The sequence below is a fragment of the Scyliorhinus torazame genome, chromosome 4, assembly GCF_047496885.1.
Source record: "Scyliorhinus torazame isolate Kashiwa2021f chromosome 4, sScyTor2.1, whole genome shotgun sequence".
NCBI classification, from domain to species: Eukaryota; Metazoa; Chordata; class Chondrichthyes; order Carcharhiniformes; family Scyliorhinidae; genus Scyliorhinus; species Scyliorhinus torazame.
Genome location: NC_092710.1, coordinates 122,507,944 through 122,652,122, shown reverse-complemented (window position 1 = coordinate 122,652,122; position 144,179 = coordinate 122,507,944). Strand labels below are relative to the sequence as shown.

General features: G+C 47.9%; 1 protein-coding gene across 1 annotated transcript; it reads left to right on the top strand.

Moving 5' to 3' along the window:
* Positions 1-23,796: 23,796 nt before the first annotated feature.
* On the top strand, positions 23,797-104,463 carry fam83b (family with sequence similarity 83 member B). The gene is made up of 5 exons (XM_072498567.1): positions 23,797-23,954; positions 28,695-29,185; positions 52,279-52,443; positions 97,355-97,479; positions 101,059-104,463. The coding sequence occupies exons 2-5, from the start codon at positions 28,742-28,744 to the stop codon at positions 103,244-103,246; spliced, it is 2,922 nt and encodes a 973-aa protein (XP_072354668.1). The 5' UTR covers positions 23,797-23,954; positions 28,695-28,741; the 3' UTR covers positions 103,247-104,463.
* Positions 104,464-144,179: the final 39,716 nt, after the last annotated feature.

The window sequence follows — 144,179 nt, the reverse complement described above, 5'->3', positions numbered from 1 at the left end:
CAGCAGAACATTTGCCCCCCCCCCCCCCTAGTAACAACACCATGTAACCCAAACCTTTTACTAAACCAAACATATGCACCCCCCCACTGCGCTTCCGTGAGCCAGCTCTCGCAGAGAGCTTGGTGGCCCCCATCCCTGGCACCAGATAGTCTCCCACCTATTGTTTCCTCCCCACTCTCATACAAACAAACTCCAGCATCAAACAATCCCCACAAACAAACTCCAGCATCAAACAATCCCCACACAACTGCCCAACAGAAAAAACACCAAGATCAAAACAAGCACACCTCCATGCCCCAACAGTGCAAATGAAAACCTTAACTCACTCAGCTCTACCGCTGGTTCCAAATCAATGCAAACGGCATCACAAACATCTTCCATAAAACGCAAAACGAGAAACTTTTTACAAAAACAGAGAAACAAAAAGAAAAAACCCAAAAACATGAATGTTGCAGCCAAGTTCAAAAGTTCAGTCCTTTGCCAGCCCTTTCTTTTTCGCAAAGTCCAAGCTGTCCTCAGGCAACTCGAAGTAGAAGTGCTGATCCTCAAGCGTGATCCAGAGATGGGCTGGGTATAACAGTCCAAACTTCACCTTTTTCTTAAAAAGGATCGACCTGATCTGGTTGAAGCCTGCTCTCCTCCTGGCCACCTCTGCACTCAGGTCCTGGTAAACCCGCAGGATGCAATTGTCCCATTTACAGCTCCGTGTCTGCTTGGCCCACTGTAGAATGCACTCCTTATCCGAGAACCCATGGAATCTCACCCCAGTGCCCTCGGGGGTCTCCCATTCGCGGCTCCCTTGCGAGTGCTCTGTGTGCCCTATCTACCTCCAAGGGCCGGGAGAATGCCCCATCCCCTAGCAGCTTCTCAAACATGTCTGCAATGTATGCCTCAGCATCCGTTCCTTCGGACCCCTCCGGGAGCCCGACGATTCTTAGCTTCTGCCAGCGGGACCTATTTTCAAGGTCCTCCACCTTCTCCAGGAGCTTCTTCTGCTGGTCCCTCAGCATCCCCACCTCCAGCTCCACTGCAGTCTGATGTTCCTCCTGCTCAGCCAGCACCTTCTCCACCTTCTGGGTCGCCCGATCCTGGGCGTCCAATCTATGTTCCGACCGCTTAATCGACTCTTTTATCGGGTCCAAGCCGTCCCATTTCTGCGTAGCGAAGCCTTCCTGAATGACTTGCATCAGCTGCTCCATAGACTGCTGGGTCGACAAGCCCGAGGTCGGAACCTCCGCCATGCTGTCTTCTGCTGCAGCTACAGCCCAAGTCTTCTGTCTTTTTGTTTCTTACCTTACGAACACTTCTAGTCCTTCTCCCCATGCACCAAAGTGGGAATTCAGTAAACAATTGCCACTAACATCCGTTTTACAATTCAAGTCCGGTAAAAAAACAGGGGAAAGGTCCATAAGTCCGACCAGAGCGGGAGCTACAAATGTGCGACTTACTCCTCCACAGCCGCCACCGGAAGTCTGGTCTTTCCTTTGTTAACTTGCCAGTGTGGGGTGCGGGCTGACATCACAATTGCTGAATATTCAGCATCTACCACCTCAGCCAGCAGCGTTTTGTCCAACACAAAGAAGTCTATCCGGGAATACACCTTGTGCACATGGGAGTAGAATGAAAACGCCTTACTGCTTGGCCTCCCAAATATCCACGGATCAACCCCCCCCCCCCCCCCCCCCGCCATGCACTCCATAAACCCCCGCAGCTCCTTTGCCATAGCTGATACCTTCCCAGACTTGGCACTCGACCGATCCAACCTTGGATCCAGGACCGTGTTGAAATTTCCCCCATAATCAATCGATGTGACTCATGGTCTGGGATCTTCCCCAGCACCCATCTGACAAACTCAACGTCATCCCAGTTTGGGGCATATACATTTACCAATACGGCCATTGCCTCCAATTTCCCACTAACAATAATATATCTACCTCCCGGGTCCGCCTCTATATTTCCCACCTCGAATGGCACCCGCTTATTGACCAGGATTGCCACCCCTCTCGTTTTAAAGTCTAATCCCGAATGGAACACCTGCCCAACCCATCCCTTCCTTAACCTAACCTGGTCCCCCACCTTCAGATGTGTCTCCTGCAACATAGCCACGTCCGCCTTCAGTAGCCTCAAGTGAGCGAACACACGGGCACTTTGACTGGCCCATTCAGTCCCTGAACGTTCCAAGTGACCAGTCTGGTCGGGGGGCACCCCGCCCCCCTCCCCTCTCTTAGGCCAGACTTCGGCCCATGTCCCGCACATCCCCTGGCCCACCCTCGGGCAACTACCATCATCAACCCTCCTCCTCTTCCACCTTGAAAGTCCCCTCCCCATCAGCAGTCTACTCCCCACCCAACCCCCCCACTCCTCCTCCCATTCCCCCCCACATCGGTTTTCAGCTCACCCCCCACTTTGCTTCTATGAACTAGCCCACCCAGCTAGCTTGGCAGCCCCCGCCCAAGGCGCCTAGCATCTTAAACCCCACTGGTTACTCTCCCTCTCTCTCCTCTTCCCCCGCAAACATTTGAAACAATCGAAACAAAGGCAATAGTAAAAACAAACAGACCATCTCTCCCAAGGTCTGAACCCAAAGATGCATCCCTCCTCCCTTAACAAAGAACTATATATCAGCCTAACCCCAAACAGGACCGACAAAATACAACGAAATAAGCAAAACCCCCGAAATAAATCCGAACAACAAACCCAAAGTATTTACAGAACTAACAGATCTCCTCAGTCAATGTTCAAGGTCCTCCTTCTCCTGCCAGTCTAATCTCCTTCATAAAGTCCGCTGCCTCCTCTCCTGAGCCAAAGTACAACTCCCGGCTCCCATAGGTCACCCACAGGCGAGCCTGGTACAGTAGACCAAACTTTATGCCCTTTTTGTATAGGGCCAACTTGACCTTATTAAAGCTCGCCCTCCTCTTCGCAAGCTCTGCTCCCAGGTCCTGGTACACCCGGATCTCGACCTCGTCTGCCTGGATCACCTCATAATACGTTCCTTGATCAGGAACCGATGTAATCGTACCACCATTGCCCTTGGTGGCTCACCCCCCTGGGGTTTGCGCACCAATGCCCGGTGGGCCCAATCCACCTCCAATGGTCGATCAAACGTACCTTCTCCAAGCAGCTTCTCCAGCACCTTCCCTCCAAACGCACCAGCATCCAATCCTGCGATTCCGTCAGGCAGACCCTCGATCCGGATGTTCTGCGTCCGAGAACAATTTTCCAGGTCCTCCACTTTCTCCAGCAGTCGCTTTTGCTGGTCACGCAGCATCCCAATCTCTGCTGCCATCGAGGTGGACTGTTCCTCATGCTCCCCCGCCAGATCGCCTGTCCCTGGGCTGTCCCTCGTCTCCACGCAGTCAACCACCGCCTTGATGGAGTCCACCGCCCGGGCCAAGTCCTCCGCACACTCCTTCCGCTATCGGGTGAACTTCTCATTTAAGAAGCGCACCAACTGGTCCATCAACCACTGAGCTGACCCTGTTCGTCCGGCATCTCGACGTGCGTTGTCCGCTCCTCACTCGCCATCACCACCTTGTTCGCTCTTTTCCGATTACTTCTGGACCGCAGCTCCATAAACTAGGGGTCAATTCCTTCTGTTCTTACTTCTGCACGTTTCCTCTACAAAATTCCTGCAACAAACTGGCTTAAAGGCCATAAAAAACCACCATAAGTGGGAGCTGCCAAATTTGCGACTGCTCGCTCCATGGTCGACATCGGAAGTTGCAAACCATTTCTTAATTGTACTGAGATCATCTTTACTCAGTTGCTTGAAACGGATTCAAAGTTGTATTAAAATTCAGTTTTCACCTCAAGCATTAAATAATAATAAGCATCCGGAAGCTGAGGGCTACACTTGCAGGTCAAATGGAGGGGTTCAGCAAAGCAATCAGAGAGGGTGAAAATAATAATAATATTTACTGTCAGAAGTAGGCTTACATTAACACTGCAATGAAGTTACTGTGAAAATCCCCTAGTCGCGACATTCCGGCACCTGTTCGGGCACACAAGAGGAAGAATTCAGAATGTCCAATTCACCCAACAGCTAGTCTTTCAGGACTAGTGGGAGGAAACTGGAGCACCCGGAGGAAACCCACACAGACACGGGAAGAACGTCAGACGCCACACAGACCTAGAATCGAACCGGGGTCCTTGACACTGTGACGCAACAGTGCTAACCACAGTGCTACCGTGCTGCCCAACATGTTGTGTTTACCCATATCACACTCTTCCAGGTCAAAGATACTTGAAATTTGACTGAATTTATTGAAAACCGTATTTTCCCCATGGGTGCTGGGGAAAACTGTAAAAGGGGAATTATTGTCAATAATCTGCCACAATTCCCATAGCTGATCAGATGTTAAGAAATCAGCAGTCAAGGGCAATCAAAGTGAAGTCTGCCATGATCTAAGTTGAAGGAGGAATGTTTAAGAACTTCGGAAGTTTTAAAAATGTTTTTTTACAGCTATCAGCGGAATGCAGAACATTTAATGTAGGGTTGCACAGACTTGTTGTCACCCGTTCTGGATGATAGGTAATTTGGTAGTAGTTGTGGTAATGGCTGAAAACACCATTTCCATATCTGCACTGCCTCCCCAACTTAAAGACTCACCAGGTGGAATTTCACCTCAAGCAGAATTTTATGGTCCCACCGTAGCCAGTGGACCTTTGAACAGCTCGCTGCATTTGGGGGCCCCGGCCCCACCCCCACCCCGACCGTGTGAGGCCATAAAATTCCACTCATGAACACTCAAGAATCAGTCATAATGGGCTGGATTTTCCGTTTATGGGACTAAGCCCCCAGGAAAACTGGCGTCAAAAGGCCACCGATCCCCATTTTGCTGGGGGCTAGCAGGCAGCTGTCGTCATAAAGCTCGCAGCTCTAGCAGCCGATACGGCCCCCCGCACTTCTGGGTCAGAGGCCGCGCATGCACATGCCGGCGGCCTCGCTGTGCTCCATGGCGGACTCCGCCCGCGGACCTGGACCAGTAAAATAGTGCCCCGCATCGGCCGCTCGCGTGCCCCAGACCACCCGCACACATTGCCCCCAGGCCCGAATGAAGCCCCCCCCCTGCCCGCCGATTGGCCCTACCCAGACTGTGGCAGCCCCGGACTGAGTCCTCAGCCGCCACGCGAGGATCACGGATGGTGGGACCATGAGAGGTCCACACTGTCGGGTATTTGGCCGGTCGGGGACGGTGCATCGGGGGGCGGGCCTCAGGCAATGTCTCCAGTACTCGTACTCCACGAGTACACCGATTTTCGGGGGGGTGGAGAATTGAAGAACTGGCGCCGCTCCCGATTTAGAGCACAAAAACAGATTCTCAGCAGCAAAACACAGAGAAAGCTATTGGTATTTATTGTCCGCTACAGGAGTTTCACCAACTGCCTTAAAGTGAGGAATCTGCTGCATTAACTCAAGAGGACAACAGAATGACTGAGTCACGCAGAGAATGTTACTCAGTGTACAGAAATAGCTTGGGGTAGAGAGAACTGGCAGGGTTCAGCATGTTGATCCTTCATCAGGAGCTTTAAGAGAAGTTCTAAACTGTGAAATGCAGTCAAAGCTCGCATAGTAATTTTATCCAAGAAATACATTTCTGCATCATCAGAAACATCCAACACAATACAATATTTATATGCCACACCTTATACAGGAAAAAGTTGCTATGTGTGTCTTACATTCTCAAAGAAATGATCCAGGAAGTCCTAATCCTGTTCAATTAGCTGGGAGCAAAGTGAATTACTCAGTGATGGGTGTTGCTGTAGTTATGACAGCAACCAAGCAGATATATATCTTCCTTTCACTTTATTTGCATATTAAACATATTTATAAATGTTAAACACTATATAAAATATTAACCTACCACAAAAATGTCCCCTGCCTTTACTCGATGATCCCAGACTGAGAAATGAAAGTGCAATTTTTAAAAAAGGGTAAAAACCTACCTAACCTCGGGCAAGGACAAAGTTAGCGAGGTCCCTGGATTGTTAATGAATAGGTCCAGTGCAGCGCAGGAGTTCCAGCTGTCAAAAAACCTGGCCAGTGCACATCCAGCGCGCATGCTTGTACGCTCGCACCCCTGGGTCGCCGCACATGTGCGGTGGGTGATCCAGTGACTTCAGTCGGGGATTATCCAAGAAGTTACAGACCATGTGTAACTTGGGAGGGAACTTGCAGGTGGTGGTGTTCCCACACATTTCCTGTGCAAATGAGAGTTGTGAGGAGGATGCAAAGAGGCTTCAAGAAGGTTTAGACAGATGAAGGCCAGGATTTGACTCTCCTGTTCGCGTTGAGTGGACTTGGCAGCGAGAGGGGAAAATGTTGTGAGAAGACCGTAGTCACACTTCACATTGATGTAAATGCAGGACACAATCACTTCTCCCATCCCCCCACCCCCATCAGTGGCAGGTCACATTTGCCGTTGAACATAGAGAACCTCATTGCAATACATTAGCATATTATCTGGCCCAGCCACCAGAATCGAAGCCCGACATCAAATAATGTGTCTAAGGCAGCGCAAGGTCAGTGTGGCGTGATGTATGACTGGTTGCAAACTGGCCCTTGTTAGTTGGGTCTGAGTGCAGATAAAGCAGGAGAAAATTTTAAAGTTGGAGAGCAACAGAATATATTAGAATAGGTGGAATAAATTATTTTCACCAACAAAATGACAGAATATAGAAGGAAATATAAGAAAAATGACCAGATGATTGCTGGATGCTTATGTTGAATAAGATTAGAAACCAGCTTCACACAATTGAGGTGAGGCAGGATTGGAGCACAGCTCGTCTGCGCGAAACAGTCCATCTCCAACTGCTAAGAACCCTGATGATGTTATCTGTCAGTGTCTCAGAACCCCGAAGGATAACTTGAAACTCAGGTTCTTAGTGGTGTGTTTTTGTTTGGAATAATGTGAGAAACCTTGCACAATCCAGTGAGGAACTAATCCAGTCGGTGTGTAAGCAATTGATAAAGAATATTTATTCAAGAAAAATATGTCAGGTGGCCCGGTGTTGCAGTGGTTAGCACTGCTGCCTCAGGGCATCGAGGAACCAGGTTCGATCCTGGCCCAGGGTCACTGTCCGTGTGGAATTTGCACATTCTCCCCGTCTGCGCGTGGGTCTCACTCCCATAACCCAAAAACAGATAGTAAAGGTTTCTACAAATATATAAAACAAAAGAGTGGCTAAGGTAAATATTGGTCCTTTAGAGGATGAGAAGGGAGATTTAATAATGGGAGATGAGGAAATGGCTGAGAAACAGTAGGTTTTTTGGGGTGGTCTTCACAGCGGAAGACACAAATAACATGCCAGTGACTGATGGAAGTGAGGCTATGACAGGTGCGGATCTTGAGTCAATTGTTATCACTGAGGAGGTAGTGACGGGCAAGCTAATGGGGCTAGACAAGCCTCCTGCCCCTGATGGAATGCATCCCTGGGTACTAAAAGAGAAGGCTAGGGAAATTGAAAATGCACTCGTGATAATTTACCAAAATTCACTAGACTTTGCGGTGTCCCGGCGGATTGGAAATTAGCAAATGTGACACCATGGTTTAAAAAAGGAGGTCAGCAGAAAGAGGGTAATTATGGGCCAGTTAGCTTAACTTCGGTAGTAGGGAAGATGCTGGAATCTATCATCAAGGAAGAAATAACGAGGCATCTGGATGGAAATTGTCCCATTGAACAGACGCAGCATGGGGTTCATGAAGGGCAGATCGTGCCAACTAATTTAGTGGAATGAGGACATTACCAGTGCGGTAGACAACGGGGAACCAATGGATGTGGTATATCTGGATTTCCAGAAAGCTTTTGACATGGTGTTGCACAAAAGGTTGCTGCATAAGGTAATGATGCATGGCATTATGGGTAAAGTAGTAGCATGGATAGAGGATTGGTTAATTAATGGAAAGCAAAGAATGAGGATTAATGGGTGTTTCTCTGGTTGGCAATCAGTAGCTAGTGGTGTCCCTCTGGGATCAGTGTTGGGCCCACAATTGTTCACAAATTACATAGATGATTTGGAGTTGGGGACCAAGTGCAATGTGTCCACATTTGCATATGACACAAAGGTGAGTGGTAAAGCAAAAAGTGTAGAGGATACTGGAAGTCTGTAGAGGGATTTGGATAGTTTAAGTGAATGAGCTAGGGTCTGGCAGATGGAATACAATGTTGACAAATGTGAAGTTATCCATTTTGTTAGGAATAACAGCAAAAGGGATTATTATTTAAATGATAAAATATTAAAACATGCTGCTGTACAGAGGGACCTGCATGAGTCGCAAAAAGTTGGTTTACAGGTGCAACAGGTGATTAAGGCGGCGAATGGAGTTTTGTCCTTCATTGCTAAAGGGATGGAGTTTAAGACTAGGGAGGTTATGCTGAAACTTTATAAGGTGTTAGTGAGGCCACACCGGGAGTATTGTGTTCAGTTTTGATCTCCTTACCTGAGAAAGGACGTACTGGCGCTGGAGGGTGTGCAGAGGAGATTCACTAGGTTAATCCCAGAGTTGCGGGGGTTGGATAAAGAGAGGTGGGACTGTTCTCGTTGGAATTTAGAAGGATGCGGGGGGATCTTATTGAAACATATAAAATTATGAAGGGAATAGATAGGATAGATGCGGGCAGATTGTTTCCACTGGTGGGTGAAAGCAGAACTAGGGAGCACAGTCTCAAAATAAGGGGAAGTAGATTTAGGACTGAGCTTAGGAGGAACTTCTTCACCCAAAGGGTTGTGAATCTACAGAATTCCCTGCCCAGTGAAGCAGTTGAGGGTCCTTCATTAAATGTTTTCAAGATAAAGATTAGTTTTTTGACCTCCAATTCAACAGGATCCTTCACCAATCGGGCAATCAGAGGCAAAGGCCACAACGTCGGCCCCCTTCCCCTCCAGCAGCTCCAACCCCAAACATTGTCACCATAGGTTGCGGTCTGACCTCCACCCCCATTACCTTGGATACCGTCCCAAACACCGCCTCCCAAAAGCTCTCCAGCTTCTCACAGCTCCGGAACCTCTCCAGCTTCTCACAGCCCCTGAACATGTGAGCATAATTCGCAGCCCCTACCCGCACTTCTCATCATCGGACACCCGCTGGAAGAACTCACTCATCCACACCCGAGTCACATGCACCCGGTGCACCACATTGACGGAATCAAGCTCATCCTTGCGCAGGAGGAAGTTGAGTTCACCCACCGCTTCGGCTCACACCAGCGTCCCCAACCTACTTCCCTTCCCAACTCCTCCTACTACTTACGCTTTATGCTCACCAGTTGTACCTAGCCCTGCTCTCCCAACCACCCGTATGTATCCCCAATCCTACCCTCCCCCAGGTCATCAGGGAGCAGCAGTTGCTCCAACAACGTGTACTCCAGTAACTGAGGGACCATCTGCCACTCCTTTCACGCAAAGCCCTGCACCTAAACTCACTGTCCCTCGTCAGCTCAAACCTCTCCCACAGATCATCCAGCCCCACATACTTCCCACCCGAGACCATATCCCTAACCTGCTCCAGCCCCGCCTCCCTCCACTTCCCATATGTTCCTTCCATCCCACCCCTACGGTTCCCATTAGTGGCATCAACAAGGACATTTTATCCAACTTAAAATGCCATATCCTGATAGCCGTCAGCACCACCGGACTCCCCATATGCTTCCCAGGGGCGAATGGCAACAGGGCCGTCACCAGGGCCTCAAGCTCAAACCCCTGCAGGACTCCCTCCTCCAACCTGATCCACTCCACCCCCCTCGCCAACCACCAACGCCTCACCTTCTCCACGTTCGCAGCCCTGTAATAATAAATCAGGTTCAGGAGCACTAACTCCCCTTCCTGTCTCTGCTTCTGCAGCCGAGCCCTCTTCAACCTCAGTACCTTCCCCACCCATATAAACTCCGACATCAGTGCCTCCACCCTCTGGAAGAAGACCTTAGATAAAAAGATTGGGAGGGTCTAAAAGACAAACAGGAACTTTGCAGAACATTCATCTTTACCACCCGTCAACATCAAGTACAAAAAGTGTCCAACTTAACCTCTTCCACTAATAGGTTGCCCATTCAAGCGTCACTTGAAAACGTCCGACTCTTTTGATGCAAACTTCTAAATGTGGAATAGTAAATAAACCCCTCTTGGTGACACTATTCATTCTTCTGTAGTCCACACAAAATCTTGCTTAAACACCGGGTTTTGGCATCAGTACGATAGGCAAGCTCCAACCACTAGAACTCAATTCAATGTCACTTTTCATATACAGTGCAGAAGGCGACCATATGGCCCATCGAGTCTACACTGGCTCCTGCTCCGATAGAGCACCCTACCAAGGCCCAACCCCCATCCCATGCCCAAACAACCTTTGGACACTAAAGGGGCAATTTAGCATGGTCAATCCATCTCACCTGCCCATCTTTGCACTGTGAGAGAAAACCCACACCAATACAGGTCGAATGTGCAAACTCCACACCGCCACCAGAGGTCAGAATCGAACCCAGGTCCCTGGAGCGGTGATGCAGCAGTGCTAACCACTGTGCCACCATGCTGTCCTTGAAACATATACTCAATTCCCTTCTGTACTGGCGATATATGTTCCTTTATTGGAATTGTGTCGCCCACATCTACAACATGCAGCGTGGCCTTTGTTCTATCTAATTTTACCCCACAAACACATTTATGGGACTGTAGTAACTTCTCACTCCAGCACCCATCTAAAAGATAACTTCCAGCTAGTTAAATGTTTCAGGACTGTTCATAATCCAAATGAATTTTAGGGAAGTCACTGTCCAAATGTAATCCTTCTTCTCCCTATTTTATCATAGAGACCCCATGCTTGTCCTCATCTCCTCTATTCTAATACTTCTTAAGCATGTTAATATGACACACATACCGTGCGATTTACATCTATCTGATATTCATAACCAGGTAATTTACCTCACTCCACTTTCTTTTGATGGGATACAGTCCACTAAATCCAGCTGACAGTGGTTTGCCTGACATGGGTAATAACATAGGTACTCTCTCCCCTGCTAAAAACTGAGAGTCTGCGCTTTTCTATCAGCCATTACTTTTATTCCCTGCTGTGCTCACTTTCTTTTTTTTTAAAAATATATTTTATTCAAGATTTTTGACCAAACATAACAGTACGTAGTGTTTCTTTTACACAACAATAAAGCAATATAAATAACAGTGGCCAGTTTTAAACAAGTAAATAAATAATATATAAACAAAAACAAAACTGAATGGCAACTGCCTTGTCCAAAATAAATACTCTCCAAAAATACAATCCAACAATCCAATATACAATTACCTATAACAACTACCTATACATATACAATAACATCTGAGAGTCCGTTCGATTCCTCCTCCCCTCCCCCCTGGGTTACTGCTGTTGTCTACTTCTTTTCCATTCCCTCTATCTTTCTGTGAGGTAATCGACGAACGGTTGCCACTGCCTGGTGAACCCCTGAGCTGAACCCCTTAACACGAACTTAATCCGTTCTAACTTTATAAACCCTGCCATGTCGTTTATCCAGGTCGCCACACCCGGGGGTTTGGCTTCCTTCCACATTAACAATATCCTGCGCCAGGCTACTAGGGACGCAAAGGCCAAAACATCAGCCTCTCTCGCCTCCTGCACTCCCGGCTCTTCTGCAACCCCAAATATAGCCAACCCCCAGCTTGGTTCGACCCGGACCCCCACCACCTTCGAAAGCAACTTTGCCACCCCCACCCAGAACCCCTGTAGTGCCGGGCATGACCAGAACATGTGGGTGTGATTCGCTGGGCCTCTCGAGCATCTCGCACACCTATCCTCTACCCCAAAAAATTTACTAAGCCGTGCTCCAGTCATATGCGCCCTGTGTAACACCTTAAATTGTATCAGGCTTAGCCTGGCACACGAGGACGATGAGTTTACCCTATGTAGGGCATCAGCCCACAGCCCCTCCTCAATCTCCTCCCCCAGTTCTTCTTCCCATTTCCCTTTCAGCTCATCTACCATGATCTCCCCCTCGTCCCTCATTTCCCTGTATATGTCCGACACCTTACCATCCCCCACCCATGTCTCTGAGATCACTCTATCCTGCACCTCCTGCGTCGGGAGCTGCTGGAATTCCCTCACCTGTTGCCTCGCAAAAGCCCTCAATTGCATGTACCGAAATGCATTTCCTTGGGGCAACCCATATTTTTCCGTCAGCGCTCCCAGACTCGCAAACGTCCCATCTACAAACAGATCTCTCAGTTGTACTACCAACTCTTTGCCATGCTCCAAATCCCCCATCCATTCTCCCCGGAACGAACCTATGATTGTTTCTTATCGGGGACCGCACCGATGCTCCCGTCCTTCCCCTATGCCGTCTCCACTGCCCCCAAATTTTCAATGTAGCCACCACCACCGGGCTTGTGGTGTATTTCTTTGGTGAGAACGGCAACGGTGCCGTCACCATTGCTTGTAGGCTAGTCCCCCTGCAGGACGCCCTCTCCAATCTCTTCCACGCCGCTCCCTCCCCTTCTCCCATCCACTTACACACCATTGAAACATTGGCGGCCCAGCAGTACTCACTTAGGCTCGGTAGTGCCAGCCCCCCCCTGTCCCTACTACGCTGCAAGAATCCCCTCCTCACTCTCGGGGTCTTCCCAGCCCACACAAAACTCATAATACTCTTCTCGATTCTTTTGAAAAAAGCCTTCGTGACCACCACCGGGAGGCACTGAAACACAAAAAGGAATTTCGGGAGGACCACCATTTTAACCGCCTGCACCCTACCTGCCAATGACAGGGACACCATGTCCCATCACTTAAAGTCCTCCTCCATCTGTTCCACCAACCGCGTTAAATTAAGCCTGTGTAATGTACCCCAATTCTTGGCTATCTGGATCCCCAAGTACCGGAGGTCCCTTGTTACCTTCCTCAACGGTAGGTCCTCTATTTCTCTGCTCTGCTCCCCTGGATGCACCACAAACAACTCACTTTTCCCCATGGTCAGTTTATACCCTGAAAAATCCCCAAACTCCCCAAGTATCCGCATTATCTCTGGCATCCCCTCCGCCGGGTCCGCCACATATAGCAACAAATCATCCGCATACAGAGATACCCGGTGTTCTTCTCCCTCCCCTGAGTACTCCCCTCCACTTCCTGGAACCCCTCAATGCTATGGCCAGGGGTTCAATCGCCAGTGCAAACAATAACGGGGACAGAGGACATCCCTGCCTCGTCCCTCTATGGAGCCGAAAATAGTCAGACCCCTGTCCATTCGTGACCACGCTCGCCATCGGGGCCCTATACAGCAACTGTACCCACCTGATATACCCATCCCCAAAACCAAATCGCCTCAGCACCTCCCACAAATAATCCCACTCCACTCTATCAAATGCTTTCTCAGCATCCATCGCCACCACTATCTCCGCATCCCCCTCTGATGGGGGCATCATCATTACCCCGAGCAGCCTCCGTATATTTGTATTCAGCTGTCTCCCCTTCACAAACCCAGTTTGGTCCTCATGAACCACCCCCGGGACACAATCCTCTATCCTCATTGCCATTACCTTGGCCAGAATCTTAGCGTCCACATTCAGGAGGGAAAATGGCCTGTAGGACCCGCATTGCAGCGGGTCTTTTTCCTTCTTTAGGAGGAGCGATATCGTTGCCTCGGACATAGTCGGGGGCAGCTGCCCCCTTTCCCTCGCCTCATTAAAGGTTCTCATCAGTAGCGGGGCCAGCAAGTCCATATATTTCCTATAGAATTCAACTGGGAATCCGTCTGGTCCCGGGGCCTTCCCCGCCTGCATGCTCCCAATCCCTTTCACCACTTCCTCCGTCTCGATCTGTGCTCCCAGTCCCACCCTCTCCTGCTCCTCCACCTTAGGAAATTCCAGCTGATCCAGAAAGCACATCATTCTCTCCTTCCCATCCGGGGGCCGAGCTTCATATAATCTTTCGTAAAATGCCTTGAACACTCCATTCACTCTCTCCGCTCCATCTCTCCCTCCTCATCTCTCATACCCCCTATCTCCCTCGCTGCTCCCCTTTTCCTCAGTTGGTGGGCCAGCAACCTGCTCGCCTTCTCCCCGTATTCGTACTGTACACCCTGTGCCTTCCTCCATTGTGCCTCTGCATTACCCGTAGTCAATAAGTCAAATTCTACATGTAGCCTTTGCCTTTCCCTGTACAGTCCCTCCTCCAGTGCCTCCGCATATTGTCTGTCCACCCTCAGAAGTTCTTTCAACAACCTCTCCCTTTCCCTACCCTCCTGCTTTCCTTTATGTGCCCTAATAGATATCAGCTCCCCTCTAACCACTGCCTTCAGCGCCTCCAAGACCACTCCCACCTGTACCTCCCCATTATCATTGAGTTCCAAGTACCTTTCAATACACCCCCTCACCCTTAAACACACCCCCTCATCTGCCAATAATCCCATGTCCATTCTCCAGGGTGGACGCTGTTGTTTTTCTTCCCCTATCTCCAGGTCCACCCAATGTGGAGCATGATCTGAAATGGCTATAGCCGTGTACTCCGTCCCAGTCACCTTTGGGATCAGTGCCCTTCCCAAAACAAAAAAGTCTATCCGTGAATAGACTTTGTGGACATAGGAGAAAAACGAAAACTCCTTACTCCTAGGTCTACTAAATCTCCAGGGATCTACTCCTCCCATCTGCTCCATAAAGTCCTTAAGCACCCTAGCTGCAGCCGGCCTCCTTCCGGTCCTGGACCTCGATCTGTCCAGCCCTGGGTCCAGCACCGTATTAAAATCTCCACCCATTACCAACTTCCCCACTTCTAGGTCCGGGATTCGTCCTAGCATACGCCTCAAAGCTGGCATCATCCCAGTTCGGGGCATACACGTTCACTAATACCACCGCCTCCCCTTGCAATTTGCCACTCACCATAACGTATCTGCCCCCACTATCCGCCACTATAGTCTTTGCCTCAAACATTACCCGCTTCCCCACTAGTATGGCCATCCCCTGTTTTTTGCGTCTAGCCCCGAATGAAACACCTGCCCCGCCCATCCTTTGCGTAGTCTGACCTGGTCTATCAGCTTCAGATGCGTCTCCTGAAGCATAACCACATCTGCCTTAAGTTTCTTTAGGTGTGCGAGTACCCATGCCCTCTTAAATCGGCCCGTTCAGCCCTCTCACATTCCACGTGATCAACCGGGTTGGGGGGCTCTTTACTACCCCCCCCCCCACCTTGACGACTAGCCATCTCCTTTTTCAATCCAGCTCCTCACCCGGTTCCCACGTAGCCGTATCTCACCAAGCGGCGCCCCCCCGCCCCGACCACCCCCCCGCCCCGACCACCCCCCCGCCCCGACCACCCCCCCCCCCCGACCACCCCCCCCCCCATACCAGCTCCCCCTTCTCCCAGCAGCAGCAACCCAGTTAACCCCCCGCCCCCGCTAGATCCCAAACTAGCGTAATTGCACCCCCCATGTTGCTCCCAGAAGTCAACAAACTCTGGCCAACCTCGGCTTCCCCCGTGACCTCGGCTCACACTGTGCGAGGCCCCCTCCTTCCTGCTTCCCTGTTCCCGCCGTTATTACCATAGCGCAGGAACAAAGCCCGCGCTTCCCTTTTGGCCCCGCCCCCAATGGCCGGCGCCCTCAGCTCCTCATCCTCCCTCCCCCCATCCCCACGACATGGGGAAGAGAGAAAAGTTACAGGGTCGCAGGATTAACAACTTGGGAAGTCATCTCTTCCCTCTTTCCCCCCCTTCATCCCACATATTCACCCCCCCACTTTGTCCCAAACGTTCTTTTTATGGCCCGCTCACTCCAGTTTCTCCTCGACAATAAATGTCCACGCCTCATCTGCCGTTTCGAAGTAGTGGTGTTTCCCTTGATGTGTGATCCACAGTCTTGCCGGTTGCAGTATTCCAAATTTAATCTTCCGTTTGTGCAGCACCGCCTTGGCCCGATTAAAGCTTGCCCTCCTTCTCGCCACCTCCGCACTCCAATCTTGATATACGCGGATCACCGCGTTCTCCCACCTACTGCTCAGAGTTTTCTTTGCCCATCTGAGGACCATCTCGCTGTCCTTATAGTGGAGAAATCTCACCACCATGGCTCGAGCTCGAGGAATTTCTCCAGCCCTCGGTCTTCGCGCCATAACTCGATAGGCTCCCTCCACCTCCAGCGGACCCGTCGGGGCCTCCGATCCCATTAACGAGTGCAGCATCGTGCTCACATATGCCCCAATGTCCGCCCCTTCTACACCTTTGGGAAGACCAAGAATCCTTAAATTCTTCCTCCTCGCATTATTCTCCAACAACTCCAGCCTTTCCACACATCTTGTGTTGTGCCTCGTGCATCTCCGTTTTCACCACCAGGCCTTGTATGTCGTCCTCATTCTCAGCAGCCTTTGCCTTCACGACCCGAAGCTCCTGTTCCTGGGTCTTTTGCTCCTCCTTTAGCCCCTCAATCGCTTGTAATATCGGGGCCAACAGCTCCTTCTTCATCTCCTTTTTGAGTTCTTCCACGCAACGCCGCAGGAACTCTTGTTGGTCAGGGCCCCATATTAAACGGCCTCCTTCCGACGCCATCTTGCTTTGTGCCTGCCTTCCTGGCCGCTGCTCTAGAGGATCCACCGCAATCCGGCCACTTTCCTCTCTTTTTTCCATCCGTGTCCAGGGGGGGATTCCCTTCTGGATTCCAGCACAGTGTTTTTTGCCGTAGAATTGCCGTTGGGGCTCCTATCAAGAGCCCAAATGTCCGTTCCACCGGGAGCTGCCGAAACGTGCGACCTAGCTGGTCATCGCCGCACCCGGAAGTCCTGCTGTGCTCACTTTCAATGCTTCCTTGCCACCTCACACACCCCATTCAGTCTTTCTCTGAAATTCCAGATGGAGTCTTTTCTCTTGGGATTAATTTCTGTGATTCTCAAATTCATACAGTAGTGATGATGTGGAGATGCCGGCGCTGCACTGGATTGGGCATAGTGTGACGTCTCACAACATCAGTCCAACAGGTTTATTTGAAATCACAAGCTTTCGGAGCACTGCTCCTTCATCAGTGCTCCGATAAACTTGTGATTTCAAATAAATCTATTGGACTTTAACCTGATGTTCAGAGACTTCTTACTTAACTTCAAATTCAAAAGGACTAAATCTGGTAGACTTATTCAGTGCATCCCTAATCGGGAATAATAAAAATGGAATCCCTATGCCCCAATCATAAGGGTAATCTTGGCTGCACACACAGCATGGTTTTTAAAGTTTGATGCGACCTCTAATCCTGCCGAGGACTCTGGATGACATGCCGCTGCTTTGTACTGTTTTATCTCCAAGCGAGTCATTTAAAAAAAAAAAATTTAGAGTACCCAATTCATTTTTTCCAATTAAGGGGCAATTTAGCATGGCCAATCTACCTACCCTGCACATCTTTGGGTTGCGAGGGCGAAACCCCTGCAAACACTGGGAGAATGTGCAAACTCCACACGGACAGTGACCCGGAGCCAGGATCGAACCTCGGCACAGTGAGGCAGCAGTGCTAGCCACTGCGCCGCCGTGCTGCCCATCTCCAGACCTCTTCAAATAATCTGGACATTAAATCTGACCCTTGATCGGACTGTATCTCCTTTTTGTAAAGTGTTAATTCCTCTACCACTTGCCTGGCAGTAATTACATGACTGCAGGAAACCTAGTGGATATATCCAAGATAGTTAACAAGTATAGATTTCTCCCTTGTGTTCTCAGCAATGGTCCTACACCTCAATGAGAACTCTTCAAAAGCTGGAACAGGGATGAATGGTGCTGGTTTTATGTTAGCTTGTGGTTTCCGATTACTTGACAAGTTCAACAGAAATTACCTATATCATTGTGGTACATTATGTGGTACAGGCCAGTGATACTTTGTTTTTATAATGATAATCTTTGTCACAAGTAGGCTTACATTAACACTGTAATGAAGTTACTGTGAAAAGCCCCGAGTCGCCACATTCCGCCGCCTGTTCGGGAGAATTCAGAATGTCCAAATTACCTAACAGCACATCTTTGGGACTTGTAGGAGGAAACCGGAGAAAACGCACGCACAGGGAGAATGTGCTTGGATCTTTACTCAGGTTTTCCTTATTGTGAGATATCCCCCAGTGGAATTTGAGGGATCTTTAGAATTTCTTTCCTATACTCAGGGGGTAATACAATTTGTTCTCTGCACTAACCTGCGGTGGACATCATTTTCTCAATAGTATTTGGTCGTGGAGTACGCTGTCAGAGATTGGTTTTAATTTGGAATCACCCTGTTGGAATTCTATCAGTATCTTCGAATTCAACATGTCTGCCTCTTTCTTTGCTAGTTTCCACTTCATTCAGCTTGATAGTGAGGATTGTATCAGATAACCTGATCTCACTTGTCTCATTTGGGGCTCAACGCCTCCCGCTCGTCTTACCTTACAAATCTGTGATTCCATCAGTGCACAATCAGTAACAAATCCGGGAGGTTTCTTTGCAGTGTGTGTGTCTGGGCTTTCTATCGGCTGTTCAACCACAGTAGGCATCACTGCTATCTGATCCAGCTACAAGACCACAAGATGTCGGAGCAAAACTAGGTAATTTGGCCCATCGAGTCTGCTCCGCCATTCAGTGAAATCATGGCTGATTTGATGGTCCTCAACTCCACTTTCCTGCCTTATCGGTATAACCTAGTTTCCCTTGTTGATCAAAAATCTTGTCTAGCTCAGCCCTGAACATACATAATGACCCAGCCTCTACAGCTCTGTGTAACATAATGACCCAGCCTCTACAGCTCTGTGGTAAAGGATTCCACAGATTTACTATCCTCAGAAGAAATTCCTCCTCATCTCAGTCTGAAATGGGCAACCCCTTGCTCTGAGATTACGCCCTCTGATCCTAAACACACCTACAAGAGGAAACATCCTCTCAGCAACTACTCTGTCAAGCCTCCTAAGAATCCTGTATGTCTCAATAACGTCACCTCATTCTTCTAAACTCCAATGAGTACAGGCCCAACTCAACCTCTACATAAATCCCTCGATACCTGGGATCAACCTAGTGAACCTTCTCTGGACTGCCTCCAGTGCCAGTATATCTTTCCTTGGATAAGGGGACCAAAATGGTTCATGATAATCTAGGTCTGACCTACACTTTTAAGCAGGATTTCCCTATTTTTATACTCCATTCCTTTTGAAATAAAGGCCAACAATCCATTTGCCTCCCCAATTACCTGCTGGTCTCAAAACCCTATCTATATTTTAAAAAATTAATTCATGGTCTGTAAACATTAGTAAACCAGCTGGGTTTTTACAACAATCAACAATGGTTTCACGGTCATTAGACTTTTAACTCCAGATTTTTTCTGAATTCATATTTCACCATCATATTTCATGCCGTGGTGGGATTCGAACCCCGGTCCCTAAGAGCATTACTCTGGGTATCTGGTTTACTAGTCCAGTGACAATATCACTACGCCACCGCCTCCCCATATCTTGAAACACTGGTTCTTAGTGGTGTATTTTTGTTTGGAATGCGAGGAACCAGTCCAGTTGTTGCGCAAATATTATTGAAGTTAAAGAAAAAACCACACATGACAAAAGACTAATATGTTACAAGTATATCTGCTCTTGTTCCCAAAATATACCAACGTTCCCAGAATTGTTTTCTCACCCTCTTTTTCCAAGCAACATCTAATTTTAGTAACTCTATCGATAATTTTACTTAATAATAATCTTTTATTGTCACAAATATGAAGTTACTGTGAAAAGCCCCTCGTCGCCACATTCCGGCGCCTGTTCGGGTAAGCTGGTACAGGAATTGAACCCAAGCTGCTGGCCTTGTTCACAAACCAGCTGTGTAGCCCACTGAGCTAAACCAGCCCCAGGTGACCAAGTCTGGGAAAACTTCTCTTCCTGGCTCAACGAAGGCACAAAATAGCATCTTTTGGAGGAGAACATCTGCAATATGCCGTGGCTTTAGCTAGGAAAGGCCACTGTGACTCAGATCGTAAATGGAACAGACGGCTAGATGGAGAACTCGCCTCTTCTCAATGGGGGTACGAGCAGTTACATTGCTTTGTCTCTTTGATATTCCCCTTTGTGGATTCTGCGGTCTTCCTCCTTGCCTTTAGGAGTTACCATATGTGTAGCCCCACTGAGCGCTGGTGAACAACGTTTCTGATATAGCCATTCTCACCTCTTCTAGGTCACCTGCTTTATGCCTATTGGGCACCCCAGGGGCTGGGGTGCCTTATTGACTCCGTTAATCACATTTGAGTTTGATGTTTATTGTCATTATTAGATGTTTTTGGTTATCGCAGTATTCCTTTACGGGGTGCCCCTTTTACTTTTGTCCCTCAGTTCATTTGATTTAGTTTAATCGGATTCATACAATAGTTCTTGACACCTGCTAACATTGTTACTGGGCCATCTTATTATTCCTCCAGATGCCTGCTAGTTTTGTTAAATTCACTGTCAATCTCATTAACTCACACAGCCACCCCTCAGGATTCTATATGTTTCAATCAAATCACCTCCAAATCTTCTAAACCTGTGGAAACTAGCCTAACCTGTCCATAAAACAACACACCCATTCTAGATATTGGTCTGATAACCCTTCCCAGAACTGCTTCCAGCACCTGTACATCCTTTCTTAAATAAAAGGTGATTAATACTGTTCACAGTCCCCTAAATATGGCCTCACTAGCACCCTGTATAATTGAAGTATAACCTCCCTGCTTTTGTATTCCATTTCCCTCACAATAACAGGTAGTATTCTATTAACTTTCCTAATTATACCTGCGTACCAGCCTTTAGTTATTCATTGTATTACCTTCACCTGAACATTTCAATTGCTATCGACATAGATGCATTGGTAAGAACATCATTAACATTGAGATAAAAGCAAATTACTGCGGATGCTTGAAACCAAAGAGAAAATGCTGGAAAATCTCAGCAGATCTGGCAGCATCTGTAGGGAGAGAAAATAGCTAACGTTTCGAGTCCAGAAGACCCAAAGCTTTGACAAAGGGTCATCTGGACTTGAAACTTTAGCTCTTTTCTCTCCCTACAGATGCTGCCAGACCTGCTGAGATTTTCCAGCATTTTCTCTTTGATTAACATGGAGATGTTCCTCATGGGTATGCTGGGTAGCCTAGTTTACAAAGAGTAATAATAATCTGCTAAAATCGAGCTGTATTTAATCTGTCCTGTCCCTTCAAAACCAATGCTCAAATTCACCGAGTGAAAATAATCGAAATGGGGAAGTCCATTTAATTGTGGCTCTTTGTAAACACCTCAGGTCACTTAGCAGTTAATTAGTAACAGTTTAAAACAGTTGCCAAGCTCTTGTTCTCCATTTCAAAGTGAAACATTCTAAAGGCTGTTTGACATTGGATCACCTGCAAAATTATTTTATATTCCTTACAGCTGTCCTGTGATGTTGTTCGCAGTAAATTGCAGTTTATATGTAACAGAATGCATCATGGTTATTTATATTTGTTTTTGATCCAAAAAGAAAAAATGAATGTGAAACTGATAAGATTATATGTAGAAATTATAATATGATTCATTTATTTACTTTGTTGGAAAACAGAAAGTGAATTAGTAACATTAAAGAATTGATGTTGATTATAGTGTTAGTTTAAAAAGAACACGTCATTGCATATGTCTCAGTGGAAACGTTGCACTGAAGACTTGTCTGCACTCTGGTGGCACGATTTCAAAGAGGTTGGTTAGTATGATGAGCCAAGGCTGCTAACCAACAATCTTTTTGGTTTACATAAATATACGAATGAATAGGCGATGGTTCTCAATTTTCTGACATTCCTTGGTTATGACAGGCAGTTAAAATGTCACCTTTCTTATCTGTGAAGGCTGGTCTTTGAAGTCAAGCCAGTTCAGACTGTTGAAATTTTGGTTATTTGCTGCTGTGGCCTGCCAGACTACTCTCTCGAGCAGACTTCAAACTCGCCCACCTAGTGGTGGGGTTGATTAGCTGCCTCGTCAAGTGTGGAAAAACTGAAATCACAGAATGGTGAGGATGCAGAAGGTCATTTGGCCCATTGTCTGTGCACCAGCTCTCCAAATAAGCATTATGGCTCCGTGCCATTCCCTTGCATATCAGTGATGTGGAGATGACGGCGTTGGACTGGGGTGAGCACAGTACGAAGTCTTACAACACCAGGTTAAAGTCCAACAGGTTTGTTTCGATGTCGCTAGCTTTCGGAGCGCTGCTCCTTCCTCAGGTGAATGAAGAGGTATGTTCCAGAAACACATATACAGACAAATTCAAAGATGCCAAACAATGCTTGGAATGCGAGCATTAGCAGGTGATTAAATCTTTACAGATCCAGAGATGGGGTAACCCCAGGTTAAAGAGGTGTGAATTGTGTCAAGCCAGGACAGTTGGTAGGATTTCGCAGGCCAGATGGTGGGGGATGAATGTAATGCGACATGAATCCCAGGTCCCGGTTGAGGCCGCACTCATGTGTGCGGAACTTGGCTATAAGTTTCTGCTCGGCGATTCTGCGTTGCCACGCGTCCTGATAAACAAAGTGGAGAATGTGGCTAAGGTGGAGAAAATGGATTTTTTAAAAAAATTCAAGCATGGAGGAGAACTAAAATAAATAGATGCCTAGCACTTGCTTCATAGTGCCAGGGTCCCAGGTTCAATTCCCGGCTTGGGTCACAGTCTGTGCGGAGCCTGCACGTTCTCCCAGTGTCTGCGTGGAGTTCCTCCGGGTGCTCCGGTTTCCTCCCACAACTCCAGAAAGATGTGCTGTTAGGTAACTTGGACATTCTTAATTCTCCCTCCGTGTACCCAAACAGGCGCCAGAATGTGGCGACTAGGGTGCTTTTCACAGTAACTTCATTGCAGTGCTAAGTGCTAATGTAAGCCTACTTGTGTCAATAAAGATTATATTAAAATATGAACACAGATTTTCACTTGTGCCAATGGAGTAAAATTATATTGTTCCCCCACTCAGATGACATCAGGAAGCAGTGTTCTCACAATGGCATGAAATGTTTGTGGGAGTACATATCAACTTTACCAATTAAAAATCCTAAACCACTTACAAGACCAGATCCAGACAGGTGGCTCAGCGTCAAAAAAATATTGCACAAAATCGAGGAATTAACTCCTTCAGAACCGAATTCAGTGTTACAGGAAGTTTCAAAACTCCAACCCAGGAATATCCCTGGTGGAGAAAGATGGGTTAGCACCAGCGGGAGCCCGAAATGGCTAATAAAAAAAAAATGGCTAATAAAAAAAACAATTCATGGGGGGTGGATAACGTTAGTGACTAATGGTTGACAGAAGCAATGGTGTTCAATACCAGAGGAAACCACACCTTAGTCAGCGATTGTGGGACTAGTGAATGTAGCGCCTGCTGAATAGAGGCGGGTCTGGTCACTTGCTCCTGTCTATTACAGCACTTCCATGCACAGTAGCAGATTTTGAGAAAAGAATCTTGCGCTGTTTAATAGTAGACCACGGAAAATTCTCCAAAGAGTGTTTCACGGCGAATGAAGCGCAGAGTGCCTCTGTTACTCTGTCGGGCGCTTCCACCCCACCGATACTAACTAAGTGGCAGGAAAAACAGTGCAAAGAATAAAGTACTGCAAATATAAAGTTTCACCTCATGAACTATGGAGCTTAAAGGTGAGATCCCCATTCATTTTCAAAGACCTTCAATAGAAGGTGTTTGTTGCAATGAAAAGGGCGGCTCATAGAATGAAACAGGTTTTTGCATAATCTTTGGCCTAGCGTCAGGAACACTGGTTGACACATACATACACCTTGACATCCAGCTGCATGTTGGAACTGGTTTCCACGCCCTGTGTTCCAGTGCCGTTCCCCTACTTACGTAGCTGCTAAACTGTTCAGTTTGGAATCGGCCACAGAGAACATTAAACGCAGCAAGGTTGGACTGGGTTCTTTCAACACCTTTGACGAGAGATTCACGTAAACTGAGATCCAGACTACCATTTCGCGCCCTGGCTCCTTAAACTGCCGCACAAAGTAAGTTGAAACTTCACCTAACTTCGCTCTTTTAAGTCTTTCTTCACCTGTTCTGACTCACAGACGACCAGCCGACGACCTGTCAAATAAATGGCAATTAACCTTCCCTCATCTATTTAATTTGCAAAAAAAAAAATGCTGTTTAAAAAAAAAATTAAAATAGTGTGTTCATAAATGCACCAATACAAATATCTCAGGGCACTTCTGAAGACAGGACATAAATCTAATCAAACTTAACTCTGGTCTGTGCGGGTCAGGAAGTGTGGAACAAGACGTTTCGGCACTGGTTCAACATTAAGGCATTATTATTGATAATTGCTTGAAACAGGTTGCTTGGTTAACAATGGTGTTTAGTATAATGAGAAGACTTTGGACAGTGTAGCCAGTTTATAACAAAGTCACAGGCAGTTTTGCTCAATCAGGATTATTAATGTTTGGCAGCAGAATGTTCCCCAGCCTAACCTACGCAGTGCTCCTGTGGCCCAGTTTTAAAAATATATTCTTTCATGGGAGGTGGGTGACACTGGCTGGGACAGAATTTGTTGTCCATCCCTAACTTCCCTTGAACTGTGCAGCCTGTCAGGATATTTCAGAGGGCAGTTAATAAAAAAAGTTTGCAAGAGCTTTTAAAAAAAAAAGGTAGAGAGGCAAGAATGGATGGATATTGGACCACTGGAAAATTAGGCTGGAGAAGTAGTAATAGGGAACAAAGAAATGGCAGAGAAACTGGATAATTACTTTGCACCAGTCTTCAAGGTGGGAGACATCAGTGGCATACCAGAATTTCAAGAGAGTCAGGAGGCAGAGGTGAGTGTAGTGGCCATCACTAAGGAGAAGGTGCAAGGAACATAGGAACTCCGAGCAGAAGTAGGTAATTCAGCCCTTCGAGCCTGTTCTGCCATTCAATCAGATCATGGCTGATCTTTTCCTGGTCTCCAATCCATCTCCCACCCTGTTGTCCATTTCGCTTTAACCTGTTTTTAAAATCAGAAATATATCTATCTCCTTCTTATAATCAGTTAACAACTCAGATTCCACTGCACTGTGGGGCAGAGTTCCACAAATTCACCACCCTCTACGAGACGTATTTCCTCCTCATCTCAGTTCTAAATCTCAAACTATATCTGTGACCTCTCATTCTAGATTGCTCTAAAGGGGAAAAATGTGGTGTATGTTTCTTTATTAATCCCTTCTAGTATTTTATATACCTCGATCAGAACCTCTCTCATCCTTCTAAACTCCAGCGAGCATAAGCCCAAACTTTAATCTCTCCTCATACATCAGCCTCATACAGAAGCTGAAAGATCTGAAGGTGGATAAATCACCTGGACCAGATGGACTACACCCCAGGGTTCTAAAGGAGATAGCTGAGGAGATTGTGGAGGCATTGGTGGTGATCTTTCAGGAATCACTGCAGTCAGGGAGAGTTCCAGAGGCATGGAACATGGCTAATGTAACACCCCTGCTTAAGAAGGAAGGGAGGCAGAAGATGGGAAATTATAGGCCGTTTAGCCTGACTTCGGTCATTGGTAAGATTTTAGAGCCCATTATTAAGGATGAGATTGCAGAGTACTTGGAAGTGCATGGTAAAATACGGCTGAGTCAGCATCTCTTCATCAAGGGGAGATCATACCTGACAAATCTGTTTGAATTCTTTGAGGATATGGGCGGCATGGTGGCACAATGGTTAGCACTGCTGCATCACAGCGCCAAGGACCCGGGTTCAATCCTGGCCCCAAGTCACTGTCGGTGTGGAGTTTACACACTCTCTCTGTGTCTGTGTGGGTCTCACCCCCACAATGTAAAAAGATGTGCAGGGTAGATGAATTGGCCATGTTAAATTGTATCTTAATTTGAAAAATGAATTGGGTTCTTAATTTTTAAAAATAATTATTTGAGGAATTTAGACAAAGGAGAGCCAATGGACATGATCTATTTGGATTTCTAGAAGGCTTTGACAAGGCGCTCTCCAGGCGGCTGCTAAATAAGATAAGAGCCCATGGTGTTAGGGACAAGGTACTGGCATGGATAGAGGATCGGCTGACTGGCAGAAGGCAGAATGTGGGGATAAATGGGTATTTTTCAGGATGGCAGACAGTGACCAGTGGTGCTCTGCAGGGGTCAGTTTTTGCTAAGTTTGCAGATGATACAAAGGTATGTAGAGGGACAGGTAGAGTTGAGGCCGTGGCAAAGCTGCAAAAGGACATGGACAGATTAGGAGAGTGGGCAAAGAAGCGGCAGATGGAATACAATGTGGAAAAGTGTGCGGTTATGCAATTCGGTCAGAAGAATAGGGGCATAGACTATTTTCTGCATGGGTAAAGGCTTTGGAAATCTGAAGCACAAAGAAACTTGGGAGTCCTAGTTCAGGATTTTCTTAAGGTTAACATGTATGTTCAATTGGGAGTTAGGAAGACAAGGACAATCAATGTTAGCATTAATTTTGAGAGGGTTAGAATACAAGACCAGGGATGTACTGCTGAGGCTGTACAAGGCTCTGGTCAGACCCCTTCTGGAATATTGTGAGCAGTTTTGAGTGGTGTATCTAAGGAAGGATGTGCTGACCTTGGAGGGCATCCAGACGAGGTTCACAAGAATGATCTCCGGAATGAAGGGCTTGTCTTATGCGTAGCTGTTGAGGACTTTGGGTCTGTACTCGATGGAGCTTAGAAGGGTGAAGGGGGATCTCATTGAAACTTATTGAATACTAAGAGACTTGGTAGCGTGGACGTGGAGAGGATGATTCCACTAGTAGAAAAAAATAGAACCTGAAGCCACAGCCTCAGGCTGAAGGGATGATCCTTTAAAACAGAGATGAGGAGGAATTTCTTCAGCCAGAGGGTGATGAATCTGCGGAACTCATTGTCGCAGAGGCCAAGTTACTGAGTGTATTTAAAATAAAAATGGGATTCTCGATCAATAAGGGGATCTGGGGAGAAGGCAGGAGAATGGGGATGAGAAACATATCTGCCGTGATCATAGAATCATAGAATTTACAGTGCAGAAGGAGGCCATTTGGCCCATCGAGTCTGCACCGGCCCTTGGAAGAGCACCCCATTTAAGCCCACACCTCCACCCTATCCCCGTAACCCCACTTACCCTTTTTTGGACACTAAGGGTCATTTATCATGGCCAATCCACCTAACCTGCAAATCTTTGGACTATGGGAGGAAACCGGGGCACCCGGAGGAAACCCACGCAGACATGGGGAGAGCGTGCAGACTCCGCACAGCCAGTGACCCAAGCCGGGAATTGAACCTGAGACCCTGGAGCTGTGAAGCATCTGTGCTAACCACTTTGCTACCGTGCTGCCCAATGACAAAGCAGATCCGATGGGGTGAATGGCCTAATCCTGTTCCTAAATCTTATGGTCTTATCTATCTTATGGTCTAAAAGTCAAGCCTGTTGCTGTGGATCTAGAATGACCTGTGGACTAGCCCAGGTGAGGGTGACGGATGGCAGTTGCATCCCAGCAATCTGTGTGAAGCTATTTGGTGGCATGTTCACTGATGTGAATTCAACAGGGAATTCTCCCTCCCACTGAGACTTCATGTATGCTTCAAGCAGATACTCAAGCAGCGAACACACTTTAAAAACCGTCTCTGAGTCTGTAACGACCCAAGAACAGCCACGTTTGTTATAAAAACAGAAAATGCTGGATAAACTCAGCAGGACTGGATTGCCTGTGGAGAGAAAAAGAGTCAACATTTCATGTCCATATGAGCCTACTGGGTATGAAAGGATTATGGGCTGGATTCTCCTCAACCCTGCACTGAAATTGTGTTTGGCGCGGGGGCAGAGAATCACCATTTACACCGAAATCAGGCCTGGCACCGGTCCAGCGATCCTCCGCTCCCGACCAGCCAAATTCCCGACGGCGTGGTTCTAACCACCTATTGCCGTTCGTGAACCTCGCCTGTCTGCGGCTACCCTGGTGGGGGGGGGCGGCAAGATCGGGCACCGGAGTGGGGGGGGACCTCATGGGCGGCTGGGGGACAGATCGGTCCGGTCGGATCTTCGGGCGCGCAGCCTATCGGGGGAGCCTACATTTCAAAACTGCCTCCGTGGTCTGAGTCTGCCATGGCGCTCGGAGTGGCCGCTGGAGGCTGCCACTGTGCGCATGCGCGGACTCCAGACCAGAAGTGCGGGGGCTCGTATCCGCAGCTAAAGCTGCGTGAATCACTCCTCGTCCCTGCTAGCCCCCTGCAGGTGAGTGAATCGACTGTTCTTTTTTATTGCAAACTCGGGAGTGAAACGCCAGCGTTTGTACACTGACGTGGGGACATAGCCCCATTTTGGGAGAATCCAGCCCTACATGTCAGTTGGTCCTTAATAACTGAAAATAGTCAGCAAATTCAGGCCGCATCTGTGGAAAGAATCAGAGTTAACGCTTTAGGTCTTGAGAATCTGTCATCCGTTCTGATGCAAGGTCATCTTGGCCTGAAACATTAACTCTCCGTTCCTCTCCACAGATGCTGCCTGACCTGCTGAGTATTTTCAGAAATCGTTGCTTTGATTTTAGATTTTTAGCACCAACAGTATTTTGATTTTGTATCAGTGGTCCGTAAGAGCAGTCACTTTGTACTAGTTATTTGTAAAGCAAGAAGAAAATAAATTTTTTTAAGGATTTCCAGTATAAAGAAATTCCACTGTATTTTGCTTTTTTTCCCCACTGTATTTGGTCTGGTTTGTATTCCTTGCTGTTTAGAATCATAATACTTTGTTTTCTTTCCCGTGTAGGCACAACATTCAGCCCTGGATAACGTTTAATATTGGATTCCGTCAGCATGAACTTATCTTCCCATATCTCTTCCCTGGGAGAAGAATATAAAATTGCTGACTATGTTGAGCCTCATTATAAGGAATGGTACCGGGTAGCTATTGATACTTTGGCAGATGAAGGTATTCCTGCCTACGAAAACTTTCTTGCAAAGGAAGGACTGAGTGAGTTTCTGGCTGAGGAGGAGCTTTATTTCATCAAGGACAACACTAGAAAATTGCCTCCATCAATCACAGCCTACACTCTGGATGAAGATAAAGATGGCTCATCCTCTGGCACCTACTGGCCTGTTCAATCGGATACAGATGCTCCAGATTTAGAGTTGGGGTGGCCTTATGTTGTACGAGGCTTGGAGACACAAACCAAAATTGATCTTTGCTTTCATCCGCCTCGAGAAAACTCACCGACAATCAAGGAGATAGTCAGGAAACTAATAAAGAATGGACGGCAGGTATTACAATAGTTTAATCGTGAAATAATTGTTGCACCCAAATTTAAGCTCCTTGGAGGTGAGGACTGATTGCTCTGACAGTGTCAGTGGCCAGATTAGGATGAGGCTTTGGCTGAAAGCAGTACAGGTTCATATGGACAAGTTGCGTCATTTGGTCTCAGCAGAGCCATTTTCAAAATAATCTAGAGTTTTGATAGAATGAATAAGGAGAAACTGTTCCCACTGATCACTAATTGAGGGGACAGCCGGACAAAAGGAAATTGTTTGTTTTTTAGACAGTGAGTTGTTGTGATGTGGAATGCGCTGCCTGAAAGAATGGTGGAAGCAGATTCAATTGTAACTTCCCAAAGGGACTAGGAAATGTTATTTACTTGACAAGGATGAATTTGCAAGGCTGTGGGATAAATGGGAGTAGAGCTCTTTCAAAGAGCTGTGACAGGCACAATAGGACTGAACAGCCTTTTTCTGTGCTCTATCATTCTAGCTATGGTTCTGACAATGGTCAGCCTGAATGACGTCTGAAGCTTAGACCTAGATTTGTGACTTTTTTTTAATGAAACAAAAATACGCAGTTGTAAGGATTTGTGTTGTTATGTAATCGGTTCAAGTTGAAGGGTCAATGTTAACTTCCCAGCAGGAAGCTGGCATAAGCAGACGGCAATCTTGTCTTTATCCGGAAGTCAGGCCCCATCTGAATTGAGCTGTTTTTGGTGGAAAATTACACCTGGCCAGTTGGGGGAAATGCAATGTGGCCATCTTCCAGGCTACCCCCACTACCAAGAAGCTGCCAGTTTTAAGGGAAGTACAAGACACAGGGATGGGGTGGGGGATGGACAGTGTGATGGGAGAGGATATTTTTGCGAGGGACTTGGTTGTTTCCAAATGGAGAACGCCTTGTGGGGCATGGAGGAACAGTCTTCCCTGTCGTGTTATGTACTCTGGGATAACACAGGCTGCAACTGGATGCAGTTTTAACCAAAAAAATACTCCAGACCTTGAAGTTAGTTCAATCTGATTTATTGAACCAATAGCACAGTTAGCACAGTTCTCTATGAGTTCGACTCTCTGCTAACCTAAGTGTGGTTACTCTATCTGACTGAACCAGACTAGCTCTTAGCCACATGCTGGAGGTGTGATACTGTACACGCACGCTGACTCACTCTGTAGATGCTCATCAGTGGAAAGAGGCAGAGTGTGAGTGCCTCGTGCCTTTTATAGTGAGATACCACCCCTGAGTGTCCTGCCTGCTCATTGGTCATGTCCTGTTCTCTGTGTTCATTAGCTGCCTGTCTGTGCCTGTCTGTATACCACTATCTACATGTCTGCATATCATGACATCGCCCCCTTTTTGTTTTATGTTTTGTTGGCATATGGGAACATACTTACATGTGGTGGCATATATTAACGTATTTACAAGCGGTGGCATATGTGAATGTATTTACATGTGAAGACAGCTGTCTAATGTGAGAAAACAGAACATTGCAAACAAAACAAATGTTCATAAGTCCAGACTCTGGGGCTTGCGTCTGATCCTTGTCGACCGCCGGAGGGTTGGTGGTGGGGACGACGGCGCCTTGACAGGCGAGATGGAAGCCTGATTGGTGGCCTCGTAGTTCGAGGTATCAGGAGGTGGCAAAACAACGGACGGAAACGGAGAAGAAAGCGGTTGTGGGCAGGCAACTTTGCACAGTGCCCGTCTGTTTCATCGCACAACAGAACCATCAGCCATACGTACAACATACGAGCGGGGCGCAGCCTGTCGAACAACGACAGCTGGAGCAGACCAGCCACCATCCGGTATCTGGATCCTGACAGTGTCTGCCGGGGATAACATGGACAAATCGGTGGCATGAGCATCATAGCCCTGCTTTTGCTGGTTTCGGAGCTGCTGCACCTTCTGCAGCACCGGGAGGTGATCCAGGTTGGGCAAGTGTATGGCTGGAAGGTGCCTGTTCATCAGAAGTTGAGCCGGCGACATGCCAGTGGACAGTGGGGTCGCCCTGTACGCAAGCAGCGCGAGGTAGATGTCAGAAGCAGAATCCGCGGCCTTGCAGATGAGCTGTTTCACAATGTGCACCCCTTTTTCAACCTTCCCATTGGACTGCGGATAGTGTGGGCTGGAAGTGGCATGTTTGAAATGGTATGACTTGGCAAACATAGACCACTCGTGGCTGTTGAAGCACGGGCCATTGTCACTCATGACAGTGAGTGGGATACCATGCCTGGAGAACGTCTCCTTACAGGCTTTGATGACGGTCCGAGATGTGAGGTCTGAGAGCTTCGCGACTTCAGGGTAATTGGAGAAGTTATCATTGACCCTTCAATAATCAACACGTAGTAATGACCATTCGTCCGAAAGAGGCTGATCCCAACCTTGGACCACGGGGGAGGGGTCTCGATTTCATGCTGCTGGAGTGTCTCCTTGCTCTGCGCTGGCTGGAAGCGTTGACAGGTCGCACAGTTGAGGACCATGTTCGAGATGTCCTGGCTAATACCGGGCCAGTAGACAGCCTGCCTGGCTCTGCGTCTGCACTTCTCGGTGCCCAGGTGTCCCTCATGGATTTGGCGGAGCACCAAGCTCTGGAGACTGAGTGGAATGACAATCCGGTCCAGCGTGAGGAGGATACCATCAATCACCGTTAGGTCGTTCTATACATTGTAAAATTGAGGACGCTGCCCTTTCTGCCATCCATTGGCAAGGTGGTGCATGACACGCTGCAAGAGGGGGTCTTCGGCTGTCTCCTCGCGGATATGAACCACCTTCTCATCAGACGCCGGGAGGGTGCTAGCACACAGCTGCACCTGTGATTCAATCTGCCGGATGATTTCCAGCGGTTCACTCGGCAATGTGATGGAGCGGGACAATGCATCAGCGATGATTAGCTCCTTGCCAGGCGTGTACACTAAGTCAAAGTCGTACCTTCTGAGTTTGAGGAGGATGCGCTGCAACCGAGGCGTCATGTTGTTCAGGTCCTTGTGGATAATGTGGACCAGAGGCCTATGATCCGTCTCGACAGTGAATGTCGGCAGGCCGTAGACATAGTCGTGAAACTTGAGAATGCCAGTGAGAAGACCCAGGCATTCCTTCTCTATTTGCGCATACCGTGTTTCGGTGGGCATCATGGCCCTCGATGCGTAGGCAACCGGTGCCCAGGATGAAGTGTCATCGCGTTGAAGCGGCACCGCACCGATGCCATCCTGGCTCGCATCTGGCGAGATCTTCATCTCCCTGTCTGGGTCAAAAAATGCCAAGACTGGTGTAGTGATGAACTTGGCTTTCAGCTCCAACCACTCTGCCTGATTTGCTGCCTTCCACTCAAAGGCAGTGGACTTTGTTACCAGGTTTCGTCGGGCCGTGGTGTGTGAGGCCAGGTTTGGGATGAACTTGCCCAGAAAATTGACCATGCCCAGGAAGTGCAGCACTGCCTTCTTGTCTTCAGGGACCTTCATGGCTTCAATGGCCTTGTCTGTGTCCAGGCGCACACCCTGCTGAGAGATCTGGTCACCTAGGAACTCGAGTGTCAACACGCCAAAGCAACACGGCGGAATACCTGCTGGAGACGGGAAGCATGCTCTTCAGGGGTCGTGGACCATATGAGGATGTCGTCCACGTACACACGAACCCCTTCAATGCCCTCCATCATCTGCTCCATGATGCAATGGAAGATCTCCGATGCCGAGACCATGCCAAACGGCATGCGATTATAGCAGTATCTGCCAAATGGTGTGTTGAAGGTGCAGAGCCTTCTGCTGGACTCATCCAGCTGGATTTGCCAAAATCCATGTGACGCATGTAACTTGGTGAAAAAACGTGCGTGTACCATCTCACTGGTGAGTTCCTCCCGCTTTGGGATGGGCTAGTGTTCACGCGTTGTATTCTTATTGAGATCCTTGGGATCAATGCAGATGCGCAGGTTTCCCGAAGGCTTTCTAACACATACCATCGAGCTGACCCAGTCAGTCGGTTCGGTTACCTTGGAAGTGATACCCTGTTGCTGAAAATCCTTGAGCTGTGCCTTCAGGCACTCACTCAGCGGAGCCGGGACCCGGCGTGGTGCGTGAACCAATGGCTTGGCATCAGGTCGTAGCAGAATCTTGTATCGATATGGCAGCGAGCCCACCCTATCAAACACATCCGGATACTGAGCGAGGATGTCGTCAATGCTGGCCTGAAGATCCACATTGGAGGATGTTGTTGTGTAAACCCGCTGCACAAGATTCAGCTGCTTGCAGGCATGCGCGCCAAGAAGGGATGCCTTGTCTGGCTTGACAATTTCAAAACATAACTGTGCACGGGTGCTTCGGTTGGAGACGAGTAGATGGCAGGATCCCAGTTCCGTGATGGCATTTCCGTTGTAGTCCAGGAGCCTGCAGGCTGCTGGAGGGACCTTGGGGGGCTTCTTGATGCGTTTGAAGTCTGCCTGTGAGAGGAGGTTGGCAGAAGCACCTGTGTCCAGCTTAAACTGGATGGAGCAGTGGTTGACGTGCATCACCGCACGCCATTCGTCCGCAGAATCCACAGCAAGGATGGATTGAATTTGTGATGAGTTGGATGTGGCATATTCACATTTGGTAATGATGGCCACACAGTAGGCGGAGTCCAGGCATTCTTCCTCTGGATCCGTTGTGCTGCCAGGATCAAAGTCCTGTAATCGTTGTTGCACACACTGGACGCGCCGTCGTCGGAATTGGGAGCTCTGGCCCTTGACTGGTGGTGCCGACCTGCACAAGGCTGCATAATGTCCAGGCTTCCCGTAGTTTAAACATCGCCTGCCTCTTGCAGGGCAGTGTTTCTTTAAGTGGGCATTGCTGCAGTTCGAGCATGTCATGACGTCGGCATCCTGACGCTCCGCGCGTCGTCGCACATGCGCAGTGCGGGTGTCGGCCGCTTCGTCATCCCGTTCGCATTGCGCATGCGTGGGGCCCCGGGAAAAGCACGCAAAATGGCCGCTTTCATGCTGAGGCGCTGCATCCGGGAGATGGCCTGCACACTCTCTGCCTCGTGAGAGGCAAGTTTCTCATTTTCAGCCGATTTGTACTGGGCATAGCGATTTTTGGCGTGCTCATGCACTGTGCATGTTTCAATCGCGACTGGCAGGGTCATATGCTTGATTGTCGGTAGCTGCTCTCTCAGAGGATCAGAGTGAACACCAAAAACGATTTGGTCTCTGATCATGGAGTCAGCAATATCACCAAAGTTTCAGGACAGCGCTAGCAGGCGGAGGTTAGTTAAGAAGGAGTTGAAAGATTCATCTTTACCTTGCAGACGCTGTTTGAATAAGTTGTGCTCGAAGATTTCATTGGTGTCCACTTCACCGTGACTGTCAAACTTGTCCAGGATGGTCTGAAACTTTGTCTTGTCCTGGCCTTCGGTGAAGTGAAAAGAGTTGAAGAGTTCGATGGCTTGATCACCCGCTGTTGAGAAGAGAAGCGCGATCTTCCTTGCATCAGACACACCCATGAAGCTTCGATGTACAGCAGAAACGTTTGCTTGAATGTCCGACAGTTGGCACTGAGATTGCCGGAGGTCCTGAGCTGGTGAGGAGCCTGAATCTTCTCTATGGTGCCGGGATACATTCGCTGGTTGTCACAGAACGGACTGAGGTAAACCACCTAGATTAAGCAGTCTCCTGGTAGCATGTTGTGTTATGCACTCTGGGATAACACAGGCTGCAACTGGATGCAGCTTTAACCAAAAGATACTCCAGACCTTGAAGTTAGTTCAATCTGATTTATTGAACCAGTAGCACAGTTCTCTATGAGTTTGTCTCTCTGCTAACCTAAGTGTGATTATTCTGTCTGACTGAACCAGACTAGCTCTTAGCCATGTGCTGGAGGTATGATGCTGTACATACACCCTGACTCACTCTGTAGATATTCATCAGTGGAAAGAGGCGGAGTGTGAGTGCCTTGTGCCTTTTATAGTGGGATACCACCCCTGAGTGTCCTGCCTGCTCATTGGTCATGTCCTGTTCTCTGTGTTCATTAGCTGCCTGTCTGTATATCATTATCTGCATGTCTGCAAATCATGACATCCCCTTGCAGTCCCGCTGAAGAAGATTTTATTGAACTGGCTTCCTGACTGGATAAGCAGGGCATGTGCCCCACACATGACCGAGTTAAAATTCTATCAGAGTCCTATCATGAGATTCCTTGATTTGCAGTTACTGTTGGGGTCTCCAGACACCTCAACTGCCACCAAATAATGTGCTAGATCAGGACTTGATGCAAAACAGATACTAGCAAGAGAACAACTGGCATATATTCCTCTCCTGATTATTGACTTCATTGGAATAGAATATAGCCACCCTATTTGAACCACTCCCCTTTCCCCCCAACTGAGGAGAGTTAAAATCACATTACTAGTTATGAGGCACAACTGAAAGGATTATTTTCTATTAGTCTTAAATAAATTATTCTATTTAGATCTTAATATCCTTCTCCGTTTGGAGTACGGAGAGTGGGTGCTTAATATAACAATCAGAATGATCTCCACTGCTCAAAACTTTAATGTCCTTTGGGAACAGGTCTTGAAAGGAAAAAGTAAGAATATCAAGATGTGTGAATAGGCGATATGACAGCAATGTGAAGAAAGGAGCTACAACTCCATCTCCTTCACAATTCCTTTCTCAGATACTGGGGACTCTGGCTGGATTCCTTTGCCTGCACCTCCCCATTATGGGGGAGAAGGTGGCATAATGGTATTCCCCTGGATTAGTAATCCACAGGCCCAGGCTACTAGGGACATGGGTTCAAATCCCATCATGGAAACTGGTGAGGTTTAAATTCAATTAAGTAAAAGTCTGGAGTTGATCACTAGTCTCAGTGATAATAAATTATCATCAATTGTTGTGAAACATAGAAAATATGAGCAGGTGTAGACCATTTGGTCCTTCAATCTGCTCTGCCATTCATTATGATATTGGTTGATCATCCAACTCAATAGCTTAATCACACTTTTTTCCCATATCGTTTGATCCCCTTCGCCCCAAGTGCTATGTCTAACTGCTTCTTAAAAACTGTTCACTATTGTCCTTTGGGGAAGGAAATCTGTCATTCGTGTGACTCCAGACCCACAGCAATGGGTTGACTCTTAACTGCTCTTGAGGACAATGAGGAATGGACAACAATGCTCGCCTTGCTAGGGAGATGGAAAACCCATGAATGATTTTTTAAAAAAAACAACCACCTAAGAGCCAACTTGCCTGGTCCTTTATTACACCTGGGGGATGCCCCACCCTTGCCCCACTAGAACCTGTCAACCTATTATTCTATCTCATCCTTTCTCCTACCCAGCGCCTGTAGGACCAAGAATAGCAGCCTGTGACACATTGGAATTTTGTTTCCACACAACCCCTCCAAATCCGAAAGCAAACAGAAAGGACCAAATAAGCAGCAAGGAAGCACACACATCAGAGGCAGATAAAGAAGCAGCAGTGTTTTTCAAACTTTATTTCCCGGGCCACTTTTGCCAACTGGCTGAGCTTCGGGACCCACGATGGCTGATCTTCATGACCCACAATGGCTGACCTGCACAACACATGCAACGTTCACTTATCTTTAATGCGAAAGGGGAGCCTGCTTGGTCCTCACAATCCCTCTCCAATCAGGTTCACAGGAGGAGGGGGTATGCACATATCCATGCAGATTTCAGCCAGTTCCTTTGTGCCATCTTCATCTTTGTGAAGGCACATGTAGGTCACCATGAAGGGCAATAGCAACAAAATATTTGTTTTACTCAGCACTGGATACTCCAGGGAAATGCTACACCAGAATGCTGACTGGTGGACTTTTGTCATGTTTTTAATGTGGTGTCACAAGTCAGGGACAGCAGTGTCATCTTTTCATTTGGAGTCAGCTGTAAGTTGATAACTGCCTCTTGAGGTCTCAACCTGAAAAGGAATTTTTCACCAACCAATTCTCTTTCAAAATGTGAAATTTCTCCTCTCATTTGCCAGTACTTCCCTGCATACAACACACAGTGGCTTTGCATCCTTGTTTGCATTGGCACAATTGACAGAACCGTACCTCAAGAAATCATCTTTGTTCCAGAGTTTAATTTCTTCTTTGTCGGCTGTTCACCGGATGCCGTGGAGCTCTGTACAGAGCTAACACTAGCACTGCTCTGTCCTGCCCTGGACACTCCTCAGCAGCTCTCTCCAGCAGATCCAGTTGTGAGATCATGTTCAGTAGGTACACTGCCCATTTGTGGTCATCTCTAACTTATTAAAAAATGATTTATCTTCATAGTCCTCTGGACTTGCTTGCCAGCAGCTAATAATAATAACAGCAATAATTTATTGTCACAAGTTGGTTTATATTAACACTGCACTGAGGTTACTGTGAAATTCCCCAGTCGCCGCATTCCGGCGCCTGTTCGGGTACACTGAGGGAGAATTCAGAACGTCCAAATTACCTAACAGCACGTCTTTCAGGACTTGTGGGAGGAAATCGGAGCATCCGGAGGAAACCCATGCAGACACGGGGAGAACATGCAGACAGTTAAGTAACAGACACAGACCATTATGCAACAGACAGTGACCCAAGCCAGGAATAGAACCTAGTACTCTTGAGCTGTGAAGCAACGGTGGTAACTTCTGTGCTGCAGCTAGAAAATGGAAGAAGCTGTCCTCCGTGATTTGCTGCTAAATGCACGTACACACAGGGCATTTGACATCTAGTGTACCTGCAGGGCGCTTGGCCAGGTCACTTCTGCCACTTCTGACCAGAAGACTGCACACAGACTCATTTCCCTCCCATTTGAAAGATGGCAGCAGCCACCATTATCAATAAAAATGCCAGTAAGCAGCTATTGGGCACTTCTCCTGTGATTGGACCATCGCGGAAATGACACAATCAATTATTCCATGACCCTCCCGACACCCGCCTGGAACCCACCCGCCAGTCGCAACCTGCACTTTGAAAAACCCTGGTATAAACAATCCAAAGACAGAGGAAAGGAGAGCCACTAACATCCTGTGTCCATGCACTGTGTGGTAACTCGTGACGTTTACTGGCAGTTTCCAGTAGTTAACAAAGGGTTTATTGATGAAAGGCAAAGGCAGTTAAGTAACAGACACAGACCATTATACAACAGGTCTGAACATTTTGTTTCCCTGGTCCACTCAATCGGCCCTGAGCCAGTCACATAATCCGTGGAGCCTGCCCCCTTGTAGAGGCCGTGCTACCAAAAAGTGCCTTTAATATGGTGAAATGTCCCAAGGCGCCCAGCTGATATTCTCTGACGTTCCATGAGCAATGACAGAGATCCACTAATGATTTTATTTTAAAACATTAGCCACCTATAATTGGCGAGAGGCCTGTGTCTGTGAAGATGATGTCAGATGTTACACCTTTCTGGCAAGCCAGAAGGCGATGTATTTGGGGGCTGACAGAAGTAAGGCTGGTGGTGTTTCAGCTGGTGGGGAGCAATATCATAGAATTTCATAGAATTTACAGTGCAGAAGGAGGCCATTCAGCCCATCGAGTCTGCACCGGCCCTTACAAAGAGCACCCTACTCAAGCCCACGTAAATGTCCTATCCCCGTAACCCAGTAACCCCCACTTAAACCTTTTTTGGACACTAAGGGCAATTTAGCACAGCCAGTCCACCTAACCTGCATATCTTTGGACTGTGGGAGGAAACCGGAGCACCCGGAGGAAATCCACACAGACACTGGGAGAACGTGCAGACTCCGCACAGACAGTGACCCAGCCGGGAATCGAACCTGGGACCCTGGAGCTGTGAAGCAACTGTGCTAACCACTATGCTACTGTGCCACCCAAGTATCAGTACTATTCCCCTCTTACGTCTGGGACTCTTGACAGGAAATCAATGTCCCACATTTCCCATTACGGGGAGGTGGAAAAGTATATAAAAGGGTGGGACTATAGGACATTGCTGGCTTAGTACAAGTTGTCATTTGTGATGAATGTAGGAATTTCAGCTATATTGTGTTATAGTTATTTGGTGCAGAAAGGGTTAAAGCCTTGGTTTTACTGTGTTTGACTGCTGCAGCCTTGTTTGAAAAGAAATCCTAGTTTGAACGACAACAAAGCTTTTGGTGTGCAATTAAACAATCGTAAAAAGCTTGGCTAATGCAGTTTTGTTTGGATTAAGGGGATTCCCTGTGGAGTTAATTAGTTTTCAGCTTGGTAAGGTGACATCATTACTGGGTGGAGCTTAGGTATCAGGCATTTTGTAGGAAACACAGTTCAGATCTGAGTTAGATGAAGCTGTGTCAAGAAGTCAAGCAGTTTGCTCGCTGCAGTTCAGTTAAAAGATATGTCTGCAGACAGGAGAGCTGAATGGTTGGAAAGGTGAACAAACCAGCTGAAACAGCTTCTGAAGAAATACAGCCATGTATGGTTCTGACAGGATGTAAGTATTTTCTTTAAAGCAGTGTCAAAAGATCTCTCATTCTCAAAGAACATCTCTTACAGCGGGCATTCCTATGTGTTTATGTTATTTAAGTGGATTGAGAGCTGAGATAGTTTGTCTTGTTTGAGTGGGAATGAAGATAACAGTCAAGGGTATTGAGTTTACTGCATTGAGTAGCATTGTTTAAGGGGTAATTGTAAGTTATTTTCTGGTGCGATGTTAATGATATTTTAATACTGCGTTAATAATAAAGTTTGTTTTAATATACCATATCCCTATTTCTTTTTGCAATGGCTCCTGGAGTGAGGTATCCTTTCCTCACAGTCTTACAAAATGAAAATAAAATATTGGGGTTTCAGTACAATATCCTTGCCACTGTTGGGGTCTGGTCCGGGATCGTAATGAAATTGTGGGCTCTTTGCTGGAATCTTAACATATAATTTCTTGTTTGGCTTGGGATTATTGAACTTTAATGACAGTGAGTGTGTATGGAACAGTTGCTTTCTTTCAGGTTTTGAAGTTCAAATAGGGAGTGGCTCTTTCAGGTGCAAAAGCTTCCCTGGGTGTGAAAGAGGTCAGTCGGGCAGGTTTACAAAGGGTGTCTAAAGCAAAACTTTTGGGTTTGGTGAAAAAAACTGCAGTTAACTTTATCTGAAGGGCTGAGGAAGGTAGAGATAAAGACAAGTAATCGCTTAATATTTAAATTTGCCAGACACCGCCTGAATCATTAGAATTAGCTAGAATTCGATTACAAATGAAACAATTGGAAATTAAGGAAAAAGCAAAGGGGCGAGTGGCTATGGTAGAATAAAAAGAAAAGGAGAAAGTGGGTATGGCAGAAGAAAAAGAGAGAGAATTTGTACATCACAAAATGGAAATGAATGAGAGGGAGTTGAAAAGGAAAAGAGAATATCCAAAATGTTGGAGTTAAAAGGCAATAGTTGAGGAAAGTCTGGAGGGAGGAGAAACACATCCTCTTCAAATGCTTCATAGGGTTATCTTTAAATATATTCAAGCACTGCCCAGATTTGATGAGAAAGACATGGAAACATTTTTCATCTCATTTGAGAAAGTGGCTAAATAATTGAATTGGTCAAAGACCATGTAGGCAGTGTTTGTTTAAACAAAGTTAGTAGGTAGAGCTAGTGAAATATTTACATCACTATCAGGGGAGGTATCTTGGGATTATGATGAGGTGAGAAAAAAACATATTAAGTGCATACGAACTAGTGTAGAAACCTACATATAGACGTTTAGAAATCAAAGGAAAGAACCAGGTCAGACATATATAGAATTTGAAAGAATTAAACAAAAGCATTTTGATAGGTGGATGAGAGCATTAAAATTAGACCAATATAGGGTGGCACATGGTACAGTGGTTAGCACTGCAGCCTATGGCGCTGAGGACATGGGTTCGAATCCCTGGATCACTGTACATGTGGAGTTTGCACATTCTCACTGTGTCTACGTGGGTTTTACCCCCACAACCCAAAGATGTGCAGGTTAAGTGGATTGGCCACGCTAAAATTGCCCCTTAGTTGGAAATATTAATTGGGTACTCGAAATTTATTTAAAAAAAAAAAGAAAAATAGACCAAAAAAAGATATGACGCTCTTCGGAAAATTATTATTTTCGAGGAATTTTAAGATTCACTTCCCGTAGTAATGAGAACTCATGTGGAAGAGCAAAGAGTTAAAAACGCCTAGACTGGCAGCAGAAATGGCTGATGGTTTTGAATTTGTTCACAAAGCAAAGTCTGGTTTTCAACATCCATTTCAATCCGTGAAGGATAGAAACTGGAGATATGAGAAAATCCCAGATAGACAAGGCAAAAAAGATCCAGTTGAAAATGAAATGAAAATCGCTTATTGTCACGAGTAGGCTTCAATGAAGTTACTGTGAAAAGCCCCTAGTCGCCACATTCCAGCACCTGTTTGGGGAGGCTGGTACAGGAATCGAACCGTGCTGCTGGCCTGCCTTGGTCTGCTTTAAAAGCCAGCGATTTAGCCCAGTGTGCTAAACCAGCCCCTGGTGATGTTAAGGAGAGTTTGCCTCAGGTTAAAAAGGAAACCTATGATAGTGGTAGAGAGATAAGAAAACCTAAGTGTTTTCATTGTAATAATGTTGGACAATGAAGTCACAATGTTGGTACTGAAGAAAAGTACTGGGAAGATAGGCTTGTTAAAACAACATAAACCAATGGGATTTATTAAAGTGGGCAAAAAAACATTGTTCCAGTAGAAGAAGTGCAACAGAGTGTACAGCCTGTTCAGAGACTGGTGGATAAACAGAGGCTTTTAAGGGTTTTATTTGTGAGGGTAAGGTTTACATGTTTGTACAAGGTCAAGTAGGTAAGGAGATTAAGATCTTAAGGGATACAGGGGCAAGTCAGTGTTTAATGGTGAGAGATAAAGATGTACATAGTTTGGAAGGAGTTTTGCCAGTAAAGGTGTTAATATGTGGAATTAGTGGTGAGAGGAGTCGTGTACTACTATGTAAGGTACGGTTAGAGCAGTGATTTTCAAACTTTTTTTCCCGGGATCCACCTTTGCCAACTGGCTGACCTTCGGGCCCCATGCTGTCTGGGCTTGCTAACCCAGTCTACCCTTATTCAAGGCAGTGTTTGCGACACTAAAGTTTTCTTGCTCCAGGCAAGGGAGGGAAAATAAATAATCTAGTTTTCCTGTTCTTATTCACTATCCAATAGCTTCTGGTACATTGAATTTATGACAACATTGCGTGAGGACAGGATCAAATATGCCTGTGATGTTCTCCCATCTATAAATGTTCACTGTCCAGGGTCCAGAGTCACACATGAAGGATAGTTACTCATGAGAAATACTTGTGAACCTGCATTCATTGTGGGACCTTCTAGAGGAAATATAGAAGTGAAGGAAGAAGACTGAGGTGAGGAGAACAAAGAATAAATATCAGTGTGGGAGAGCCATTTGTGGTTCTTGTAAATAAAACAGCCATAAACCTAGCGATAGTTATATTAAAATATGGATTTAGAATTGGCTTAAATGCAATTCAATTATTTGATGCAAGTTTATTCAACTTCAAAGTACACTATTGGAAACAAGTTCACCAATATTGATGAATGCTGACAACACTAAAACTGACCCACAGACAACTGACAAATTAACTTCTGGTTGTTATTAATCAGACTCAATGGGTATTGAAAAACGTTTCCTCAAATATTCATAATTTTCTAAGATATTCAGTTGTGGCATTGTGATGCGCTCATGTCCCCCAGGCCAGAAGACATGCCATTGCAGTCACTTTGTGGAGATCGTTGTCTCCAGTAATGTAGCTCTCGCTGCAATGGCAGCCGATTCCTTCCCACTAAATATGCTTCCATGACGTTACTCACACACCCCACTTATGGTCCCTCAGCAGCAGTGGCACTAAAAGAAGATCCGCAGAATATTTTCAAGCTATTTGTCTGTGCGGATACATCACAGACACTCACACACCCTCAGGTTCCCTGTCCAGGTCCGAGGGCTCTGGCATACTCTGACTCTCATATCTGCTGAGCTTGGCGCTGAGTTCTCTGATGGTCTCCTTCTGTTTCATGAAGGCCTCTTTCTGCTGGAGGATGGTCTCCCAGAGAGGAATGAATGTCCTCTTTGATGTAGTCCACCGGACCACTGTTCTGTATCGGGGCAGAACACATGGGGGTCCATGTCCAGAGGGGTGGAAATGCAGATGGACCGCGTCTGGGTGAACTGTTGGGCAGCAGCTTTCCAGGAGAGTTTGAGGAATCCGCCAAACATTTCACGGCACAAAGTTTTTCAAAGCGGAGCCACCGCCGGGAAGGAGTTGTTGGTGGTGTGCTGGCGGGAACCACGAACCTTACAAGAAATCCGTCAAATAGCTGCTCCCTCTAGACGACTGAATTGACGAAGGCAGGATTCTCCCACAGACTTCTGAATGCTGATATTGGAAAACTCTGCGTTAGCAGCTGATGGATTCAGAACACCGTGACCCTTAGCTTTGCGACCCTTTTGACATCCGCCTGCGACTCACCCGTGGTTTGAAAAACCCTGGGTTAGAGAGTCTGGTGAAAAGTCGTGTTAGGATTAATAGAAAAAGTATCTTTTTCAGGAGTACATTTTATCCTGGGTAATGCTACAACTGGCTCACAGATGGGAACGATGCCTACTGTGGTTGAAAAGCCAATGGAAAGTCATACAACTGAGGTGTTGCAACAAGCATATCCTGGGGTGTTTCCGGATTGTGAAGTGACAAGATCACAAAGCTGCAGGTTGAGACAAGAGGAAGAAAACTTGAGGAGTTCCAATAGGGAAGTTAAAGTTCAGTATTTTATGATGATCCCAGACCAGACCCCAATAATGACTAGGATACTGGACCGAAACCCTGATATTTTATTTAAATTTTGTAAGAGTCTGAGGAACAGATACCTCACTCCAGGAATGAATAGGAATAGATATATAACACAAACTTCATTGCTATCACAGTATTAAAATACCTTTAATTTCACAACAGAAAATAATTTACAATTGCCCCTTAAACAATACTACTCAATAAAGTGAATGCAATGCCCTTAATATGATAGAATTTTTCGTCAAGGTGGATAGTGACGTAGCTGATTCTGAGTCTAGGGTCCTGAATTTTAATAAAGATGGCATGAGGTGCAAGTTGGGTATGATAGATTGGGAAACATTACTTAAAGGGATGACAGGGCGGCATGGTGGCCCAATGGTTAGCACTGCTGCCTCACGACGCTGCGGACCTGGGTTTGATCCTGGCCCCGGGTCACTGTCCGTATGGAGTTTGCACATTCTCGCCATGTCTGCGTGGGTCTCGCCCCCACAACACACAGATGTGCAGGGTAAGTGAATTGGCCATGCTAAATTGCCACTTAATTGGAAAAAATAGAATTGGGTACTCTAAATTTATAATAAAAAATTAAAATTAAATTAAAGGGATGATAGTGGATAGGCAATGGCAAACATTCAAGGAGCATATGGGGGAACTGCATCAATTGTTTATTCCTCTCTGGCCCAAAAGTAAAATGAGAAAGGTGGCCAATCCATGGCTTACAAAGGAAATTAGAGATATACCCGATCATGCAAATTGGCCAAGAAAAACCACAGGTCTGAGGATTGTGAGTTCAGAATTCGGCAAAGAAGAACCAAGGGATTGATTAAAAAGGGGAAAATAGAGAATGCGAGTGATCTTGCAGGGAATATAAAACCCGACTATAAAAGTTTCTATCGGTATGTAAAAAGAAAAAGATTGGTGAGGACAGTCTGAAACAGGGGAATGTATAATAGGGGACAAAGAAATGGCTGAGAAATTAAACACATACTTTGATCCTGTCTCCACAAATGTGGACACAAATCAGATACCAGAAATGTTGAGGAATGCAAGGTTTACGGAGAGGGAGGAACTGAAGGAGATCACTATTAGTAGAGAAATGGTGTTGGGGAAATTGATGGGATTGAAGGCTGATAAATCCCAAGGGCTTGATAATCTACATCCCAGAGTACTTAGGAAGTGGCTCTAGATAGTGGATACATTGGTGGTCATCTTCCAGGTTCTATAGACTCTGGAACAGTTCCCATAGATTGGCGGGTAGCTAATATAACTCCATTATTTAAAAAGAGAGGTAGAGAGAAAATAGGGAATTATAGACCAGTAACCCTGACATCAGTAATGGGAAAAATTCTAGAATCCATTATCAAAATTTGCAGAGCACTTAGCAAATCGTGGCAGGATCGGACAGACTCAGCATAGAGTTATGAAGGGGAAATCATGCTTGTTTGAGGATGTAACTAGTAGAGTTGACAAGGGGGAGCCAGTAGATGTAGTTTATTTGGACTTTCAGAAGGCTTTTGACAAAGTCCCGCATAAGAGCATCAGTGTGTAAAATTAAAGCGCATGGGGAGGTGGTGGCGTATTGGTATTGTCACTGCACTAGTCAACCAGAAACCCAGGCTAATGCTCTGGGGACGCAGGTTCGAATCCCGCCACTGCAGATGGTGAAATTTGAATCCAATAAAAATCTGGACATAAAAGTCTAATGATGACCATGAAACCATAGCTGATTGTCATAAAAACCCATCCAGTTAACTAATGTCCTTTAGGGAAGGAAATCTGCTGTCCTTACCTGGTCTGGCCTACATGTGGCTCCAGCAATGTGGTTGACTCTTAACCGCCCCCTCAAGGGCAATAAATGCTGATCCAGCCAGCGACATCCACGTCCTATGAACAAAAACAAAAAAAAATTAGTGGTGGTGTATTGAGATGGTTAGAAAACTGGTTGGCAGACAGGAAACAAAGAGTAGGAATTAACACGTCTTTTTCAAATTGGCAGGCAGTGATTACATTCATCACAAATTTGAAAAAAAACATTATTGAGGGCAGTTTCTTATTGTGGTTATTATTTACTACTCTGTGTACTCTTATTAAGATTTAAGTTAAAATGTGTTGATAACTGGAGATTTATTGTCATAAATTTCACATGATGGTATTTAGGCAGTAGGACCACTGACCTCTTTGATACTATTCATTTTCCCTCGTTCTTAGACACCCAAAGAAGTGACAATGCTTTTTATCTGACAAGTCAATACTTATGGAGGCCAGCCAAGACAACTGTGGTTCACATTGTAGTTGCCATTCAAGGGGCAAGAGTATTTATTGCCCATTACCAATTGCCCTTGAGAAGATGGTGATGAGCGTCCTTGAACCATGTGGTGTAAAGTATACCAAAGTGCTTTTCCAGAGGGAGTTCAAAGATATTGACCCAGCAACAGAACTCTGACCTGCTTTTGTAGCTGCAGTATTTGTATGGCTGGGAAGGAAGAGTAAAGGCACTATCCACGCCCAAATGGCGGTGCGGCTGATGGGTGCCATGAGAGCTCTCTTCTGAGATGTACCCAGCGCGCCATGCCTCGCGAGATGCAACGTGAACTCGCGAGACGTTGCAACATGAATCCCGGCCGTTGTGGGCGGGATCACTATCTGGCACATTTTCATATTAGAACGTGTCAGCTAGTCAGACCAGCTGGGGGATTGGAGGTCCCCAGGTGGTTCCCATCTGGGCAGCATGTTAACGTGCACTGTTGATGCCACCCGGGCATATTGGCACTACCAGCCTGGCACCCTGGCAGTGTCAAATTGCCCAGGTGGCACTGCATTTTTCCCATGCCGTGATAGGGCCTGAAGGTGCCTTGCCCATGTGAGGTGGGGTTCAGAGGGGCCTGTGGACCCCCTTAAAGATGAGTTGGGGTTTTGGGGGGGGGGTTCAGGTGTCACGTCGGGGGGTTGAGAGATTGGGGCGCCATTTAAAAATGGCGTCCCGATCTCTTCCTGCACCGAGGACCAGGACTGAGGCGAGCGGAGTTCGTCAGTGCAGGAAATGGGACTAAGTGAGACCTCGGCAGGGCATTCCCCACTGATGCCCAGAGTCTCGATAGATAACGTGGTATTTCTCGGCGCTGCGTGCACTCATCATAAAAGGGGTTAGTATTTGAAAATAAAAGAGTTAAAAATATGGAGAAAGACAGTAAATTGGTCTGACATAAATTGCTCCAGCTCTGCCACAGGCTCATAGGACTGAATGGTCTACTTCAGTGTTGTAATTTATAAGATTATATGAGATACTACAGGCGCCATAATGTTTTTTCTACAGCTCAGGCCTATTTGCTTTTGGAGTACAGGTGACTTTTAGTTTGATATTAAAATTTGTAGCAGCAATTTAGTTCCAGCTCTCTCTGTCAGAAAGTAATGAGCCAACTGCCATCATACTTTGCATTATTCGCTTAAAGCTGCAGTGATGTTACATCTGCACACTCTACTTTCCAGTGGTAGCCATCTTATTGTGACAAAGCCTGATATGAACATTAGGCTCAAAGTACTGAGTAGAAATAACTTCCTGCCTTTGCGAGGTTGCAGTGTGTTATATTATAATGCATCTCCAGACTTTATTGTGATAAACTGAAATAAATCTATTCCTAGGCTGAGTATTTTCTCAGAACTACCTCCCACTACACCATAAAAAGGCTTTCTGCTACCTGGGGCGTCATTCTCCGACCCCCCGCTGGGTCGGAGAATGGCCGTTGGCCGCCGTGAATCCCGCCCCCGCCGAAGTCTCCGGTACCGGAGATTGGGCGGGGGCGGGAATCGGGCTGCGCCGGTTGGCGGGACCCCCCGCTCAATTCTACGGCCCGGATGGGCCGAAGTCCCGCCCAGAGATTGCCTGTCCCGCCGGCGTAAATCAAAGCTGGTATTTACCGGCGGGACCAGGCGGCGTGGGCGGGCTCCGGGGTCCTGGGGGGTGGGCGCGGGGCGATCTGACCCCGGGGGGTGCCCCCACGGTGGCCTGGCCCGCGATCGGGGCCCACCGATCCGTGGGCGGGCCTGTGCCGTGGGGGCACTCTTTCCCTTCCGCCTCCGCCACGGTCTCCACCATGGCGGAGGAGGAGGTGACTCTCCCCACTGTGCATGCGCGGGAAACTGTCGGCGGCCACTGACTCTCCCGCGCATGCGCCGCATTTCTGCGCCAGCTGGCGGGGCAACAAACGCCATTTCCGCCAGCTGGCGGGGCGGAAATCCCTCCGGCGCCGGCCTAGCCCCTCAATGTTGGGGCTCGGCCCCCAAAGATGCGGAGCATTCCGCACCTTTGGGCCGGCGCGATGCCCGTCTGATTGGCGCCGTTTTTGGCGCCAGTCGGCGGACATCGCGCCGTTGGGGGAGAATTTCGCCCCAGGGGTTAATAAGTGAAAAGGACCGAAAGAGACCCTTGTTCAAACGCCTGTGAGCATTTTGCACTGGCAAATATCGGGGCACTTTAATGTCCCATGGAGGGACAGGTTGTTTGATTAACAGTTAATTTGTACACAATGTAATTTAAAAAAAAATGTTTTTATTGAAGTTTTGCATTTTGTACACTGTAAATTCAGCACAGGTATGTGCATTGGTTACAAGGTACAAGACATTTCCCTTGGTATCGATCTATTTTGTTATTTCAGGATCTTTTCTTGGGTCGGTTATTATACAATGGCTATACAATAAATATTCTATTTACATGTATGCAGTGTTTCCCCATCTCCTCCCTCCCCCTTTGTCATTTGGCCCCCACCTCCCTTCTCCCCCCACCCACCATTTCACTTTTGGTGTTTCTTTGGGGGTTCCGTTTCTTGTTGCCTCGCTCTGGGCCCCCTGATATCTGTTTTACGGCCTCCACGGCTCTCTCTTTGGCCTCTCCTGCCCCCCACTCCCCTCCCTTCCTTGTCCATTCCTTGCAATCTCTTAGGTCCCCATGTGCCCCCAACACACCTCCCTCTATTGGTTGTTGGCCTCGAACAGGTCCTGGTGAATGGCCTCCATGCTTTGTGGAAGCCCTCCTCTGATCCTCGGATAGCGAACTTGATATTTTCCAGGTGGAGAAATTCTGCCAGGTCTGCCAGCCAGTCTGCCGCTGTGGGTGGTGCTGCCGATCGCCAGCCGAGCAGGTTTCTCCAGAGGGCGATTAGAGAAGCAAAGGCAAGGGCGTCGGCCCTCTTCCCCATGAATAGTTCTGGCTGGTCCGATACCTCAAAGACTGCCATTCTCGGGCCTGGCTCCACCTTCAGCTCCAAAACCTTGGACATTGCCTCGAAGAAGGCTGCCCAGAACATGTGGGTATGGATGGCCGGGCCTCCCTGCACCGTTCACATTTATCCTCCACCTCCCGGAGGAAGCTGCTCATTCGGGTTCTTGTCAGGTGTGCTATGTGCACCACTTTCAGCTGCATGAAGCTTAGTCTTGCTCAAGAGGAGGTGGCATTGGCCCTGCTCAGTGCTTCTCTCTAGTGTCCCCGCCCTATTTCTGTCCCTAGTTTTTCCTCCCATTTTTCCCTTGTTTCGTCCAGTGGGGATTGTGTCCTTTCTAATAGTCGTCCATACAGATTCCTACAGTTTCCCATCCTCACACTGCCCATGTCCAGTTGCTACTCTGACATTGTGTGTCTCGGGGTCCACGGGTATGTTGTTGTCTCCTTGCGGAGAAAGTTCTTAACCTGTAGATGTCAAAGTTTGTTTCTGCTAGGTAGCTCCAGTTCTCCGCCAGTTCCTCTAGGGTCGCTAGTCTGTCTTCCGTGTAAAGGTCTCTAACAGTAAGTATCCCCCCCCCCCCATCCTGTCTCTACATCTTAAAGGTGGCGTGAAGCATGGCTGATGCGAACCAATGGTTGCCGCAGATGGACATGGTGGACATTTCGGTCAAACCGAAGTGCAGCCTCATCTGGTTCCAGGTTCTGAGGGTGGCTACCACCACAGGGCTTGTTGAGTGTTTTGTTGGTGGGGATGGGGGCACTGCCATGGTGAGGGCCCGGAGGGTCGTCCCTGTACAGGAACTCTCCTCCATCCTCACCCATTCCACGTCTGCTTCTTTCACCCATCAGCTCATTCTTTTAGCCGTAGCTGCCCAGTGGTCGTATTGTAGGTTTGGGAGTGTCAGGCCCCCCATGTTTCTTCTTCTTTGTCGGACTTTTTTTGGGATCCTTCCTCCCGCCCCACACAAATGCTATAATCATCTTATCTATCGTGTTAGAAAAAGGCCTTGGGGATGTAGATTGGTATGGACCTGAACAGTACGTTCACCTTGATCACCCGTACCCTTCCCGCCAGGGAGAGCGGGAGTGTATCCCATCTTTTGTAGGTCCATTTTAATTTCCTTCGCCGGACTGGTCAGGTTCCACTTGTGGATTCCTGTCTCGTCATGGGCAATCTGGATCCACAGGTAGCGGAATTTATTTTGGGCTAATTTGAATGGTAATCCCTCCAGCTCCGCCCCTCCCCCTTTCAGGTTCACCGGGAATATTTCACTTTTGCTCGGGTTGGGTTTGTAGCCCGAGAAGGCTCCAAACTCTCTCAGGAGCTTCATGATCCCTTCCATGCCGCTTTGCGGGTCCGAGATGTAGAGGAGCAGGTCATCCACATAGAGCGAGACTCTGTCTCCTCTACGGATTCCCGGAGACTCTGTTGAAGGCCTTCTCTGCATCCAGGGAGATGATCACCTGTTCTCTCCCTGGATGGGGTCATTATCACTTTCAGCAGTCGTCTGATGTTCGCTGTTGGCTGTCTACCCTGAACAAACCCCGTCTGCTCCTCTGCGACCACCTCTGGTACGCAGTTCTCCATTGCCTAGCCAGGATTTTTGTGAGTATTTTCCCGTCTACATTGAGCAGCAAAATGGTTCTGTATGATCCGCATTCTGTTGGGTCTTTGTCCTTTGTGGGTATCAGCGATATATGATGGCTTGTGTTATCGTTGGAGGCAGGGTGCTCCTCGCTAGCGAGTCTGCGGACATCTCCCGCAGCTGCGGGGCCATTGCCATTGCAAAATATTTGCAGAAGCCTGCCGGGAACCCGTCTTGTCCCAGCTCCTTCCCCGCTTGCATGGAGTTGATGCTCTCCATGATCTCTCCCAGTCCTATTGGTGCTTCCAGCCCCCTCCGTCTATTGTCCCCAACGACTGGCATGTCCAGACCATCGAGGAACTGTTTCATCCCTGCGTCCCTGTTGTGGGGCTTGGAGGTGTACAGCCCCCCGTAGGAAGCTTTGAAAGCTTTGTTGACCTTTTTGGTTTGGCTACCAGTCCGCCTCTGCTATCCTTCACCTGGGCTATTTCCCTCATGACTGCCTGCTTTCTCAGCTGGTGAGCTAGCAGGCAGCTAGCCTTGTCTCCGTGTTCATAGAAGGTCCCCTGTGTCTGGCGGAGTTAGTGCATTGCCTTCCTGGTGGATAGCAGGTTAAAGTCCATTTGTAGCTATTTCCTCTCCGCCAGAGGCTCTACGGTCATGGCCTCAGAGTACTTTCTGTCGACCTCCAGAAAGGAACCGATCAGTTGTTGACTAGCTGCCCTCTCTTCCCTGTCTCGACGTGCCTTAGAGGCGATAATTTCTCTTCTAATCACCGCCTTTAGTGCGGGAAGTTGAGACTTCCCGGTTTCGGTTGTTAGTAATGTACTCTCCCATGCTGTAAGTGAGAATTTGATTTAAGATGTAATGCTGATGCACAGGCTTCTCGGAAATCGGGTAGTGCGGTTGTAAAAGGGAAGTGGGGGCTGCTGGCTTCGTAAACATTAAGAATCTCTTTAGCCTCCCTCACCTCCCCAGTGCTCACCTATCACTGGCTTCAATCGGTGACTTGTCACCAGCCCCACTTATTCTCCTATCAATACCTCCGACCATTAACCTCCACCAGCCCCACCTGCCAACTGACCCCTCACCATCTCATGCCAATGTCCCACACCCCCAACCCCCACCCTAATTATCAAGGATTATCCTCATGGTTCAGGCTGCCCATTAGACCGGACCTGCTGAGTTTATCCAATATTTTCTGTTTTCGGTTGAGATTTCCAGCATCTGCAGTTCTTTTGCTTTTCGTGAACTATTAATGAGGTGTTGCCTCAGCGATCAGCACCCCAGCCTCACCAAAAGAAACCCTCTTGCTTCCCATTAAATACCGGGCCTAATATTTCAGCATTCTCGCCCCCACATGTTATATGTACTAATGAGTGAATATACCAGTAACATACTCCAAACAACTTCCTTGTGTTTTTACCTTCCATACAATAGTGACAGAACATTGAAACTTGGCTAAGTTCCATAATGTTTTCGACATGTGTATTGTTACCATAGTGATATAATAACAAGACACTTCCACTGCCAAGAACTAATCTTTATTTTGAATTTCAAACAGGTCATTGCTATTGTGATGGACATTTTCACTGATGTGGACATCTTTAAGGATGTTCTCGAGGCTGCAACAAGAGGAGTCCCGGTCTACATCGTGCTTGATGACTCTAACTTCAATCACTTTACCAAAATGTGTGAGAAACAAGGAGTAAACCTTCAGCGGCTCATGGTAAGGCTTTCTTGCTTTGCAGGTCGCTAGTCCTTCCTCACTCAAAGTGAGTACATATGTTGGCCCTCGGTTTTGGTTTCAAAGGCGATGATACAGTTGCAAAATGGGCCCAAGGCAGGAGGTGCAACACCAGCCAAAAACTGGGCTGCAGACATCAGCTGCATAAGGTGCTGCCTACCTGGTGCCCATCCACAGGCTGCCACATCCACAGTAGCCATCCTTGGGCAAGTCCCAGGGAGCATAATTCATCAGGAGGGGGCTCTGGCCCCTGAGCTGCATCTGACCCAGCGACAAGGAAGGAGTGGCAATAAATACCAAGAGTTGGGATGGTTAATGACTCGGAGGGAAACTTGGGAGGTGACGATGTTCTTCTAGGTGGAGTAGGGTACGGATTTGGGAGATACTGTAAGACACCAGGCGTTGCAGCTCCGGAACTTCAGTAGCAGAGGGAAGGGATGTTTAGATATTGACGGTGAACGAGGTACCGATCAAGAGGGCTGCTTTACCTGGTTGGTGCCGAGCTGTTTGACCCTCCAACCAAGTGGAGAGTATTTCATTGTACTCCTGTCCTGTGCTTAGTAGGTGCTGTAGAGGCTTTGGAAAGCTACCACCACAGAGTAGCCAGTCACTGATCTGTTTTTAGTAGTATGGTATTTATGTGGCTAGCTCCGTTAACCCAGAGAGAAAAACCAATAAGACTTGGGAAATGGCTGGTACTGGCTGAACTGGAGTTCCATTTTCAGTATACATGACCAGTTCGGACTGGCATCAATCATTCTCCCAAGTTACATTGTTTTTTGCCTTCTGGGAAACTTCAGGTCAAATGACTAAGTCATTGATGTTTGGGGACTTGGTAATTGTAATATTGTTGAATGTGAATAGAAAGTGGTTATGCACTTTCTTGTTGGAGATGGCACTGGTGTGCATGTTATTTGTCACTAATCAGCCCAAGCCTGAATGCTTTCCAGGTCTTGCATTTGGACATGGACTGCTTTGGTATCTGAGCAGTTGCAAATTGTAAAATGAACATTGTGTATTCATCACTGAATATCCCCACTTCTGATCTTATGATGTGGGGAAGATTATCAATGAAACAGTTGAAGATATGGCACTACCTGGGACTGAGAAAATTGACCTTCAACAACCACAACTATGTTCCTTTGTGCTAAGTATGAATCAATGGGAATCAGTTTCCCCCTGATTCCCATTGACTCCAGTTTCAGTACGGCTTCATGGTGCTACACTTAGTTAAGGTCTGTCTTGGCGTCAAGAATAGTCATATCACCTCACCTCCTGAGCTCTTGTTTGGACCAAGGCTGTAATGAGGTCTGGAGCGGAGTGGTCCTCCAAACGCAAACTGAACATCAATGTGCAGGTCATTGGTGAGCAATTGCTGCTTTATAGCATGGAAGATGAGATTTGCCACCAATTTACTGTCAATTGATGGGGCTGAAATTGATCGATTAGATTTGTTCTGTTTTATTTTATGGGCACAACATGCGTGGGCAATTTTCCATATTGTCAAATAAATGTCAGTCAGTGTTGTAGCTAAACTGAACTGTTCGGTTCTGGCAGAGCTCATTCTGGAGCACAAATCTTCAGGATTAAGGTGGGAGATTATTGGGGCCCATAGAAGTTGCTGTGTTCAATGCACTCACTCAGGACTACCATAAATCAAATTAACTGCTATGGTAGGGGATCTCAGGAGGAGGTGAAAAAGGAATATTCCCTATAACTTTGTTTGAAGATAGTTACAATCCTTCATTCCCATCTTGTGCATTCACATGTTGCGTCCCGCCCCCCCCCTCTCATTGAGGATGGGAACCTTTATGGAGCCTCCTCCTCCCATTAGCTTTTTAATTGTCCCTATCATTCATGACTGGATGTGGTAGGGCCGCAGGTCTTTGACCTGATCTGTTGGTTGTGGGATCGCTTGGTTCTAATTATAGCCTATTGGTTTTAATGTTTAACCTGCATGTAGTTTTGTGTTTCCAGACATGTCTGATTCTGCTCAAACATGTCATGGAGGCACAGGTAAACGATGGGATGGTGGCACAGTGATTAGCACTGTTGCCTCACAGTGCCAGGGACCCGGGTTCAATTCTGGCCTTGAGTAACTGTCTGTGTGGAGTTTGCACCTTCTCCCTGTGTCTGTGTGGGTTTCCTCTGGGTGCTCCGGTTTCCTCCCACAGTCCAAAGATGTGCAGGTTAGGTGGATTGACCATAATCAATTGCTTTTCATGTTAGGTGGGGTTACGTGGTACGGCGGTGGTGTCGACCGAGGTAAGATGCTCTGTGAGAGGATCGGTGCAGTTTGATGGGCCAAATGGCCTCCTTCTGCACCGTAGGGATTCAATGATATGGGTTGGGTAATACTATCAGAGAAATCAGACTAACTTCCAATTCACCCATTTGAATGTCAATTGTTTCAAAAGCAAAAAGAAAATGCTGGAAAATCTCAGCAGGTCTGGCAGCATCTGTAGGGAGGGAAAAGAGCTAACGTTTCGAGTCCACATGACCCTTTGTCAAAGCTGCTGAGATTTTCCAGCATTTTCTTTTTGGTTTCATATTCCAGCATCCGCAGTGATTTGCTTTTATCCAGTGTTTCAAAAGCACTTTTGTTTGGTTTATCAGAATGGAAATACCCTCAGAAAACGTTAACATGGATAAGTCAGCAAATTCCATTCTACTGCTAAAAGTACATATGTATCATATTTACGGTACGGAAAAGAAAGCTGCTACTAAATACTATTTCTGAAATTGTACATCAGAGTCAATTACATGTTTGGGGAAACTGTAAGGCGCATGTAGACTTGGAAGGCACAATATGAGAAATCTCAGTAATGTGTTTTATTTCATCCATAACTATCACAAACTATGTCAAAGTGATGAATGTGGCTTTTTCCCAGGGTGGAAGAATCAATTAGTAAGGGACATAGGTTTCAGGTGCGTGGGGCAAAGTCAAGAGGAGATGTGCAAGGGAAGTATTTTTACACAGAGGGTAGTGGGTGCCTGGAACTCGCTGCCGGAGGACGTGCTTGAAGCATGTATGATAGTGACATTTAAGGGGCATCTTGACAAATACCTGAATAGGATGGGAATAGAGGGATACGGATACCTGAAGTGTAAAAAGTTTTAGGTTAGACGGGCAGCATGGTCAGGGCAGACCTGGAGGGCCTGTTGCTATGCTGTTCTTTTCTTTGTTGTTTGTGAAATACAGTGAGACATGCTCACTGCTCCAGGTGTGTATCAGCAAACCACATGATTTTTATATTATATGACAGCGGCATTGAAGATGCCGTAACCGAAAGTAGTAAATTCCAGACTAATGACCTCCTCATGATAATAAACACTGAGTGTTTGTTTTCTCCCAGGTTTAGTATCAGCTTGTGTTTCACTGATTGGGTGGCAAAGGTTTTAGGAGCATTTCAAAGTTCAGATTGTAAGAACTGCTTTCCTGCCTGGCATGTTAATTCCCAACCCCATCTCCATTCGAAATGACAGAATCGAACACTGGAGTAAATTTCTTGTCATGTTGATCATGGTTAGTCAGAGAACTCTTCCAGTGTTGAATATGGTCCCGCTACAATATATCGTTGCAGTGTTACAACGTAACCTGTTACACAGCTCTGCCCTCGGCTAGAAGACTGGGCAAATTTTTCTGAAGTATGACGTAATTTTAAAACATCAAATTCATTAATGGCATTTGGGCATCGCTGGTGAGGCCAGGATTTATTGCCCATCTCTAGTTGCCCCTTGAGAAGGTGAGTCACCTGCTTGAAGTGCTGCAACTGGTTGTGGCAGGTTTTTTTATGCATTTGCGCAATTTCCAAGACCATTTCAGAGGGCAGTTAAGAGGCAACTTTCTGCCTGGAATTGTGCGATCTGCTCTGGGAGTTTGTCTGTGACAGTTTTGTGAAATGTGTCAGATATGAGGTGAGCAGGAGTGAGGGTTGCTTTTGTGAGTACCTGAGGAGGTTGAGAGGTAGGGAGACACAGTGCAGCAATTGTAAGTGGGGCAATGCAGCGAACTGTAGTAGTGAGGCTGGAGCTGGTAAAGATGATAAGCAGAGTGCAAGACGATAATAGTATTATCATGGTACAAAAGCAATATACAACAGATGCTGCAAATCTGAATAAAATAACAGCAGAAGATGTGGAAATATTCAAAGTGGCACCATCTGTGAAGACAGAAATTGAGTTAACATTTCAGGCCTGTGACCTTTCTTACCTTAGTAACTCTGTTGAGGTAATTGACTTTTTTCCAATATTGCAGCCATGTTCTTAGAGCTAAGCCTCAGTTGCGGGATTGGTGGTGGGGGGGGGGGGGGGTTCTGCCTCAGGGAGAATTGGATCTCTCTGTCTCTGCCTCCCACCTGCACCAGGATCTCCTAAGAAGCTGGGAGAACCTAAATGCCCTTTCAATATTTGCTGCTGTTTCTCTTCTTCCAAGTGTCTCCTTCCACCTGCACCTCGAGCTTACCTTTGTAAGTGGCAGCAGAGAGGTCCATTATCTGTCCCCCACTACCCTCCCAACAAGTATGCTGCCAACAAATAGCACTGATTGGGTGAACGCAATGAGCAAGCAGCACAAATGTTATATGCTTCCTGTGGCAACTTAAACTGACTGTTGCAGTGAACACGATATCCTCTATGACCCCATTATCAGTGCAATTACATTTCCCGGTCACAATATTAGTAAAGATTATTTAGATGACAAGAAACATTGTTTCTTCCCCACCAATTTTGTCACGTCTGTCACGCTGTAGACATGACAAAAATTAGTGTGCAGGTTATCCTGATATGTTGCCCTTAATTCCGTAATAAACAACAAAAACCCTGGACCGAGGCACAAGTGCAGTTTCTCTGGGGTTTCTGCTGGGGTTATGGTGGAAGAAACCGCACAGAAACTTTACCACATTAATACCAGAAGCTGTCACTGAAGATGGACTGACACAATAATTGAACAAATATGAGCTGATCTGTGAGATTTCATATGGGTTTGCTCAGGCTCCTGTTTGATTTTTTTGGGGGGGACAAAGGCAAAATACTTCAGATGCTGTAAATCTGAAAGAAAAACAGCATTTCTGTCAGCATCTGTTGAAACACAGTTAACATTTCCGGCTGATCTTACATCATCAGAACTGGGAAAGATTAGAGGTGTAATAGGTTTTAAGCAAGTGAAAGGGATGCGGAGAGCATAAAGAACAAAAGGGAATGTCTGTGATAGGGTGCAAGACAGTGTGGTATTATCATAACTATCAGTACCTTGCAGAGAGCTGCAGATACAACAATATAAAGCAGTGATACTGGACCTTAGGGGAGGAGTGTAAGCAGGAGACAGCTAGTGAAGGTCATAAGAGCAGTTTGTGTGAGAAAGTTACATTATAGTTTATACCAGTGGTGATAAGTGTAATTAGATGTTATTGTTCCATTCTGCATTCTAAAGGACTATAATAATAATCTTTATTGTCGCAAGCAGGCTTACATTAAGTTACTGTGAAAAGCCCCTACTCGCCACACTCTAGCGCCTGTTCGGGTACACCGAGGGAGAATTCAGAATGTCCAATTCACCTAACAGCACGTCTTTTGGGACTGGTGGGAGGAAACCGGAGCACCCGGAGGAAACCCACGCAGTCACGGGGAGAACGTGCAGACTCCACACTGACAGTGACCCGAGCCGGGAATCGAACCTGGGACCCTGGCGCTGGGAAGCCATAGTTCTAACCACTGTGCTATCGTGCTGCCCCAGTAGTGTTTGGACTAAGTGTCGAAACGCAGTTTTAGTAGCGTGAATAGAATCATAGCTTTGTTTAAGTAAAAGCTGTACTGTGGTCTTTGTGGAACACAACACCTGCCATCCTAAATAAGCAACACAAAGAACACCACAGGCAGGAGAGATTAAATGACAGTGTTGTTGTTGTAAGACCAAAGGGAGTGGTAATGGACAAATAAAGAATCAATACAAGTGTCTAGAGGTGTGAGTAACGGAATCATCGAGTGCTGCCATCCAGAAGCCAAAAAATAAAAAAGCAAGAAAATAAAACAAAAATAACAAAAAGAAAAGAAACAAAAAGAAGGCTACATTGGGAAATGGCTGAACTCAGTGTTCAGCCTTGAAGACTTTAAAGTGCCTACTCAAAGGATAAGCTTCTGATCCTTGAGCTTTCATTGAGTTTAGTTGGAACATCTTGTGGGTGAGTCGTGGGATGGTATAAAATTGGTCGCCGAAAGGTCACAAAAAATGATCCCCAAAGATCGCCTGACCATTTCCCCCATTTTCTCTTTCGGTAAATTCTCGCTACAGTACCGTGTATGGCCACATGAGGTTGACGTTGGGGCCGGTGCCGTGGACTTTCTTGACCCTTTGGGCCACTGTTACAGTCACCGCCACCGACACAGCCTCCAGCAGCGACTCCCGTTTCTGCAACAGCTGAATAGCCAGGTTAGTCAGCGCCTGCAACTAAAACTGAAGAGTCCAAAAGAAAAATCAATTCTCTTTAAATTTATTACCTGAAGATACTCCTTCTGCACAGATTTAGTTTCCAGCAGTGTTTCGCACTCTTTTTTTTTTTTGCTCGGCCTGCATCTCCCACCCGAAAAAAATGACTGCTCACTGGAATATGTTTCCACAAGTACCTCAGTCAGCAGCCCATAGCTGGAGGGCTTCCACATACTAGATTTAGCAGATAATTCCTGTGTATCATGTGGAGATCTCCCTGTCTTTCAATTGGTCCATTGTTTTGAAGCCGATTCACATTTACTCCATTCTAAACTCAGCTCTGTGGGTTTGGGAACTCCATCCATCCCAGTCAGGGGAAAACTGCACCTTATCAGAGATTTTTATTAGACGTTATTTAAATCTCCAAATAACAAACAATAGAAAATATTTTCTTATTTACAATCTTTACATTTAATAATACAGAAGCGCCAACAATGAATATGACATTTTAAAAAGGAACTGCACAGAATCTATTGTGAACATAACGTGGCTCGTGAGAGTCGGCCATTTTGTAAAAGTGGATCGCTGGAAAAAAGGTTTGAAAAACACTGATCCACGATAGAGAGCAGCTGTGATCTAATTGAATGGCAGGACAGACATAAGGGGCTGAATGGTCTACTGTTTCCATGCAGCATTGCATTCATTTTGTGGCCTACACCTTGGAATGAATGTACTGGTCTCAAAGGGATACAGTGTAGATTCATTGGTGAATTAAATTCTGAAAGATAGGTTGCATAAACGTGGCTTGAATTCCCTGGAAAAGATCGAGGAGTGATGTGATCGAGGTGTTTGAAATGCTCACAGGCTTTGATCGAGTTGCTGTGGATAAACAACCTCATTTGGTGGTCCAAATAGAACAAAGGATTGAAATCTGAACATTCCGTTTACTCCAATAAGGAGTGAAGGCAGGAAGCACAGTTGGTGGCAATTTTTCCTCAGAAAGGCAGTGGACGGATGCTCAGATACTCAAGGATTCAAAGACTGACAATGGTGGAGTTTAGTGCTGCAAGAGTAACAAGGGATATGAGACCTACTGGAAAATGGAGAGGTGTTGTCAATCAGCTATCATCCAGTCCAATGTCAGATCAGGCCCAAAGAGCAGAGGTTCTGTTCCTGTTCTTAATGTTCCTATTTTTTATCTGTATAAACTGCCCTCGGGGAGAAAAGAAAATAGTAGTCGTGAGCAGAAAGGAAAAATAATATCTGAGCCATTTGGTTGGTTTTGTGGTAATTGCCAGATTTGAAAATAATAATGCGCTGAGGAGCTTAGGGTTGCGCAAGGGGATAGTGAGGTGCAGGGTGGAACATAAGGGGCGGGATCCTCCCGCACTTGGCGTGATGGCCCGACGCCGGCTCCAAGAGCGGCGCAAACCACTCTAGCGTCAGGCCACCTGGACGTTGTGGAAACCTCCGCACTTCCGGGGGCGAGGCCGCGCCGGAGGGGTTGGCGCTGTGCCAACCGCCACCGAAGGACCGCCGTGGTCCTGCGCATGCGCAGAACAGCTAGCGTGTTCTGCCGCATGCGTAGAGGGGTTCTTCTCCGCGCCGGCCATGATGGAGTCCTACAGAGGCCGGCGCGGAGGGAAAGTGTGCCCCACGGCACAGGCCCCCCCTCAGATCGGTGGGCCCCGATCTCGGGCCAGGCCACCGTGGGGGCCCACCCCAGGGCCGGATCCCCCCGCGCCCCACCGAGGACCCCGCTAGACAAGCCAGGTCTCACCGTGATGGACCATGTCCATTTCACGCCGGCGGACTGGCTGAAAACGGGCGGCCGCTCGGCCCATCGGGACCCAGAGAATTGCCGGGGTGGGGGGGTGCCGCGAACGGCCCCGGACCAGCGCGGCGTGATCCCCGCCCCCACCCGAAAACCGGCGTCGGAGCGGCGGGGCGGGATTCACGCCGCTCCCCGGGATTCTCCAACCCGACGGGGGCTCGGAGAATCCCACCCAAGGTTTCCGATGATCTGCCGTTGTATAGTTTGGAACCAAGTGTGTCAATGGGGAGTAGAATGGATCTGTTCCAGAGATTCAGGACATTTTCCTGAATAAATTGAATCTAGGGAAAATCAAATATTTTATAGTCTCTCTGCCGGGTGTGGGAGCAGCAGTGGGGAGCTGCAATTCTCCTCGGGAGTGCTGCCATTTGGGAGTGCAGTTGGCCGGGGATTGGGCAGGGATTCGGAAGTTTAATTTCACTAGCTTGGTGGGGAAGGTGAAGATAATTGCTGAGGTGGGACAATCCCCCTCTGTCATTGGCGGGCCGGGTACAGGCAGTTTAAATGAATGTTTTGCAGCGATTACTGTTTTTATTCCAATATCCGGTCTTTTTACACAAGTCCTTCTTCAGGGGGGGTGGACATGCTGATCTCCTCGTTCATTTGGGGAGGGAAGGTGGGCAGGATTAGGAGATTGGTAATGCAGAGGGGGTGGCAGGCGGTATTACTGTATTACTATATCACTATTGGACGGCGAATGCGGAGAAAGTGCAGGGCTGGAACAAGAAAGGGGGTGCTCTAAAGGGGTGCATAAAGATGGAGGCAGGCTCTTGTAGGGGGTCATGGTTTGGGCACGGGCAATGGTGCCGCTCCCAATGACCCCAGGAAAGCACTTAGTGAGTCTGGTGGTGGTGGCCACATTGAAGATTTGGAGGCAGTTTAGACGGCACTTTAAGCTGGGGGCTGGATCAGGGGGGATGCCAATTAGGGGAATCATGGGTTTGAGCCGGGGAGGGTGGATGCGAGGTTTCAGGGATGGGACGAGAGTGGGACTAAGGAAATGAGGATTTGTTCATTGGAGGGACGATTCGCGAGCTTAGAGGAGTTAGGAGATAAGTATGGGTTGGCGCAGGGGGAAGGGTTTAGGTCCTTGCAGGTGCGGAACTTTTGCAAGGAAGGTTTCCCTGATCTTCCCGATAGCGGCGGTCTCCTTGTTGCTGGAGGCAGTGCAGTCAGTGGGAGGATTGGGGCGGGAGTTGGGGGGGGGGGTCGTCTCGGCGATTTACGGGAGGATCCTGGAGGAGGATAGGGTGTCCATTGAGGGGATTAAAGAAAGATTAAAGTGAAGGTGGAGGAAGAACTGGGGATGACGCTGGAAGAGGGACTGCGAGGTGTTGCGGATGGTGATAACCTCGACTTCTTGTGCGAGGCTGGGGCTGATACAGCTGAAGGTAGTGTACAGGGCGCACCTCACAAAATCAAGGCTGAGCCGGCTGTTTGAGAGGGTGGAGGATGTCTGTGAGCAATGTGGGAGGGGCCCAGCAAATCATGTTCATATGTTTTGTTCCTGCTTGAAGCTGGAAAGGTTTGGGAGGACGGTGTTCGGCACAATCCCAGGGTCTTGCATGTGGATGTGGAGCCCGGTCCCCAAGAGGCCATGGGCGTGATTCTCCACTCCCGCGCCGAAGTGGGCGCGCCGTCGTGAACGCCGTTGAGATTCACAACGGCGCGAAACGGCCCCGATCCCGACCGATTCAGGCCCTGACAATGGGCTAGGATCGGGGCCGCGTCATCTACAAGCGCCAGGCCTTGTCGCCGGCGTAAAGGCGGCGCCGCATAGATGACGTGGCTGGCGGCGCATAACTGGCGTCATCCGCGCATTCGCGGGTTGGCCGGCGCCAACCCGCGCATACGTGGTTGCCGTCCTCTCTAAGTCCGCCCCGCAAGAAGATGGCGGACGGATCTTGCGGGGCCGCGGAAGGAAGGAGGTCCTCCTTCAGAGAGGACGGCCCGACGATCGGTGGGCACCGATCGCGGGCCACCCCACATTTAAGGTACCCCCCGGTGCAGGATCCCCCCTCCCACCCCCACAGGCCGCCCCCCCCAGCGTTCACGCACCGTTCACGACGGCAGCGACCAGTTCCCGTAACAGCCTCCCCGAACAGGTGCCGGAATGTGGCGACTAGGGGCTTTTCACAGTAACTTCATTTGAAGCCTACTTGTGACAATAAGCGATTTTCATTTCATTTCATTTCATTTTCATTCATTTCATTTCATTTCAGGTGTGGACGGCGCCGGGGGGAACCCACCATTTTGGCCTGGCCCTCGGCCCATCCGGGCCTGAGAATAGCGGGGGGGTCGGAGAATCGCCATTTTAGGTGTCTCCGGCGATTCTCCGGCCTGCGGCCCGCGGAACTCGACGGGGCCGTCCCCGCCGCTTGGGAGAATCTTGGGAGGGCATCGGACCGGCGTCCCGGGAAATTTTGGCGGCCCAGGCGATTCTCCCAACCGGCGTGGCAGTGGAGAATCTCGCCCCATATTCGGGGAGTCGGTCTGGTCCGAGTTGCAGGCGGGGCAGATATCTTAGCCTTCTCCTCGCTGATCGCTCATGGGCGGGTCCTACTGGGGTGGAGATCAGTATCTCTACCCTATGCCTCAGCCTGGTAGATAGATCTGCTGGTGTTTGTAACCCTGGAGGAGGTGAGATTTGGGGGGGGGTGGGGGGGACGAAGGAGGTGTTCTATAATTGTAGGGGTTTGTTCATTATGCACGTTTGGGAGTTGGTTACCAGTGACTGTTGAAGGGGGGGGGGGGTCTGTCAGTGTTTGTTTGTTTGGGATTGTTTGAGATTGTTTTTGTATTGTGAAAATATTGAAGATCTCAAAAAGAAAATCTCAAAAAGAAAATCATGTCCCAGTTGCTGAGCGACCTATCCTGGAAGGTGGACATTGCCAAGGCACTGCAGAGCATGGCAAAGTCACTGAGGACCATCCATGTTGACATCATGGTGCAGAGAATGGGGAGCCTCCAGGACTGGCAGAGCCAGATGGCCCAGAGGCTTATGGAGCTCATTCCAGCTGCCCCTCCATCCCATTGACTTCCCCAGGGCCCTGTGCGCACCATCAGGGAGGGGAAAGCATTGGAGGCCAACCCGGGGCCTGCCACCAAGGAGATTATGACACTGGAGCCCCCCCGCTCCTGGCCCTACTGAAGATGTCTGCCAAGGACATCAAAGACCACAGTGCATGGAAGGCAGCAGGCTGCCTCCACCTCTAATGTGCACCCTGGGGGTATACCTTCACATGCAGTAGGCCACGAAAGATCCAGAAGATTGAGGAGCTCTGAGTGGGCAGTGGAGGACAGTCACTCTCTGCAGCTAAGGGAAATGGAAATCTGTCACAGTGAAATGTTCACTATTAAACATGTCTCCTCATACAGGCAAAGCCTCTGTAATATCAATCTTAACAGCGGGCCTGCCCGCAGCCCCCCTCCCCATTGCCCTCATCTCTCACCCCCCCTCTTCAGCGGGTATCCCCACTAGCCAACCCATAATCCTGGGATTGTCCTTGAAGGCATTGGGGATCTCCGAGTGCCCAGGATGTAGCTGCCATGCATGTTGCCAGGGTAGCGTGCACACGTGCATGAATGGGAGGTGGTAATCGCACATGATCTGAATATTCAAGGATATTCCTGTTAATATAGGGCACTCCCTGATGTGTCGGTCTGGTTCGCAGGGTGACATGCGTTCTATCGATTGCGTCCTGTTCATGGGGAATCCAGGCGATGGCAGCAAATCTTGCAGCCCGGGCATCTTTCTGGGCCTGTTCCAGGTCGAAGGTGATATAGTCTGATGACTGGGCATACAGAGCATCCGTCACCTCTTGCTTGCAACAGTGGGTGGAAGATTGCGATATGCCACACAGGCCACGCTCGAGCCCTGGAATGACCCGTGGCATAGAGATTGAGGGCTGCGGTGACAATCACGGCCACCGGCAGCAGGTATCCAATCCTCCACGGGGTGCCATATCCGTAAAAACGTGGCACAGGTGCCGCACTGTCTCCCTGCTGAGGCGCAGTCTTCTGCGGCACATGGTGTTCGTCAGCTCACTGAATAGCCAACGACACTTGTACACCTTGGGTCATTGCTGGCCTCCCCTTCTGGCTCCCTCCTCAGTCTGATGGGCAGCTGAGTCTTCAGAATATGCGGCAGCCCCCTGCACACGAGATGCTACCTCCAGCCTGAGTTGTCGCTGCTGCCTTTTGTGGCGTTTGGCCGCCTCGGCTGCCACAAGTAACACGAGTGCGGTCTCTGTGGGATCGACACCAGCAAACAGTTATGTCTGGACGGATTGGGGAAGGAGAGAGAGACCAACAATCAGTTAGGGCTTCCATCCCGGGACCCTCAAATCCCCCAAGCCTCCTCCACCCTTATCATGTCTATCCCGGCTTCCCTCAGAGTGCCATCCCGCGAGCCAGTTGTGCTGACAAACCTTGCTCTGCATACTCACCCCCAATCGCACCAGGAGCCGGTAGACCCCGGACCTCTGGGGTCAACATTAGGGAGGCCTTGCTCAGCTACCCTCTGCTCATCTTACTCTTACCCTTTGGCTGAGAGAGGATCCTCAATGGTGAAGCCCTGCTCTTTAGTGTTTGATTGTTGGCAGCTGCCTGTATGGTGTTGACGCTCCTTGAGTTCAGGCACACTGGTCAGGCATCATAATTTGCTGGACATGCAAGTGCGTTAATCATCCTCTGAGGCATGGCATGTGTGCCCTCGAGGAGGCACTTGAGAGTTAGAACATAGAACAATACAGCGCAGTACAGGCCCTTCGGCCCACGATGTTGCACCGAAACAAAAGCCATCTAACCTACACTATGCCATTATCATCCATATGTTTATCCAATAAACTTTTAAATGCCCTCAATGTTGGCGAGTTCACTACTGTAGCAGGTAGGGCATTCCACGGCCTCACTACTCTTTGCGTAAAGAACCTACCTCTGACCTCTGTCCTATATCTATTACCCCTCAGTTTAAAGTTATGTCCCCTCGTGCCAGCCATATCCATCCGCGGGAGAAGGCTCTCACTGTCCACCCTATCCAATCCCCTGATCATTTTGTATGCCTCTATTAAGTCTCCTCTTAACCTTCTTCTCTCCAACGAAAACAACCTCAAGTCCGTCAGCCTTTCCTCATAAGATTTTCCCTCCATACCAGGCAACATCCTGGTAAATCTCCTCTGCACCCGCTCCAAAGCCTCCACGTCCTTCCTATAATGCGGTGACCAGAACTGTACGCAATACTCCAAATGCGGCCGGACCAGAGTTCTGTACAGCTGCAACATGACCTCCCGACTCCGGAACTCAATCCCTCTACCAATAAAGGCCAACACTCCATAGGCCTTCTTCACAACCCTATCAACCTGGGTGGCAACTTTCAGGGATCTATGTACATGGACACCTAGATCCCTCTGCTCAGCCACACTTTAAGAACTTTACCATTAGCCAAATATTCCGCATTCCTGTTATTCCTTCCAAAGTGAATCACCTCACACTTCTCTACATTAAACTCCATTTGCCACCTCTCAGCCCAGCTCTGCAGCTTATCTATATCCCTCTGTAACCTGCTACATCCTTCCACACTATCGACAACACCACCGACTTTAGTATCATCTGCAAATTTACTCACCCACCCTTCTGTGCCTTCCTCTAGGTCATTGATAAAAATGACAAACAGCAACGGCCCCAGAACAGATCCTTGTGGTACTCCACTTGTGACTGTACTCCATTCTGAACATTTCCAATCAACCACCACCCTCTGTCTTCTTTCAGCTAGCCAATTTCTGATCCACATCTCTAAATCACCCTTAATCCCCAGCCTCCGTATTTTTTGCAATAGCCTACCGTGGGGAACCTTATCAAACGCTTTGCTGAAATCCATATACACCACATCAACTGCTCTACCCTCGTCTACCTGTTCAGTCACCTTCTCAAAGAACTCAATAAGGTTTGTGAGGCATGACCTACCCTTCACAAAGCCATGCTGACTATCCCTGATCATATCATTCCTATCTAGATGATTATAAATCTTGTCCCTTATAATCCCCTCCAAGACTTTACCCACTACAGACGTGAGGCTCACCGGTCTATAGTTGCCGGGGTTGTCTCTGCTCCCCTTTTTGAACAAAGGGACCACATTTGCTGTCCTCCAGTCCTCTGGCACTATTCCTGTAGCCAATGATGACATAAAAATCAAAGCCAAAGGTCCAGCAATCTCTTCCCTGGCCTCCCATAGAATCCTAGGATAAATCCCATCAGGTCCCGGGGACTTATCTATTTTCAGCCTGTCCAGAATTGCCAACACCTCTTCCCTACGTACCTCAATGCCATCTATTCTATTAGCCTGGGGCTCAGCATTCTCCTCCACAACATTATCTTTTTCCTGAGTGAATACAGTTGAGTTTTCTTTATTGGCAAAAATGGTCAACACTAACAAAGAGTTTAAAAAATCAACTGCGTAACATTCCACATATCACACTAACCATTAATCAACAAGGATACATCACTGTTCCATATTGGTACCAATACAAAGTATATCAGCTCATTTTCTCAAAACAAAACAAATACCTGGCATCACCCCTCGCAGGTTCCTCACAGAAATGCAGGTTAGGCCTTAGAGTGTTTTATCATGCCCAGATTCTTGTTGTGGACATGAACAGTTCATCAATGCTGCACTTGTTGGTTGTTCCACATATCAGTGCCATTCTCCATCATGAGTCACAGCTGTGCAGGCCCTCCCAAATGGCCCAATCTCATCTGAACAAAATCCTGACATCCACATACTCCACTGGTGCTCAAGGTGCAGTTAAACATCCTTGACTTTCAGCATGTTTGACCTACGATGACGTGCTAGGCACAGGCAACACTCACCACACCACCTTCAAAAGCATCAGAAATCTGCGAAAGGATTTCCTCAGCGTCTCCATCGGTTTGCTTATTTGGATCAATGTCGTGCAACAGTTCCCTGAGTGTCTGCTTGCTTCAAACCTGAGTGCCTTCTGGACTCATACATTCCCCTGAGTCCAGTGTTCAAGGTGCCAGGTGTCTTAGAAAAAAATTGTTCTTTCAGGCTACAGAAAAGGAAGGAAACAGCAGCCTCCAGGCATTTGCAGCTATAAGCAGCAGCAAGCAGCAAACACAAGCTGCAGCACCACTTGCGTTCAAGGAACAGTAAAATTGCCTCAATGTTCCGCATGTCTGACTGGTGGCGACGTGTTTGTCGACATGCAGCACTTAGCACACTTATAATAAAATCACCAGCAATCTGCAAAAGCATTTCTTCAACACCTTCATCAAGTTGCTCATTCGGATCAATCCGCCTCTCTCTCTCCATACTGCAGCTCCCAGCAGTAGCAAACTCAGCAGTGGAAAATCACACTGACCCAGAGCATGCCTTCCTGGGAACATTGTTTTGTTTTGCTTCTCCCTCTCTTTTCTCCGGTTTATTTTTCAACCTCTCCTATTCCCCCTCACTTCCCCCAGGCTTTAGCGCCCTTATTTTTATTTTGCAGGCGCAGCCTTTGGCTTCAACTCCGTGTTCAGCATCTTCAATTCCCAAGGTACTTGGGATGTCCTGTGCATGCGTCAGCCAGGAAAGGGTTGCACTTGCGCTGTTCTGAATGTTTTATGTTGGCAATCCGAACCGTGCATGCGATGACCGGGAAAGGGCCGCGCATGTACAGTTCAGATTTTATTTTTACATCGGTTAGGGTCATGCACATGCCCAATGTTGAAAATTCCAAACTACGCATGTGCAGCCCATTCCCAGCCGGAGCATACATGGGAAGCCCAAGGTTCATCGGGCTTGGAGCACAGAGTTTAAAACGAAGATTAGATTTAGTTTAGTTACATTAATGTGTAATCATTTTAAACCTTATTTTGCGGCACACTGGTGGGGCCTTCACGGCACACCAATGTGTACACCGGTTGGCATCCTCTGGCTTAGAGGGTAACTGACCACTCGGTGCACTGGATCACTGAATTTGCACTGATTGGCCTTAATGACACTGAAAGGTACATGTAATAATATTTACCAATCACTGAACCTAGTTCCTTCCTCCTTAAAAACTCTTAGCCCCAGTTGTTTTCCAGCATGCACCCAAAGAATAGGAGAGTGGAATTCACTCCAACCTGCAGAACTTGGTATCAACCACATCCCAAATCCCAGGGACAGGGTGGAGCAGGCGCATTACATCTGTAATGAGACTCACCCCGATCATCTGTCAGGAAGGAAAGCATCAAAAGACACTCCATAGAATCCCTGTCCAGGGTGATGAAAAACAATGGTTCCAAGGGATCTTTCGGTCCGCAAGTGCTCAGGTTCAGTCTAAGAGCAGGCTTGTAGAGGGAGACATTAAATAGTGACAACGATGCAGAGTTTGCGGTGAAAGACGAAGGTGATGCCGTCCGTCTTCCCAGACTAGACATCAGACAAAGAGGCTGACAACACAAACACAGTAGAAGGGCCGGAGAAGGTGTTGGTGAGGTAGAGCTGGATGGACTTTGTGTACCCAAGGAAGCTGTTCCCATGCCTTTTGACAATGTTGTCCAGTCACAGCATGGCGATGAGCAACAGGAAGAACACAAGCACAGCTCAGTGAGCGTGAATGCTGAGGGAGGCAGAGAGGGAAGCTGCTTCGAGGTTAGTGGAGGGGGATTCAAGCCTGGAGAGTAAAAAGGAAATGACAGGGTGTGTTGGAGATGGGGGGTGGGAGAGTGAGGGTGGGTGGGTGTGGATGGGCAAGTATCCAAGAGAAGGGAAATTAAAGATAGCATGGGTGGTTGATGAAACTTGGAGGAGGCCGGAGAGAATGGGCAGGGAAGGACCAAGAGGGGAAAAAAAAAGAACTGGAAGAGGTTGACAAGAATCAGACCAGGCATCAGAAACTTCAGTTATGGGGATAGATTAGAGAGGTGGACTGGTCCCCTTGGAGAGAAAGTGGCTCAGGGGGGGAATTGATAGAGATGTTCAAAATCATGAGGGGGCTGGACAGAGTAAATAAACTGTCCCCACTCGTAAAAGGATTGAGAATGAGAGGGAACAGATTTGAAGCAAATGTGATGCGAGAGCGAGTTTTTCGGGTCTGGAATGCACTGACTGGAGGCGTTGTGGAGTCAAGTTCAATCGAGGGCATCCAAGAGGGCATTAGATAATTACTTGAATAGAAACAATGTGCAGGGGTACGGGAAAAACACCGGGAAATGGCACTAAGTCAATACTCATTTGGAGAGCCGGTGCAGACACGATGGGCGGAATGGCCTCTTCTATGCCGGAACACTCCTATGATTCTGTGATGTAGGCCCAGATCCTGAGCAACTGCCAGAACGTGGATGTATAGAGGAGTTCTGGTCGCACAGTTATGGGTGGGATTATGAGAGACATGTCCTAGAGACCATAGTTAAACACTGGGATTCAGAGGATGAGATGCAGGTAGCTTCCAGTCAGCTGGAGCATTGGCAAGCCAGTGTCTAGATTCAGAGATGTTCACGGAGAGGGAATGAATGAAGGAGATGCTGGGACAGCAGGTTGCATTGTTGGAAGCTGCTTAGTGGCCCCATACACACTATTATTGTCCTAAGCAGTGGACTCACAGCTTCAACTTTATCCCTTTGAATGTAGGTGCCTGATTACCAAGAGCTTGCCCTTGTCTTCTGCCTGCTGGCCAGCTCAGGGTTCTATCCTTCCAGGTGAGGAATGCAGTTTTCACATTGTTGGAAAATAAGTTTGTGGATCAGTAATTAGGGAAGACTTGTGACTAGAAAATGGATAATCCCTGTATTTTTATAAAAATAGCAGCACATGCTCAATTTACAGGCAGAGGAGAGGGAGACCTACCAACAAAACCAAAGATCATTAGTTGTTCAGAATAGCAGGGGAGGCAGTGGTGTTATGGTATGTCACTGGACTAGGAATCCAGAGACCCTGGGGATATGGGTTCGAATCCCATCATGGCAGATGGTAAAATTTGAATTAAAAGTCTAGTGATGACCACAAAATTCCTGTAACAGCCTCCCCGAACAGGCACCGGAATGTGGCGACTAGGGGCTTTTCACAGTAACTTCATTGAAGCCTACTTGTGACAATAAGCGATTTTCATTTAATTTCAAAGCCATTGTCGATTGTTGTGAAAACCCATCTGGTTCACTAATGTTCTTTAGGGAAGGAAATCTGCCATCCTTACCTGGTCTGGCCGACATGTGACTCCAGACCCACAGCAATGTGGTTCACTCTTCACTGCCGTCAGAGTTGGCTCAGCCAGCAACGCCCACATCCCACGAATGAGTTAAAAAAAAATAAAACTGTGAAGGAATATTAAAAAGATGGGGAGTGGGATTAAACAGTGCTAAATGGAGTTCACTGTGATGACACATTTTGTTTAAAACAAACAGCAATTTTTATACTCTGAATGGATGTCGGCTCGATGCTGAGGAGAAGTAGAGGACTTGGGGTACAGGTTACAAGCATTGTCAACATTCACAATATTGGGTTGATTAGAACAAGAATCGGCCCTTAGCCCTTTCACCAAATTAGATCAATACTAATTTGTATTCTATCTCCATCTACCCTCCTCGTTTCCATGATCCTTGTCCAGCAAAAGGCGATCAATCACAGTTTTGAAATTTTCAATTGACCTTCCACCCCCAACCTCCCCAAACTCCAGTCTCCCTTTGGGAGAGGGAATTTCCGATTTCCACGAGCCTTTTTGTGAAGTGGTGCTCGTCTGAGTATTAATTTTAATTGTTTCCCCCTACCCCACCTTGCTCTGGGCTCTCCTAACAGAGGAACTGGTTTCTTACACAGAGAGTTAACTCATATACTGGCTGGACCAAATGGGCCAATTCCATTATCTAACTTCTAGTGCAAGTTGTTTTCCGTATCGAAAACTGGGGTCGGGATTCTCCAACCCCCCGCCGGGTTGGAGAATCCTCGGGGGAGGCGCGAATCCCGCCCCGCTGCCCTGACGCCGGCTGCCCGATTCTCCGACGCCGTTTTTCGGGCGGCGGCGGGATTCCCGCCACGCCGGTTGGGGGCCGTTGACCGTGCCCCCCCCCCGGCGATTCTCCAGGCCCCGATGGGCCGAGCGGCCGTCCAGTTTTGGCCAGCCCCGCTGGCGTGAATTACTCACCTCACACACAGCGGAACCTGGCAGGTGAGTATGCGGGGGCAGTCCTCGGGGGGCGTGCCGATTGGGGGCCACTGATCTGCAGTTGGGCTTGTTCCGTGGGGGCACTTCTTTCCTCTGCGCCGGGCCCCTGTAGGGCTCCGCCATATTGCCCGGGGGTCGGTGTGGAGAAGAGAACCCCCGCATGCGTGGAAATATGCCGGCCAGTCTGCGCATGCGTGAGATCACGCCGGCCATTCCGCGCATGCGCTAACTCGCGTCATCCCTTCGGCGTCGGCTGGAGCGGCGTCAACCCCTCCGGCGTCCACCTGGCCCCCGAAAGTAAGGAGAATTCCTTACGTTCGGGGGCTGTTGATGCGGTTTTCCCACCAGCATGGGGACTTAGTCCCCAGAAAGGAGAATCCCGGCATTTGTGTCTCAACAAAAACTGGGGGTTGATTCCAGCATATCAACTGCCGTGACAAACTACATAGTGGTTTGCACAGTTGCTTCACAGCTCCCAGGGTCCCAGGTTCGATCCATGGCTTGGGTCACTGTCTGTGCGGAGTCTGCACGTTTTCCCCGTGTGTGCGTGGGTTTCCTCTGGGTGTTCCGGTTTCCTCCCACAGTCCAAATATGTGCAGGTTAGGTGGATTGGCTGTGCTGAATTTCCCTTAGTGTTCAAAAATTTTGGGTAGGGTTACTGTTACTGGGTTACGTGTAGGGTGGAAGTGTGGGCTTGGGTATGGTGCCCTTTCCAAAGGCCGGTGCAGACTCGATGCGCCGAATAGCCTCCTTCTGCACTGTAAAGTCTATGAAATTCTATTTTGAAAATACCTACATAATGTGAAGCTAACAATCAGCCTGTTAAGACTCTCACCACAAATATAATTTGCATGGTGGCTGTTGACTGCACGATAATCTCACTCAAAATCAGCAAGGCATTGAGAAGAGCCAGCGCTAGAAATGCAAATAAGACATGTTGTTGTCTAATTGGAGTCATCATATTGCTGGCGTGGGTGTTTGAGTGAATGATCTGTTTTGGAATGTTTGTGCACAAATTGATGGCACAGTGACAAAGAGAAAGAATTTTTGAAAGTTATCCCAGTTTGGAGCCAGTTGATTGCATGGTGTTTTTTTATTAATTGACATAATTGAGGTGTTCAGTTTCCTAAATCCCAAAATGGGACAAGTATGCAAGACATCTTGCCTTTTCAGCCATACGTCTGGGTTTTCATGAAGCCACGCTTATCCTGATAAGCCACGGGCTGCCTGCTAAACACTATTTGTGAAATGGAATCCCAGAATGTTTACTCCAAGGGGAGGCGGTGACGTAGTGGTATTGTCATTAGACCAGTAAACCAGAGACCCAGGATAATGCTCTGGGGTCATGGGTTCGAATTCCATTGTGGCAGATGATGAAATTTGAACTAAGTAAAAATCTGGAATTAAAAGTCTATTGATGACCATGAAACCATTGACAATAGTCGAAAAACACACCTGGGTTAACTAATATCCTTCAGAAAAGGAAATCTGCCGTCATTACCTGGCCTGGCCTACATGACGCTGCAGACCCACACAATGAGCTGGTTGACTCTTAACTGCTCCCCTCGGAAGTGGCCACTCAGTTCAAGGATGGGTAAGAAATGCTGGCCCAGCCAGCAACACCCACATCCCAAGAACGAATAAGAAACAGAAATGTCTGCATCCTCTTAAAAACCCTCTTACATAGGGAGTGATAGCCTCCCTTGCTTGTGGATCACAGCCGCTAACCACTAACTCTTATCTTGCACCACGATCAATTTGTACAATTGGATGTATGTTTGCATCTAAGCAGAATGTGGAGATGACATGTCAGCTTTGGATGGCAGCCTGCATCCCAATCTGCAATGCGGATTCCTTTCATTAAAGAGAAATTAAGTCAGCATAGATGTTGTTCAGAGAATCCATTGAAAAGTGTCAAAAACCCACGTAGTTCCTTTATCAAAGCACATCAAATAGCGGAGCTAATTTTGCAACCTTTGGCTGCACGGTGATAGAATTCTCTCAAGATGCTGGCACCTGAATGAGCTGATTTTTTCCATAATGTAACATCATGCTTCACATGATTGGATATTAATTTGTGCATTGATTATAGTAACTGGACTATCAAGGCAGGGTTCAAATTCTGTCATGGCCAGTTATGAAACTGAATTAAATGCACTGCTAATCTGTGGGCTAGCAATAATGAGGAAATATGCTAGATGGTGTCAGAAACCCAAATAATTCGCTAATGTCCCACGGGTGGGAGGCCAGTTGGCCATTCACAAGATTTACAAATAACAGAAAAAAACAAGACAATCCCAGTATGATACCAATCTTAAAATTATATGCAATACAATAGAGAAAGAGGCCACTCAGCCCATCATTCCTGTTATGTCTATGAGAGAGCTATTAAACTAGTTCGACTCCCTTTCTCTTTCCCTGTAGCGCTGTAAATTGTACCTTGACATATATGTACAAATGTTCTTTTATAAAGCATAACTTCCTTGCTGTTGTACTCTGTGTATCTGTTTATAAAGCCAAGGATCTGGTATACTTTTATTCAGTCTTTTAACAGATGGCACAATGGTTAGCACTGCTGCCTCACAGCGCTAGGGACCCGGGTTCAATTCCGGCCTCGAGTGACTGTGTGGAGTTTGCACTTTCTCCCCATGTCTGCGTGGATTCTTCCATGAGCTCCGGAGTTTCCTCCCATAGTCCAAATACGTGCAGGTTAGATGGGTACATTTCTGTGCCATCTCCAAACATTGAAATTATGCCCAATACATCCAAGGTGTACTAACACCTACAAAAAGAGCAGTGGTCTAAATACCGAGCAGGCAGATTTGCTGATATCCCTGAGCTAGTGACACAGTAAGTAGTGGAGTTGGGCAGGCACAAAACAATCATTTAAAAAGATGAATGGAATTAACACAAAAAGGGGGACACTACGCTCTAGTCGTATACCGCTCTGGTTTGATCACTTTTGCAGTACTGCATTCAGTTCTTCATCTTCGGGAGAGGAATGAATGCAAATTCACTGGAATGATGCTGGGGTTTAGAGGATTAAATACTGAACCCTATTTGCATGGGAAAAGCTTGTATTTGCTTGAGCATAGAAGATGAAGGGGTGATCTAATTTGGGTGTTTAAATTGATTCGACCGCAAGAAACGTGTTGCTCTGGCAGTGGCTGTCTAGAACAAGGTGAGGTAACTATCACATTAGGGCCATTATATTCAGGGGTGATGCCAGTACACAGGTCTTCACACAAAGGGTGGTGGAAATCTGGAAAGTTGTTCAGGTTAGGTCAGTTGCAAACTTCAAAACTGAAAATGGTAAACGTTTGTGAAGCAAGTATGTTAAAGGAACCGAGATGAGCAAGCTGAGTTAAGATACAAATCGGCTGTGAATGGTAGAAGAGGCTCAAGGAGCTGTTATGAACCACGCTGATGTTAAATGCAAGGGTGTCCCAAAACCCCGATGGGGGAACTTGGAGTACCAGTTCATGATGTATGTGATTTTTTTGGTATAATGTGAGGAATGCTGTACAACCCAGTCATTGTGTGAACAACTGATTTGACAAGAAGGACTAGAATATGCCATGACACTTAAGTATACTGATGACTATATACACATAACTTTACATGAAACTGTCCATCAGTCCTCAACTACCTATGTTTACCTGAACTTTGATGTGGAGATGCCGGCACTGGACTGGGGTGGGTACAGTAAGACGTCTCACAACACAAGGTTAAAGTCCAATGGTTTATTTAAAATCACAAACTTTTGGAGCACTGCTCCTTCAACATCACCTTCACCCGATGAAGGAGCAGCACTCGGAAAGCTTGTGATTTCAAATAAATTGTTGGACTGTAACCTGGTGTTGTGAGACTTGTTACTGCATCTAAACTCTGAGACGCCTCTTTTTCCAAACAACATCCAATTTTAAGTACCTTTTAAGAGCTAAATCCAGCAAGTAATTACCACAACCAGGTTAAGGTGTCCTTGTCTGGGAAATAGACTTCATGTTCAATGAAGACTGAAAATGGCTGCGGCTTTCAGGAGATCATATCTGAAACTTGATGCACTTCTGATGTTAGCTTTCTCTCACTTTCTCTCTTTCTTTAGTTAGTTCTACAGTTATACTATTTATTCCCTTTTATGTTATTCAATCTTTTCCGTAACTCTCCATTTTGAAATTACCACCTCTATGACCCCATTGTTTTCTCTAATCACATATATATGACTTGTTTTCCACTGATAGGTGAATTTGCAGCTCATCACTTCTCCAGATGTCTGCCTCTAATCAACTCTCTGTTTTTAGTTTGCTTTTTTTTTCTTTTTTTTCCCAGTTCTTAACAGGGCTGAATAGCCTACACCTGCCCTTATGTTCCTGGACTCTAACTCCTTCCAGCAAGGCTACTTAGCCCAATGGAGAGTGCAGAAGGAGGTGTCAGCCACAACACCAGGCATAGCTTTAGAAAAATGTTAAAACCTAGTGAATCTACATAACCAAGATATCTGCCAAACATTAAAAGCAGCAGGCTATAGGCAGAGTTAAGCGGTCACACAAAAAGTTAATGATAGCTTCATCATATCCAGTTGAGGATGATAGTGAACAATCAAGCAAATAATAGGAGAGGAATGTAGGAGAGCAATGGGAGACACCATCCATGTGTCACCCATGGTAGAACCCTGTATGTGTGTGCAGGACTGAATCAAGCAGATTCCAATGACTCTGCGGATCCCCAGGTTTCCCACCATCAGTGATCCCTGCATCTAGCCAATTCCGTTCACTCCACGTGACATTGAGAAGCAGCTGAGTTCACTGGACACAGTACAGACTATCTCAGCAGTCGCACTGAAAATCTGCAATGCAGAACTAGCCCCTCTGGTTGAGCTGTTCCTGGGCAGCTATGGAATCGGCTGAACTGTACCTCAGTGGGTTTGTCTCCCATCTCTGAGTCAGAATATTGTGGCTCACGCTCCATTCCAGAGACTCGAGCACAAAGTCCAGGCTGACGTGCCCACCTCCCCCGCCCTGCAGTACAAGGCAGTGCCATGTTTCCAATAAAGTGGTAAACCAAGGGCCAACACCCAGCTTGCTCTCCCAAGTGAACAAAATGATCCCGTGGCGTTCACTTCCGGTTGCGGTGATGCACTGCTAAGCCGCACGTTTCGGCAGCTCCCGTTTCAACGGACTTTTGGGCTCTTATCAGGAGCCCCAACGGAATTTTTTTTCGACCTAACCCAGTGTGGGGTGACGAAGGAAGGAGTCCCCCCGGGTGTGTATGGAAAGGAGCGGCGGTAGTGGCCAGATTGCGAAGGATCCTTTGGAGCAGCGGCAGAGAAGAGAAGGGAGAAGCAAGATGGCGGCGGATGGAGCCCAGATAGTATGGGGCCCGGACCAGCAGGAGTTTCTCCGACGATGTGTGGAGGAGCTCAAGAAAGAGGTGCTGGCGCCGATGCTACTGGCAATCGAGAGACTGAAGGAAACACAAAAGGTCCAGGCGATGGAGCTCCGTGGAGTGAAGGCAAAGGCAGCCGAAAATGAAGATGAGATACAGGGCCTGGTGGTAAAAACGGAGACACACGAGGCACTACACAAGAGGTGCATAGAAAGGCTGGAAGCCCTGGAGAACAGCTCGAGGAGGAAAAACCTACGGATTCTAGGTCTCCCCGAAGGAGCAGAGGGAGCTGATGTTGGGGCTTATGTGAGCACGATGCTCCACACACTAATGGGAGCTGAGGCCCCAACGGGCCCCCTGGAAGTGGAGGGAGCGTACCGGGTCCTCGTGAGAAGACCAAAGGCAGGTGAAACACCAAGAGCAATAGTGGTGAAGTTCCGTCGCTACAGGGACAGAGAGATGGTCCTGAGCTGGGCCAAGAAGGCACGGAGTAGCAAATGGGAGAATGCGGTGATACGTGTGTATCAGCACTGTAGTGCGGAGGTGGCGAGAAGGAGGGCGAGCTTTAACCGGGCCAAAGCGGTGCTCCATAGGAAGAAAAAATTTGGGATGCTGCAGCCGGCGCGATTGTGGGTCACGCACCAGGGCAAGCACCACTACTTCGAGACGGCGGATGAGGCATGGACATTCATCCAAGGAGAGAAACTGGACTAGATTTGAGAGTTTGATGTTTGGAGAGAAGCAGCGAGGTGGTGGTACAGAAATGTAAAGTGGGGAAAGGGGAGGGCTATTGTACAGCAATGTTGGACGGGGAATTTCTCTCCCCCCGATGGGGGGGACACGAAGAAATGTGGGCGCTGGTGGGAAAAGGGACAGGGAAGGGGAATGAGGGAACTGTGCCATAGGGGGCGGGCCGAGAGGAAAGGGCGGATATTTTCCCGCGCTATGGAAATTATAGTGGGGAAACGGGCGCAGGAAGGAAGGGAGCCCCACACGCAGGGAGGTCAAAGAGTGAACGGGGGAAGCCGAGGTCAGCCAGAGTTTAGCTGACTTCCGGAAGCAATATGGGGGGAGTAACCAAGCTAGAGGGGGATCTAGCGAGGGGGGGGGGGGGATTAACTGAGTTGCTGCTGCTAAGTGCAAGGGGGAGCTGGTAAGAGATGAGGTGGTCGGAGCGGGAAGGCGCTGCCTGGGGGACAGACGAGTGCGCGGGACCTGGATGAGGAAATGGCCTAAAAAGGGGATGGCGAGTCGACGAGGGGGGGGGGGGGGTGAATGGCCCCCCAATCCGGCTGATCACGTGGAATGTGAGAGGCTTAAATGGGCCGATTAAGAGGGCACGGGTGTTTGCGCACTTAAAGAGACTGAAGGTGGACGTAGTCATGCTCCAGGAGACGCACCTGAAGGTGGCGGGCGGATCAGGTTAGACGAAGAAAAGGATGGGTGGGACAGGTATTCCACTCCGGGTTGGACACGAAAAACAGAGGGGTGGCAATATTGGTGGGGAAACGTGTATCATTCGAGGCTAAGAATATAGTGGTGGACAGTGGGGGCAGATATGTGATGGTGAGTGGCAGACTGCAGGGAGAGGCGGTGGTGCTGGTGAATGTATATGCCCGAACTGGGATGACGCGGGTTTCATGAAGCGAATGCTGGGACGTATCCCGGACCTGGAGGTGGGAAAGTTGATAATGGGGGGGGATTTTAACACAGTGCTGGATCCAGGGCTGGACCGGTCCAGATCCAGCACCGGGAGAAGGCCGGCAGCGGCCAAGGTGCTTAAGGGATTTATGGAACAAATGGGGGGAGTGGATCCGTGGAGATTCGCCAGGCCGATGGCTAAAGAGTTCTCTTTCTTCTCCCACGTCCGTAAGGTGTACTCCCGGATAGACTTTTTCGTTTTGGAAAGGGCACTGATCCCGAAGGTGGCAGGAACGGAGTACTCGGCCATAGCCGTTTCAGACCACGCCCCGCATTGGGTGGATTTGGAACTAGGAGAGGAAAGGGAGCAGCGCCCACTCTGGCAACTAGATATGGGACTACTGGCGGACGAGGGGGTCTGCGGAAGGGTGAGGGGGTGTATTGAGCGATCCCTGGAGGTCAACGACGATGGGGAGGTTCAGGTAGGGGTAGTATGGGAAGCGCTGAAGGCGGTGGTTAGAGAAGAGCTGATCTCCATCAGAGCCCACAAGGGGAAACAAGAGGGCAAAGAAAGAGAGAGATTAGTGGGGGAAATTTTGAGGGTGGATAAAAAATATGCGGAGGCCCCAGACGAAGGGCTATACAGAGAAAGACGAAGACTACAGACGGAGTTTGACCTGCTGACCACGGGAAAGGCAGAGGCACAGTGGAGGAAGGCACAGGGGATACAATATGAGTATGGGGAAAAGGCGAGCCGGCAGTTGGCCCACCAACTTCGGAAGAGGACGGCGGCGAGAGAGATCGGGGGAGTTTGGGACGAAACGGGAAATATGGAGCAGAGAGCAGGGAAAGTGAACGAGGTGTTCAAGACCTTTTATGAGAGGCTATATAAGTCCCAACCCCCGGGGGGAAAAGAAGGAATGTTACACTTTCTGGACCAGCTAAGGTTCCTGAAGGTGAAGGGGCAGGAGGTGGCAGGTCTGGGGGCGCCAATCGAGGTGGATGAGGTGATTAAAGGACTGGGGAACATGCAGGCACGGAAGGCCCCGGGACCAGACGGGTTTCCGGTGGAATTCTACAGGAAGTATATGGATCTGTTGGCCCCGCTTTTGGCGAGAACCTTTAATGAGGCTAAGGAAAGGGGGATGCTACCCCCGACAATGTCGGAGGCGACAATATCGCTAATCCTGAAACGAGATAAAGACCCGCTGCAATGCGGGTCATACAGGCCTATCTCACTCCTAAATGTAGATGCCAAACGGCTGGCCAAAGTGATGGCGACAAGGATAGAGGATTGCGTCCCAGGGGTGGTGCATGATGACCAGACAGGGTTTGTAAAGGGGAGACAACTGAATGTTAATGTACGAAGGTTGCTGGGGGTGATGATGACGCCCCCACCGGAGGGGCAGGCAGAGATAGTGGCGGCGATGGATGCAGAGAAGGCATTCGATAGGGTGGAGTGGGACTATCTGTGGGAGGTGCTGAAGAGGTTTGGGTTCGGTGAGGGGTTTATTAGATGGGTCAGACTCTTATATGGGGCCCCGGTGGCAAGCGTAGTCACAAACCGGCAAAGATCGGGGTATTTTCGGCTACATAGGGGTACAAGACAAGGGTGTCCCCTGTCCCCGTTACTGTTCGCGTTGGCAATTGAACCACTGGCCATAGCGCTGAGGGATTCTAAGAAGTGGAGGGGGGTGCTTAGAGGGGGAGAGGAACACCGAGTGTCGTTCTACGCAGATGATCTACTGCTATACGTTGCGGACCCGGTAGAGGGGATGCCAGAAGTAATGCAGATACTTGGGGAGTTTGGAGAGTTCTCGGGATATAAACTAAATATGGGGAAGAGCAAGCTTTTTGTAATGCACCCCGGGGAACAGGGTAGGGGGATAGATGCTCTGCCGTTGAGGAGAGTGGTAAGGAACTTCCGATACCTGGGGATCCAGGTGGCCAGGAACTGGGGAACCCTGCATAGACTTAACCTGACACGACTGGTGGAGCAGATGGAGGAGGACTTTAAGAGGTGGGATATGCTGCCGCTGTCGCTGGCGGGCAGAGTGCAGGCAGTTAAAATGGTGGTCCTCCCGAGGTTTCTTTTCGTGTTTCAGTGCCTCCCCATTCTGATCACAAAGGCCTTTTAAAAAAAAAAATAGATAGGAGCATTATGAGCTTTGTGTGGGCAGGAACGACCCCGAGAGTAAAGAGGGGGTTCCTGCAGCGCAGTAGGGACAGAGGGGGACTGGCGCTGCCGAGTTTCAGCGACTACTATTGGGCCGCCAATGTGTCGATGGTCTGTAAGTGGATGAGGGAGGAAGAGGCTCATCCACTTACGCTCAGCGTGGAAGAAGCTGGAGATGGCGTCCTGTAAGGGAACGAGCCTAAAAGCGCTGGTGACGGCGCCGCTGCCGTTCTCCCCGAAAAGATACACCACAAACCCAGTGGTGGTGGCAACCTTGAGGATCTGGGGGCAGTAGAGGCGACATAGGGGAGTGACTGGTGCCTCGGTGTGGTCCCCGATAAGGAATAACCACAGGTTTGTCCCAGGGAGGATGGATGGGGGGTTCCAGTGTTGGCAACGAGCAGGAATTAGGAAGCTGAGGGACCTGTTTATAGACTGGACGTTTGCAAGTCTGGGAGCGCTAGAAGAAAAATATAAGTTGCCCCCAGGGAACGCCTTCAGATATATGCAAGTGAGGGCATTTACGAGGCAACAGGTGAGGGAATTTCCGCAACTCCCGACGCAGGGGATCCAAGATAGAGTGATTTCGGGGGCATGGGTTGGAGAGGGCAAAGTGTCCAAAATATACCGGGAGATGAGGGACGAGGGGGAGGCGATGATAGAGGAGCTGAAGGGAAAATGGGAAGAAGAGCTGGGGGAAGAGATTGAGGAGGGGCTATGGGCTGATGCCCTAAGTAGGGTAAATTCCTCGTCCTCGTGTGCCAGGCTTAGCCTGATTCAATTTAAGGTTCTACATAGAGCACATATGACAGGAGCAAGACTGAGCAGGTTTTTCGGGGTCGAGGCCAGGTGTGGGAGGTGCTCAGGAAGCTCGGCGAACCACACACACATGTTCTGGTCGTGTCTGGCACTGCAGGAGTTCTGGGGGTGTGTGGCAAGGGTAATTTCAAAGGTGGTGAAGGTCCGGGTCAAGCCAGGCTGGGGGTTAGCTATATTTGGGGTTGCAGAAGAACCGGGAGTGCAGGAGGCGAAAGAGGCCGATATTTTGGCCTTTGCGTCCCTAGTAGCCCAGCGTAGGATTCTACTCATGTGGAAGGAAGCAAAACTTTCGGGCGTGGAGGCCTGGATAAACGACATGGCAGGATTCACAGGATTGGAACGAATAAAATTTGCGTTGAGAGGATTGGCTCAGGGGTTCTCCAGGCGGTGGCAACCGTTCCTTGACTATCTCGCGGAACGATAATGAAAAGATAGAAATGACAGCAGCAGCAACCCAGGGGGGAGGGGGGGAGAGAGAGGGGGGGGGGGGGGAGCACTATTCTGTGTTTTTGCTATTTGTTTTTGTTTTTTAGTTTTTGTTGTAAGTTCACTATATTATTTAAATAATGTTATTTACCAGTTAATGTATAATCCCTTGTTGAGTTGTAAAGACGGAAATATTTTTGTTTGAAAAATTTAATAAAATATATATTTTTTAAAATCATCCTGTGGCACTATTTTGAATGGACTAACCTGGTGATTCATGTTACTGTTCTTGCTGCATAACACAAGAAGAGCCCTCTTCCTTCCTGTCATCTGTTATTGATGATGTATATATACCCAGATGCCCTGGGGTACTTCTTTACCTTGTGTTACAGCGTGTGAAATGGGAAATAGTGGATTAACAACCTATGGCGCACCCTTCCTGACTTGTTTTCTTTTTAAAGTCAACAGAAATGAGAAATCAGAAGAGTTGCAAAATACATCACTGTTCTTCTGTCAACCATTTTACAATACCACCCAAGAGACATTTTACATTCAGTAAGCCTAGAGTTCCAAAAGGCATTTGACAAAATTCCTGATCGTTCTACTGGTGAAAGCTGAAAGCTGTGGGGATTCTAATCTCTCAGAATGAATCATTATAGAATTTACAGTGCAGAAGGAGACCATTCGGCAATTCGAGTCTGCACCAGCCCTTGAAAAGAGCACCCTACTTAAGCCTACAACTCCACCCTATCCCCGTGACCCAGTAACGCCACCTAACCTTTTTGGACACTAAGGGAAATTTATCATGTCCAATCCACCTAATCTGCGCATCTTTGCACTGTGGGGAGGAAACCGGAGCGCCCAGAGGAAACCCATGCAGATACTGTGAGAACGTGCAGACTCCGCACAGACAGTGACCCAACCGAGAATCGAACCTGGGACCCTGGAGCTGTGAAGCAACAGTGCTAATCACTGTGCTACCGTGGATAAGAAACTAATTGATGCATAGCTTACAATAAGTAAAAGTAGGTGGTGTTAGGTGGGAAATATTATGGAGTTTGGTGTTGGGGCCTGCAATATTTTTCATTTACATAAACTAAACTCTGAATCCAAAATGTTCAGCAATGTTAGAATTCTTGGGAGATGGTACCATTTCCGGGTTCTGATCCCACTTATGTTAGGGCTGTGGCCTGTGGCATGAACTTAAAGGAGGCAGTCAATTATCAGTCTGTCTCCACATTCAGCGTTCAATTAGAGATGGGATTGGTCGTGCGATTGAGTATTATATTTTAATGGAATGTCAGAAATATATAGAGTGTACCCCCGCGATCTAACGGGAAAAAAAAGTGTCCCGATCTGGGCGGGATTAGAGGGGTAACCTCGAGAACGACCCCGCTATCTAACGGCACTCTGTTTTTTGAGCCACAACAGGCAACGACTTGCCGAGGCCGCACTCAGTTTCATTTCCAACATTGAGCGAGTAGAGCTCATCAGTGGAGGAAAAGATTGGGGCGGCATTTTAAAATGAGACCCCTGCCCCCTCCCCCCCCCCCCGCCCCTGCCCCTAATTCACCTGTAGCACATGTGTGACCACAGCCCCCCCCCGCACTGCACCTCATAAGGATAGGGCACCCTGGGCCTGATCCCTGGCATGGACAAAATGCCATGTGGGCACCCTGGCTGGCAATGTCAAGGTGCCCAGGTGGCATCAGCAGTGCCAGGGTGCCACTCTGCCCAGATATCAACCACTCAGGAACCTCCGTTCTCCTGGGAGACACCCTCAATTGCTGTTCCACCTGTTCCTGTTTATGGGGACCAGTGCTAAACAGCGCCTGGCTGGGGTCTCCTCGGAAAGGCTGGTGGATCCCGGGAACCGGTTTGATCTGGCATTGGCAGGTCTATTGGACGGGATCCAGATTGCGACGTCTCGCGAGATCGCGGTGGATCTCACAAGACATAACGGCCGTCTGGAATTCCAGAAGAGTCCTCTCCCATCCCGATTCCGGATAAGTTTTCCTCCTGGTGCTCTGGTTCCCTCCCACAGTCCAAAGATGTGCAGGTTAGGTGGATTGGCCATGCTAAATTGCCCTTAGTGTCCAAAAAATGTTGGGTGGCGTTACTGTGTTACGGAGATAGAATGATGGTGTGGGCTTGGGTAGGGTGCACTTTCCAAGGGCCGGTGCAGACTCAATGGGCCGAATGGCTTCTTTCTGCACTGTAAATTTCATGATTCTATGATTCTTGTCCTTCTAGTGGGTTTGGAAGGTGTTGTCTAAGGAACCTTGGTGAGCTACTGCAGTGCATCTTGTGGATGTACTCACGGCTGACACTGTTCGTCGGTAGTGGAGGGTTTGCATGTTTGTGGAAGGGGAAGCAATCAAGCGGCTGCTTTATCCAGGATGATGTTGAGCTTCTTGAGTGTTGTTGGAGCTGCACTCGTCCAGGCAAGGGGAGAGTATTCCATTACACTCTATTCCATTACACTCCTGACTTGTGCCTTGTTGATGGCGGACAGGCTTTGGGGGGTCAGGAGGTGAGTTACTCACCACAGGATTCCTAGTCTTTGACCTGCTCTGGTAGCTAAAGTGTTTATATGGCTAGTCCAGTTCAATTTCTTGTTAATAGTAACCGCCAGGATGTTGATTATGGGGAATTCAGCGATGGTAATGCCATTGAATGTCAAGGGGTAATAGTTAGATCCACTCTTGTTGCCTGACACTTGTTAGTTGTCACTTCTCAGCCCAAGCCGGGATATTGTCCAGGTCTTGCTGCATTTGGACATGGACTGCTTCAGTATCTGAGAAGTTGCAAATGGTGCTGAACATTGTGCAGTCATCTGCAAACATCCCAACTTCTGACCTTATGATGGAAGGGAGGTCATTTATGCAGCAGTTGAAGATGGTTGGGCCCAGGGCATTGCCCTGAGGTACTCCTGCAGTGATGTCCTGGAGCTGAGATGATTGACCTCCAATAACCACAACCATTTTCCTTTGTGCCAGGTATGACTCCAACCAGTGGAGAGTTTTCCATATGATTCCCATTGACTCCAGTTCAGCTAGGGCTCTTTGATGCTGTACTCGGTCACCTCACCTCTGACATTCAGCTATTTTGTCCATGTTTGAACCAAGGCTGTAATTAGGTCACAAGCTGAGTGACCCTGATGGAACCCAAACTGAGCATTCGGGAGCAGGTTATTGCTGAGTAAGTGCCACTTGATAGAACTGTTGATGATTCCTTCCATCACTTTGCTGATGATGGAGAGTAGGTTGATAGGGCAGGAATTGACTTGGTTGGATTTGTCCTGATTCCTATGTACAGGACATAGCTGGGCAATTTTCCACATTGCTGGGTAGATGTCAGTGTTATAGCTGTACTGGAACAGATTGGTTAGGGGTGCAGTAAGTTCTGCAGCACGTCTTCAGTACTATTGCTGGAATATTGTCAGGGCCCATAGCCTTTGCAGTATCCAGTGCCTTTAGCCATGTTTTGATATCATGTGGAGTGAATTGTATTGGCTGAAGACTGACATCTTTGATGCTGGGGACCTCCGGGGGAGACTGAGATGGATCATCCACTCGGCACTTCTGGCTGTAGATTATAACAAATGCCTCAGCCTTGTCTTTTTCACAGATGTGCTGGGCTCCTCCATCATTGAGGATGGGAACATTTGTGGAGCCTCCTCTTCCAGTGAGTTGTTTACTTATCCACCACCATTCACGAATGATGTAGCAGGACTTCAGAGCTTGGATCTTATGCTTTTGTTGTGGAATCGCTTAGCTCTGTCTATTACTTGCTGCTTCTGCTGTTTGGCACACAAGTAGTCCTGTGTTGTAGCGTCACCAGGTTGACGCCTCATTTTTCGGAATGCCTGATGTTGCTCCTGGCATGCTCTCCTGCTCCCCTCATTGAACCGGGGTTGTACCCCTGGCTTGGTGATAATGGTAGAGTGAGGGATATGCTGGGCCATGACGTTGCAGATTGTGGTTAAATACATTTCTGCTGCTGCTGATGGTCCACAATGCCTCATGGATGCCCTTTCTTGAGTTGCTAGATCTGTTCAAAGTTTATCCAATTTAGCTTGGTGGTAGTCCCACACAACACAAAGGGTATCATCAATTTGAAGACAGGACTTTGTCTACAGGTTAGGGATGGCAGGTTAGCAAGGATAAGGTCAAGTATGTTTTTCCCTCTTGTTGGTTTCCTTACTACCTGCTGCAGACCTAGTGTAGCAGCTATGTCCTTTCGTACTCAGCCAGTTCGATCTGTGGTGGTACGACCAAGCCACTCTCGGTGCCATTGAAGTCCCCCACCCAGAGCACATTCTGCACCCTTGCCGCCCTCAGTGGTTCTTCCAAGTGGTGTGCACCCCGTCTGCTGGGCCTGTCCTGCTGGTGGGATAGGCCATACCCTTGGATGGTGATAATGGTGTGTGGGACATTGTCTGTGAGGTATGATTCCATGAGTATAACTATGTCAGGCTGTTGCTTAACTAGTCTGTGAGGAATTTGCATGATCGACAGGGCTATGTTTGCTGTTGTTATTTCCCGTGCCTAGGTCGATGCTGGGTAGTCTGTCCAGTTTCATTCCTTTTTGACATTTGAGCACAGCTGCCCATTTCAAAGGGCATTTAAGAGTCAATCACATTGCTGTGGGTCTGGAGTCACATGTAGGCCAGACCAGGTAAGGACAGCAGGTTTCCTTCCCTAAAGGACATTTGTGAACCACATGCATTTTTACGACAATCGACAATGGTTCATGGTCATCAGACTTTTAATTCCACCGGAGACATGGATAGAGCAGGGACAGGAATGGATGTTGCAGGTTCCGGGGTTTAGGTGTACACCGGTAAAAGTATACACCGCAGGGCAAGAGTTATAGCTGGGGGAAGGGCAATTATGATGCCATTAGACGTGACTTGGGGGGGGGGATAAGGTGGAGAAGTAGGCTGCAAGTGTTGGGCACACTGGATAAGTGGGGCTTGTTCAAGGATCAGCTACTGCGTGTTCTTGATAAGTATGTACCGGTCAGGCAGGGAGGAAGGCGTCGAGCGAGGGAACCGTGGTTTACCAAGGAAGAGGAATCTCTTGTTAAGAGGAAGAAGGAGGCCTATGTGAAGATGAGGTGTGAAGTTTCAGTTGGGGCGATGGATAGTTACAAGGTAGCGAGGAAGGATCTAAAGAGAGAGCTAAGACGAGCAAGGAGGGGACATGAGAAGTATTTGGCAGGAAGGATCAAGGAAAACCCAAAAGCTTTCTATAGGTATGTCAGGAATAAGCGAATGACTAGGGAAAGAGTAGGACCAGTCAAGGACAGGGATGGGAAATTGTGTGTGGAGTCTGAAGAGATAGGCGAGATACTAAATGAATATTTTTCGTCAGTATTCACTCAGGAAAAAGATAATGTTGTGGAGGAGAATGCTGAGCCCCAGGCTAATAGAATAGATGGCATTGAGGTACGTAGGGAAGAGGTGTTGGCAATTCTGGACAGGCTGAAAATAGATAAGTCCCCGGGACCTGATGGGATTTATCCTAGGATTCTCTGGGAGGCCAGGGAAGAGATTGCTGGACCTTTGGCTTTGATTTTTATGTCATCATTGGCTACAGGAATAGTGCCAGAGGACTGGAGGACAGCAAATGTGGTCCCTTTGTTCAAAAAGGGGAGCAGAGACAACCCCGGCAACTATAGACCGGTGAGCCTCACGTCTGTAGTGGGTAAAGTCTTGGAGGGGATTATAAGAGACAAGATTTATAATCATCTAGATAGGAATAATATGATCAGGGATAGTCAGCATGGCTTTGTGAAGGGTAGGTCATGCCTCACAAACCTTATTGAGTTCTTTGAGAAGGTGACTGAACAGGTAGATGAGGGTAGAGCAGTTGATGTGGTGTATATGGATTTCAGCAAAGCGTTTCATAAGGTTCCCCACGGTAGGCTATTGCAGAAAATACGGAGGCTGGGGATTGAGGGTGATTTAGAGATGTGGATCAGAAATTGGCTAGCTGAAAGAAGACAGAGGGTGGTGGTTGATGGGAAATGTTCAGAATGGAGCACAGTCACAAGTGGAGTACCACAAGGATCTGTTCTGGGGCCGTTGCTGTTTGTCATTTTTATCAATGACCTGGAGGAAGGCGCAGAAGGGTGGGTGAGTAAATTTGCAGACGATACTAAAGTCGGTGGTGTTGTCGATAGTGTGGAAGGATGTAGCAGGTTACAGAGGGATATAGATAAGCTGCAGAGCTGGGCTGAGAGGTGGCAAATGGAGTTTAATGTAGAGAAGTGTGAGGTGATTCACTTTGGAAGGAATAACAGGAATGCGGAATATTTGGCTAATGGTAAAGTTCTTGAAAGTGTGGATGAGCAGAGGGATCTAGGTGTCCATGTACATAGATCCCTGAAAGTTGCCACCCAGGTTGATAGGGTTGTGAAGAAGGCCTATGGAGTGTTGGCCTTTATTGGTAGAGGGATTGAGTTCCGGAGTCGGGAGGTCATGTTGCAGCTGTACAGAACTCTGGTACGGCCGCATTTGGAGTATTGCGTACAGTTCTGGTCACCGCATTATAGGAAGGAGGTGGAGGCTTTGGAGCGGGTGCAGAGGAGATTTACCAGGATGTTGCCTGGTATGGAGGGAAAATCTTATGAGGAAAGGCTGATGGATTTGAGGTTGTTTTCGTTGGAGAGAAGAAGGTTAAGAGGAGACTTAATAGAGGCATACAAAATGATCAGGGGGTTGGATAGGGTGGACAGTGAGAGCCTTCTCCCGCGGATGGAAATGGCTGGCACGAGGGGACATAGCTTTAAACTGAGGGGTAATAGATATAGGACAGAGGTCAGAGGTAGGTTCTTTACACAAAGAGTAGTGAGGCCGTGGAATGCCCTACCTGCTACAGTAGTGAACTCGCCAACATTGAGGGCATTTAAAAGTTTATTGGATAAACATATGGATGATAATGGCATAGTGTAGGTTAGATGGCTTTTGTTTCGGTGCAACATCGTGGGCCGAAGGGCCTGTACTGCGCTGTATTGTTCTATGTTCTATGTTCTAGATGTTTTATTGAGTTTAACTTACATCATCTGCAGGGGTGGGATTTGAAACTGGTCCCCAGAGCATTTCCCTGGGTCTCTGTGGATTACTAGTCAAGCGACAACACCACTGCGCCAGCACCTCCACTCATTATAATAATTATGCTCATTACTTTGCACTCATCCTCAGATTCTACTTTGTTCACATGTCTTCACCTACCTTCTCACTTGAACAACTGAAAGTTTTCCTTACTGTTAGATTTATTTCTACAGCTAAAGTTTTTACAGATCCTTCTTTGTTGCTCTCATTAAGTTTCTGTATGTTCTGTATTCCTCGGGGTGAACCCCTTCACCGCTCTCCCTACAGGATTTATACATGTTATTCTGCCTTCTTATCTGTTTCTGATTAATTTGTTAATTTATTTAGTCCTGCTCTGCACCTTGCTGTTTTGCCCCAGTAATTGATCTCAATGTCAATTGCAACAGTGATGACTCCCGGCTGTGTGTTTTGGCTGTTCTGAGATGCTTAGCTCCTGACATTGCCCGAGACCTGGACTGCATTGCAAACATTTCATTGGGCTGGTGAAATAATGGCTATTTATACATTTAATTGGCTCCCCACCAGTGCTCAGCGGGTATCCTTTGCTGCAGGGTGACTTCCTCGGATAAAAGCGCAACAATGCAGAGACACATTGGGGAGCCAGACTGATATTTCCCTTTGGATATTCCATACACCTTGCCCACTTCCTCTTTGGGGCTGGGAAAATTCCAGCCAGAAACTCAATAAGAGATCAAATTTACTGATGATAGCAATGCAAAGCTCAAAACCGATCTGTGGCACCCAACATTTTCCACCCAATTGTTTACATTTTCTATATTCATTCAGAGTTTGGGCATCCCTGGCTACACCAGCATTTATACACATCCCTAATTGCCCCTGAGAGGGTGGTGGTGAACTGTCACCTTGAACCCCTGCAGTAGGCACTCCCACAGTGCTGTCGGACAGGGAGTTCCAAGAATTTGATCCAGCGACATTGATAAATGGCAATATGTTTCCAAGTCAAGATGGTGTGTGACTTGGGAGGGAAACTGGAGATGGTGCTGTCCCCATACTACTGATGTACTTGTTCTTCGGGGTGGTAGAGTTGTGGGTTTTGGAAGGAGCTGTCATGGGAACCTTGATGAGTTGCTGCAGCACATCTTGGAAATGTTACATTTTGCAGCTACTACGCTGGTGGCAGAGGGAGTGAATACTTAAGATGGTGGCTGGGGATTTCAATCAAATGGGCTGCTTTGGCCTGGATGATGTTATAATCCCAGCTGATGTTATTACTGGACAAATCAATCCAGCTAAGTGCAGAGTACTCCACATTCTTGACTTGTGTTTATAGATGTTGGGAAAGTGTTGGAGTGTAACAAGGTCACTGTGGAATACCTCGCCTCGGATCTGCTCCTGTTGCCGCAGTATTTGGTCCTGTTAAGGTCCTGGTCAATGCTGACTCCGTGGATGTTAATGGTTGGGGGGGGGGGGGGGGGGGAATTCGACTATGCAATGCCATTGATAGCACAGTGGTGAGCACTGTTGCTTCACAGCGCCAGGGACCCAGGTTCGATTCCTGTCTTGGGTCACTGCCTGTGTGGAGTCTGCACGCTCTCCCCGTGTCTGCGCGGATTTCCTCCGGGTGCTCCGGTTTCCTCCCACAAGTCCTGAAAGACGTGCTGTTGGGTAATTTGGGCATTCGGAATTCTCCCTCTGTGTACCCGAACAGGTGCTGGAGTGTGGCGACGAGGGGATTTTCACAGTAACTTCATTGCAGTGTTAATGTAAACCTACTTGTGACAATAAAGATTATTATTATTATCAAGGGGAAATGGTTAGATTCTCTCCTTTTTGGTCATTGACTGACACTTGTGTGGCAGGAATGCTACTTAGCACTTAGCAACCCTCACCTGAATGTAGCCCGGGTCTAGATGCAGGCATGAGCTGCTTCATTATTTGAGGATCTATGATTGGAACTGAACACTCTACATTCATCAGTGAACATTTGCTTATGATGGAGGGAAGGAAATTGATGGTTCAGTGGCTGTGCTTTATAACAAGTTTTGTGATGTGTAATGATTATTGGGCCCAGGACAATAATAGGACCCAACCCTGAGGAATGGCTACAGCAATCTCCTGAGACTGAGATGAAATGAAATGAAAATGAAATGAAAATCGCTTATTGCCACAAGCAGGCTTCAAATTAAGTTACTGTGAAAAGCCCCTAGTCGTCACATTCCGGCGCCTGTTCGGGGAGGCTGGTACGGGAATTGAACCGCGCTGCTGGCCTGCCTTGGTCTGCTTTAAAAGCCAGCTATTTAGCCCTGTGCTAAACCAGCCCCTAAATTGGTCTCCAATAACCATGACCATCTTCCTTTGTGCTAGGTATGACTCCCGCCGGTCCAATGACTTCAACTTCACTCGTGCTGTTTGGTGTCACGCTGATCAAGTGCTGCCTTGATGTCATGAGCAGCCAATCTCACCTCACCTCTGGAATTCACCTCTTATTTGGACCAAGGTTGTAATGAAATCAGGAACCACGTGGTCCTGATGGAATCCAAACCTAGCATCAATAAGCAGGTTATTGCGGAGTAAGTGCTACTTGATAGCACTGTCAGTGACCACTACCATCACTTTACTGATGACGGGAGTAGACCAATGTGGTGGTAACTGGACTGATTGGATTTGTTCTGCTTGTTTTGGAGAGGCCATACTGATGCAATTTTCCACATAGGTGGATAGAGGTCTATGTTTCGATACTGGACAGCTAGTTCTAGAGTACAAGTTTTCAATACTGCAGCTGGAATGTTGTCAGGCCCCATGGCCTTTGCGGTATCCAGGTGCGCTCAGCCATTTCTTGATGCCACATGAGTGAAGCGACTTGTCTGAAAATTTACATTTGTTATTGTTGGACCTCAGGAGGAGTCCAAGATGGATTATCCACTCTGCAATTCTGGCTGAGGATCATTGCTTCAGCCTTGTCTTTAGCATTCGTGCTGGGTCATCACATCATTGAGAATGGAGATGTTTGTAGTGCTTCATCCTCCAGTTAGTTATTTAAATTTCCACCGTGGATGTGACGTGACTGCAAAGCTTTGATTTGATTTGTTGGCTGTGGGAATGCTTAGTTCTGCCTACAGGGTACCGCTTCGGCTGTTCAGCATGTTTGTCGTCCTGTGCTGTAGCTTCACCATGTTCGCACCTCTTTCTCAGAGACGTCTGATGCTGCTCCTGGCATTCTTTACTATGTCCCTCATTGAACCAATGTTGATCCCTTGACTTGGTGGTAATTGTTGAGTGAGCGATATACCAGTTCATAAACTTAGGGATTGTTGGAAACAATCCTGCTGCTGTTGATGGCTCATAGTGCCCGGTTTTGGACTTCTCGAATGTTCTGAATTTTGCACGCTGGTTACGTCACACAGCACACTGGAGGGTGACTTCAGAGTGAAGACAGAACCCCGTGTCCACTCAGCGACCACTGCTACCAATGTTACCACGGACAAATGGTTTTGTGACAGGTAGATCAGTGAAGACAAAATCAAAGCTTTTTTCCCCCCTTATGTTTGTTCTCTAACTCTCTGCCACAAACCCAATCTGGCAATGGTGTGCTCCAGCTATGTTCTTGGCCAGCTCACGTCAAGAGTGGTGAGATGCAATCAGTGGCTAACGTTGAACTGTGAACAGTTTTGGTACCCTTTTCTAAGAAAAGATATACTGGCATTGGAGGCAGTTCAGAGACGGTTCACTGGGTTGATACTGGGTCTGGAGAAGGGATTTTCTCATGAGGAGAGTTTGGGTACGTTGGGCCCGTACTCATTGAAGTTTAGAACAATGAGAGGTGACCTTATTGAGACATTTAGGATTCTCAGGAGGCTTGACAGAGTAGATGCTGAGAGAATATCGTGCATTTAAGACCGAGATGAGAGGAAATTTCTTGGGCGGGATTCTCCGACCCCCCCCGGCGGGTTGGAGAATCGCTGGGGGCGCGGCGTGAATCCCACCCCCGCCGGCAGCTGAATTCCCTGGCGCCGGAAATTTGGCAGGGGCAGGAGTCACGCCGCGCCGTCGGCAGGCTCTCCCCCCCCGATTCTCCGGCCCGCGATGGGCCGAAGTCCCGCCCATTCTATGCAGGTCCCGCCGGCGTAAATTGGAGTTGGTCCCTGACCGGCGGGACCTGGCGGCACGGGCGGGCTCCGGGGTCCTCGGGGGGGGGGCGCAGGGCGATTTGGCCCCGGGGGTGCCCTCACGGTGGCCTGGCCTGCGATCGGGGCCCACCAAACCGCGGGCGGGCCTGTGCTGTGGGGGCACTCTATTCCTATGCGCCGGCCGCGTAATCCTCCGTGATGGCCGGTGCGAAGGTGAACCCCCCTGCGCATGCGCGGGGATGATGTCAGCAGTCGCTGACACTCCGTGCATGCATGGACCCGCGCTGGCTGGCAGAGTCCTTTTGGCGCCGGCTGGCGCAGCGCCAAAGGCCTTCCACGCCGGTCGGCGGGGCGTAAACTATTCCGACGCCGGCCTAGTCCCTGAAGGTGCAGAAGATTCCGCACCTTTGGGGCGGCCAACGCTGGAGTGGTTCCCGCCACTCCAATGTGCCGTTTCTGCCTGCCCCACCGATTCCCCGAGAATCCCGCCCCATTTCTTTGAGGGAAGTGAACCTGTGGAATTCTTTACTACAGATAGCTGTAGAGACTGGGTTATTAAGTATGTGCAAAGCTGAAATAGAGAGATTTTTAATCAGTAAGGGAATTGAGGGTTAGGTGGATAAGGTAGGAAATTGGAGTTGAGGATTATCATATCAGATCAGTCATGATCTCACTGAATGGAGGAGCAGACTCGATAGGCTGAATGTCCTATTTCTCCTAAGTTCTTCAAACTGAGCTCTGTGCTCTCACTACCCTCAGTGCTTCATCCAATTGGGGTTCAACATGGAGAAGTTCTGATTCATCACCTGAGGGAGGATAATGGGTTGTTTCCCTGACTGTGATGTGATGCCATGAGACTTCATGAGGTCCAGAGTCAATGTTGAGGAATCCCAGTGCCACACTCTCCTGACTGTATACCACTGTGCTGCCAAGTCTCTTGGGCCTGTGGCTTGATATACCAGAAGTTATGATGGGAGGATTTGGGGGAATTGGCTGAAAGTTATGATTTGCTGACTATGGCTCTGCCAAGCTATTGCTTGACTAGTCTATGGCATAACTTTCCCAAATTTGGCGTATTTACAGATGTTGGTTAGGCAAATCTTGCAGGGAGCAACAAGGCTTGGTGTAGCATTGTTGTTTCTGAATCTATTGCCTAGCTTGATGCTGGGTGATGCGTTTGGTTTTATTTTCATTAGATGTCTTTGACTTAGTTTGATACAACTGAATGGCCTTCTCGGCCAGGAAAGAGGACAATTAAGAGTCAGCCACAAATGCAGTTGTGCATTAGGACTTCATATATCGACCACACCAGGTACAGATGGCAGATTTCATTTCCTAAATTAAGGATTTTAGTAAAGCAGGTGGGCTTTTGCATCAATATGATACTTCATGATCATCATTACCAATACAACCCTTTTATTTTAGATTTTTTTGACCTGATAGAACATAGAACATTACAGCGCAGTACAGGCCCTTCGGCCCTCGATGTTGGGCCGACCTGTGAAACCACTCTAAAGCCCATCTACACTATTCCCTTATCGTCCATATGTCTATCCAATGACCATTTGAATGTCCTTAGTGTTGGCGAGTCCACTACTGTTACAGGCAGGGCATTCCACGCCCTTACTACTCTCTGAGTAAAGAACCTACCTCTGACATCTGTCTTATATCTATCTCCCCTCAATTTAAAGCTATGTCCCCTCTCTCCCTATTCCTCGTCTCGCTATCACGTGGCACGGGTAACAACCCAGAGATAATAACTCTGTTTGTCCTAGATCGAAATTTCCACCCTAGCTCCCTGAATTCCTGCCTTACATCCCTATCCCTTTTCCTACCTATGTCGTTGGTACCTATGTGGACCACGACGTGGGGCTGCTCCCCCTCCCCCTTAAGGATCCCGAAAACACGATCCGAGACATCACGCACCCTGGCACCTGGGAGGCAACACACCAACCGCGAGTCTCTTTCGTTCCCACAGAATCTCCTATCTCTCCCCTTAACTATGGAGTCTCCAATGACTAATGCTCTACTCCTCTCCCCCCCTTCCCTTCTGAGCAACAGGGACAGATTGAACTTAAATTCACAAGCCGCCATGGTGGGAATTGAATTTATATGCTCAGATTATTAATCCAGCCCCCTGGATTGCTAATACAAATGTGAAATATTGTCGCTGGAAATGCTCAGCATGCCAGGTAGCATTTGCACAAAGAGAAACTGAGTTTACGTTGCAGCTTGATGACCCTTCATCAGAGCTGGAAGGAGTTGTCACAGGTTTTCAGTAAGTACAGGGGCAAGGGAAGGAGGGAGAGGGGAAAGAACAAAAGGGAAGGTCTGTGATAAGGTAAAAGGCAGAAGAAAAATTAAATGACAAAAGTGATGATGCTGCAGGGCCAACGGGGATGGGAATGAGACGAGTAAAGGAACAAAAGATGTGTCTATAGGAGTGTAAACAGAAGCAGCAGATTCGGTAACAGCGCCTGCTATCTTGAAAACCTGGAACTGGTGGTTTTGATCGGAAACTGTTGAACTCAGTGTTGCATTTGGAAGGCTGCGCAAGTTCCAACTTGAGCTTACGCTGAATCTTATTGGAACAGTGTAAGAGGCTGAGGTCAGAGAGGTCAGACAGAATTAAAATGGCACGCATCTGGAAGCTGAGGGCTACACTTGCAGGCCAAATGGAGGAGTTCAGCAAAGAAATCAGAGAGGGTGAAAATAGTAATAATCTTTATTATTGCCACAAGTAGGCTTATATTAACACTGCAATGAAGTTACTGTGAAAAGCCCCTAGTCGCCACACTCTGGCGCCTGTTCTGGTACACGGAGGAAGAATTCAGAATATCCAATTCGCCTAACAAGCATGTCTTTTGGGACTTGTGGGAGGAAACCGTAGCACTCGGAGGAAACCCACGCAGACACGGGGAGAATGTGCAGACTCCGCACAGCCAGTAACCCAAGCCAGGAATCGAACCGCTTTGAAGCAACAATGCTAATCACTATGCTACTGCGCAAAAGCAGAGAGGTTAAAGATCAAGGGGGAGGTGGTGGTACTGTCATTGGACTAGGAATACAGAGACCTAGGACAATTCAGAAGATAAATGTCAAAAGTGTCTTACCATCTACCTGCTGGATTCAGCGTGCCTGGAGTTACACCACATCCTACCCCACTATTATACAACTCCCACCAATCTTATTAATCTTCCCCTGACCTCCAACCCTCTTCTCCCCCATGCTTCCCCGGGCTCTTCTCTCCTTCCAAGCCCTCCGATCACCAACTGCCCCTCCCCACCCCAGTGTGCACATGTTGTGGAGGAACAAGGGGTTTGAGAAGATTACAAGGATAAGGAGAGGGTGAGGCCATTGCAGGATTTGAAAAAAGGGTCAGACATTTTAAAAATTGAGCGTTACCAGACTAGATGCCATGTAGGTCACTGAGCACAGGGATGATGAGTGCGGAGGACTTGGTGCCAGGTAGGATATAGGTAGTGGAGTCTTTGGATGAGTTCCAGTTTATGGATAGAGGAAAATGGGAGGCGAGGAAGAAGAGCTTTGGAAGTGTCAGATTTGTTGTGACTGTTATTAGTTCATATCAGGGTGAATCAAGTTGGGAATTAGAGAAATACTTGTTTCCTCCAAGTTCTTAATAATGTATGATGATTTACATATAGGGACGTGACCAATGTACTCAGATGTGTCAATGATGGATATTAATTTCATTATTAATTACGATATTTCACTTCTTTCTGCTAACAGGTTTAATAGACTAATGTGCTATTTTCATTCTATTTTGTTGCTGTTGAATGTCCAATGCTTCTAATTCCAACCACCTTCTTTAACAGAGCATGAGAGTTCGGACAGTCAAGGGTTTAGATTACCTTTGCAGATCTGGAAGCAAGTTCCATGGGAAGATGATGGAAAAATTTCTTCTGGTTGACTGTAAGACAGTGGTTTATGGAACATACAGGTAACGTGCTATATAATTATACATACAGCAACAATTTCTCTGGGAGACTGAAACTAGAGGGCATAAATATAAGGAAGTCATGAATAAAAGTATTAGCCATGCTAACAAAAATAAATACCAGTAATGTGATGTAAGCTAATATCTCATTAAAAAAACAGCCCACATTCTACCTTTCTCACAAAGGCTAAGGAATAGCTGTTTAGGCTCTGAATACTGTTTCAGAGTTGGTGTATCATCCTTAAACAGCTCCCTTTATATGGTACCATTAACAGAACAAAATGTCACAAGACACTTCACAGACACTTCACAGAAGCGTGATAAAGTGAGATTTGACACAATCACATATAAAACATAGAATAGAACAGTACAGCACAGTACTGGCCCTTCGGCCCACAATGTGCCGACCATTTATCCTAATCTAAGATCAACCTAACCTATACCCCTTCAATGTGCCTGTCCAAGAGTCGCTCCCTCATGACTCTGACTCCACCACCTCTGCTGGCAGTGGATTCTACGCACCCACCACTCACTGTGTAAAGAACCTACCTCTGACAACTCCCCTATATCTTCCAATCACCTCAAAATTATGTCCCCTTGTGTCAGCCATTTCCACCCTGGGAAAACGTCTCTGGCTATCCACTCTATCCATGCCTCTCATCACCTTGTACACCTCTATCAAGTCACCTCTCTTCCTTATTCGCCCCAGTGAGAAAAACCCGATCTCCCTCAACCTTTCTTCATTAGGCGCAGCACGGTAGCATTGTGGATAGCACAATTGCTTCACAGCTCCAGGGTCCCAGGTTCAATTCCGGCTTGGGTCACTATCTGTGCGGAGTCTGCACATCCTCCCCGTGTGTGCGTGGGTTTCCTCCGGGGGCTCCGGTTTCCTCCCACAGTCCAAAGATGTGCAGGTTAGGTGGATTGGCCATGATAAATTGCCCTTGGTGTCCTAAATTGCCCTTAGTGTTGGGTGGGGTTACTGGGCTATGAGGATAGGGTGGAGGTGTTGACCTTGGGTAGGGTGCTCTTTCCAAGAGCCGGTGCAAACTCGATGGGCCGATTGGCCTCCTTCTGCACTGTAAATTCTATGTAAATTCTATGTAAGTTAGACATGCTCCCCCAGTCCAGGCAGCATCCTGGTAAATCTCCTCTGCACCCTCTCCAAAGCATCCACATCCTTCCTATAACGAGGTGACCAGAACTGGACATAATATTCCAAGTGTAGTCTAACCAGAGTTTTATAAAGCTGCAGCAAAACCTCGCGGCTCTTAAACTCAATCCCCCTGTTAATTAAAACCAACACACCATATGCCATCTTAACAACCCTATCAAACTGGGTGACAACTTTGAGGGATCTGTGTACATGAACCAGAAGATCCCTCTGCTCCACACTTCCAAGAATCCTGCCTTTAACCCTGTGTTCAGCATTCAAATTCGACCTTCCAAAATGAATCACTTCACATTTATCTAGGTTGAACTCCATCTGCCACTTCTCAGCCCAGCTCTGCATTCTGTCAATGCTCGACACTATCTACAACTCCACCAACCTTCATGTCATCGGCAAACTTACTAACCCACTCTTCCACTTCCTCATTCAAGTCATATATAAAAACCACAAAAAGCAGAGGTCCCAGAACAGATCCCTGTGGGACACCACTGGTCACTGACCTCCAGACGGAATACTTTCCATCCACTATCACCCACTGTCTTCTTTCGGCCAGCCAATTCTGTTCAGACAGCCAAATTTCCCTGTATCACATGCCCCTGACTTCCTGAATGAGCCTACCATGGGGAACCTTATCAAATGCCTCACTGAAATCCATATACACCACATCCGCTGCCTGACCTTCATCAGTGTGTCTCGTCACATCCTCAGAGAATTCAATGAGTCTTGTGAGGCATGGCCTGCCCCTCATAAAGCCATGATGACTATCTTTAATCAAACTATGTTTTTCTAAATAATCATAAATCCTATCTTTCAGAATCCTTTCCTGTATTTTGCTCACCACAGATGTAAGACTGACTGGTCTGTAATTCCCAGGGATTTCCCTATTCCTATATGAAAATTATAGAGCAAATGACCAAAAGCTTGGTCAAATAGTTATATTTTAAGGTGCCTCTGAAAGAAATAAGGAGAAGTAGAGAGGTTTGGGGGTGATGGGTGAGCAAGATTTGGGAAGAGCAAGGATGCAGGCAGCAGAGTTTTGGATGATCGCAGGTTTACGGATGGTAGAAAGGAGGAGACCAGCCAAGAATACATTGGAAGAGTCGAGCACAGATGAAAGAAAGGTATGAATGGTGGTTTTGGCAGCAGATGAATTAAGGCAGGAGTGAAATCAGGACATGTTACAGAAGTGGTAATAGGGCGGTCTTAGTGAGAGTGAAGACATGTGGTGGGACCCTTATTTTAGGGGAGGGTTATATTTGGCACCAGGGTGTTGACAATCTGGCTCAGCCTCAGACTCGCTGGGGAAGATGATGGAATCGGTAGCTGGCGAACATATTTTCTCAGAGGTGAACCCAAGACAATGGCTTTGGTCATTCCAATGTTTCATTAGAAGAAATTTCTGCTCATTTAGCCGTGAATGTCCTCTTCCCCTCGCAGCTTCTCTCCCTCTTCCCCTCGCGCCTTCTCTCCCTCTGTCCCTCGCACCTCTCTGCCTCTTCCCCTCATCCTTCTCTCCTTCTCTCCCTCTTCGAATAAACAGTCTGATAATTTAGAGTAGAGTTGAGAGAGGTGGTGATACAGCTGGGTATCATTGGCGTACAACTGGAAATTAACCCAAAGTTTTCAGATGATGTCACTGAAGGGACAGCATTAGATAAGAAACAGGAGAGAACCAAGGATAGATCCTGGAGGGATACCGGAGGCAACGATACAGTGACAGGAAAAGAAGCCATTGCAGTGGGTTCTCTGGCTATGATTGGATAGGTAAGAATGGAATCAGATGAATGCGGTCCCATCCAGGAAGACAATAGGCTTTGGGGATTGGGGTGGTTGGGGTAATGGTGCAGTCAAAGATGGCAGACAGGTGGAGGATGAGGATAGCTAGTTTGCTGCAATCACAGATAAGAGGTCATTTGCAAATTTGATAAGAGCTGTTTTTGTACAATGGCAGGGGTGGAAATCAGATTGGAGGGGTTCAAACATTGAATTACAGGAAAGATGGGCATGGAGTTGGGAACTGATGATGCGTTCAAATACTTGAGAAATGAAAGCTGGAGATTGGATGGTAGCTTGCAAGGATGGTGAGGTGCTGACACCTAATGAAAAGGAGAGAGGGATAGTATGTGAAGAGAGAGAACAATTAACATTATCCACTGACATGGGGGTCAGGAGGGGGAGATGGGTAACCAGCAGGTTAGTGCCTTCAAGGGATGTGTCATCTGCATGAGGGGGAAAAAAGTAATCAATATATAGCTCGCTCCTCACTGTCTGGGATTTATTTTAAGCACAATTGTGTGACTAAAAGCAACCCATTTCTGTAGTATTCTTCAACAGTTTTGAAATTTCAAGTTTTTGATGTGCTCATTATTTATCCTTCTGCAACAATAAATTGATAAATTATTTATTTTCAGCTTTATGTGGTCCTATGAAAAGATAAACCTCAGTATGGTGCAAGTGATCACTGGGCACCTGGTAGAATCTTATGATGAAGAATTTCGGACACTCTATGCTCGATCAGATATCCCTGCCATGTTTTCAACTGAAAACTCTGCATTATTGGGAGAAAGAAAGCAACCATTAATGTGGCAAAGTCGTCTTAACACTGGGATCTACCCGCATTCAGGATCTTCGTTTGCTTCATCATCTAGCCAGAACCAGCCATTTAGCAGAAATATTCCCCAGAGGCATACACTTGACACATTATATCAAAAGTTTAGTGGAAGGCAAAACATGCATCGAAATGAGTGGAACAATATTGATAATAAATTTAATCTCCGAAATTCACATATTGGACCTCCCATTACAAATGGTCTGGATGCTGCCAACAGAATCAGTCGTCTGCAGACATATGAGAGAAACGATTACTGGAAGCGACATAGTTATGCTGGCGAGCAGCCGGAAACATCGTCCTATCTTTTGCTGAATAGATCAGCAAACCACAAACCCTTATTTCAAAGAAGTGACCAGAATTTGCTCGAAGAAAATGAAAGTGTTACTTCTTCATCGAGAGGTGAATTTAAGTCCAGCACCATTAGAGATGCTCTTGAGCGTCTGAACCAAAACAGAACAACGCCGAAATTCGAAAGGAGCTCAAATATTCGCAATACATATCATGGGCCCAAAACTCTGCACCTGTCTTCCACCCACAAACTGCCAACCCTAGAAAATATGAAAAAGACAGGCTTACGGAACTGGAGAATTGAAAGCTACCTAAATGATAAAGTTGGACCTCCAACGAACTCTGTCACCGATCCACTTGACAACACCAATCTGAATACAACAGACAGGTTTGAAAATCCATTAGGTCCCAGGATGCAAGTAAATTTAGAATTAATGAACAGGGCGGAAATTAAAACTAACCCCAATTTTGCACATTCCCGACTGCGTTCTTCACTGGTTTTCAGGACCCCTGTGATGGAACAGACTGATGTCATCAGCCCTGACTCGGAATCAACGGCTTCAACTATTGGTGCAAACCCGGGGTCAATAACGCCTCAAGAGCAAACATTGAGTGGGACTGGGTACTCATTGTTCAATGCAGATAAACAGCATTCATCCGATGAATTGAAAACTCCAACTCAAGGAGGTGGTGAAGAGTTATCTAGTGATTCATCATGTTTGCACAATGATACAGAGGTGAATCAAAGACCCAATTTCCTGCGTGGTCATAGTCACAGCTTCCGAGCACATCTGACTGATCAAAAGAGAGAGCCAGATTACAACGCCAGACAAGAATCGGGACACCTCACACTACCAAAAACAAAGTTTAATTCCCCTTCAGGGAGGACTTTATCAATCCACTCTCTAACTGACACAAATGGAAATGAATCTCCCAAGATGTGGCATTTTGGGAAATCCAACAAAAGTCATGAGCAACATTCAAATTTCCTTCAAAAAAGCTCAGAGAAGATCAGGTCTCTGCTCAACATCTCCAATGATAAAAGAGACAATGGGCCTCGAAGTAGAGGGTCATATGCATCGAATAATATGAATAGCAGTACTGATACATTGACCTCTGAGAGTGACCAGCAGGAAAGGAGAAAAATAGCAAAATTCACATGGAATGAGCAAAAAGTAAAGACAGCAAGCGTATCTTCAAATTCCACAAACACTCCAAAATCTGCTCATGCCAATAACCAAGAACAATTAAATGAAGATGCTCATTTGCATGGGCAGGACGCCATGAGTCAAGGAGATGCATCAGCTCCAAGATTTGCCACGGAACACCAATCAGACATAGGTAACAAAGAAGAGAAAGCAGGTTCCAGTCCCCCTTCTCATCTGAAGAACCAAAAACCTGAAGAGTCGAAAAATAGGGTCAACGCCACAAAACTGAGCTACCAACCTAAGGAGCGGAGAGTTTACAGCCGTTTTGAGAAAGTATACATGTCGCAATGTGATAACTTGAAACCAGAAGTGGCTGACCAAACTCCATTACGAGTGAGGTTGACTGATAGCAACAACTCTTTTCTCAGGAATCAGTCACGCCATGGTTCAAGATTCCTCTCATTTCAAGGGAATCATGCAACGCCCCAGAATGAAAATAAGTTTGAGAAATTTGTGCAGCGGTTTGTGGGGTCATTCAAGCATAAAAAGTAACGAGCCAAAGCTTTTAAATTACTTTAGTAGGCCACAAACGAGTCCGAACTGAGTTGGTCAAAAAAAAAACTTGGCTTATTGCAAAGCAATTATATTTACAATTTGCATCAGATCCCAGCCAGGTGTGAGCTGTCGGTTACTTACCTGACCGACTTTATACAGATCTCAATCATAAGTGTCCTCGGGCTTCCCGTCCTTTTAGCGGGGGAGCTCGTATTAGTTTTGCTTTAAAATTAAGAGGACACAATTAATTTTTTCCAATTAAGGGGCAATTTAGTGTGGCCAATCCACCTACCCTGCACATCTTTGGGTTGTGGGGTGATTCCTACGCAAACACAGGGAGAATGTGCAAACTCCACACGGACAGTAACTCAGATCCAGGATCGAACCTGGGACCTCGGCACCGTAAGGCAGCAATGCTAACCACTGTGCCACCATGCTGCCCGGAGCTCATATTAGTTCAGACTCATGGGGAGACTGATTGCTCCAACCTGTAGGACTCGTGCGGGTGTACTGTGCTGTACTGTTCTATGTTCTATGTACACTGCGAGACAATTTATGAGTCTCATGCCACTTTTTTTTTTACAAATGTTAACAAGTTTTATATAACAACACCTGCTTTGAAATAGTACTCAGAATGCACCAAGTATCAGTGCACCATGATCCCATGTGATTTCAAGTCCAATGCGTAGAATACAAGATATAGTGACAAGATAAATACTTTTGTTTGGCTGCGTCTCGATTGCTTCAGAATAAATAACTTCAGAAGATTTGAGCTTTCGAATTTAGTTTTGCAGATTTAGAGTGCAGAGTTATCTTGCTGCTTCTTGGATTTCTTGTATTGGATGCCTGAACTCCTTCAAATGCTGGATATCTTTCCTACATTCAAACCCCTTCTCATGCTCCGCTGCTTTTTGTGCATCTACAATGCCTTGTATTATAAATTAGTATTGATGGAAAGTTGAGAATTGCAGGAAATGCTCAAGCTGATAATGTTTCTTGAAAAGCTGAAAATGGTTACTGTTTGGGACCCGGCTGTTGCCAGAATGTACAATGGTTACAACCACTGGGGCTTTTCAATATGTAATTGTTTCCTGTAAAATAGTGGTAAATCCAATGCACCATGAGGTAGAAATATTATTGAATTATTTTGTACAGTGGGATTTGTGAAAACCGGGGTTGATGTATTAAACTTTTGGGATTTTTTTAAACTTTAAGATCACATGTCTTGGTATAATTTCATACTATTTTGAATGATATATTGCTTCCCAATATTTGCAAACCCACAGTTTGTGTGTTTTATTAGCCTATTCCTCCAAAGTTCTGCTCTCCACACCTTAAGGTGCTGACTCATCCTGTGATTCTTGCCATACAAAGAATGCACCGAAGGTTCACCCAGACTGATTCCTGGGATGGCAGGATTGTCGTATGAAGTGAGATTGGGTTGACTGGGCCTGTGTTCACTGGAATCAAGAAGAATGAGAGGAGATCTCATTGAAACCTATAACATTCTGACAGGGCTGGACAGTGTGGATGCAGGGATGATGTTTCCCCTGGCTGGGAGGGTCTAGAACAATATCACAGTGTCCAGATACAGGGTTGGCCATTTAGCACTGAGATTTAGGAAAAACTTAATAATAATCTTTATTATTGTCACAAGTACACTTACATTAACACAGCAATGAAGTTACTGTGAAAATCCCCTTGTCGCCACACTCATGAAAATGAAAATCGCTTATTGTCACAAGTAGGCTTCAATTCAGTTACTGTGAAAAGCCCCTAGTCGCCACATTCCGGCGCCTGTTTGGGGATGCTGTTACGGGAATTGAACCATGCTGCTGGCCTGCCTTGGTCTGCTTTCAAAGCCAGCGATTTAGCCCTGTGCTAAACAGCCCCGTTCACTCATGTTCACTCATGTTACGATCCCAGATAACTGGACGGGAAAATCCCAGAATGGAAACCTGGCTCAAAAGACCGTAAATTTTACATTTAAAAAATAAAATGTGGAGCAATAGAATCACAAGACCGCTCATCAGTTTTAACAACAGAAAAAAATAATATTAAACATGAAAAAATTGTATTATAATAAAATACTCCTTTACTCCCCCTTTTGATTAATCCCAAAATCTGTATGTAATTGTTAATCAAAAGGGGGAGTAAAGGAGTATTTTATTATAATACAATTTTTTCATGTTTAATATTATTTTTTCTGTTGTTAAAACTGATGAGCGGTCTGTGTGGGTAGAGTTGAGGAACCACAAAGGCAAAAAAACCATAATGGGAGTTATGTACAGGCCTCCTAACAGTGGTCAGGACCGGGGGCACAAAATGCACCATGAAATAGAAAGTGCATGTCAGAAAGGCAAGGTCACAGTGATCATGGGGGACTTCAATATGCAGGTGGACTGGGTAAATAATGCTGCCAGTGGACCCAAGGAAAGTGAATTAATTGAATGTTTACAGGAGGGCTTTTTGGAACAGCTTGTGATGGAGCCCACGAGGGAACAGGCCATTCTGGACTTAGTGTTATGTAATGAGCCAGACTTGATTAAAGATCTTAAAGTAAGGGAGCACTTAGGAGGCAGTGATCATAATATGGTTGAATTCAATCTCCAATTTGAAAGAAAGAAGGTAGAATCAGATGTAAAGGTGTTACAGTTAAATAAAGGTAACTACAGGGGCATGAGGGAGGAACTGACGAAAATCAACTGGGAGCAGAGCCTAGTGGGAAAGACAGTAGAACAGCAATGGCAGGAGTTTCTGGGAGTAATTGAGGACACAGTACAGAGGTTCATCCCAAAGAAAAGAAAGGTTATCAGAGGGGGGATTAGGCAGCCATGGCTGACAAAGGAAGTTAGGGAATGCATCAAAGCAAAAGAGAAAGCCTATAATGTGGCAAAGAGTATTGGGAAGTCAGAAGATTGGGAAGACTACAAAAACAAACAGAGGATAACAAAGAGAGAAATAAGGAAAGAGAGGATCAAATTTGAAGGTAGGCTAGCCAGTAACATTAGGAATGATAGTAAAAGTTTCTTTAAATACATTAAAAACAAACGGGAGGCAAAAGTTGACATTGGGCCGCTCCAAAATGACGCTGGTAATTTTGTGATGGGAGACAAGGAAATAGCTGAGGAACTGAATAAGTACTTTGCGTCAGTCTTCACAGTAGAAGACATGAGTAATATCCCAACAATTCCAGAGAGTCAGGGGACAGAGTTGAATATGGTAGCCATCACAAAGGAGAAAGTGCTAGAGAAACTAAGAGGTCTAAAAATTGATAAATCTCCGGGCCCAGATGGGCTACACCCTAGAGTTCTAAAGAAGATAGCTGAAGAAATAGTGGAGGCGTTAGTTATGATCTTTCAAAAGTCACTGGAGTCAGGGAAAGTCCCAGAGGATTGGAAAATCGCTATTGTAACCTCCCTATTCAAGAAGGGAACAAGGAAAAAGATGGAAAATTATAGGCCAATTAGCCTAACCTCGGTTGTTGGCAAGATTCTAGAATCCATTGTTAAGGATGAGATTTCTAAATTCTTGGAAGTGCAGGGTCAGATTAGGACAAGTCAGCATGGATTTAGTAAGGGGAGGTCGTGCCTGACAAACCTGGTAGAGTTCTTTGAAGAGATAACAAATAGGTTAGACCAAGGAGAGCTAATGGATGTTATCTATCTTGACTTCCAAAAGGCCTTTGATAAGGTGCCTCACGGGAGACTGCTGAGTAAAATAAGGGCCCATGGTATTCAATGCAAGGTACTAACATGGATTGACGATTGGCTGTCAGGCAGAAGGCAGAGAGTTGGGATAAAAGGTTCTTTTTCGGAATGGCAACCGGTGACGAGTGGTGTCCCGCAGGGTTCAGTGTTGGGGCCACAGCTGTTCTCTTTATATATTAACAATCTAGATGACGGGACTGGGGGCATTCTGGCTAAGTTTGCCGATGATACAAAGATAGGTGGAGCGGCAGGTAGTATGGAGGAGGTGGGGAGGCTGCAGAAAGATTTAGACAGTTTAGGAGAGTCGTCTAAGAAATGGCTGATGAAATTCAACGTGGGCAAGTGCGAGGTCTTGCACTTTGGAAAAAAGAATAGAGGCATGGACTATTTTCTAAACGGTGACAAAATTCATAATGCTGAAGTGCAAAGGGACTTGGGAGTCCTAGTCCAGGATTCTCTAAAGGTAAACTTGCAGGTTGAGTCCGTAATTAAGAAAGCAAATGCAATGTTGTCATTCATTTCAAGAGGCTTGGAATATAAAAGCAGGGATGTACTTCTGAAGCTTTATAAAGCATTAGTTAGGCCCCATTTAGAATACTGTGAGCAATTTTGGGCCCACACCTCAGGAAGGACATACTGGCGCTGGAGCGGGTCCAGCCAAGATTCACATGGATGATCCCAGGAATGGTAGACCTAACATACGATGAACGTCTGAGGATCCTGGGATTATATTCATTGGAGTTTAGGAGGTTGAGGGGAGATCTAATAGAAACTTACAAGATAATGAATGGCTTAGATAGGGTGGATGTAGGGAAGTTGTTTCCATTAGCAGGGGAGACTAGGACCCGGGGGCACAGCCTTAGAATAAAAGGGAGTCACTTTAGAACAGAGATGAGGAGAAATTTCTTCAGCCAGAGAGTGGTGGGTCTGTGGAATTCATTGCCACAGAGGGCGGTGGAGGCCAGGACGTTGAGTGTCTTTAAGACAGAAGTTGATAAATTCTTGATTTCTCGAGGAATTAAGGGCTATGGAGAGAGAGCGGGTAAATGGAGTTGAAATCAGCCATGATAGAATGGTGGAGTGGACTTGATGGGCCAAATGGCCTTACTTCCGCTCCTATGTCTTATGGTCTTATGGTCTTATAATGCACAGCGGGGCAAGATAAAAAATGACAAGATCTTGAGGTGGAGGATCGAACTCGCCACCTACAACTACGAGATCTTGTATCGTTCCGGGAAGCTCAATGAGCCTCCTGACGCCTTGTCCCGCGGCACATATGCCACCGCACAAGTGGACCGCCTGCGAGCCCTCCACGAGGATCTCTGCCACCCGGGGGGTCACACGCTTTTTTCATTTCGTCAAGACCCGCAACCTGCCCTACTCCATCGAGGAGGTCAGGACAGCCACCAGGGACTGCCAAATCTGCGCGGAGTGCAAACTGCACTTCTACCGACCAGAGAGAGCGCACCTGATAAAGGCTTCCCGTCCCTTTGAATGCCTCAGCATGGACTTCAAAGGCCCCCTCCCCTCCACCGACCGCAACACGTACTTCCTGAACGTGATTGACGAGTACTCCCGGTTCCCATTCGCCATCCCCTGCCCAGACATGACTGCCTCCACCGTCATCAAGGCCCTCCATAGCATCTTTGCACTTTTCGGGTTCCCCGCTTAGATACACAGCTATAGAGGGTCCTCCTTTATGAGCGACGAACTGCGTCAATTCCTGCTCAGCAAGGGCATCGCCTCGAGCAGGACGACCAGTTACAACCCCCGGGGTAACGGACAGGTAGAGAGGGAGAACGGAACGGTCTGGATGACCGTCCTACTGGCCCGACGGTCCAGGAACCTCCCAGTCTCCCGCTGGCAAGAGGTCCTCCCGGATGCCCTCCACTCCGTCCGGTCACTACTTTGCACAATCACCAATCAGACACCTCACGAATCATCTCCTTGTCTTCCCCAGGAAGTCCTCCTCTGGGACCTCGCTCCCGACCTGGCTGGCAGCACCCGGACCCATCCTGTTCTGAAAATACGTGCGGGTGCACAAGTCGGACCCCTTGGTCGAGAGGGTCCATCATGCCCCCAGTACGCCTACGTGGCATACCCTGATGGCCGACAAGATACGGTCTCCCTACGGGACCTGGCGCCCGCTGGAACTCCACGCACATTCCAGCCACCAGTCCCACCCTCCCCTCCACCGCAGCACCTTACAGGAGGATCAGTCCTTCCGCCGCCCCTGCCTAGGCCCCCCCACCCACCGACGACCCCCGCAGGAGCTCCCTTCCCAGGTCAGCCGTTTTCCCCACCAGCGCCGTCTCGGGGTGACGAAGCTGCCATGGAGATCGAAGCCGCGCTCCCGGAGTCACAGATGCCCGAGCCTCTACCGGAGTCACCACCGAGGCTCCGACGATCACAGAGGACGACCAGGGCCCCCGATTGACTGATTGCTTCACTTTAACTGTAATCTGTAAATATAAAACACCGAATGTACATAGCTACCAGACTTGTAAATAGTTACTAAACACTGTACGTTGGTACTACGGTACCTCCATAACTAATTATACCATGTTGTTATGTTTTGTAGTTGCTGGCCACCACCCCTGCCAGACTTTTTTTAACAGGGGGTGAATGTGGTATTATAGGCATTACGGTACCTGAGAGGCTGAAGTACCATTGGTAGAACCTATATGCTTGCCATTGACTAGAGTGCATAATAGCTCCGGCCTGATAGGCAGGGTACAAGAACCCGTGCCGCCCCAACAGCCCTCATTCTGTACCTGAGCTGCTGGGGGAAACATCTAGCTTATTAAAGCCTTCAGTTGTACTACAACCTCGTTTTAGTGGCCATTGATCGTGCATCAAGGGGGAAAGGGGAGGAGGGAAAGAGCCATGCAGGCCCCCCCTTCCAACACCAAAGAGCAAAGAATAAAACCCCCAACGGGCAGTGGGGGGAGGGGAAATAATGCCTCCAACAGAGGAGGGGGAGGGGGGAAACCGCTTGTAAAAACTGTTGTACATAAGACATGAACTGGCTTGTAAATATCAGATACACTTGAGCTGCTACTTTGTAAATACAACATGTGCCTTACCCGTCAAACTATTATACTGTTAAAGTTGAAAATGCCAATAAAAATATTTTAAAAATATTAATTATTCCGAGAACCTGAAGAGCCGACACTGTGACTCCTCTTTCCGAGATGTTAAAGACAATATAAAAGTTAGGTTTGCAACTTCGGCATCCTGCCTGACTCTGAGCTGAGCTTTGGACCCTGTCACAAAGACCACCTCCTTCTACCTTCATATCACTCCCGGTCTCCACCCCTGCTTCAGCCTATTTGCTTCTGAAACCTCATCCAGACTCAAATGTACCAACGTTTCTCTGACCTATCCCGAACATCCAAACTCCGTAATCTGAGCACATCCAAAATTCCATCGAGTCCGCCATTCCGGACTCACACCAAGACTTGTCCTCCTATGACCCCTATGTTTGCTGGCTTCCAGTCCACCAACCCTTCCACTTTAAAACTGAAGTCCTTGTGTTCAAATTCCTCTCCCCTTTAACTCCTCTTGTCCTCCTCTAGCCCTTCGAGAAACTCTAGGTTACTCCAAGCCTCGCCTCTCACCTTCAGCCTTCTCGGCCCGAAACTCTGGAGTTCCCTGCTTAACTTTTCCACACCTCTCTCTTAATTTAAGACCCTTGTTAAAACCTATCTCTTAGATCAAACATTCCTCCAAATGCCCTCTCCCGGGCATGATGGCAACCTTTTCTGAAGACACTTTTTTTGAGCTCCTTCAAATAGATTCCTGTTTAAAGAAACAATATAAATGGAAGTTGCTATTGGTGCCTGGAATGATTCACTTTCAGACACTTCATCTGTGAACAACCAAGGATTTATTTACAAGGATGTACAAGAGCAGCAGCATGTGTGCAACCAGTTCTGGAATGCCCCTGCGTGAGAGAATTCCTCCCCCTGGGATGATTCCCCACTCTGAGTCCCGATTGGTTACCCAGGCCAGGTGACCTTTACTCTGCTGTGTTGGCCTTAAAAGGACAATCAACACAGTGCTGTTGGCCAATCTGCTCCCTAATGGGGTCGCAGTCTACAATTCCATGGAGGTAAGACACAGACTCGTATAAGCCACTTCAGAGGTGGACAGGCTATTGTTAATTGTGATATGTGCTGTACTGATGCCTGCAAAACGTCCTGCGAAAATCGGCCTTGGTGCAAATAGGCTTGTGGATTCTGGAGTCAAGCCTGTCAGCCTACACACATTCGCTGGACCTACATGCAAGTGTGATATTCTGAAAACATCCTTCTTTCTGGGTGAGTATGGAGCCATGGGTAGCTTTTCCCACAACCCCTGTGAGAAGGTTTCACATTCTCACCCGCTCCTCACTTATCTGGCTCTTTTGTGCTCTGAGAATCCTTGCTGATTCTGTTGGAAAGTTTAGGAACGTAAGAACTGGAGTGGGCCATTCGGCCCATTGAGTCTGCTCTCCCATTCCATTAGATCATGGCTTATAACCTACCTCAATGTCACTTTCCTGCACTATCTTCAAATCCCTTGATGTGATTGGTCTCCAGGAATCTATTGATTTCTATCTTGAACAGCCTCAGTGATTGAATGTCCGTGTCCTTCTGCAACCTCCACCATGCCCCATTCTCCAAAGTGCCAGATCCTTGGGGGGCCTGCTTTTAAGCTGACACTGAATCACATTTGATGCCATCTGTTTCAGCCATCTGACAGTCAACTCATTGTAAATCATTGCAGCAAATCCTTTCTTATATACCTGCTGATGCAGCCTTCAGCCACTCTTGACTTTTTAAAAGCAGTGCTTCTTAATTTCCTGGCTCCCCACATTCAAAACATTTCTCCTGTGCTCCACCCGATTGGTGGGAATGAATCGTCCCAGAAATCTCCCACAAGACCAGCAGTAAACAGCGTTGCTGTATCGCAGTGTCAGGCCAGGGGTGTGATGCTGCCACAACGGTCCCTTAGAATTTTGAGATGTAAGGGTGGGACGTGGTTAGCACTGGGACTATGGTGCTGAGGATCTGGGTTCGAATCCCGGCCCTGGGTCACTGTCCCTGTGGAGTTTGCACGTTCTCCCCGTGTCTGCGTGGGTTTCACCCCCACAACCCAAAGATGTGCAGGTTAGGTGGATTGGCCACGCTAAATTGTCCCTTAAGTGGAAAAAATAATAATTGGGTACTCTAAATTTATTTTTTAAAAAAAGAATTTCGAGATGTTACATACATAGAAACATACGTGGAAAATAGAAGTAGAAGGAGGTCATTTGGCCCTCCGAGCCTGCTCTGCCATTCATTATGATCATGGCTGATCATTAAGTTCGATACCCTGATCCTGCCATTCCCCCCCCCCCCCCCCCCCCCCCCCATATCCCTTGATCCATTTAGCCCCAAGAACTATATCTAATTCCTTCTTGAAATGACACATTGTTTTGGCCTTTCTGTGGTCGTGAATTCCATAGATTCACCACTCTCTGGGTGAAGAAATCTCTGCTCACCTCAGTCCTAAAAGGTTTACCCCTTAACCTCAAACTATGACTCTTAGCCCTTAGTTCTGGACTCCCCCACCATCAGGAACATTCTTTCTAAATCCACCTTGTCTAATCCTGTTACAATTTTGTAAATTTCTCTGAGATTGACTCTCACTCCAATAAATACAATCCTAACTGATTTAGTCTCTCCTTATATGACAATCCCGCCATCCCAGGATTCAGCGTGGTGAACCTTCACTGCACTCCCTCCATAGCAAGAATATCCTTCCTCAGATAAGGACACCAAAACTGCTCACAATACTCCAGGTGTGACCTCACTAATGCCCTATACAATTGCAGTAAAACATTCCTATTCCTATACTCAAATTCTCTCGCTATGAAGGCCAACATACCATCTCCCTTCTTTACTGCCTGCTGTACCTGCACGCTTACTTTCAATGACTGATGCGCGAGGACACCAAGGACTCGCTGAGTATCCACCTCTCTCAATTTACACCCATTCAAATCATAATCCGCCTTCCTATTTTTGCTACTGAAGCAGATAACCTCACATTTATCCACATTATACTGCATCTGCCATGTATATGCTCACTCACTCAACCTGTCCAAATCCCGCTGAAGCATCTCTGCATCCTCCTCACAGTTCACCCTCTCACCCAACTTTGTATCATCTGCAAATTTGGAGATAGTCTGCGGGATTCTCCGTCAATGGGATCCTGCTGGCAGTGCACCCGGTGTGGGGGCAGCCACAATGGGAAACCTCATTGGCCGGCTGAGGGACGGAGCATCCCACTGCCAGCGGGGGCGCGCTGCGCCGGAAAACAAGGCTGGGACGAAGAATCCCGCCCAATACATTTAGTTCCCTCATCCAGATCATTGATATATTATGTGAACAGTTGGGCCTTAGCACAGATCCCTGCGGTACCCCACTCGTCACTGCCTGCCAATCAGAAAAAAACGCATTTATTCCAACTTTTTGCTTCCTGTCTGCTTACCAGCTTTCTATCCATCTCACGACTCTATCTGTAATTCCATGCACTTTAACTTTACATAGTAATCTGCAATGTGAGATCTTGTGAAAAGCCTTCTGAAAGTCTAAATGAACCTCATGCACCGGTTCTCCCTGGTCAATTCTACTAGTTACATCTTCAAATAATTCTAATAGATTTGTCAAGCATGATTTTAAATCCATGCTGACTTTGTCTGATTATACCGCTGCTTTCCAAATGCTGTGCCATGAAATCCTTGATAATGGACTCAAGCAACTTCCCTACTGATGTTAGACTCGCAGGTCTATAGTTCCCTGTTTTCTCTCTATCTCCCTTTTTGAATAACGGGGTTATATCAGCTACCCTCCAATCTGTAAGAACCATTCAAGAATCCAAAGAATTTTGGAAAATGACCACCAATGAATGGATCTACTATTTCTCGGGCCACTTCCTTAAGTACTCTGGGATGAAGATTATCAGCCCCTGGAAATTTTTCTGCCTTCAATCTCATTAATTCCCCCAAAACTATTTCTTTACTAATACTAATTTTCTTCAGATCCTTACAAAAACTTGTGTTTCTTAGGACTTCCAGTACATTATCACATTCCGTATCAGCCTCCCCGAACAGGCGCTGGAATGTGGCGACTAGGGGCTTTTCACAGTAACTTCATTTGAAGCCTACTTGTGACAAAAAGCAATTTTTATTTTTTATTTGTTTTATTTTATTTATTTTTTATTTTTATTTTTTTTTATTCATGTCTTCCTTTGTGAAGACAGAAGAAAAGTATGAATTTAGTTCCGGAGCCATTTCTTTGATCGCTATTATGAATTCCCACATTTCTGACTGTAAGATTGTTTTTTATCAATCTTTTTCTCTTTACATACCTTTTTAAAAACATTTAAATTTTTTTTTAAGAGTAGCCAATTATTTTTCTTTTTGTTCTAATTAAGGGGCAATTTAGCGTGGCCAATCCACCTAACCAGCACATCTTTGGGTTGTGGGGTGAAACCCACGCAGACATGGGGAGAATGTGCATACTCCACACGGACAGTGACCCAGGTTCCAGTGCTAACCACTGCGCCACATGCCGCCCCTGTTGTATATACCTATTGAAATCTTGGAGGATGATTTAACTGCAGCACCGCAAAGCATTTGAATAGGTTCGGCTTATCATAGAATCACAGGATGAAACTGTACAGTATAGAGGATGCCTGTTGTTTTGTCAGCCACTGTGTCTTCTGCTCATCAACCAATCTGCCAATAGAAAATGGGTTCTCTTTATTGACTTGATCAAAACTTTTCATGATGTTGAGCTAACCATTGACTTTCTCTGCTTGCAGGAAGACAATCCTAGTGTGATGGGGAAGTTGTGCTGAAACCTGACTCCGGACTTTGGCATGTGGCTGGATGCTGGATCCTGCCTTCAGCTTGACACTTCCTGTGGGTCATGTCTCGGAGCTGCCGAACAGATATGTCAGTTGGGTTATCGCTGCTAGATGGTGCTGGTGGATAGCAACCTCCTCTAAGGGTTGAACCAGAAGCCCTCTGTGTGGGCTGAGGTTGGAGCAGAGCCTGGAGCCCTGAATACGGACTGAAGTGGGGGCAGTGCCAGGCACCTTGTGGAACTGCAGCAATTAGGCAAGGAGTAGGAACCCAAAGAGAGTGGCCTGCTGAAAACTCAGTTGGGACAGTCTGGACAACAAAGAACAACATGACCAAAACTTTACACTCCCTACCCGGCGGGATCTGAGGCAGGGTGGGAGCATGAGATTGCAAGGATGGGATTTCCATCTGGATCACACCCACCCCGAACTGGTCACAATTTTACACTTGGCAGGTAGGGCCTCGGAGAAGAAGCCCGCCTTTTCCCCAATTAAGGGCCTCAAGTGTCTACTGTTACAACCCCCTGGCATGGTGCATGGTCAATTCCAGCCCCACTGGACCCGAAGTCACAACATAATTGAAATTAATAAATAATTCTTAGAAAAACACCCAAAGATTTTGGTGCTGTTCAAAGACAGCACATTGTGCTATGTTGTAACTTTTGGGTTCCTCTGCGCGAATTAAAGATATATGTTCATTAAGCATCCATGAATCAAAATGATAACAGCATTCACAGGAAGGGCTCTTACAACACCAAGGGTCTTTCTCGCTCAGCCTCAATTTTTAGCTTGGAGGGTGGTTGATAGATTTGCGGGAGGGTGGGGGATGGCAAAATAGAATTAAGTTCATTCTTGGGTGGGAATTGGGGGAGGGGGGTGGGGGTGGAGCACCTCCATCAGAAGCACCTGATCTCCAGACCTCCCTCCCTATTGACCTATCCCCAGACCCCAATCGGCAACCCCTTGCGATGCCCCAGGCCTTCCCTACCCATTCTGCGTCTCCCCTGACTCTTGCCTTTCTTCCATACCCTGTCACGTAGTTCCAAGCAGCAAATTGCAGTGCCTATTCTGGCCACTGCAGTACCATCCCTTGAATAAATGGAGAGCTGCTGGCCAATCAGATTGGCTGGCTGCTCTGTAAGACATGACTTTGTCCCACTGACAGGCAGAAATGCAGCCTTCTGCTAATCAACTCTTGTCAGAGCGTGAAATGGCATCGGGTCTGCTAGCGTCAGTGGGAATGGGTTTCTGGCCCAGGAGTCTGAGAAACTCTGAGGTGCAGGAGATGCCCTTCAAGGCCTGGCTGGCAAAGTAATTGGACAAGGGGACTAGCAAAAAGAGTGTCAAAAGCATACCACAGTTGAACTTTGTGCCTTTTCTATGCTTCAAATTCAATTGTAACTCCAAACCCATGTTGCGAAGAGTAGGAACCCTAGGTAGAGGGGAAAGGTTTGGGATCACTAATTATCACTTCTGCTGGACACAAAGGCACCCCCTTTTCCCACGGTTCGGTAGCCAACTCTGCAATCTGGCTGATTTGAGACCAGGAGTTGGTTCTTGATGGTTTCTTTCTCCGGAAGTGTCCAGCCAGGGTTGTCCATTGTAAAAAGTTAATTTCTTCAAGTTAAATCTTTTCATGAATAAATGAAAAGTGGAATGAAGGATCCCTGTGCAGAAACGTTTTGTGTAGTTTGTGTGCTCTAATTCTGCGTTACACTAGTCTCCCCAGTCTTGCCATGTAGCTGAAGTGCCTCTTTCCTGGTACCTGTTATAACCTGCATGGGACCTATGCAGGGATGAACCAATTAGCCTCCCAGTGAGCTTCATAGAATACGAGTTTTCCCACTGAGGGGCGGGGGCCCATCAACGGAGTAAAAGACTCTGTCATAATGTTCCCAGATGGGAGCCAAATAAGAATAGTCCCGGCTGGGACTTGGACTGTACTGTGTATATACTTTACTGTGTAATAAAGCAAGTTTCCTTCGGCCTCTTGTTTTGGACTCCTCTGTGGCCACCAAATTGGCAACGAGGGTAAAAATGGAGCTTCAAACAGTGCTGCTTACTGTTGGAAGCATGGTCATCTCCTATCGCACTACCAGATTTCGAAATGCTGCTCATTGGGAGACTTGATGTGTTCAATCGTAGTGTGGAACAAAGAACAACAAAGAACAAAGAAATGTACAGCACAGGAACAGGCCCTTCGGCCCTCCAAACCCGTGCCGAACATGCTGCCCGACTAAACTACAATCTTCTACACTTCCTGGGTCCGTATCCCTCTATTCCCATCCTATTCATGTATTTGTCAAGATGCCCTTAAATGTCACTATCGTCCCTGCTTCCACCACCTCCTCCGGTAGCGAGTTCCAGGCACCCACTACCCTCTGTGTAAAAAAACTTGCCTCGTACATCTACTCTAAACCTTGCCCCTCTCACCTTAAACCTATGCCCCCTAGTATTTGACCCCTCTACCCTGGGGAAAAGCCTCTGACTATCCACTCTGTCTATGCCCCTCATAATTTTGTAGACCTCTATCAGGTCGCCACTCAACCTCCGTCGTTCCAGTGAGAACAAACCAAGTTTATTCAACCGCTCCTCATAGCTAATGCCCTCCATACCAGGCAACATTCTGATAAATCTCTTCTGCACCCTCTCTAAAGCCTCCACATCCTTCTGGTAGTGTGGCGACCAGAATTGAACACTATACTCCAGGTGTGGCCTAACTAAGGTTCTATACAGCTGCAACATGACTTGCCAACTCTTATACTCAATGCCCCGGCCAATGAAGGCAAACATGCCTTATGCCTTCTTGACTACCTTCTCCACCTGTGTTGCCCCTTTCAGTGACCTGTGGACCTGTACACCTAGATCTCTCTGACTTTTAATACTCTTGAGGGTTTACCATTCACTGTATATTCCCTACCTGCATTAGACCTTCCAAAATGCATTGCCTCACATTTGTCCGGATTAAACTCCATCTGCCATCTCTCCGCCCAAGTCTTCAAACAATCTATATCCTGCTGTATCCTCTGACAGTCCTCATCGCTATCCGTAATTCCACTAACCTTTGTGTCGTCTGCAAACTTACTAATCAGACCAGTTACATTTTCCTCCAAATAATTTATATATACTACAAACAGCAAAGGTCCCAGCACTGATCCCTGCGGAACACCACTGGTCACAGCCCTCCAATTAGAAAAGCATCCTTCCATTGGTACTCTCTGCCTTCTATGACCGAGCCAGTTCTGTATCCACCTTGCCAGCTCACACCTGATCCTGTGTGACTTCACCTTTTGTATTAGTCTACCATGAGGGACCTTGTCAAAGGCCTTACTGAAGTCCATACAGACAACATCCACTGCCCTACCTGCATCAATCATCTTTCTGACCTCCTTGAAAAGCTCTGTCAAGTTAGTGAGACACGACCTCCCCTTCACAAAACCATGCTGCCTCTCACTAATACGTCCATTTGCTTCCAAATGGGAGTAGATCCTGTCTCGAAGAATTCTCTCCAGTAATTTCCCTACCACTGACGTAAGGCTCACTGGCCTGTAGTTCCCTGGATTATCCTTGCTACCCTTCTTAAACAGAGGAACAACATTGGCTATTCTCCAGTCCTCCGGGACATCACCTGAAGACAGTGAGGATCCAAAGATTTCTGTCAAGGCCTCAGCAATTTCCTCTCCAGCCTCCTTCAGTATTCTGGGGTAGATCCCATCAAGCCCTGGGGACTTATCTACCTTAATATTTTTTAAGACGCCCAACACCTCGTCTTTTTGGATCTCAATGTGACCCAGGCTATCTACACACCCTTCTCCAGACTTAACATCTACCAATTCCTTCTCTTTGGTGAATACTGATGTAAAGTATTCATTTAGTACCTCGCCCATTTCCTCTGCCTCCACACATAGATTCCCTTGCCTATCCTTCAGTGGGCCAACCCTTTCCCTGGCTACCCTCTTGCTTTTCATGTACATGTAAAAAGCCTTGGGATTTTCCTTAACCCGATTTGCCAATGACTTTTCATGACCCCTTCTAGCCCTCCTGACTCCTTGCTTAAGTTCCTTCCTACTTTCCTTATATTCCACACAGGCTTTGTCTGTTCCCAGCCTTTTAGCCCTGACAAATGCCTCCTTTTTCTTTTTGACGAGGCCTACATAATCTCTCACTATCCAAGGTTCCCGAAAATTGCCATATTTATCCTTCTTCCTCACAGGAACATGCCGGTCCTGAATTCCTTTCAACTGACACTTGAAAGCCTCCCACATGTCAGATGTTGATTTGTCCTCAAACATCCGCCTCCAATCTAGGTTCTTCAGTTCCCGCCTAATATTGTTATAATTAGCCTTCTCCCAATTTAGCACATTCACCCTCGGACCACTCTTATCCTTGTCCACCAGCACTTTAAAACTTACTGAATTGTGGTCACTGTTCCCGAAATGCTCCCCTACTGAAACGTCTACCACCTGGCCGGGCTCATTCCCCAATACCAGGTCCAGTACCGCCCCTTCCCTCGTTGGACTGTCTACATATTGTTTGAAGAAGCCCTCCTGGATGCTCCTTACAAACTCTGCCCCATCTAAGCCTCTGGCACTAAGTGAGTCCCAGTCAATATTGGGGAAGTTGAAGTCTCCCATCACCACAACCCTGTTGTTTTTACTCTTTTCCAAAATCTGTCTACCTATCTGCTCCTCTATCTCCCGCTGGCTGTTGGGAGGCCTGTAGTAAACCCCCAACATTGTGATTGCACCCTTCTTATTCCTGATCTCTACCCATATAGCCTCACTGCCCTCTGAGGTGTCCTCCCATAGTACAGCTATGATATCCTCCCTAACCAGTAGCGCAATTCTGCCACCCCTTTTACATCCCCCTCTATCCCGCCTGAAACATCTAAATCCTGGAACATTTAGCTGCCAATCCTGCCCTTCCCTCAACCAGGTCTCTGTAATGGCAACAACATCATAGTTCCAAGTACTAATCCAAGCTCTAAGTTCATTTGCCTTACCCGTAATACTTCTTGCATTAAAACATATGCACTTCAGGCCACCAGACCCGCTGTATTCAGCAACTTCTCCCTGTCTGCTCTGCCTCAGAGCCACACTGTCCCTATTCCCTAGTTCTCCCTCAATGCTCTCACCTTCTGACCTATTGCTCCCGTGCACCCCCCCCCCCTGCCATACTAGTTTAAACCCTCCCGTGTGACACTAGCAAACCTCGCGGCCAGGATATTAATGCCTCTCCAGTTTAGATGCAACCCGTCCTTCTTATATAGGTCACACCTGCCCCGGAAGAGCTCCCAGTGGTCCAGATAATGAAAACCCTCCCTCCTACACCAGCTGTTTAGCCACGTGTTTAGCTGCTCTATCTACCTATTTCTAGCCTCACTGGCATGTGGCACAGGGAGTAATCCCGAGATTACAACCCTAGAGGTCCTGTCTTTTAACTTTCTGCCTAGCTCCCTGAACTCCTGCTGCAGGACCTCATGCCCCTTCCTGCCTATGTCGTTAGTACCAATATGTACAACGACCTCTGCCTGTTTACCCTCCCCCTTCAGGATGCCCTCTACCCGTTCGAAGACATCCTGGATGCTGGCACCAAGGAGGCAACATACCATCCTGGAGTCTCTTTCACGTCCACAGAAGTGCCTATCAGTGCCCCTGACTATAGAGTCCCCTATTACAATTGCTCTTCTGCGCTTTGACCCTCCCTTCTGAACATCAGAGCCAGCCGAGGTGCCACTGCTCTGGCTGCTGCTGTTTTCCCCTGATAGGCTATTCCCCCCCGACAGTATCCAAAGAGGTATACCTGTTCGAGAGGGGGACAACCACAGGGGATTCCTGCACTGACTGCCTGCCCTTTCTGGTGGTCACCCATTTCTCAGCCTGTACCTTGGGTGTGACCACATTTATATAACTGCTATCTATGACACTTTCCGCCACCTGCATGCTCCTAAGTGCACCCAATTGCTGCTCCAACCGAACCATGCGGTCTGTGAGGAGCTCCAGTTGGGTGCACTTTCTGCTGCTGATGCCATCCGGGGCTCTGGAAGCCTCCCGGACTTGCCATATCTCACAGTCAGAGCATTGCACCCCTCTAACTGACATTGCATCAATTAATTAGTAAATTAAAGTTAAAAGTTAAAATTTTTTTACAAAAGTTACTGTTAACTATCTGTTTCCTAGCACTAGATTTCTACTATAAATGTGAAAGCTAAATATAGTACTCTCCGATCTCTGGTTTAGATACCCCTCTAAATTATAATTAAGTAATTATGTTTAATTAGTTTACCAATGCTTAATTTTTTTAATTTAGTGTAGATTCCCAACCAGCCACTCAGGTCACAGCTTTTCTGTGATGTCACTTCAGTCCCCCCCATCCGTCCCCCACACATACACAATTTGAAAAGGTAATAAAAGTAAAAATCACTTACTTACCTTCTGAGGATCTCAGATGTTCTCAGGTTCTCTCCCTGCTGATTAAAAGTTACAGGCCAGAAGAAAGAGAGAGAACAAAACAGTAGGGAAAAAGCACCTTCTCCCACTCTTCACCGAATTACCTCACTGCACCAAATTACCAAGTTTCAAATTCTCACTCTGTCTGTGTCTCACTCACTCAGGCTGTGTCTCTTTGACCTGCGCAACGCTAACTAAGTGCGCTTCCTGTCTGTCTTTTATACAGACTTTAGGATGACTCACACTACTTAAATTTCAAAGAGAAGAATACAATGTGTACCTTTGTGCCCCTAAACAGGCCTCAGGTGACTGCCAGATAATTTCCTCTCAGCAATTAGTGTGGGGGCAGCTTCAGCCAATCAGACACTAATCTACACTGCACTTTTAACTAAAAAACAACAGAATTAGATTTATCACTTACCTTTCCTGGTTACCTCACTGCACCAAATTACCAAGTTTCAAATTCTCACTCTGCCTGTGTCTCACTCACTCAGGCTGTGTCTGTGTCTGGAAGATTGGCCGAATGCTTGGAGTGCATGCGATACTTTTTCAGGGCTAACGCTATAACTGGTGATGAGCGACAAATGGTAATAGTCTTGATTGTCTGTGGAGCTCCCACCTTCAGCGTAATAAAATCTGTCACATACCCCGCAGCCCCGGACTCCGAGACCTTTGCAGAGTTAGTAGCGCTAGTGGCAAACCATTATAACCCCAAGTCGTCAGTCATCGTGCAATGTTACCAGTTTAACATGGCTGACAGGTCCCCAGGGGAGTCAGTTGCCAAGTTCTTAAGTGTTTGAGGGAACTAGCTGAATTTCGTGATTATGGGCCTTCCCTGCCCGAGATGCTGCAGGATCCGTTGGTTTGTGGCGTGAACAAAAGTTACTGGCTGAACCATTGTTAGACCTTAAGAACGCCGTTGAAATTTTGCTTTCAAGAGAAAGTGCACAAAAGGGAGTACAGGAACTTCAGGGTTGGAAGTGAGCAGTGTGGGACGCACCCCCTGATGGCATTCAGCGCTCCCCAGATTAGGAACCCTTGACCTCCGCCTTAGGGCGAACACCACCAAGGCAGGCCCGCAGATCTAGGACTGCATTAACTAGAAAAGATACGTCCTCTGAATCCGTCGAGGGAGACCCTAGACGATGTGGGGCATGCGTCCGCAGAAACTTCAGGGAGTAAAAGCCAGAGCGGCCAACAAACCCACTGTTCCACCCAAGGCACACATCAACGCAGAGGCGTACTTTTAATTTGGAACATCCTACTGATGAATGCATGCAGCTGAACTGCAGCATCCAAAGTTGCCCCATTCAGATCACCATCCAAGTCAACGTTCAACCTCTTGTAATGGAATTGGACACAGGAGCAGCAATCTTGGTCATAGGTAAACAAAGGTTTGAAAAATCCAGTCAGGAGTACAGCGTTGACTTTACGTGATATGGAGGCTAAACTAGCAATCTACACGGCGAAACCATTTGCCATAGCTGGATTCACGATGACCCATGTGATTTACGGGCAGCAATCAGTAAGGCTACTTTAGCCTTACTGATTGTAGTAAAAGGACAAGGCCCTAGCCTGTTAGGCCGCAATTGGCAGGACCACCTTTGCCTTGATTGACAGTGGACGTTTCAGATGAGTGCTGGAGGCCTCTATGTGGTGTTGGGAAAATATTTCAAGGTTTTCCAAACTGGGCTGGGGAAAACCAAGGGAGCCATGGCAAAATTTCATGTCGACCCTGAAGCACAGCCTAAATATTTTCGTCCTGGCCAGTCCTCTATGCATTGCTGATGAAGGTTGAGGCAGAGCTCAGCTGACTATAGGGCTTTGGGGTTATTCGGCCTCTAAAAGTCACTGCTTGGGCAGCACCGATGGTCCCTGTTCTTAAACCGGACAAAACTGTTCAAATTTTCCACGACTATAAATTGACAGCAAGTAGGGACTCCTGATTGGATAGGTATCTGATGCCACGCATCCAAGACTTGTCTGCGAAATTGGCTGGAGGTCATTCATTTAGAAAGCTAGATGTGAGTTATGCTTATCTTCAACTGGAATTAGACCCTGAGTCCAAGCAATACGTGACCATAAATACCCACAGGGTCTTTATGAGTGCACGAGATTGCCCTTCGTTGTATCGGCGGCCTGTGCCAATTTCCAGCGCGCATGAAAAACATTGAAAGGCCTGCCATATCTGGCGGTTTATTTGAATGATGTATTGGTTATGGGTATGATGGAACGATTCGGACGAGGTGCTCCGCTGCTTTTCAGAGTCGAGTGGCCGCCTCAAGAGAGAAAAGTGCGTCTTCCTCATCCGGGACGTCACTTAGGGTAGCGCTTAGACTGAGATGGACTACAGCCGGTTGCCGAGAAGGTGCGAGCAATTGAATAGGCCAGCACACTGGACACAACTGAGTTGCGCTCGTTTTTGGAGCTTGTGGATTATTATGAAAAACTCATCCCTGGACTCGCAACCTTGCTGGCCCCCTGCATGTCCTGTTGAAAAAAACAGGTATGGGATTGGTGAGCGCCACAAGAAGAGGCGTTTACTCAGGCAAAGACAGAACTGACTTCATGCGGGCTGCTGACGCACGACGATCACGCCAAACCATGGGTAGTCATGTGCGATGCCTCGCCCTATGGAATTGGCACCATGTTGACTCACCGCATGGATGACAGTAGAGAGCGGCCAATTGCATTTGCCTCTCGAACGGCAGACAGAAACCACACACAAATTGAAAAAGAAGGTTTGACCATAGTCTTCGCCATCAAAACGTTCCATCAATACTTATATGGGCGTCGTTTTACCGTACTCACGGAACACAAGCTTTTGTTGGGACTCTTCAAGGAGGACAAGGCCATCCCGCCATTACATCAGCCCGTATCCACAGACAGGGCCTCTTGTTGGCAATGTATAAATATGTGTTCAGACGAGATGCTCCGCCTGAGGTAGGAGCAGTGCTCCGAGAGCTAGTGATTTGAAACAAACCTTTTGGACTTTAACCTGGTGTTGTAAGACTTCTTACTGTCCACACATGCTGTCAGACTTGCAGAGTATTTCCAGAACTTTCTGTTTTTATTTCAGGTTTCCAGCATTCAGAGTGTTTGACAGTCCCAGACACACTTGTGACCAAGGTTGTATGAAAAGCGAGCTTCTCCTGCTGCATGAGGTGTTGTGTTATGTACTCTGGGATAACACAGGCTGCAACTCGATGCAGCTTTGACCAAAAGATACTCCAGACTTTGAAGTAAGTTCAATGTGATTTATTGAACCATTAGCACAGTTCTCTATGAGTTCGACTCTCCTGCTAATCTTGCTATAGCAACTCAGTCTAACTAACCCGTCTGCTCTAAGTGTCGTGGTGGGTGTGATGCTTCTGATCTGCCCCTGTCATACTCTCTAAGTGTCGCCTGTGGAAAGAGACAGAGCATGTGTGCCCTGTCCTTACATATGGGTTGTGTAATGCCCCCTTGTGGTAGTGTCATCTCTGGGTGTCTTGACTGCTCATTGGTCGTGTCCTAATCTATGTGTTCATTAGCTGTATGTCTGCATGTCATGACGTCATAGTGTATTTACATTAACCCCTTGTGTATATACGGTGATGCATATCACCACATGAGCAAGCAACAATATATGAACAATCTGATTTTCGAAGTGGCTTCGTAACCTTTAAACCCGCTACTTATGGAAGTACAGCAGCTAGTGCTGTAAAAGGGGGCGTGGCTTGGCTGCCATTGTGCTCCTGGCCTACAAAGGAAGAATTCCCAGAACAGATAAGCTCCGCATTTCTGAGAAAGCTCAACTTGAAAGTCTGGGCGGAGAAATGTGGAGTTCCGGTGCAAGATAAGAAAATAGGAGTGGAGTGACGATCCTGTCGCGTGTGCCATTCCATGGAAGATTCCGCCCACTATTGAATTATCTTTTTACTCACTAGCCACAGACAAAGCACAATACTTTTCTCATTTTGCATCACAGACTGAGTTTCTGAGATCCACTGCCTTTGGGAATCATAACAATTTACTTTGCATAATGCCCAGATCTTTTGTGAGTCCTTCGTTCATTGCACAACATTTTAAAACCTTTTTTTAAGAGATGTGGGCTTCGCTGGCAAGATCAGCATTTGTTGCCCCTCCCTAAGTGCCCTTGAGAAGGTGGTGGTGCTGCAGCCCATGTGGTGTACGTTTGGGAGGGAGTTCCAGGATTTTGACCCAGCGACAGGGAAGGAACAGCGATATATTTCCACCTCTGGATGGTGTGTAATTTGCAGGGGACCTTCCAAGTGGTGGTGTTACCAGATACCTGCTGCCCTAGTCCTTCTAGGTTGTGGGTTTGGAAAGTGATTGATCATGCATGGTGCTGTGCGACTACCTTGATCACATTTTGTCACATTCTACACCATCTGCGGAGGATATAAACTGCCAAAGTAAGTTTAAAAAAAATTAAACTTAAAGTACCCAATTCATTTTTTTTTCCAATTAAGGGACAATTTAGCGTGACCAATTCACCTACACTGCACATGTTTGGGTTGTGGGGGTGAGACCCACGCAGACACGGGGAGACAATGTAAGTTTTATTCGATAAAGAACTCACTTAATTAAAAAATATAGGGCTGGATTCTCTCCCCTCCCGCCGCGCCACATTTGTGCCTTGACCCGCTGGCGGAATTCTCCGTTACGCCAGCCGGTCAATGGGGTTTCCAATTGTAGGGCAGCCCCACGCCGTCGGGAAACCCCCGGGTGACGGCATAATGGAGAATCCCGCCCATGAGCTGGGCAGCGAAAGATAACTAATTTACATAGAATTTTCAGTGCAGGAGGAGGCCATTCGGCCCATCGAGTCTGCACTGGCCCTTACAAAGAGCACCCTACTGAAGCCCATGTATCTACACTATCCCAGTGACCCCCACTTAACATTTTGTTTGGACACTAAGGGCAATTTAGCATGGCCAATCCTCCTAACCCCACAGCTTTGGACTGTAGGAGGAAACTGGAGCATCCGGAGGAAACCCACGCAGACACAGGGAGTACGTACAGACACCGCACAGACAGTGACCCAGCCGGGAATCGAACCTGGGACCCTGGGTCTTTAATGGGCTGTGATCAAAGCCATTTATTTCCAGTTTTCATAGGAACCGAAATGGAACTGAATGTGATTCCAAAACAAGTAAAAATGTCATGAAACCCCATTTAATATGAAACAAGATTTACATTCAGTTAATGTAAACTGATTACCTTGATTATAGCATTATTGGAAAGTCTCAATTGAATTCTTTTAAGTTATTATTGTCCTTTTTAATGTTCTATCTGCCTAAATTTAGCTGGTTGGGATCATTGCTCCTTTGGGCGGGATTCTCCGGCCTCCCGGATGCATGCTTCTCGGCAGCGGGAGGCGGCGCATCATTCGGACGTGCCAAGATTCTCTGCTTCCGCTGCTGTTAATGCAAATTCCCAATTAAGCTAGCCCGTACCACCGGGAAACCCACGGGAAGGGGCAGGCTGCCGGCGGGATCAGAGAATCCCAATGCCAGCGAACGGCCCTTTTCTCAGATTACCACAAACATGTTAATGACAGGTAACCATTAACCTTCAACCTGGTTTCAAACTTGATTCCTTTTGTGAGTATTTTCACCGCTAATTCTCTCGACGCTTTTTGTTATTTCTGATTGTCAGAGGGACAAGTATTTTAATATTTGTTGCATTGGGATTTCCCACACTCAAGCGCTGAACAATTTTATTAACATTACGGACCTGGTAATTGTCAACTCAAAATTAGTTCGGATTTTTTGCCTTGTGCTTGTGTGCAACTCTTACAAAACATCTCCCAAGAACGCATGGAGCGCATTCCTTTTTAAAAAAAGAGTACCCAATTCATTTTTTCCAATTAAGGGGCAATTTAGCGTGGCCAATCCACCTAACCCGTACATTTTGTTTTTTGGGCTGCAGGTGCGAAACCCACGCAAACACGGGGAGAATGTGCAAACTTCACACGGACTGTGACCCAGGGCCAGGATTAAACCTGGGACCTCGGCGCCGTGAGGCAGCAATGCTAACCACTGCACCACCGTGCTGCCCCCCGCATTCCTTTTCTAAGCAATGATCTTTGGGTAATTATGCTCGCTTAATATTTATAAATATGACTGACCTTTCACCTCATTTAGTGCACCTTTTTGAATATGTTTCGAGAGCATGAACGCTCTTCACATAATTGGAGCCAGATGCAGAAATGTAATTTACACCTGTCCTTCTGACTAAACAAAGAGATTAATTCATGGCTACAGCCTTAAGGGTAGGAGTAACCAGATTACTTAAATGTGTTTGCTCAGCAAGATTTACGTTTCAAGTTACACAGGGTTTTTGTTGTTGCTGAGAAACCACCTCACAATGCAGAGGTAATGTAGTAAAAGCTCACACAAAAAGTGAGTAAACTGAATGAATTTCACTCACTCTCTCAGTTCTGTTTGAATTCAAGTACTCTATGAGCATTGAACGGTCTAAATTGACATTAACACACCAACTTCTCACTGCCACTCCGCAGTCCCAATTAATCAGAACCTTTGCTGCTAATCAGACATATCGTGAGCTCTCACATGCACTGTCTGCTTCCTCGCTAGGTTTCTCCCCTCTATCCCCATTTCCTTCTTCTCTCAGTTCCTCATATTGTGCTCAGCATTCAGCTGAGAGGTTGGATGGCTGACTTCATCTCACATTTTTATCCCAGATATTCCACGAGGAAGTGAACAATGGAAGAATGGGGAGATGGGGGTGAAGGGGTTGGGGACATGGTGGGAGTGTCATTGGGTAGGGTGTTCCAGGGGGGCATACAGGTGGGGTAGGGGGGGTGGCGTAGGGGTGAGGGTGTAGTGGAGGATGATGGAGGGGTGAGGGTGTGGCAGGGGGGTGGTAGGGATGGTGGAGGGGTGAGGGTGTGTGTGGTAGGGGCTGGGAGGGTGGTGGGGATGGTAGAGGGTTGAGGGTGTGGCAGGTGGTGGGGATTGGGGGATGACGGAGGGGTGGGGTGTGGCAGGGGTTGAGGGTATGTCAGGGGCTGGTGGGGGATGGTAGAGGGTTGAGGGTGTGGCAGGCGGTGTGGGTCTGGTGGGCGATGACAGAGTGGGGGTGTGGCAGGGGTTGAGGGTATGTCAGGGGCTGGTGGGGGATGGTAGAGGGTTGAGGGTGTGGCAGGCGGTGTGGGTCTGGTGGGCGATGACAGAGTGGGGGTGTGGCAGGGGTTGAGGGTATGTCAGGGGCTGGTGGGGGATGGTAGAGGGTTGAGGGTGTGGCAGGCGGTGTGGGTCTGGTGGGCGATGACAGAGTGGGGGTGTGGCAGGGGTTGAGGGTATGTCAGGGGCTGGTGGGGGATGGTAGATGGTTGAGGGTGTGGCAGGCGGTGTGGGTCTGGTGGGCGATGACAGAGTGGGGGTGTGGCAGGGGTTGACGGTATGTCAGTGGGTGGTGGAGGATGGTAGAGGGTTAGGAACGGTTGGTGGTTAAAGACGCTTTGCATTTTCCTCTCTGGCGCTCACATCCTCACCTCCCCAAATTTCCAGAGTTTCCATTCTGACAGCTGCATTCAAATTGTATAGTCTGAGCTGAATGTTGCCCCCACCTTGCTGAGAAACATCACTCTCATTTGGACAGCTGAAAGTTGCTGAAGTATTATTTAACTCGGAGCCAGAGGACACGTAGGAGAGCCCAGCTGAGGGAGTTTTTACCCTCGGCCCCATTGGGGAGAGTGGAAAGAGCTGCCCACAAAATACAAATTCTCCGAACCCTTTTTCAAATGTCCTATTTATTTGTTTACTTTGTCGCCACGGTAACCCACATTTGTAAAATGTCTCGCCAGCTGGCTGGCTAATCAGCACCAAAGGCAATTCTGCTTAGCCAACCCGAGGCTCAAAAATACAAAGATTAACATGGTGAGATTTTAACTGCGTTTCGCTCTGCAGTACCCTATGCCTCTACTGCGCCCTGATCGGACAACATGGCCGCGGCACTGAAAGGGTTAATGGCCTCAATTCGGAACTACCCTCACGTGCATAAATATCAGCAAAGATTGGGTAATAAGCCGTTAGCTGATACACCAATCCAGTCCAGCAGACATCGGGGCTGGTTTAGCACAGTGGGCTTAATAGCTAGCATTGCAATGCAGAACGATGCCAGCAGCATATGTTCGATCCCCGTACCGGCCTCCCTGAACAGGTGCCGGAATGTGGCGACTAGGGTCTATTCACAGTAACTTCATTGAAGCCGACTTGTGACAATAAGCAATTGTTATTACCATTTTACCAAGAGTTGCATGGGCCCGTTCACCTTGACAGCAGGATTTTCTCATTTCTAAATCAAGGTGCCAGTTTTCATCCTGTGTATCGGTTTCTTGACACCAACACGTCAAAATTGGGATACACAATCAAAGATGATTGCAGGGATTTTGAAAAATGCTTTCTCAATGTTTTCTAACTGGAAGAACACGTTTTTCTTCGCATTGATCTCTGTGAGTTGAGCAACATGGAAACCTGGCTGCAATGCTTCGATTACAGGGGTCACCTCCTCTAACCTGAGGGGTTGAGTGAACATCAGGTAAGCTCTTTCTTTCTTTCTTTTTCTTGTTTTATCCGCAAGTCATCTAGAGGGGGTGGCAGGGAAGGCAGTGCAATGTTCCTCCTGCAGAATGATTGAGGTGAGGGACGCCGTCAGTGTCCCTGCTGATTTCACCTGTGGGAAGTGCACCATCTCCAGCTCCTCAAAAACCACGATGGGAACTGGAGCTGGAGCTGGATGAACTTCGGATCACTTGGGAGGCAGAGGTGGTCATAGATAGAAGCTTCAGGGATGTAGTTACTCCGAAGACTGAAGATAGATGGGTGATGGTGAGAGGGGCTGGGAGGAAGCAGTCAGTACAGGGATCCCCTGTGGTCGTTCCCCTTAGTAACAAGTATACCGCTTTGGATACTGGTGGGGGGTGTTTTGTTATGCCCTTGATGTAGCATAAGCTGCTTCCTTGTTGTACACTCTGACAAAGGAAGGTTCAGACTTGGAGATAGCTTTAACACATTTATTAAACTATTAACAATTCTCCTACTTGGATTCGACTCTCCTGTTAATCCTGCAATAGCTACTCAGACTAACTAACCAGTCTGCCACAATCCATGTGGTGGGTGTGATGTGTTTCAACCAACCCTGTCTGTACTCACTAAGTGTCTCCACTGTAAAGAGAAAGATATTGTGTGCTATGTCCTTTTATATGGGTAGCCCCCTTATGGTAGTGTCACCTATGTGTGTGTCTTGACTGCCCATTGGTCATGTCCTATCTTACTGACCTATTGGTTGAATGTCTGTGTGTCACAATGTCTCTGGTGCTCCCTCTAGTGTTTATCTAGTCTTAGTGTATTTGCATTAACCCCTTGTGTATTTACAGTGATGCATATCACCACAGGGGGGAATGACTTTCTAGGGGTAAGCCATGGGGTACAGGTCTCTGGCACAGAGTCTGTCCCTGTTGCTCAGAAGGGAAGGGGGGAGAGGAGTGGAGCACTAGTCATTGGGGAATCCATAGTTAGGGGGACAGATAAGAGATTCTGTGGGAACGAGAGAGACTCGCGATTGGTGTGTTGCCTCCCAGGTGCCAGGGTCCGTGATGTCTCGGATCGTATTTTCGGGATCCTTAAAGGGGAGGGGGAGCAGCCCCAAGTCATGGTCCACATAGGCACCAACGACATAGGTAGGAAAAGGGATGGGGATGTAAGGCAGATATTCAGGGAACTAGGGTGGATTCTTCGAGCTAGAACAAACAGAGTTATTATCTCTGGGTTGTTATCCGTGCCACGTGCTAGCGAGATGAGGAATAGGGAGAGAGAACAGTTCAACACGGGGCTACAGGGATGGTGCAGGAGGGAGGGTTTCAGATTCCTGGATAATTGAGGCTCATTCTGCAGTAGGTGGGACCACTACAAACGCGATGGTCTGCACCTGGACCAGAGGGGTACCAATATCCTGGGGGGGGGGAAATTTGCTAATGCTCTTCGGGAGGGTTTAAACTTATTCAGCAGGGGGATGGGAACCTGTATTGTAGCTCCAGTGTACAGGAGGTTGAGAGGAGTGAGGTCATGAGTAAGGTTTCAAAGTTGCAGAAGTGTACCGGCAGGCAGGAAGGTGGTTAAAAGTGTGTCTACTTCAACGCCAGGCGCATCCGGAATAAGGTGGGTGAACTTGCAGCATGGGTGGTACATGGGACTTCGATGTTGTGGCCATTTCGGAGACATGGATAGAGCAGGGACAGGAATGGTTGTTGCAGGTTCCGGGGTTTAGATATTTCAGTAAGCTCAGGGAAGGTGTAAAAGAGGGGGAGGTGTGGCATTGTTAGTCAAGGACAGTATTACGATGGCAGAAAGGACGTTTGATGAGGACTCGTCTACTGAGGTAGTATGGGCTGAGGATAGAAACAGGAAAGGAGCGGTCACCCTGTTGGGAGTTTTCTATAGGCCTCCGAAAAGTTCCAGAGATGTAGAGGAAAGGATTGCAAAGATGACTGGATAGGAGCGAAAGTAACAGGTAGTTGTTATGGGGGACTTTAAATTTCCAAATATTGACAGGAAACGCTATAATTCAAGTACTTTAGATGGGTCAGTCTTTGCCCTATGTGTGCAGGAGGGTTTCTTGACACAGTATGTAGATAGGCCAACAAGAGGCGAGGCCACATTGGATTTGGTACTGGGTAATGAACCAGGCCAGGTGTTAGATTTCGAGGTAGGTGAGCACTTTGGTGATAGTGACCACAATTTGGTTACGTTTACTTTAGCGATGGAAAGGGATAGGTATATACCGCAGGGCAAGAGTTATAGCTGGGGGAAAGGCAATTATGATGCGATTAGGCAAGACTTAGGATGCTTAGGATGGGGAAGGAAACTGCAGGAGATGGTCACAATTCAAATGTGGAGCTTGTTCAAGGAACAGCTACTGCGTGTCCTTGATAAGTATGTACCTGTCAGGCAGGGAGGAAGTGGTCGAGTGAGGGAACCGTGGTTTACTAAAGTAGTTGAATCACTTGTCAAGGGGAAGAAGGAGGCTTATGTAAAGATGAGACGTGAAGGTTCAGTTAGGGCGCTTGAGAGTTCCAAGTTAGCCAGGAAGGACCTTAAGAGAGAGCTAAGAAGAGCCAGGAGGGGACATGAGAAGTCCTTGGCAGGTAGGATCAAGGAAAACCCTAAAGCTTTTATAGGTATGTCAGGAATAAAAGAATGACGAGGGTAAGAGTAGGGCCAGTCAAGGACAGTAGTGGGAAGTTGTGCGTGGAGTCCGAGGAGATAGGAAAGGCGCCAAATGAATATTTTTCATCAGTATTCACACAGGAAAAAGACAATGTTGTTGAGGAGAATACTGAGATACAGGCTACTAGACTAGATGGGATTGAGGTTCATAAGGAGGAGGTGTTAGCAATTCTGAAAAGTGTGAAAATAGATAAGTCCCCTGGGCCGGATGGGATTTATCCTAGGAATCTCTGGGAAGCTAGGGAGGAGATTGCAGAGACTTTGGCTTTGATCTTTATGTCGTCATTGTCTACAGGAATAGTGCCAGAAGACTGGAGGATAGCAAATGTTGTCCCCTTGTTCAAGAAGGGGAATAGAGACAACCCCGGTAACTATAGACCAGTGAGCCTTACTTCTGTTGTGGGCAAAGTCTTGGAAAGGATTATAATAGATAGGGTTTATAATCATCTAGAAAGGAATAATTTGATTAGGGATAGTCAACACCGTTTTGTGAAGGGTAGGTCGTGCCTCACAAACCTTATTGAGTTCTTTGAGAAGGTGACCAAACAGGTGGATGAGGGTAAAGCAGTTGATGTGGTGTTTATGGATTTCAGTAAAGCGTTTGATAAGGTTCCCCACGGTAGGCTATTGCAGAAAATACGGAGGCATGGGATTGAGGGTGATTTAGCGGCTTGGATCAGAAATTGGCTAGCTGTAAGAAGACAGAAGGTGGTGGTTGATGGGAAATGTTCAGCCTGGAGTTCAGTTACTAGTGGTATACCACAAGGATCTGTTTTGGGGCCACTGCTGTTTGTTATTTTTATAAATGACCTGGAGCAGAGCGTAGAAGGATGGGTGAGTAAATTTGCGAATGATACTAAAGTCAGTGGATTTGTGGACAGTGCGGAAGGATGTTGCAGGTTACAGAGGGACATAGATAAGCTGCAGAGCAGGGCTGAGAAGTGGCAAATGGAGTTTAATTCAGAAAAGTGTGAGGTGATTCATTTTGGAAGGAGTAACAGGAATACAGAGTACTGGGCTAATGGTAAGATTCTTGGTAGTGTGGATGAGCAGAGGATTGTTAAGAAGGTGTACGGTGTGTTAGCTTTTATTGGTAGAGGGATTGAGTTTCAAAGCCATGAGGTCATGTTGCAGCTGTACAAAACTCTGTTGCGGCCGCATTTGGAGTATTGTGTGCAATTCTGGTCGCCGCATTATAGGAAGGATGTGGAAGCATTGGAAAGGGTGCAGAGGAGATTTACCAGGATGTTGCCTGGTATGGAGGGAAGATCTTATGAGGAAAGGCTGAGGGCCTTGAGGCTGTTTTCGTTAGAGAGAAGAATGTTAAGAGGTGACTTAATAGAGGCATACAAGATGATCAGAGGATTAGATAGGGTGGACAGTGAGAGCCTTTTTTCCTCGCATGGTGATGGCTAGCACGAGGGGACATAGCTTTAAATTGAGGGGAAATAGATATAGGACAGATGTCAGAGGTAGGTTCTTTATTCAGAGAGTAGTAGGTGCGTGGAATGTCCTGCCTGCAACAGTAGTGGACTCACCAACATGAAGGGCATTTAAATGGTCATTGGATAAACATTTAGATGATAATGGAATAGTCATCTAGGTGGGCTTTAGAGTGGTTTCACAGGTCGGCGCAACATCGAGGGCTGAAGGGCCTGTACTGCACTGAAATGTTCTATTGTTCTATTATGACTAATTGAACAATAGTGTTTAAATCTCACACCACTGAAAGAGAAAAAACAAATTAATCAGATTTTTACTGGTAACATATGTGCACTTAGCAACACATCTGAATCCTACACACTGCAATCTGGTGAGGTGGTGATATATCGGTATTGTTACTAGGTTAGTAATCCAGGGGAATGCTCTGGGGCTTTGGGTTCGATCCTACCACGGCAGATGCTGGAATTTGAATTCAATAAAAGTCTGGAATTAAAGTTTTATGATGACCATGAGACCATTGTCAGTTGTCGTAAAAACCCATCTGGTTCACGAATGGCCTTTAGGGAAGGAAATCTGCCGTCCTTACCTGGTCTGGTCGACATGTGAATCCCACAGGAAAGTGGTTGACTCTGCAATGGCTGACCAAGCCACTCTGTTCAAGAGCAATTTGGGGTGGGCAGTAAGTGATGGCCCAGCCAACAGCATTCACATCACATCAATGAATTCAAACAGTAATCTGATTTTTTGCAAAGATTTACGTGCCTTCCTCAATAGAAAGATCTTACATGAATTGATGCCGAAATCGCGGTAGGCGCTGTCTTTGACGATGGGTCACGATGCTCCGCCCCCTCCAAATCGGCGTCATCGAGACCCGCACCGCAACAGTCACAACTGTATTTGTATATCAGTATCGGGCCCATCTGCAATGCTGCACATCCGATGGGCTGAGTTCCCGATGGGCCATCAAAACCAGCACCTACCGCGATTTCGGCATCAGGAGCCATTCTCCGCCCAATCACCGTTCCCGATTTCGGCGTCAGGCAACGGAGAATCCCGCCCATTATATCAATTCATGTAAGATCTTTCTTTTGAGGAAGGCACGTAAATCTTTGCAAAAAATCAGATTATTGTTTAAATTCATTGATGTGATGTGAGTGCTGCAGTGAGCCTGGCGTGGCAGCTGCGGAGAGAGAGGGCGTGCGGACAGTGTCAAGCACCTCCATATTCCACGCTGGTCAGGGGGCTTCTGCCAGGGCTGGGGGGAATAGTAGGGGGTGGTCAGGAGGTGGGCTGTGGGGTCGGGATTGACGGGTATGCGGTCCAGCATAACCGGCGCCACAATTTCGAGTGCGATCGTTGCATGTGTGTGGGGGGTGTAGGCGTATGCGCGGCTGCAGTTTATCATCCCTGCACGCATCCACCACGAACCCGCCGATTCTCCCACCATTTGTTGCGTGTTCCATGGGTGTTTCACGCGGCACCGGTGCTAGCCCCTCACTGGTAATGCAATCGGTGCGGGTGTGGCGCCGATTTTTCCATCGTGGAACGCCACGGATCCTCCATTGGCGTCAGCACTTAGGAACGGAGAATCCAGCCCAATGTCTTTCACATGCCCTAAGTGCTTCTTTAGTTACTTTTGATGCAGAATGACTATTGTTTTGCAATCAAAACTGGCAGGCTATGGGATGTGCAGTAAGATCCCACAAACAGCAGTGAGACAAATGACCAATGTCATTGGTGGAGGAATAAATGTTGGCCAGGAAGTTTAGCATCTGTCCAGCAGCTGGCTGCCACAGAAAGAAAATTGTTTCTTTACAATGATTCTCTTCACACATCTGTCCAACTCAATTAGGGTCAGCATTAAGTTGTGGAGCCAACTTTCTTCTATCCAACTATCGCAGTAGGGATGGGAGAATTCAGTGCAGCAATCAGAAACCCGTGCCCAACCTATATCACAAAGAATTGTTGCGTTGTCTCTGTGCTAAGATGAGGGAACATGGATTTATGAATAAGTGTGAGAGATTGAGAACATAGCTGGGTGAACCTATTTACAGCGGCCTGTGTTGATGTGTAATTCCCTTCCGGAGCTAGTGATGGAAGCAGGAACAATGGGGCAAGACTTAACCCCACATAGCAGGTGGGTTTGGAACGGATAGAAGGTTAAGATGTTAATATTCTAAGTCCTGACAACAAGTTTTAACAAAATTAGGATGGTGGGCAGGTGAGCTATCAGCTCCATGGAGGTGGGCTGCCACTTTAAATATTATAATCAAGCAGTGAAGCTCATTGTTTTCAATGTATTGAGTTTAACTGGATGGCCAGGTTTCTCCAGCCTCGGGACATCCAGCAGCTATGTTCAGTTGAGGATTGTTGTATTTGGGAGGTAAGAACCATAGAATCCTTACAATGCAAAAGAGTGCCGTTCAGCCCATCATGTCTGTACCAACCACTCCGAAAGAATACCCCACCCAGGCAAACTCCCCCCACAACCCTACCCAATTCCCACATCCCTGGACACTAAGGGCAATTTAGCATGCCCAATCCACCTCACCTGCACATCTTTGGACTGTGGGAGGAAACCGGAGCACCCGGAGGAAACCCACGCAGACATGGGGAAAACGTACAAGTTCCACACTGACAGAGGCCTGAGGCTGGAATTGAAACTGGGTCCCTGGGAGTCAGCGGAGCTAACCAATGTGTCACCATGCTGCCCTAGAGAGTGGTACCCCCTTCAGCGGTGGTAACTTTGGCAAGGCCCTGGTACCCAATTGTCAGGCTAACCCACTGGGCACAAAAAACTGTAGAAACAGTGGGCGGGATTCTGTGATCCTGAGGTTAAGTGCTGACGCCGTCGGAAACAGTGTCGTGTTTTTCGACGGCGTCAACACGGCCTCAGGATCAGCAATTCTGGCCCCAACAGGGGACCAGCACGGCGCTGGAGCGATCCACGCCACTCCAGCTGCTGATCCTGGCGTGAACTGGGCGCCTTGGGGTGGCACCAGCGCAGTGGCACCAGTGTCAACGCGTGCATGCTCAGTGGCTCCATTCTCTGCGCCAGCCCCGACACAACACGGCGCAGGGCTACAGGGGCCGGCGCGGAAGAATGGAGGCTCCAGCCAGAGAGGCCGTCCCGCCGATCGGTGGGACCCGATCGCGGGCCTGGCCACTTCGGAGGCCCCACCCCCCGGGGTCGGACCCCCCTCCCCCCCATAGGCTGCCCACTGACCCTTCCACGCCGAGGTCCCGCCGGCTGAGAGCAGGTGTAAACGGAGCCAGCGGGACTCGGGTTTTTTACGACTGCGCTCGGCCCATCCCGGGCTGAGAAGCGGCGGGGGGGCCGCGTAGAGCAGCCCCCGACCGGCGCCGCGCCAACCACGCTGGCACCAATGGTGCCAATTCTCCGCTCTGCGGAGAATCGAGCGCCGGCATCGGGGCGGCGTGGCGCGATTGCCGCCGGTCGCGGGGATTCTCCGGCCCGGCCCCGGGCTGAGAGAATTCCGCCCAGTATCTGCCAAGATCCAACGATCAGATTCCACCCCCCCCCCCCCCCCCCCCCCCACCATCCCGTGTCCTCAAACCCTTTTGAGTTATCCCTACCCTTCCACGTTTCCAATCTGCTCCCAGCCCTGAAATCTGACAACAACCTCCTCTAACATTAAGGCCCCGCCATTTCTGGATCCTTGAATGATTCCACATGCCCTGCCCACCATTCATTCCCACAAGTCATTCCCCTTGTGCCCCCTCCCATGCGATCACCCACTTGTGCCCCACTCTCAGAACGTCAGTCCTGGGTTGACCATCCACTGATCAAACCAGGTTCTTTGGCCCCCTCTGGATGGCCTGGCCTGACTGGAAGGCAGCAAGAAGCGTGTTGGTGATGAGACACACACACAATGGAGTTAAAACTCCACAGTATCCGGGGAAATCTCAACTTCTGTGGTTCTCTGTGCTTTCCAGAAGCAATGCCCCCCAGCAGGCCTGGTTAGTTAAAATCCTGCTCTATGGGATGGGGTGGGGGAGTAAATTTGAACTGACACAAAAAGTGGCGAGGGAGCAGGCAGGGAGCTAAATTAATTGACAGTTTATCAGGAAGCCAGCTCTAACTCACCAATTTCCGCATTTAAGTTCAGCACGTTTGTCCGCATGCGAGAAACCCCCGTGGGAGAGGCAGTTTGCAAATTAAAATGAGATAATTGAATCAGGGTAACAGAATCAAGTGTTTCCAGTTTTAAACTGCAGGTGCACAGTTCCAGGGCATTCTGCAACTCACCAGTGAAGGCATGGTCTGCACCTGGTGCGTGACCAGACATGTGTGGGCTGCAGCTAATGGGGAAAGATAGCTCATTGCATGACAGCCCACCAGGGAGAAAGGCCATAAACATACTGTGCTGCAGAAGGCCCAGATGGGGACTTCAACGGGAAGGTGTAAGGGTGAACATTGATGAATATAGACAATGAGACACTAGTGCTGCATTCTCCGTTCCTGAGGCTAAGGGCTGGATTCTCCGTCGGCCGACACCGGAATCGGGAAACGCGATTGAGCGGAGAATTGGTTCCGACGCCGATGAGGCTGATGAGGTCTGACACGTAGAGGATTGACTGTGGGCTGCCGGGCTGGACACTGGGCTGTCTGGCTGGGGTGGGGATGGGGGGGGGGGGGGGGGGGGGGCCTGCCATGGTGACAGGGGGAGCAGCCCCTGGGACTCCCCCAGGGGACTGGGGTGGTGTCCAGGCATGGGCCGCCATTACCGTGGCCTGCAAGGCAGCCACCTTGCTGCGCACCCCACTGACCACCCACCTTGCCCTCTGGTTCTGCAGTGACACCGGCTGAATGGGTGACCCCATCCTCCCACACCCACACCCCACCCTCCGCCTTACCACCCTCCCACCCGGCTGCCACCCGCGGCGGGGCATCAGGCTGCCCACCCAGTGCAACGCTCACTGTAGCCCCTACGAAGGCGCCGGGTAAGGGCCGCGGAGCTTACTGCTGGCAAGGGCAGTGGCAGCTGACGGTACCCCAGTCATCAGGGCTGGGATTGCAGACAATGGATATTGGAATTCAACCTGCTATGGGGGCCTTCCTGCTGGTTACGCAGCCCTGGGGATTGTCCTGTGGCTGTAAGAGCTGGAGGTGCTTGCGGAGGAGGAAGCTGCAGCAGCAGAGTGTGCCCCAGAGGTAGAGGAGGCAGCCGCCCAGGATGGAGAGCTAGCTGCTCAATAGGCTGAGGAGGAAGAGGTGTAAAGGAGGCGCCGCATGAGGCCTCGTGTATACCGGCAGCGCCTGTCATTCAAGGACCTGCCGGACCAGGCATGCCGTAGAAGAGCAGAGCAGAGAGATGGTGCAACATATCTGCCAGATCATGGCGTACCTGGCACCGCGGGGTGTATAGGGGAGCACACCGCTCCTTGTGGCCATCAAAGTGACGGTTGCCCTGAACTTCTACACCACGGGCTCCTTCCAGGGGTTTGGCTCCTGAGCGACAGGAGTTATCTGCTGCGGTTGTGGCTGATGACACCTATCCGGAGGCCACAGAGTGATCCGGAGACCCGCTACAACGAAGCCCATGCAGCAACCAGGGGTATGATCGAGCGGTGCTTCGGCCTCCTGAAGATGCGGTTCAGGTGCCTGGACTGCTCTGGAGGGACCCTCCAGTATGATGCTGAGAAGGTCGCTCGCATCGTGGCGGCTTGCTGCATCCTCCACAACATCGCTCAGCAGAGGTACGACATGCTGGAGGAGGAGGCCTCCTCCGATGAGGAGGATGCAGGGGAGGGCAGGAATGGGCAGGCAGGTATGGGAGACCGCACGACGTGTGCACCAGGGCCAAGGCGCGCGGGGCGCTCTGATCGCCTCCAGGTTCACCTATTGGGGAGTGGGGGGGGGGGGGAACTGGCCAGCGACATGGACACCGCACCCCACTTCGACACACCACCCCCACCCTCTCCCCTGCACAGACACCCCTTCTCCTGCAACCCACTCCATAATACACACTGGCCGCACTACGGGGTGTGGGCCCTTGATTGGCAGTATCACCGGGTCTGGTCCATGGTATGGAGGATGATGCCAACCTGCTCTGCGATGAGCTCTGGTGCTCCATATCATTTGACAATGTCGAACCCCTGCCCACGTTAGCACCTTCCACCGTCCCCTGGGCGATTCCTGCGAGCTTGTCATTCCATCACACGGTCCCATCGAATCCCTGGGGTGACGCTAGTAGGGACAGTGGGGATGGGGGAGGTGGAGGGTGGGGAACCCAGGCCACCCACAACATCTACCCATTACCCCACCCCTCACACACACACACCCCTCTCTGGCCAGCCCAGACCAGCCCATCCCTCACACATCTGGCAGAGCACTGAGGCAGGTTGCAACAGTGTGAACAAGTATTTAATGTGACAACGTATATACAGAGTCGTGCCCGAGCCCCTATAGCTAAACTGTGCCCTGCACCCATGCCAACTAACTGGTGTCTAACTTTCTGGCCTTACGGGCCTGAATGCTACGTCTAGATAGATCCTGAGACGATACAGCAGGAGCGGAGGTGGCCTGCTCCGCTTCCCGCCCTGTGACCTGAGTCCTTGTTGGTGGCCATCTTTTGAGGCAACCCGGCCTGGATGGGCCCGGTTGCTGTTTGGGTGTCCCGGGTGGCATGATGCCACCCTGTTCTGCTCGCTGCCCACCAGATGCACCAGGGACAAGAGGGGTGGGGGCGTCCGAGGTGCTGCGGTGTTCCCTCACCACCCCTGCGGGAGTCACCGGCAAAGGCCCCATCACCTCCTCGTCCCTCAGTGTGCATGGTGGCTCCTGGGCTACTCCATGGGACAGGAGTGTGAGCGGAGCTATCCCCTGAGGCTCCCCCATCACCTGATACTTCCAGTCCTGGAGGCCCGCTCTGGTGTCGGCCAGGGTCCGCACGCTCTAGGCCATGGAGCACAGGAAGTGGACCATCTCCATCTGGGACTGCGCCACATCACCCATTGACTGAGCCACATCAGCCAGTGACTGCGCTATCTCCCTCTGTGACTGGCCCACCTCCCTTTGTGTCTGCGCCATGTCGGCCAGCTCCTGGCAATGCCGCCGTTCTCAGCCATGGCCCGCTGTGACTGGGCCACGCTCAGGAGCACCACCACCTGCTCCTACATGCGGTTGGACTGCTCCAACTGCACCTGCAGGTACTGCACGTTCGTCAACAACCCCTCATGCGACTGCATCTCCAGAATCGATGGGACTGTCCATTCCAGAAGCCCAAAACCCATCTGGACGGCAGCTAGTTCCTCGGGTCGGCCCGCCCTCCGACCATTCGCACCACCACCTGATGTACCGGAGCAGCTGTGTAGTGCGCACCGGATAGTGTCCCAGGAGCTTCTTCACTCAAGTGCCCAATCGAGGTAAGTGTCTCTGGGATAATAATAATAATAAAAATAATCTTTATTGTCACAAGTGGGCTTGCATTATCATTGCAATGAAGTTACTGTGCAAATCCCCTAGTCACCACATTCCGGCGCCTGTCCGGGTACACAGAGGGAGAATTCAGAATGTCCAATTCACCTAACAGCACGTCTTTCGAGACTTGTGGGAGGAAAGTGGAGCACTCGGAGACATTGGGAGAACGTGCAGACTCCACGCAGACAGTGGCCCAAGCCGGGAATCGAACCTGGGACCCTGGTGCTGTGAAGCAACAGTGCTAACCACTGTGCTACCGTGCCAGATGGTGGAAGGTGTTGGAGACAGCTGTGATGGGAAGTCAGTGTTAGGCTCAGACTCGAGCTCCAGGGTGTCTTGGGTCACAGGTTAGTGGCTCGCGTTCGGGCTGCTCTCCTTGTCGCTGCTTGGCACCCGGGGCTCCGGCTGTGGCACTTGCTGGGGGTGGGAGACACCGGATGGACCCGCCCCATCACCAGCAGGTCACGCAAGACAGAAGACAAGACGTATGATTAGACCGTGCAGGGTGGTGGGCGTAGGTGTGGTGTGGCGGTGGGGTGAGGGTGAGGGTGTGGGCAGCGCAGTAGCATGGGTGTGTGAGATGCGGGATGGTGCCAAGGGCACAGTGTTGCCTACTCACCTTGGCCGCCCTGAGGAGATCGTACAACTTTTTCTGGTTGGTCCAGATGGTGTTTCTCACAGCGCTCGCCGCCTCTGCCACCTGTGCCCAGGTACGGCGAATGGCGGCGGCTGGCAGCCTCCTTCCCCGGCCGGGGTGCAGGATCAAGCGCCTCTCTCCACCACATCCATGAGAGTCTCCAGCTCGGTGTCGGTGAATCTTGGGGCCGCTCTCCTTGCTGCCATCTTGTTGGCTGGGATGGTGCATGTGGCCCATTGGAGGCGGAGAATTGCCCCGGAGAATACCGGGTTGGGCTCACTAATGATATGTCAACGGTGTTTACTGCATGCGTGTTCTGGAACACATTGATGCCGCTGCCGAGGCGACGGAGAATTGTAATTTGGCGTGAAATCGGCGCCCTCAGTGGTTTTGGTGTCGGAACCGATTCTCCGCTGAATCGCATTTCCCAATTCCAGCGTCGGCCGACAGAGAACCCCATCCTTGCTACATTGGCAAGCCTGCTAGATACTAGCATAGCTGAAGAGAATGGGCGAGTGCAGCAGCCCTTTGGCACAGGACATCATACAGAGCTCGAAACCCACCCATTCCAGCAGCTGTGGGTCCACAAGTGCTGCAACGCTTGCTGGTTGATGTATGAACTTCCACTCTTGCAATGGAAGCTCAGACTGAGATCACGGCATCTATGTTTGCTCCTATGCAGGCTTAGGATGTGGATCCCAGTGCTCAAAAGAGTTGCGGGTCGAGGAAGGAGCAGTGCTCAAAAGCTCGTGATTCGAAACAAACCTGTTGGACTTTAACCTGGTGTTGTAAGACTTCTCACTATTTCAGGATGACAGTGTTCATGTTCCCACCACTGTCTGCTGCCAGTACCTGTGCTGTTGCCTATCAACTAGCCAGCCCAGATCGGAGCTGTCAATATCAAGTTGGTGCACTCCAAGGTCAGGGCTTAAGGCACAGAGCATCATTCAAAGCCATGTGGTGAACAAGAGCAACCTTCCACCAGCCACACTGTAACTTCTCGAGTAACACTGTGCAGGAGCACTGAAACCAGCAAAAGCAATGACTAGACAGGTACTAATGGGAGACACAAAGGTGAATGAGACACAAAGGCGGCTAGGGGTATGGAGAGAGAACAGTAGTATGGTGTTGAGATAGAGGATCAACCATGACCATACTGAATGGTGACGCAGGCTTGGTGAGTCATGTGACTTATTCCTGCTCCTACTTTTCTGTAGGCGTGATGTACCTGCCACTCTGCACACGAAAAGCAGCGTGCCGCGGTGCAACGTGATCGGTAACTGCCAGGAGACCCCACTCCCGTGATCTATCTGGCTCGCTAGGCCTTGAGAGATCTAACACAATCTCAGGAGATGACTTGATGTGAAGTCCGCCCATTGTGGGTGGGATCACTTTTTTTGCAAATCTGCATATGAGAGTGCGAAAGCTCATCTCACTCTAATATGCAGTTACCTGAGCTTTTTAAAAAATAAATTTAGAGTACCCAATTCTTTTTTTTCCCAATTAAGGGGCAATTTAACGTGGCCAATCCACATACCCTGCACATCTTTTGCGTTGTGGGGGTGAGACCCATGCAGACATGGGGAGAATGTACAAACTCCACATGGACAGTGACCTGGGGCCGGGATTGAACCCGGGTCCTCAGCGCCGTCAGGCAGCAGAGCTGACCACTGCACCATCAAGCTACCCCTGCAGCTCCTTGAGGTAACCAAGGCATTGGGATCTATCCCCTTCAGCTTGGAGACCTTGGGCAAGCACTATTCAGTGCTGGTCTCCGCAAACAGAGTTCAGTCAGAACGGCACTCATGAGGTTCTCCCAAGGGTTTGGAGGCCCCCAAGTGCATGCCCTCTGGCAAGGATGGCATTCTGGCACTGCTATTGCCACCTGGGTACCCTGGCACTGCTAGCCTGGCACCCCGGCAGTGCCACCTAGGTTCCAGCCTGGTGCTTCCAAGGTGCCCAGGTGGCACTGCCAGGCTAGCAGTTCCAAGGTGCCAAGGTGCAAAGCTGGCACTTTTTGTGTGGTGGTGATCGGGTTGGGGGGTGCAGTGGGGGATCCAGGGACCCTCAAAGTGTGTTGGGGCTTGGGGGGGGGG

Bases quoted from the DNA above. Each gene is read 5' to 3' on its own strand.
- fam83b (XM_072498567.1), top strand. From the start codon at position 28,742: ATGAACTTATCTTCCCATATCTCTTCCCTGGGAGAAGAATATAAAATT. The intron at 52,444-97,354 runs GTAAGGCTTTCT...CTTCTTTAACAG, and splicing joins TAAACCTTCAGCGGCTCATG to AGCATGAGAGTTCGGACAGT. The intron at 97,480-101,058 runs GTAACGTGCTAT...ATTTATTTTCAG, and splicing joins GTGGTTTATGGAACATACAG to CTTTATGTGGTCCTATGAAA.